Source organism: Opisthocomus hoazin, chromosome 24 (assembly GCF_030867145.1).
Source record: "Opisthocomus hoazin isolate bOpiHoa1 chromosome 24, bOpiHoa1.hap1, whole genome shotgun sequence".
NCBI lineage: Eukaryota > Metazoa > Chordata > Aves > Opisthocomiformes > Opisthocomidae > Opisthocomus > Opisthocomus hoazin.
Window position 1 is genome coordinate 7558992 of NC_134437.1, and position 140822 is coordinate 7699813.

A 140822-nucleotide genomic window follows, 5' to 3' on the forward strand; every position below is an offset into this window, starting at 1 on the left:
CCGTCCACCCACTTTTTGTCTGGACTCAAGATGTTTCAAAGTTCTCCCCTTTCTATTTCTATCCTTATTGTCATCCTGCTTTGAGAGGAAGGTCTATTATTCCCCCCCTTCTCTTCTCTCTACAAAAATGGGACATTGTTTCTTCTTTCTTTGATTTAAAAGCCAAAAACAGTTATAGGAAACTGTTCAGCAGATGTTTTACAGTATGAACCTAGAAAAAAAATAAAAAAAAAAATAAAAGCTCTCCGATTTTGCTTGAGGATCTATATTTAGCCTAATGCTTCCTCCGATTCAGGGTTTGTGTTGGCATAGACGAGGCGTAGGTTTAAGCACTTTGATTGTAGTATTTATTTTATTTCTCCCATTTGCTGCATCCATTAAAATCTGGAGCTGACTGCACAAGCTAATGAAGCTCATTCAGGGAGGAGGTAAATTCAGCTTGCTCTGTGTTTCAGCAAGGTCCCTTTCAGCCCACAGATGCTCAGGGCGGGATGGAAAAAAAATAATTTCTCATCCTATTTCCATTAGGAAAAGCGTGGCTGCGTCCGTGCTCACGGCAGTGCCCTGTGCTTGTGCCCAGGGTGGCCAAAATAAAATGCAGCTCCCAGCTGAGATTTATAAAGTCTCAGGGGGAGATTTATAGGCACTGAATGAACCGACGCTGCGAGCCTCGGTTCCTTGCAATGAGCTGAAAATGGCATTTGCTGATTTTTGGAAACAGCTTCAATCAGGACAGCCAAAACTCATCCCATAAACCTTCCCCAGGCCAGATTCCTGCTGACTTCAAAAACCCAAGGACTTTGTACCAGCTGAGCGAGGCCTTCCGGATAAGGACGAGGGTTAACGTCGCCAGCCATGTGTGTTCCTCACTCAACCCTAAGCAATGGGAGAAACCTCATCTTTGCACCGTGAGGGTGTACTGCAGGTGGGAAATAAAAAAAGCCACCTGCTGCCTGCAGGTCTGGGAACGATGGCTTCTCACCATTGCTGAAAACCCACGAGTCTGCAGCTTAGGAAGGTTGGAGATATCAGGACTTCGTGCTGGGTCTCCTAAGGAGCGTTGGCAGCAGGGCAAGACTGTGCAGAGACCCTACAGATAGTAAAAGATGGAGAATCAGCAGCAGAAGCAGCCAGGTGTTATTCAAGGGCACAGAAGATTCATGTTAATGAAGATACAGCTTGTTTGCTGCAGCTGATCCAGCAACCAGCCCAGAGATCCTTTGCAAACCTCCTTACCCTAATGGAAAGCCAAATCTAGGACCAAAAGTAAAGCCTGTGCTTGCCTACTCTTCGAAGTTTTCAACCAGAAGAAGCCATGCTGTGGCCTTATTTCTGGGACCCAGAGCATCTCCACTAGAGATGGGAGGTGCTCATGGGACCCAGGTATGAGGGCGGGGAGGAATAAATCAGCGCCAGGACATGGGCTGGTCTTAAATGTGATACTGGGCATCACTGGCAGTGATGCAGGCTGTGGTTTCGAAGTTGAAATCAAAGCTGTGTTTCCAGACATTAATGGCTTGTTTGTTGTCTAAGATGGTGGAAAACCAGATAAAAGCCGTAGCCCGAATGACCTGTTTGATTTCCAATAGGGCATTGTTCGTGCAGCTTCTAAATAGCCTGCATGAGAAAGACAGAGCAATTAAAAAGGCAAACTCACCCAAATTCATGGGCTGAGCTCTGGGATGCTGGAAGGATAAAGGTCTAATTCATAGAAACATCTTTGGCTCCTTTCTTTAGGATTTCTGTGTTTTATGTATGCAGACTACCAGGAATGTCATTTTTTCCAGACTGCTTTTTGCATAAATTCGGATTGTTTGCTGTTCATCAGCTGACCCCGCCATGACCCCCCCCTCCGCTCCGTCCCCCCCCAAGCTCTGCTTAAAACCCGAGGGCTCGCGCTGGCTCCCGCAGACTTCTGCGAGTGCTGGGAAGGGGGAAGGCAGGCTGGGCCATCTTTTTTGGAGAGCTGCAGAGCTGCAACAAGGATGGGCAGGTCGAAGCAGCACCTAGAGCAGGTTGTAGGAGGTCGGTGAGGGTCCCCCCTCTCCTGGGTATGAGCGCCTGCCTCACCCGACCTCGGAGGATGGATGCTGGGATGTGGTCGTGCCCTCGGGGTCGTGTAGTGCCGCACGGGAGATGCGAAGCGTTCCTTAACGCAGCCTGGGTCCGGGTGGAAACCTGCTCGGGCCGGGAGCGCTGATAAATGAGATGCTGCTGCTTCCCCTCCCACCCACACACTTCCACTTTCACTTCACATGTGGGACCCAGCCCTGCGATCCCCAGCCTGGCCATAAATAACCCCTCCATCACCAGGCAGCCCTGGTGACAGCGTGTATTAAGCCTGCCAGTACGAGCATTATTTTTCCTCTTTGTTCCTCCTGGAGCTCTTGGCGTCCTTCACGGAGGGGAACATCACACCTCTCGGGGGATGTCACCTGTGTCCTGTTATCCCGCCTGAGCTCCCTTGATAACCGATGGAGGATACAAAAGAGAATCTGTCCAAACGTGCTCGGCGGAGCTCAGGAATTAAATATGAAAAGACACAGCTGTTCTCAAAGCCTAATCTTTGTCACAGACAAACTTTCCTTGACCTGGAACCGTGTGGAAAATAAACAGAGAGGTAAAGGACATGTTAATAACTCATTTCCACAAAACCAAGCCTCACATTTCTGCTACCGTATTTTTTCTTGCCTCCCGCTCGCTCTCATAACAAAAAGTATTTTGTAAGAGACACACGTCTTTGCGTTGGTTTAGACAGGCAATTAGAACACCATGCTGAAATGTCTCCAGCCTACGTTCAGGCACATCACATCACTCCTCTGCTCTACAGTTCCTCACACAGAAATACAGGGTAATAATATTTCCTTTGCTGAGCGCATAACTCATGTTTCTGGCTGGACAGTGGTACTCAGGAGGGCACAGATTTCAGCTCAGACCTCCTGAGATTATTGCAAAAACCATCGACCCCTCGTTGTCCTCTGTTGTGTGTCAGCTGATGGAGAACAAAAAGGTCTGTTTGATACTTGAAAAAGGCTTCAAGAGAGTTTCCCAGGTTTATCAGCTAGCCTTATAACCCAAACGCAATGAAATCTCCGAATTCTTACGTCATTCGAGTCCTTTCTCCTTCTCACCCCCAGCACAGTGGCAGTTCTGACATTGCAAAGATGTGAGCCATGAAAGGAGAAGCCCAGCGACTTCAAAGGACGTGCTGTGTTGGGTCTGAGTCAAGTGATGAGTCACGAAACGGTGGTGGTGGAAAGCTAACCGCTCCTTTCTCCAGGCCTGGGATCACGCATGGGGACCACGAGCTGATTTACGGATGCAGCTGAGACGTTGCGCTCGGCACTGCGGCTGAGGTGTCCTCTCTCGGGGGGACGACAGACATTCCGAAGTCTGCAGGATCACCTTGAGTGGAGCCAAACAGAATACTTGGGCTCTCCCTTCGCAGCCCAGTCTCCTCTGACAATCCTTAGGGGCTGAGCAGGAGCTTTTTCACCGTTCAACCCTTCCCCAGCTATTTTGGAGGCCCTGCTTGCTGGGACGGAGGACTTCCAAGCCCAGGACACCAAAGCCACCGCACCCTGCTCTCCAAGCAAGGCCACCTACACTACAGAAACCAGGATCTAAAGAGAGAAGGTAGCACGAGGGGACACAGCTTTCAGATTTCGGCTGACGTCCTCAGACAACAGCAACAGCAGTAATGATAATTACAGCTTCCCATTCGTTATCATCATAGTTTAACCGTAATAAGCTGCTTATTATTGTCAGAATGGGTTTTATATGACATTTTCACTGTGGTGCAAATCTTATTTTTTTAGAAGAAGATGCAAAGGGAAGGAGTTAAATGATCTCAGTTTGTTTTCTGTATTTTTATACTGGCTTGACAAGCAATTGACTTTTTAAAAATGTCAACATTTTTATCAACATCTTGAATTTCACTACAGCGAGATGCAGGGGAATATTTTAGCAGATAAAAGAAAATAAAAATATCTCTCTTTTTTTACCCCCATGCTAATAGTAAGTTAAGTAATAAAGAGCAAGTGATTAACTGGCTGCTGAATTAATTTTGAAATCTGGCCAGATGTGTTCGAGCGGGAATTGTTAGTTGATAGCATTTTTGTAAATCCGATCTTTATTTATACGCTTGCCTGGGAAAAGAGCACTTCTGAAATCTGGCTTTATAGTGCTAGATTAAATGATTTTGGATGAGAATTTTAATTTACAGATTTGAAGACGACGTGTGTGATGAAATCCTATCTGTTTTTTTTTTTCTGAGCGTATCAGATTGCCTAATAAACCATCCCCCTCCGAACCAACAGGCCTGATTTTTCTTGAAATGAGAGAACTGGTAAACGATGACTGATTTTCCAGTTAACATTTTTATAAATGATAATGGATCTACCTTTTTCTTACAGCTTTCAGGAGTTCCCGTGCATCCTTCTTCTGTGCTGTGAACGGTGTGAGTGGGGCAGGCACCTGCAGAAAGGAGATTACAGTGAGAATATTTACGTTGGCTTTCAGAAAAGTGATTATTCTTTGTGCTTACAAGGCGAAATTCACAAATTTGCATCTTGGCAATGTTATGGCTAGAACTTCCCTAGAGATGTTGCTTAACATCAGAGTTAGAGCTGAGTGGAAATTTCACACTTCCTCTTCCAGAATGAAAATACGGATGGGACTTGGTGTTATTTTGGGTTTTATCATATATATACACATATATGTATTTATAGTCATGTGTATAGACTAAAAATGAAAACTCAAAGCTGAAGGAAGGAATTTTTCTGCACATTGTATCACACCCAAGCCAGTCTGACGACGCCAACATCATGTAAAGCCCATTTCTGCACGCTTCTCATACCCCTTCCAGAAGTGAGACGAACCACCAATGAGCAAGTTTGTAGCAATTAACTCAATCCATATGAAGGAGATTTGACTGTAGCAGTTTCTAACCTAACACAGCCTCACATAAGTCACTTGTGGGCCACTTTAAGCACTCAAGATGCCCCCATACACTCTGAACTTCTTTTTTTTTAGTGTATCCATCCCATGGTATGGGAGATGATGGATGCGAGCTCCTACCTGATGCCAGGATGGAAAAACCCTGTTCTCCTGCTTTTGAGGACAGATATTTCCCCTCGACTTGGACAGGGCACGCAGCATCCTTTGGCTCCATCCAAGGAGGCAATTAATTGGGTGTTTGTCCCTGGCGTGCTGGCCAGGAGGGATGAGCTCTGGTGGTGCCTCTGGTTTGCTTTCGAGGCCAGCCAGCGTCGGAAAGCCTCAGCACCTGGGGACCAGATGTGCACAGCTCTTCATGGACCACTGCTGGAGCATCTGGGGCACAGGCTGTGTGTCATTGCCTTGATTTGGAGGAGAGGCAGGAGGGAATGCTGCTGCAGCCTGGGCAAACCTGCCACAATATTTACAAGCACAGGGAGCTCCATGATCTGGCTGTATGACCTTCTCCTGGGGCAAACAGTGGCTGTGAAGATGACCTTCCAAAATCCCCTTTCTTTACTCCCTTGTATTGGGGTCAGCAGGTAACACTGACTGAAAGCAGACTCTGACACTCAGGGTCGTTTTATCCATTCCTGCTCTGTTTTTCCAATGTAATACGGAAATAATGGTACTTACAGATCCATAAATGAGTGTGGAAGTTTATTACACACAGCTTCTCATCCTTAGTGGCTTATGATCCTCAAGGAGGACCACAAGCCTGCAGGATCTCTCCATGGAAAGTAATCTGGGCCTGCAAGGGTAGAAATGTGGTAGGTGACAGTCGGTGAAACTCAGAGCACTCTGGCTGCGATAAATTTTGCCCAGGCGATGATCCGTGTTCCCTCCCCAGCTCCAGGATACAAATTGTCACCCTCTCCAGCCGTAGCCACCTTCAGTATGATGTCACTGTCATTTTCATCCATTCTTCTAGCTGCAAGATGGTCATCAGGATTTCCTTGGTGATCGGGAAAGGGGCTGTTTCTACTGACACCTATGTCCAGTGTCTTCCAGAAGGAGCCTGAGTGCCCCTAAATTTCAGCAGCCTACCAGTGCACGAGCCATGAAACATCCACGAGACATCTCAGATTCGGTAAGAACATGAATAACTACTTCAGTTAAACATTAAGGAATCATTTTATTTTTTTATGAGTACGAAGAAAATCCAAACCATCTGGAATGGAAAGTACTTGTCGATGCACAATGGCTTTATGATAAATCCCATGAACTGCTCGAAATTCTAACCCAACATTTTGTTGCGAGCTGGAGCGGCTGCCTTAGGTGACTGATGTGACAGCAGCGACCCCGAAACCAGGCGACCACGTGCAAGCCGAGCGAGGTGATCTGCAGGCAGCAGCCATCGTGCTGCCTTGTAAGAAATGGCCAAAACCAGAAGCCTCTCCGTTCTGCAGGCACGCAGTCGATTGGACAGCCAGAACACAGAGGCTATTAATATATAGATTACTGTATCGGAAGAACCGTCTGCTGCAGAGCAAAGCATCCAGCTCAGGGAAAAGACATCTTGCTTGCAGCTGCCAGCGGGGTTATCCTGCAGCCTTGGGATGAGTTGCCCAGATAAAAATTGATTGCTGGATGCATTCCACTCCTTTGGCGCTCAGACGTGACTGAGCCTTTGTACCAAAGCCCAGGAGGCTGGAAACCTTCCTGAGAAGATGGGAACCCTGTAAATCATTTCCTGAGCTAAAATAGCTACAAGAGCGACCCGTGCCTTACGACTGCAAGTTCAACAGGTAACGTATATTCGGGCCACCTGTAGCTGTGTGTTTCTAAGTTAAGGCAGTGGCTAAAGTGGAGATTCATCCTTAAGAGCTTGAGAAAATCCTCGCAGGACCTGTTAAGAGTTATATGTGCAGAAATACTGGGTTTTATTTGTTATTTTCCACTATGTGCATTTGAGCAATCTCCTGGACTGAGGGGTGAAGAACAGAAGAGATGTTTACGCCTGTGAACACTAGTTTTGCACATTTAATTTCTTTGGGAAGCATTTGGCAGCAGTAGAAGTCACAGAAGCCCTGTGCTGGCAGAAATTATCTGTGTGATGGCAAATACAGCTTTGCTCTGCACTTTGCAATGTCCACTTTGCCGAGAGCATCCGAAATACCTGTTTTTGGACTGGGAGAGGAGGTCCCCAGGAGTTATTTCTCTCCCCAGACTGATCAGTGCTTCAGTCTGGATTTCCAGTGACAGTATTTAGATGTATAATGCTGCATTTTTTTATTGTGAGGATGCTGCAAACTTCCCTGGATACCAGCCACTTCTGCAAATATTCGGGCAAGCAGAACAGCTGAGCCCCGTGGCCCCATCCTATTTTTTGCCGTTACGTTACAATTCGCTATTAGGATTTCTGGGGAAAATCACAGCGGCTGTTCCCAGCTTCCCATTTTGCCCATAAACAAAACGTCCCAGCACAGCACATATGCAGCCCTCGGTGTTTGGGCTTTGCCCGGCTCCTGGGGCTGCTGGCAGGGGCTCAGCCGGAGCTGTTGCTCATGAAGGCAGCGTGATGGGGATCTGTGCTGGAGCTGGAGAGGATTTTCAGCCTGGAGCCCTCTCCTGGAGGAAAAGGCAGCTTTGCCGCCTGGAGAGGGAGAGCAGGAGAGGCAGGATGGACACCTCCTCCTGCATCCAGGACCTGGGGTTTTGGAGGTCTCTGGCTGGGCTGTGAGTGCTGAGCAGGCTGGGCATGGGGAGGCAGAGGTGTCAGGAGAGGGCAGCCCCAGGTTCTGCTCTCCCAGAGCAGAGCGAGTAAGTTACACTGAGGTTTTTGGGGGGATCCTGCTGCAACCTGTGTTTCTGCTCTCTCCCTTTTCCTGACCAGCTGGGAAAGTGCTCGCTTGCTCTTCTCATCCCCGCAGCCTTCTCCCCTCTGGAGAGGCCCCGGCCTCCTTCAGCATCTGCATTAAAAGCAGTCTTTGGGGTGCTGCAGGGTGGGACCCTCCACCTGTATCAGAGGAGGGAGCTGAACCAGCGGCTCCCAGTGCTGCCCAAGCGTCTCCCTTCTCTGGTGCCACAAGTAAGCGCAGATCATTTCAGCCCTTATGCTTTTAAAAGCAAGCAGCAGCTACCATGGGGTTTTTTCAGCATGCCTGGTACCAGAGGCATGTGATGAAGGGTTTTAGGGTATGTTGCCAGGCTGGATCTTGCCCGGGGTTGGGGGTAAGGCAGGCACCAGAAAGCGCAGTGCTCTGGAGCGGGCGATGCCCTGTGATATTCACAGGAGCAGGAAAGCTGGAGGTGCCCAGGGGACCCTTTAGGAGGAAACAGCAGTTTCTACCATTAGGCACCTCCAGGCAGAGTCAGCAGCTGAGCTCAGGTTCGGGGATCAGGGCTGGAAAAACCTCACCCTGGCTGTGCTCTGCGTGCCTGTTTCTTACTCACCATGCAAGAATAAGCTCCACTTCACGGGGACTTTGGGGGACCCGAGTAACACTTGCAAAGCACGCTGAAGCCCTCGGATCTCTTGACAGGACGCAGGAACCGTGTGGACCCAAAGGCCACCACCGAAGCCCGGCACCCCGCACCAACGTTATTTTTTCTTTCCCATCGGCGTGACATCTGCCAGAGGTGGCTTTTTCCTGGCTGGCGGTGGCCGCCGGAGCGTGAGCGGCGTGGGACTCGCCTTTCCCACCGCCCTGGATGCGGGGCTGACCACTCCCCCTCCCTTTGAATAGGCGGCCCTGCTGCAAACACTATGGTATTTCCATCCTCTCCAGCTCCAGCGCAGAGGATAGCACCAGGTAGTTGGAAAGAGATCGGAGACAAGTGTGGGAAGCCGTGGAGGACATAAGCTTTTGCCCTGGTCTTTCAGCTAAGTAGTAAGTGGTGGTGGGGAGAGAGTCGCTTTAAACTCTTTTGCGGGTTGTAGGTACCTGTGTTCATTTTCAGGACACCGAAGATTTGTTTTGCTGGTGATTTACTTTAACTCTCTCCATTTCCAATTTCACCCAGTAACTGATTCATGTGTTTGCTAACAGTACTGCAGGATCTTATGTGAATGTCTGAGCTGATTCTTCCCTTTAAAAATCCCTTTTTTAAAAATATAGAGTATATAGATTTGATGTGTATGTTTAGGAGATCATTATTATTTTCCTCGTCTAGGTAGAAGGCTGCGCCTTGGCATTATTACAGTGGATTAAATCTGCAGTTCCTTTTACGTGTTGAGTTGCATTTTGGTTCGGGTAGGGGTTGGTTTGTTTTTGTTGTGAGGCAGGGGGAGAAGCGAAGTGCCTGGGGTCAGATGCTCGCTTGGTTCCCTCCAGCCCTGTGCACAGACAGACAGACAAGGAGCGGACCCCCTCAGACTGGGGCTGATTCCTGTCTTTGGAGGGATGCTTTTCAGGGGTTTGCTGCTGCACCTCTGCGTATTTTCAATAGCAATGGCTTCCCCCAAAGGGCAGAAAGTGCCACAGGTGTCAGAGTTTGCCTTTGGGAGGAATTGGAGCCCTGAGTGTGACAGTCGCAGGGATGCGCCGCCGTGCTGCTGCCGTTCCTTGGGAAGGGCACAATCCTGCATCCCTCACCCCCAGCCAAAAAGAGCCAGTGGGCATTGTGAGTCCCTGAGGAGCACAGCCAAGGCCTTCCCCCTTCCCATTAGCCTCTAAATCATTGCTTTGCATGTGGCCATTCATTTGGTATTACAGTTACCATCAACTTCCCATCCTGTGCTGTCAACTGACACCTTTGGGGGCTGTGGGCTGGGTCCAGAGCGGTTTCCTGCTTACAGGCTATTCTTGCTGTCTTTAATTTGGCTGTTTTTTTAAGCTCACCCCTGCCTGTCATGCAAATAATTTTCTAGCAAGCCAGATATTTTGGGCTACCCGGACATTTTCGCCTTGGGCAGCAGGGAACGGCAGCACTCACCCAGCGGCTGGGATTTTTGTGGAAGCTCGCCGTGCATTTTGTGCACCCGGCGCTGGGACACGGGGGTGTGTGTGTCCTGTCCTCAGCTTCACCGCTGAGCTTTTGGGTACCACGTGCACCTCCAGATCAGAAAATAGCCCAGTGCTATTTTCCTCCAACCTTTAGCAAGTTGAGGCACAGAGAAACGAAAGGTAACCTAGCTTTCTAAAGGGGTTTGGGTACCTAACGAAGAGAAGTGCTTAGTGGGATTTTCAAAGAAGCAGCGGATCTGGGCAGGCTGGTCCCAAGCATCCTGCTGCGGCTCATACAGGGAGTCTGGAGCAAAACACTGACTTACAGCTGGGCCCTTAATCCCTGACCAAGTCCCTGTTGCCACGGGGCAGATTGGGCTCTCCGAGATGGGGAATGCGTGCACCTCGTGGGGCCAGATCCTTCCCTGGTGCAGGGAATCCCTTGCTGAGCTGCGGGAAGCTTGTCTCTTTTTTCTTCCTTCGCTTTGCACCAGCTGAGGATCTGGCCTGTGATGTTGTCACACTGTAAGTCTATTCTTTCACGGAAGGAAATTCGTGAGTGAAATAACAGATGACTTAATTAACCCCCCCACCCATTCACATCTTCCTGCAATTGCGAGTAGCTGCTAGGATCCAAGAGAGAGCAGCACGTTTTAATAGCAACAGCCTCTCTGCTTCAGCATCCCACCGAAACCCCTCTCCTTGCCGTGACCTGCGCTGTCAGCTCGCTGTAGATTTGGGGGTGCCATTGACGGTGGCATTGTTTTAGCTTTATTACAAAATAGCAGCTGAGTAACTGATAAAAGAACCAGGTAAAGGAGAAGTCTAAAGCAGAAAGCAGTTTACTCCCAAGCACAGAGAACAAGGGCTCGTGGGCTCATGTGTATGTGAGACTGGTCCAAACCTTAACTGTCCCGGCACTATCTTGCAACCGCTGTCATCCGTCCCAGCGGGAGTTTGTCCAGCCGGATGGGAAGGCTCCTAAGGTACCATCCTATCTCCTTCAGATCTGACAGCTGCTGAGAAAAGAAAGAGCACAGTGTTAAACCAGAAAGTGATGTGCTGACAGGCAGACTCCTTGTTAGCTGCGTCGTTCCCTGAAACGGCGCGGACAAGCTTCTCACGGCAAGGCTAATCCGGCTGCAATCACCGCCGGGTAGTTAAGATAGTGGCTCAGGGGCTCAGATACTCGGCCTCTCACCCTCACTTTCTCCATATGACCTTAGCCAAGTCGTTTAACCTCTTGGAGTATTTACTGAGGGTGCAGAAGGGCAATTGCTGTATCACTTTATTTACCATAGGATCATTGTTTACTGCCCTGCCCAGCTTCCCTTCAGTAAATCAGGTATTATCTTTGAGAACGATGCAAAGTTTGAAAATCATAACAAGTGTGGGATCCCCTGATATGAAATGGAGACAGGAGGTGGCCAATCTGTTAAGAAGCGTGGTTTGTAAATAGGCAGAAAGAGAAGCATGCTCATTTCTATTGCTCTTAGCCCTGCATTCTGGACTTTTATTTTAAGCTGGTGCCAGGGCTCGATGAATTGAATGAGGTTTTTAACATACCAACAGATCAACAAACACTCTTTCCCCTGAGAATTGAATTGGCAGGCAGCCTGGAAAGTGCCAGGATTTCAAGGGTTAAAGCCTTGCGGAAGAATGTCATTTCCATGAGCTATTTTCCCCACCCCCTCAAAGATGATAAATTATTACTTGATGCAAAAATAAAATGGCTATCACTAAGCAGCTTTGGGTCAGCAAGCTGCCAGCACAGCAGCCCATGGAGGATGGTCGTGTTGAAGGTGCTGCTTCTCATTTTTAAAGTCTTCATTCACGTTCCTGAAGTTAGAAATATTTTGAGGGGGTTGCTGGTGCTGCCCCATCCTCCTGGCTCCTCACTGAACCCCACGGAGAGGGAATATTGTTGGTTTATTGGGATGGAGAAAAGCACCCACGTACTGTTTTGCAGCTGTCCCTGTTGTGCCACCCTGCAGTGACACATTACTGAGTTGCCAGCCTGGGGCTGAGGGATGTGGGATGGGCAGAAGCTGAGTGTGGTCCTACAACTGGGCAACTGGGGTGAAACCTGAGCTGCAGGATTTTGTGAGAGACAGGGGAGACCCGTGCACAGAGGACTAAACTGGGAGACAGAGGTGGGAGCTGCTGGTCTTGACTCTGCCATGGGAAAGTCACTGTGGTATCACTCCACTTCCCTTTCCCCGTCCTTAAAACAATATAGTACTTAGACATTACATGTGAGCATTGTAAAGAGTCTTCATACATCCAAAAGTCTGCTTTGTTTTAATACACGTATTCAATGCTTTCCTAGCTACTGCACAGGTGTGTGTGTTAATCACAAGGACAAACAGCTTTTCGCTTTTTAAACTAAGCTCGGTGATGAGTTTAAAAAGAAATCCCTCGTAAAAAGAGGAGGGATGGATGTTGAAACGAAATTAAAATTTTAATTTAGTTTAGCAATGACCCAAGAATCTAATAGCTTTGGCTGGTACTTGATCAAGTACCAAAATAAATGCTGTTTCTCCCACACATGTTTTCACAATAGGACAGGAATAATAAGAGCAAACAATAAGACTGAAGTCAAGCTGTTAAGTCATTAAGGATTTTACCAAATGGCTCTGATTCCCCTCTATTTATTAGCAGCTCTCAGCAAGCTGTGGATCTTGATTATCTCGGTGTAAATCTGCAGCGATTTCCTTAATATTGGCCAAGTTACCTGCCATGAAGAGAGCTATCATTGAATTTAGTTCAGCTGCAAGCTCCCGAGCGGTCATTAAAGCTGTCTAATGGCGTCCAAGGGGAGGAGAGGAACTATTTAGGCTCTTATTAGAGGAAGCTAAAGAGAAGAAAAATATCGCTCAAACATCAGGGAAACTTGCTGACAGTGAGAGATGTATTGGGCTGTGAAGTAGTTTCCTATGGGAAGTGGTGGAAGTTCTGTTAAAATTAGCCTGGACAAAGCCCACCAGAGCTCGCTTGCTGCTGTCATCTTGCCTCCTGTTGCTGGCCTTGCATATGTGTTGTTCCAGAGCACAATAACTTCGTGCACAGAATCTGCTTTTTTCCAGCAGGGCTTGTCTTCCCGGTCCCTTACACAGCCTAAAGCCTGTGTCTCTCTGTTGTTTAACCGTTGTCACCCACAAATCCTGCATCAGGTTTGGGACTGATCTAACCTGCATTTTAGTTGGACTTACCTTGACCAGACAGGGGTGCAAACGGTTGCTGGGGTTTACATTGTATTTCTGACCCCTGCTTGTGCTTTTTAACAGTACAGCTTGCAGGGGAAGAGAAACTGAAAAGCAAGCTGTCCTTGCTATAAACCTATTTGAGCTGCTGTCTAGAAACGAGAATTCCCTTTTTCCAGGGGATTGCTGGTGCTGCTTTGCAGCTCTGACAATCTTATTGATATTCTTTATTGCGTGAAGCCTTGTCCTGGGTGTCAGGATGGGTTTAGCGCTTCTCCTGTGACCAAAGCACGTGCTGCTTCGAGCATCAACTTGTGATACTTTGCTGGAAGGTTCAGCTGGCAACGGCATCCAGAGAAAGATGCAAACGACATTCAGTGAGGCATGAAAGCAGTTCTTGAGAACCGGTGTGACTTCAGTGTCTTGATCAAAGGGAAAAAAAACCTACCAAACCCCAACTGCCTATTGCACAAGCCGCAAAGCAGGAAAAAGAGCTGCTCACGGGGACTGCTTTTTTAACTGCTGTTTTAACGCTGCAACTCCTTACTCTCGGACACGTGTGTGTCACTGAAATAGGTGAATCAGCCTGGAGATCTCTCTGTCTCTGTTTTGCAGTGGCTGTCTTGCTTTGGTACAGTCTGGCAGCATTAGTCTTTAGAGCAAGAGGGAGATCAGTTCGTGTTCACGTGAGATGGTTTGCACTTGTTTAAGGCTGGGCTCAGGGGACAAGCGTGGGATGGCCCCTGACGGAGCGCCTTACCCTTCATTAGCTGAGTTGCAGAAATGGGCTCCACGCACCTTCTTTGTCTTACCCAGCTGCAGGCTCACCCAGCTGCAATGAGATGGAAGCAAACGTGTTCTAACGCCTAGCTAGAGCAGGCGGGTGTGCACAGATGCTGAGACTAGTTAAGGCTTCTCAGCCACAGTGAGTTGCCATACGTGTGTTTTCGGGTCGCTCTAAGCGCGAAGAGAAATAGGCTTGTTGTTCTTTCACCACATAGGCAGTTTTCAGTTTTGTGAATTAAAAAAGGAAATTTAAAATTAAAAAAAAAAAAAAAGATGCTGGTGTTAGAGCAAAAGTTAGTAATAACAAGCAGGAAACAATGATAATAATTTAATACGCATACATGTGCAGGTGTTTCACATTTGGCCATTAGTCACAGAGCGCGGTGGGAGACCCTATCTGGAGTCCCTGACTGCTGAAGTGGTGAGTGAGGCACAGCTGAAGCAGGCTCTGCCCTTTGCCTCGATGTTTGCAAACCGCTGGCCAGCCCCTGGCTGCAGCGAAGACCCCGGCCCCGTCAGAGGTGGAGGGGAGGCTGGGAGCAGGACCCGGTACCCCCAGGAGCGATTCGTGGGTGCAGCGCAGAAGCAGAGGCTGAAGGTAGCGTGGTTGTGCAGGCTCTGTCTAGAAGACGGCTCGCAGAAGAGTTTGCATCTGCAGCGGTTGCAGTTGGTAGCAGAGGAGGTCTGCAGAAGTCAGAAGGGAGGTGTTTCAGAGCAGCCAGAGCTGCCGTGTCCTCAGAGAGGTTAAAGCTGTGGCAGCTCTTCCATCTTGCAGCCTTGTGCCGTGTATCAGCCTGATGAAAATAGCCATTCCCCTTGGCTCCAAGTCATATCCTGCCCGAGCGAGCCCTTCTGAGCCCAGGCTACTCCCCCTTTACTCCTTCCTCTCAGCACCTTGAAGTCATAATCCCCAAAACACAGTAAGTGCATGGGCCCTGCGTTTTCCACTGTGCATTCAAAGGAGAGGGCTTGAAACATCTACATATTCAAAAACAGAGCCAGATCGCAGCTCCTTCACCTCAGCTATGCAAACGGGCTAATCGATGATTAATAATCGCATCTAATGGACAGCAGCGGTAGAAGAACCTGCTCAGAGGAGTCCACCCCATGCTAGGAATGACGTGTGGAACTGTGACAGGAACTAGCGCACTGCAAATTACTCGGGGATATGTCTCAGCAGTGCAAGGGAGAGCTTTAGCAAGGGGAACGTAAGCTACTGCGGGAAAACAGAAGATGTCTCTTGAAAACAGCAAAGGTCTTTGTGAGACAGATTGTTTTTGACAAAACTTTGACAGGAAAGGTGTTGATCTCAACAAGCTGGCTCTGTTTTTTTTTTTTTTTCTCAAAAGAAAAATAGTTTGCGACAATTTCCCGCTGATTCTACGGCAAAGGAAATATGATCTCATCTTCCCTCAGAGTAGCTCCATCAGCTTCCAGGTGATAATTCATTCACCATTGTCTGGCTCTCCTCAGTTTACACTAATGGATCCGTGTGTTTGCATTGTTGATACAACACATCTAATCACAATATCTGCTATTAATATGAATATTTTTCCTCCTACCTTTTCCAGCTTGAGCTCATTAAGTCTGGTCCTACCTTTACATGGCTGTGAGAAAGCACAGGTTTAGCTGACGCTATCAATTTTTACCCTTTCTTCAGCAGGGCTTCTAACATCCATCTCCATTTCTGCAGGCAGCTCTGAGATGATGAGTTACTACATGGACACAACCATCGGCAACACAGCCCCTTATCCTTTGGCTCGCCCTGGAGTGTTGGTAAGAAAGCAGTTTGGGTTATTTTTCTAACCCCAGCAGCGGGTTTTCCCTTTGGTTGCTGTGAGTTTGCCAGCCCCATTCACTGACATGGCTTGGTGTCGACTGCTAAATCATAAGGTTTCACGTAGTTCAGAGCAGCGTCCGAATGCTGAGTGTTTACCCAGAGCTTATCTGAACCTCTCGAGCTTGCAAACCTCAACTGGAAATAGGATCGCTGCATCGGATTTCCTGCGCTTGTGTTTGGAGGAGGATTGTTAGGGTAACCATTGTCCCGGTTCCTCCGCTCCCCGTGCTGACCTTCAGCTGCCGTGGATGAACGCAGGGGGATCAGCACAAAGCAGATCAGGCTTTGGAAAAGGTTTGGATGGTTTGGCTGGAGTTTTTGAACAGCTTTGGTGCTCCCTCTCCTGAGCCAGCTCCTTTCTGTCTGTGCAGCTGATGGGTGGTTATATATCATGTATGTTAGCGTGTGCTCCTGGGCACTCCCGTGCCGACTGCCAGCAGCTACGGGACAGATTTGACAGTGCTTTGACCCTTATTTGCAGAAATCCGACCCTTATTTAGAGAAATCACATTAATAGATGTTTGTCCGAAAAATACTGACCAGTGATGAAGATCCTAGACAAGGTCAGATGAAAGCTGTCACTCTGAGCTGAGACACCAGGCTGCACAGAAGACTTGCTAGAAAGCAAAATTTTCACCAAATTAGGAAGAAAAGACCACTCTGATGCACGGAATATTTCTAATTTTTCCTTTCAATGGTTCTGAGCATACATTTGGCTTTTAAATATTGATTGGATATGAAGCAAAACTATTTCCCCGCAGGGAAATAATAATAATAAAAAGTGAAAACATCCTGAATTTATTTGTATGTAAGTATATGTTGCTATTCTTATAGAGGTATACACATGTATGTACCATATATATATCATATAGTATATGTGTATCTACGTGTATGTATATATGGTAAATATGTATATAAGGTGTATTTATACACACACATATATAAATATTTATAAATATATATGTATAAAATAGGTATGTATAAAATAAAATGAAAACTGTATCCTGGAAGTATTTCCATATACATGCTTGCATGTATAATGCATATGTTTTCTATATAAAGTATAACTATGGCTTTATATACAATAAAACCAAGCATGTGTAATCTATAATGAAAGTTACAACCTAGGATTACATATGTGTGGGTATATATATGCCTATATCACGCATTATAACCTAGGATTACATATGTGTGGGTATATAGATGCCTATATCACACATTATAACCTAGGATTACATATGTGTGGGTATATAGATGCCTATATCACACATTGTAACCTAGGATTACATATGTGTGGGTATATAGATGCCTATATCACACATAAAATCAATACATGTGTATACATATATAATGTATTATGTCTAAGCATATAATAATACAGTATATTATGTACTATATGTGTAATAAAACATAAGTTCATATAAATATACACGTGTATATACTTCATGTGTGCATACCACATACGTGCATACAGGTGTATGTACACACGTACTTGTCCATAGACACATAAATATAAATAGCATAAATATAAACACAAACAATGCAACTATAAACAGAAACATCAATATAATCACAAAGAATATAAATATAAATAGGAATATGCACCTGGATAGGACAGCTCGCCCCAGATCCCGCCTCCATGGGGCCGTGCTCCCCCATAGTGCCAGGCCCACCACCCGGGGCAGGGCCATGGCCTCTCCACCTCCTCAAGAGCCCCCCACATATTCTGGGGGGGACTGTGGGGCCTCACCCTGCCAAAAAATAACGGGTCCGGCTGGCAGGGCTGAAAGGACCCCCCCCTCATGGAGGCCCTGAGGAGAGCCCCCTCCCCGCCGCCATCTTGCCCAGCATGGCCTCGCCGCCTTCGTGTTTTTCCCCTCACGTTTCTTTAAAAAAGGGCCTTTTCGGCCTCCTCACGATGCCCCTCAGCAAGGTGAGTTCGGAGGACGTTGCTTCTCCCAAGCAAACCCTGCCGCTTCGGGGGTTCGCGGCTGAATTTTGGGGGGGGGGGGGGGGGAAGACGCGCTCCCGCCTCGCACAAGGCGAGGTCCCGCTCCCCTGACGCTTTTCCCTCTCCCGCTCCCAGAAGCAAGGAGCTGCCGGCCCCTGCGAGGATCCCTGGGTCACCTGCGGCTTCCAGTCCTCCTGCTGCCAGCCCAGGACGTGCTGCCAGCTCTGGGACGAGCCCGCCACGCAAGAGGTGCCCACCGGCCTGGAGCACTGCGGCGCGGGTAGGACGCCATGTTGGGGTGGGGTCGCGAACCGGGACGGAGCCTTTCCCCCCCCGTCCCGTGCCGTGGGGCTTGGCAGCGTGCTGAGGTGAAAAGACGAGCCTCAAAGCCCTGCCACGCTCTTGTTTGTCGTCCACCGTGCCCCCCTTCCTCCTATATTTGCTTTCTGACTTAATTTATCGGGGTGTTTCGCTCTTCATGCAGCCATGATGGAGCCCTGGCCCAGGCTGCCCAGGGAGGCTGTGGAGTCTCCTTCTCTGGAGATATTCCAGACCCGCCTGGACGCGGTGCTGTGCAGCCTGCTGTGGGTGACCCTACTTGGGCAGGGGGTTGGGCTGGGTGACCCACAGAGGTCCCTTCCAACCCCTGCCATTCTGTGATTCTGTGATTCTGTGATCACCAGGTTGGTGCCTGCCTTGCTGGCCCTCAAGGGCCTCCCTCAGTGGAAACGGGGCCAGAAAGTGGCTAAAAACTTTAAAGCTGCTTTGTTTTAACTACGGGAGCGGTGCTGAAGGACAGGAGCTTCCTTCTTCCCCACCACGGGGAGGGTGGCCAGCTGGGAGAACCCCTCTCCTCTTTTGCGGGGGGTGATTTCGATGCCCTGCATGCACCCCCCTTGCATTTGGGGGCTGCAGCCCTGGTTATGGCTCCCTTGGGGTCTTGACAGCTGTGGGAGGTCTCCAGGAGGAGACCGTGGGCCAGCCGGACCCGCCAGTTCGCCAGCTGCATCCTCAGCGTTTCTCATGGTGTTTGCAGGAACCATGTCCTCGCTGGTGGCTTTGGAAAGTGGCCTCCGCGGAGGGTCATCAGGAGCTGGGGACTCCCAGATTTTAATTCTGCCGTGGTAGTAATTTAGCTCCTGTAGCTTGTCGTCTCGCTTCTTGGGAGGGTGGTGGTGTAGCCTTCAGGTAACCGCAACTGGAGATACGTGGTCACGCCGCGCTGTCAGGGCTGTGTGGTTGCAATGGACCAGGCTGCCCAGGGAGGCTGTGGAGTCTCCTTCTCTGGAGATATTCAAGACCCGCCTGGACGCGGTGCTGTGCAGCCTGCTCTGGGTGACCCTGCTTGGGCAGGGGGTTGGGCTGGGGGACCCACAGAGGTCCCTTCCAACCCTAACATTCTGTGATTCTGTGATTCTGTAATGTGCTGCACAGCTCAAGCGATTCACTGACTTGGACTAGACGATCATCTTCTCTAAAGCATTCGTAATTTGAAAGTCGTTACAAAATCGCCGGTGACTAATTCTTGCCCCGCACGTTGTTCAACCCGTGAACCGTCAAGCTGAGCTTGCAGTTTGGGCTGCTGCTTGTATAACCAACCGGCAGGGCAGATGTCGGGCGGGCAGTCGGTCCTCCTGCCTGCGGGACGGGCGAGGAGGCACCAGCAAGAGCCAGGCTGTGCCGTGGCAGAGGAGAGGGCTCAGGTACGTCGTGGCACGGGCCAGCCGCAGGAACTAAGCGAAAGAGCTCAAGTTGCACGAATGTGACCTTTGCGAAGGGCCAATATGAAGTTTATGTTTCACTTAAGTCCCACATAAGCCTATCATGAAGCACTTAAATCCCATGTAAGCTTTCGCATGGCATGTGCTGGTCTTCTGCGACTTGTTCCCGGCTCGTTAGTTATGCGCATTGGCCTCTTGGGAGAGGAAAAGCCCTGATGTTTAGAGACTTCTACAGCTAAAGACTTCAGCAGAACCGGTGACTGTTGTGGTCAAATGTACGGTTTGAAATCCCTCCTTGGCAAATATTCAGGCATTTTTATATTTTTTTTTTTCCTCCTTTGGTGAGCAGTTGTGTGTGAGCAGGAGATGGACGCAGAGAGCTGCTCCTGCGGCTGGAGAGAAACTCTGCTGCCTATTCCCAGCCCTTCTTATTTCAGCTATTTGCTCAACTCCTGTGGGTGACCTCTCTCAGCGTGATGTCAACTCTGCTCTGATGAAATCTGCCCTTGCAACATTTGTATTTACTCAAACGTTTTGCAAATCTGTGCCTGGAAAGTTTTCTTTGTGTTTTTTTTCCCCTACCCTCTCCCCTTTTCTGTGAAAGTGCTCTCTCCAGGGACCAACATATACGCAACACAGATCTTCATTACCCCATGCTGGGTCTGTGAAATTTCTTGTTGCAGAGACTGGAGCCTGGATCAAACCTCGCTGAAGCCAGTAAAAGAAAAAAAGCTGTCGTTGCCTTCAACAGGTTTTGATCAAACTTTTGGTACATTGGGATGGGTAGGCCAGGCTTCATTCTCTTGCAATACCGAAGAATTACTTTTCGGTTCTTCCTGTTGCAGTGCAAAGTAGTCTTTCTCTGATTTTTTTTTTCATACTGCAGTTTCTTCAGTCCAGAGCAGCTGCTAATTTTAAATGAGAGGAAACTCTTATTTGTATATACCGCTAGGAACGGTCTTTCATTTCTCCTTTGTGTTTTGGGTGCACATTAAAACCATTTGTCATCTATTATTCTGGGGTACTAGAGGCTATTTTGGTTTTCATGGTCTTGATGTTGGTGAAAGAAACAAGTCAACAAGGAAAATGCAAGTGTGAATATATCCTCTTGCAATAGAAACCCACAACGTTTCTAAAAGTTTTAGAGCTGCTTGCGTGTAGAGAAGACATTTTGCCTTTGAAACTTGGGTGAGTTTATTTACATTGTGCTTGAAGTTCAATTAGATTATTCGGGCATATGGATAAAGGAAAGCCTGATGTGGATTTACCTTGTTGATAATGACAAGAAGAGGTGCTACGTTTTGTTTTTTGTCTTTTGTTTCAAAAGCAAAAATTCGGAAATGGTGTAGAATCAGTTTTATTTGTTATCTCCAGTGCATGTGTTGGGACTGTTACTGCCCAGAGAATCAACCTAAACAGGGTCCACAGCAAGCAAAGGGCACATCCCAGAGGCGGTAGGAAAAAAGCTAGCAAGGAGGGAGCCTCTGCCTGTTTATGAAAACCACCTTGGACAGGTGGGAGTAGGGGTGTAGAGGCTGTCACACCTTAGCTGAACCCTCTGGTGGTCCAAAATTAAGGGTGCTGTGCGTCTGCCCAAAGTGCCCTTGCTGAACAGATGCTGAAAGCCACACTCGGCCCTGTAGGTTTAATTCCGAAGGTAATAGCATCCTAATGGTCACGTTTTTTGGCTGAGACAAGGTTAGGCACAGAACTGGAGCGGAGAAAAAGGCTGGATAGCGGCGTTATCATTTCAGTACGGACATCGCTCTGACTGTGCTGCCTTTTTGAGCCAAGGCCACTTTGACAGACACTTCCACTGTGAACAGATTTGTTTTCCTTAGTGACAGGGGAGATAAAACTGTTGTTAACGGCAAGCGAGGGATGAAACGACTCTGATCTGATGAAGTTTCTACCACTGTTGTGCTGAATTAGCATGTTTGGACTGCAGGTGCTCCCAGCCTTTTGGGCACTACAGGAGCATTTGAGGGGGTGATCTTACTTTCTCTGAGGCCAATGGGATTGGCTTCGGGATTTTGCGAGGCAAGAAATGAAATGAAAGCCTTTTCCAGAGGAGAAACTGGAGCCGCAGGTCTGATTCTGCTTCTCAGGACAATCAAAGCAATCCTGCTGGTTTCAATCGGGCTTCTTGCACCGAGAGGTTTTCGCAAAGAAAAGGCATCGCCTTAGGCTCATCCCTCACATTCAGTACGGTTCAGGCCGGCGCAGTGGGAGTGCACGGTGCAGAGAGCAGCCTTACCCAGTCTGTGGCCGATGCTGTCTGCCCACGTTAGCTTGGTGCCACCTCTCCGCCCAGAATATCGTGGGTTTATTAGCTTTGGGGGTGGCACATCCCTGATGCAGCAAACCTGCACCGACCCCCTGTTGCTTCATGGGCATCGGGTCCCTTCAGCCTGGGCCGTAGTTGTGTTGTGCTGGGTTTGGCAGGAAAGCCAGCCCTTTGTAGCTGGAGCAACGCTTTCCAGCGTGCCTCATTGCCCCGCGCAGATGAAACAGAGATGCCCTCCCTTTCCCCCCACCCTGCTAACTCCGGCTGTGATCTTCCCTCAAGCCCAGCTCTCAGCTCAGCCTGGACTGCAGGCAGGACTCCCACCAGGACCGCCTGCATCCGTGGCGAACTCTCCCTGCTTTTCCCCACGTTGCCCTCTCCTTCGCCGCGAGACCTGCTCTTTCCCTGGTGGAGATCCCCGGAGGAAAGCTCTTTCTGTGAGCGGTTTCTGGGCCGTCTTCCAGGCCCACGCTTGGAGGAAGGGGGCTTGGGGAGGAGGAGGAGGAGGGGGGACGGTGAAAGCTGACCAGGCTCAGCCCGATGGCTTCTCCAGCTGCAGCACATTTTCCGAGCGAAGCTTTTTTTTTTTTTTTCCAATAAAAAAAAAAGAATCTGCATTTTTTTTTTTTCATGTCCTTTTATCCTATTTTTAACTGCGGCCTCCTTCCTTTTCTCAGCCTCCTCCAACACTTCCCCCCCTCCCCTGCGCTGCTGCTGCCTCCCACACGCTCTCCGCGGAGATGAATGAGCGTCTTTTCACAGGGCGCGCACATCTGCTTGCGGCTGCGAGACCGAGCAGGACTTCGCAGGCGTTTCTCCTGGGCTGGCCAGTCTGTCCTCTCCCTCCTCAACAAACGAGGAGCGGGCAAGGGAGGACGTGGAGGAAGGTGAAGGGAAACAGAAGAGGGGGAGAAATAAAGGGGTGAGCCACCACGGGGAGGGATGAGTGAGAGCCAAGGCGATGGACTTGACTTGATTTGTTTCAAGACCAAACAAAAGCCGTGCACAAAACGCTGGCTCTGCCCAACCTGCGGCCGGTCGTTCCCCCAGATCCGCAGCCCGCCCTGGCCGTTCTCTCTGGCCCCAGGAATGAATGAGCCCTTTCTGCCAGGCTCGGTTGTTCTCCTCCAGCTGGCGAAGCGGCGCAGCCTCTTGCAGGCCTTGGGGTCTGGAGCTGTTTATAGCCCGGTTGGGATGGGTTTTGCTTTGACCCTTTTTCCTTCCTGGCAGTCTTTGGGTGTTTCACTGGCTCCAGCTAAAGGCATGACACACCTACCATACTTTGACGCTCTGGGTTTGTTGAAGGATGCACATCATTTTCTCCATTAAGAGCACTTACTCCAGTCTGTCAGCGGAGAGAAAAGACCCTTCTATGCCCTGTGAATGAATTGCAGAGCTGTGGGCTGCCTGTGGTGTCTTAGCCTCTGCTGGCCCTTTCGCCAGGGCGCTGGGAAAGGGTGCTGAGCAATTACTGGTTTGCTTTTCAGTGGGAGCTGGACTCGGGGTCTGATTTGTGTGGATCTCTGTCGTGTAGCAGGTGAGGCAAACACGTCCAGGCGACCCTGTGGTACCTAGTGATGCTCCTTCTGCATCCCCCCCTGTAACCTGCTGCAAGTCAGCACTTGGAGAGATTGCTTTGTGCTGAAGCAATAGAATGACAAAAATCCAGGCTTTCGCTTTGCCGTTTGCTTCCTGCCTGCCTCTGGAAAAATCCCCGTCCGCCTCTCAAAGACAAAACCCAAGGGAGCTCCCTGCATGTTGGGTCATCACCAGAGAATGAGCGCGGAGCTCTTTTCCCACTTGAGCCGCAGACTGGCGTCAGCTGGGGATCAGCTGCCGCGCGGGGAGGAATTGCGCTCGGAACAGGGCGCTGGTCTCCTGGATGAGCCCGGGTGAAAGCGGGAAGGTTGTTGATCTTTTTTTTGGGGTGATGCCTGCGGATTTGCCGAGGGCCTCCAGCAGAACATGGGGATGGGAGCTCCGCAAGAAGCAAAACTCGAGCTGGCGTGCTGCACCAGGGCTGTCGCAAAAATGAGCAGCAGTGCTGGCAGCTTTGGTCTGCCACAGGGAAGGAATAACTCGGCGTAGAGTCCAGGAGGAAAGGGACTAAGCGAAAGGCTGTCCAGGGCTTCCGTGGTGCCTTGAGGATGACTGCAGAAGTTGTCTCATTTCGGATTGGTCTTGGAGTAGGATTGATCCCACTGCAGGGGTGGAGTGAGGTGGCTGTATCTATTTCTTTTTCCAGAGGAGGAGGCTGTGCTGTACTCTTACTTCAGACAGGCCACACAAAGCACAACCGATTATCTTTGAGCTTTCCCAACCTCCTTTGCCTACAGAACCATGCTGGGAAGCCATGAGTGCTTGCCTTTGGGGATATGGGGGCAACTGAGCACCATCTCCAGAGGGTTTGGGTTGCACGTGGCCGGCCCTTCTTGTAGCAACACCTAGGTGGGCTTTGCTGTGCTGGCACAGAGCAGGGAGGGCAGCGTGAGGCCCAGCTACTGTTTTCTCTCTGGATGGATAGGGCTGGCTGGGTGATGCCAGGAGAGCTGTGTGCAGGGCAGGCAGAGGGGGACGTGGGGAGCGCGGGGGGCTGGGGCCCTGAAAACAGCCTGTTTCTTTCAGCTCCTGGCAGCGTGAAGCACCTCTCTCTCCCTCCAGATGTTCACTGTGTTTATAGCTGCTGAAGCAAGAGACTGAACTCTCTCATTAATACGTTTCTCTCTCCCTTTCTCTCTCTCTCTCACACTGAAGCCAGAAGTCTCAGCTCAGAGGTTGCAGCTGGAAAGGAGCTGGGGGTGAGGGGTGGGAGAGAGAAGGGAGGTGTACGCAAGCCTCCCATCCCATTCAACTCCCCCTCTCCACTTTCCCCCCCCCGAATCCTCCCAAAATACACATGCCCCGAAAAAAGAAAAACACTAGCAGATTTTTTATTTCAGAAAGTAAACACTTAGGCCATGGGGGTCTGGAGGTTATGGGAAAAGAGGAAACCATTGGGCTAATCAGGCCGGGACACACTTCCCCTGCTGAAATAAACCAGAAATCATTGCATTACTGGGCTCCGCCGCGGTTAACCCTGGTGCTGCCAACGCAGCTGAGCGCTGGGGAGCTGCGGAGAGCCCGTAGCCTGCCCACGCGTTTTCCCCGGCTCCCTGGTTTTCAGCCAGGACGAAGCGCCGATGCGGAAGGGGAGCCAGCACTCTGCAGCAGCCCTTTGGCATGCCGGCCCTTTGGGAACGAGCCGCTGGGAATTTTTTAGTAGGAAATGAGACCTTTTTTTCTATGGTTTTATGAGCCATCCTATAGAATTTCATAGTTATTCTTGCCTGAGAACTCTGCCTGACGGTTGCAAACCTCGACGGAGAGGAAATCTTTCTGTGCTTGAATCAGCGAGATGTGGGGGTAATTTCTGCAGAGCTTTGAACGGTTTTCAGAAAGCTCTTTTTTTCATCCTTGCTAGATTTGCATTAGGTGTGTAAATGATAACGGATTATTTGGTTGCAAACCCTTTGCGGAGGAATCCTTCCTGCTGTTTTTTACTCCTGTGTTTGTAGAGCACCCAGATCTGGCTGTAAGATGGGGGGCCCCTTGATGCTCCTGCAGGATAAAGAATAACTAAAGCCCAGGTGTAAATGAGCTAATGGGCCCTTTGCACCAACTTTACAAAGAGATCTCAATTTACCCTCTCTAAGCCTGGCCTTGGACTTCCCCTGGCTCCTTGCACAGTCTGAAGTGCATGCTGTAAATGGGTGCTCACTACCAGGTCTCACACATTTTGAGACCGCTGCAGCTATCCGTGCTTCAGAAAGGCTGGATCTCTAAGCCTGAACGTTTGCCATCATAAATGAACATTAGAGATTGTCCATTACCGTGAGCCTGGCTCTGTTTGATCAGCCCTCCTCACCGCGCTTGCTGACTCCCTTTACATCCTGCCAGGCTGAGATTTTCAAAGAAGCCACAGATGGGTTTTCCACCCAGATCCTTGTTGCATCCCAGCTGCTTTGAAAACCCCAGATCTTAGCATGATGCCCACGCTGACACGGTCTGTGATGGAGTCCACGGCGCGGCACCCTAAGCCAGTGCCCTCCCACAAGCCTCCCCTCTGCTAGCAATTACGGAGAGGGAACACAGCTGAAAGGAAAAGCCAGCATGGAGCACTTCTTAGCAAAAGGAAAGTGATCTTTCCGTTGACGCCGCCGAAGAAGGTTTTACCTCATCTGTTACAGTGTAAGCGCTGGCGGTGAAAGGTGCCGTCACCGGTTCCTTGAGCCGTCAGCCCAGCTCTTGCAACATTCCCACCAGAAGGCAAATCCCCAGATAGCGCACTGCGGACCTGCCACCCTGCTATCTCAAGAATGCATTTGAACAGTAGCTGTTTCTGCAGCCTCTGGAGGCCGAGGCTTCAGATGGAAATCAAGCTCTGTGGAGACAGTCCCACAGGGCAAATTTCAGGATTTTTGGAGTTGGTGCTCAGCTCAGATAAGCCCTTGAGAGCTCAGATACTTTATCTGAACATTATCTGAGCTATTTGCATCACTTCAGTCTGAGAAACCAGGCTGTCAGACATTCGGGGAGGGGGGCAAGTTGTATTAGGATGCCCTGTCTTTTCTTTTTATTGTTCCTTCTAGCACACAGACACCTCCAGGAGGACTGGGCTGTCCTGCGCCCCAGTGCAGGTCAAGGAGCTTACATGCAGGCTGGATAGCTGAAGAGCAGGAAGGAGAAATACCATGCCTAGAGCCACACGAGAGCAAGGACAGAACTGGGATGAATATTCCTTGGAAGTCCTGTAAGGGATTGCAACTCTCTGCTCTCTTTCTAAAATTGAATAGAAATAAACTCGAGCTGCCCCTGTTGTTAATTGTGAATGGAAACGATTCCTCCTTTTCAGGCCAGACCCAGGTCTAAGCTTTCTCAAATGCGGTGTGCTTTCTGCACCTTGTTTACCAGACCCTCTTTTGTGTGTGAAGTTTCTCACCTTGTCTGGAGCCCCTGGGGGGAAACATGGGGTCTGTGCTGTCTCGCTGCTCTCCTAGCATCTCTCGTCTTCATTCCTGCCTTGCAGCAATCAACTGTTTGACCGAAAGGACCCTGCAGGGCCTGGTCTGGATAACACAACATCCTCTTCCCAGACTGTGGGGTGCTTCAGTTCACCTGAGCTCTCAGTCCTGGTGGCTCTTCCCCAGCATCTGCGGTCTTTTTATGGAGGAAGGGTTCTCGGGGATGAGAACAGCAGATTTAGGAGACGCGGCTGAGATTGCAGGTTCTAGCAGCTGGGATATGGAAGACCTTGGCTACATCACTTAAGAGAAAGTCTTCAGGCATCTAAACCCCACTGGCTTCCACTGGAGTGAGATGCCTAAATCATTCGAAAGGCTGCCTGTGAGCCACTGCGTAGCAGTTTCTCATGTTGAGAAGCACATGATTAATTCATTGCACATTTTATTGCGAGGCTGAATTCATTGAGGTCAGGCGAGTGGCTGGAAGTCCCTGGAGAACGGTGTTGTACAAGCACTTGATATCTAAAAAAAAATTAAAAAAATAGACATCTTAAGCAATACTGAGCTGCTAGCGTGGCTGAGCCCTGGAAGCTGCTGAACACGTGCTGAAGTTTACCCAGCCCACCGGATGGACCTTCCCCGGTGGGGTTTTGTATCAATAGGCTTTGAAAAAGTTGCGGCGGGTCGATTGTTGGCTGTTTCATGATGGATGAAGCACAGTTTCTCTCTCTGCAGTCAGTTCCCGGGAAGGAAGGCTGCCTCTCTGGCAGCAGGCAGGGCTAATGGGGTTGTCTGTGTACGTTGGGAAGATGGTTTCTCTGCAGAAGAGCCATGGGAGAGTTGCAGCGGGCGGCTTGCCGGCCTCCAAATGACTCGAGTGAGGTGTGGGAAAAGCTGGGGCTGGAGGGTGGAATTTGCATGTGGGCTTATTTCTGGCATTAGGTTTATGAAAGGAGATTCGCAGCCAGCGTGAGTCGGCGCAGGTCCATCCTTTGGGAGCTGCCTTCGGAGACCTCCAATCCCCTCTTAGAGGCAGGGCTCCTCTTTTGGTGTTTTTTTCTTCTCCTGTGATGCTGCAAGGGCAAGTTAGGGTTCAAGGCCAAGATCTTGCCTTTAAACCCCTGAAGCCCGCGGTGAGACGGCGGGACAACGGGCTTGGCTTCAACCCGCTCAGTGGGAACGCTGCCATCGATTAAGGCAAGGGGCAGTGGATGGGCACACGCACCAAAAAGCAATATAATAAAGTTCATGACAGGACTTCCCTTCCTGGAAAGGGAAACAAGGCCGCTGACACGGCATGCACAGGGGCGCGCGGGGTGGCAAAAACACTTGCAGATATTCGCGCTTCCCGTAGCACAGATGGGATGGAGCAAAAGAAACTGCTCCACCAAAGCAGAGATTTCATTTCTACAAAGAGTTGGCCCAAACTGCTTCTCCCTAACTGATCAGCAGCTATTTTTCAGGAGTCAGAAATGCCTTTGTCCCCACATTTGTGTGATTCACTCTCCACATCCTAAGCTGAAGGGGTTTGAGGGCACTCGTTTTTGCCAGGCTGATGTCAGCGTTAAGGTAAAATAGGAAAAAAGGAAGAGATGCCCCAAGGGAGCCCGTTCATGGAAAATTTCTCATTTGGTCAGTTCCAGGCATCTCACAGAAGAGCCTGCACGCGGGAGATATCAACCCAGTTTTACAGGCTCAAGAGGCATTAATAATTATGGAAGGTAGTGATGGAAATAAAGCTGGCATCTCAGTCCTGCCCTGGACCAGCGCTTCGCCACGCTGCAACCTTGGGGTATCTACATCTCCTGTGAAATGTCTCCAGGGATGATCAGCCCTTCTCTTCCCTTGCTTTCCATCTAGTCACTGCCTAACCCCAGGAGACCAGATGCTTCCTTTGTCTGGCAGCTTCGGTTGTGTTGCTATCCAGGCAAAGAGCTACTACATGAAAGTAGGAGCTGTTTCCCTTGCTTTACAGTAATCAAAATGACAGGATAACGAGGCAACCCAGTAGCCTGCTTTGTCTTCCACTTGTGCCGAGTTGCAGGCTGGGTGTCAGCTCAGTCCCCTATCTAGATGAAATACGGCTTTTTCACTTTTCTGCTTGTTGCTGCCAAAAGTGACAGATTGTTCCGCGGAAGTCATCAGTATTTTGTCAAAATGAAATCCAAACATTTCCAGCCAGAACTCAGCATTTTCTGGTGCTGGCTGTGTTGATCCAAAAACAAATCTCCGTGGGAAATGCCAACATGGAAAGAAAATGGAGAAATAGGTCGGACTGTTGTGCAGAATGCTTCTCCTGGCTCTCTGATTCAGTTGTGTGTCTGCAAGGCAGAGGGCTGTTGAACTCAAGAGCTTCATCTGGACCACTCCTATGTTTATTTAGACCAGATTGGTGTAAACATGTTGACATGCACAAGGAGCCTGGTCTGTGCAGTTTGTGCCACAAAGTACGCGTGCACATTAAGCACCGATTCTCGCTCCCTGCTTTCCAGTATCAGGATGTGATGCTTCATCCAAGCTACAGCTTCGAGTTCAGGGAGCTGATTTGTAAAGTTTCACCCATCTGCTCTTGCCTTGTTCATGTCACCCTGTCTTCCTTCCCCCGACGCTGGCACCTAGTAAGGCTGTCAGTCTGCCTCTGTGTTTAGTGTAGCAGATATTTCCATAACCATCCATCTTCCAAAATCCCTCCCCGAGGGCCTCACAGCTCCGCAGTCGGCAGCTACAGTGGCACCGGACTGCGGTGGGAGGACTTTCCGCTCCACGCCCACCTGAAACGAAATGGTTTTATCGGGGCTCTCCCACGCCTGCCAAGCGCATCCCGACGCTCCCCTCCCCGTTGCTGCTGCTCCTCACATCATTAGCGCCAGAGATGTTTATAAATGGAAGAGATAATATTTTTCGTTTCCAGTTTGGGTTTCCAGGGCAGCCACTTTCTAAAGCACTTAGGAAGTTTAGAGAAGATGAGGTTATATAAACGATTTTTCCCCCCTGGGCTCTTATTAATCAAGTGGCTTGCGGAGCCATTCCCATCGCTTTGGGATCAAGGGCACTAGCTGGGCGAGGGGAGGCAGGCAGTTAACGCAAGACATCTTTTTCTTGGCTCTTACCCTTTTTTTTGGTAGGTTGGTGATGAAGGAAGCAGTCAGACCTGGCTGTTGGGCTTTGAAAGCAGCTGGAGGGCTGAGTAGCATGCTCCTAAGTTACAATCAAACCATGTTTTGGGCTTAACTCTTGTATTAGCCCTTTCTAGGCCTTCAAGTGAACCATGTAGTATCTTTTAAGGATGTTTTACCTGGCCCTGTTGATATATCCCTGTAAAACTTGATCATTTCATAAGATCATTTGATCATTTGATGAGATCATTTGAAACTTTGCATTTCCTGAGCGTAGACTAAATATGGTTTCAATAGCAACAGGCAACGAGTTGATCCTTGCCCTTCTACAATAAAACCCTATGGACATGCATACGCACAGACTAATTAATACATTTCCTGGCAAGCCCTAATGCATTTCCAAAGCTTCCCAGCGTTTTCCCACCCAAACTCCAACAGTGGCTGCTACCTGAGATGGCTGTGAGCAGCCCAGGCGGCTCATGGGTTTGGAAAATAGGAGCAAGCTTTCATTCCCATTAGAACGAAACCAAGTTTTGCCTCCTCTTCTGTGTCCTTCCTCCCGCTGTCTCCCCACCATCAGAGCTGAGGAATGAGGTCTTTCTGTTTTCCTTGGGTGGATGGAGCTCCGTCTGTAGCAGCAGGTCCAGCTGCCTCAAGCCTGGAGCCGAAGGTCCACAGGAAATCAGCTCATTAGTCGGTTGACCCACCTTCCCAGTCTTCCAGCCAGGCTCCCTCGGTGTGAAAATAATGATTTAAATAGCCAAGGGTGGAACATAATGATTTAAAGGGGGTAAAGGGGATATTCGCAACTGTAGGCTTGGCAGAAGGAAACCGTATTTCTTCCGGGTCTTGGGAGCGTGTGAGAAGAGGTGTTGAACATCTGGAGCGATTTAGCAGTTTCATGCTGTTGTGCGAGGCTGCGCGCTGGTGGTGGTGCAAACGTAGCTCACCCTGAAGAACCGGGATGGGCTGACGGAGAGAAAACCTGCTCGCGGCGTTTGGCTCGAGCGGGTGCGGGTTGGGCCTCGCAGAAGAGCCGTGGTGACCTCCTCCAGGGGCAGATGATGGGTCGTGGTGGCCCCAGGTCTCCATTGCTCACGACATTTAAGACAGCTCCTGTGACGTTTGCTGTATCGTCTGAACGCTGAATTTGCTTGACCTGTCAGAATTAATGTTCAGATGGGAAGGAAACTCCAAGCTTCACAGATATGTTTTGTTTCTTCTCACTCATGATGCTAAAACAAGAAATTGGCTTCCCAGCTAAAAAGGCAGATTCATGGCAGCGCATCCGCACCCGAGACCTACCCCTCCCACAGAAACCTCCTCAACGGGGCGAACTAGCTGGGTGAAAAGAGGGTTTGTTAACAGATTACTTTTAATTCACTTTTTTTTTTTTTTTATTTTTTCCATTTTGAACTGTCTTCCCATTTTAAAACTGTAAAAATAGGAAGTTTTAGCTCAGGTTGAATGACACTTGATTTTCCTTGTTTATTTTCTTTTCGTTCTTTTAGCCCAATCAGAAGTGTATAAAAAATACCCCAAACTGGTTTGTATCAACCCAGAATATACGCAGAAAAAATATTTACGTCTGCTTTTTTCCTCCCACTGCTAGCAAAGCCTCCCAAAATAATAAATAAATCGGCTATTTTCACAGCTTTTGCTGCGGGTGGTGGGGAAGCGGATAGAGAAGCAAACCAGTTTGGTGCTGAACCCCCTCGTATCTCCAGATCTCCGTTCAACAGCTTGCCGAAGATAATTAACGAACCTGAATTAACTGGTGGTGGTGCTGATAGCTGTAGGTGGGCGACCATACTTCCACTGGAGTCGCAGGCTCCTGCCGACCAGCTGTCTCTTCGTCATTTACACCAGCAAGGATTTAGGACTGAGGAGGACTAATCAGGAGACCCTCATGGGGAGAGAGGCGTGTTATTTAATTAGCTTTACAATGGACTGACTGGGAGGCACGTGGTGGCTCTAATGGAAGGAGATAGATGTCCTTTTAGCTGGGCTAATTGTTAGGAAATAGCAGAGTCTTTGTTCAGCCCCAGCATGTGGCCTGTGATCTCTCAGAGCCCAGAGGCTGCCCGCTTATAATTTTAGACAGATCTATTCAAGCCCGCTCCGTAGCGCGAGGCCGAACAAGACGGGTATTGTTGGCGAGCCAGGATCGCCGGCCAAGAAAACCACCCCGAAAAACCCAAACACGTGTAGAGCGGAATATTTCTCTGTCGTTTATTCACTATCGGGCCGGATTGCCAAGCGGAGACAATTGGGAGCGAGGAGGTTTCCAGCGCCGGGCGAGGGTTTTTCCTCTTTGAAACACATAGGCGGGCGAATCCGTCATCCGAGCGCGGGCCGAAGGGCTGTCTCCGCTGGCAGAAACCTATGTGGGGAGGGTGGCTTTAGGGCTTTAATAGCTAGTGTGGGTCTCATCCTGTAATTCCCTTGCTGTGGGCACGGCGTGCGCGGGGTAGCCGTGTCCACCGCCGGGTCGTCTCCGTAGACTGCGTGCACCTGGCAGCTCACGATGGTGGTGGGACGGTGGTTTGGGCTGGGGGGATCTTGGTCACTATGGATGCGATGTCTGCGCCTCCCAGTGTCTGCGCGACAAGGGATGGGAATCCCAGTTCTCTCTCCTGAGATTTCCCCTCCAGTCTCTCTCTGGTGAGACCCCGTCACGGTCCCCAGCCCCTGATCTTTTCCTTTGGGCTGATGTTCCCAGCCTCTTGTGAAGCGATAAAATGTTGTTTAATTAAAAAAGAGCGATGGAGGCACAAAGGTTTGTAAGAGGTCATGTGGAAATATTGACCAGGAATGAAACTTCTATCTCTTGAACCTCTCTGTCCTGGTCATGAACGTTAGCCTGGGGATCATTGCACTCATGTCTTTTATTTCTCCACACTGACCACTACCAACCAGCTGCGTGCAAGCGTGTTTTTCTGGTGGCTGCCATTTCTTAGGCTGTGAATTCGTATACTGGAGGTTGGTGCTGGACTGACCTTCCTTGGGAGGTGCTTTTGTGGCTCCTGGTGCCTTCATGTAAGTGAAATGTGGCCGTTACTCGGTATTTCTTCAAGCAATGGGTCTTTTTTTGTTGGTGGTGGGTTTTTTGAAAGATTGAAAGAGCAGATAAGTGTGAGTGAACAGCCTAGCTGTCCAGGAGATCTGCTTTATTGGCAACGACCCCATTGCCTCTCCTCTGTGATCCCTTACCTACATCCCAGGGAAGGGGATCTCAAGGATCATCAGAAATCGGTTCAGTAACCTCTGTCACCAGAGACTGGTGAATGCCAGGGGTGAAGTCGCAAGCAGAGGCGTGTTGCTAAAGTCTGAGCTGGCTGCATTTGTTTCTGCTATGAAGGAGACTGCCCAAGAGATCTGGCCAAAGATGGGACGTCCTGCAGATGAGGTTTGGCGCATATCAGCTCAGAGTAATTGTGAATCTCAAGATTTAAACAGCAAAAATCCTCGGGTTATGTTTACCAAGAACTCAGTGCTGTTACTTGAGGAGGAGAGGGGAAAATGTACCGAAAGCAAACAGCGCTGCAGAGCAGCTTACGTGGATTTTCCATCCGGCCAGTTCTTCCAGCAGGGTAACAAGTGAGTGACAGCACCCCCCGCCAACGAAATCCAAGGCAGAATTACAGCGCTCGAGCCCAGATTAGCTAATCAGGTTACGAATCAGCATGGGACCTCTGGGAAACCAATAGCAGGAGGCACTTGAAGATGCTCAAGCAGCTTGCGAGACGGTTGATTGAGATACCTACGGCGCGTCAACCGGACCCCTCGCAGCCGCGCGGGGATGCGCGCGCGCGCGTTGGAGTCCTGACGCCTAGCTGGCCACAAAGATGCTTTTGTGAGCCATCTCCTCTGGGAATTTAATGAGAGCAGGAGTCGGGGAGGCTCGGAGGCGGCTTCCTCTGCTCGAGCCTGGAGGGCAATCAGAGGACGGTATTGTGGCAGCGACGTCTCCGGGCTGAGCCGGGGCCTGAAGTCTGGATCTCCGCAGCGCGAACAGAAACTTGATTTTAACGCAGACAGCGCGGCGGACGGGGACTTTCCGTGACTCCAGCCCTGGAGTGCGGAGCAGCGAGGGGACCCCGGAGGCCACAGCCATCCGGGTCACGGAGGACCCAACCCTTTCGTCACCTCCTGGGCACAAATGCTAGATCTGTGAGCAGCCTGCCTTCCCGACAGACAGCCCGGGGGGCACACGCAGTACGTGCTGACTAATGAGCTCTATTTCCATGCCCGCTGCTTAGCCAAAAAGGGGAGGCTGTAGTCACCAGGACTACGAATCCAGCCTCCTTTTACCGGCAGAAACCAACTCGCTGAAATACTTCCCAGCTATGACAGGGAAGCTATCGCGTGAAAGAATTTCTCGTATCATTTTAAATTCCAGGAAAGGTATCTCCCTGGGGAACGGTCATGGCAGCTGCTTGCTCTTTCCTCTCATTGCAGAGGGCCACCTCCACACCCAGAGCCACCTCCCTGCTCTTTCCTTTCTCGGAGTGGTGGCTGCTGCTCTTTCCAACAAAGTCCCCCTTACGATAAATCCTTTCATGTCCCAGTTTCTCCCTGGAATTGCACGACACTTCTGTGGTTGTGTTTTTTTTTTCTCCCCTTCCCCTTTGCTCCTGATTTTTGTCTCATGCCCTCTGGATATCGTTTACTCGACGAAACATCAAACCGAAGCCCTGACCGCTTGTGGTCATTAAAAATCCCATGGTAGTTTTGGGGAAGGCTCCAATTTGGCTAATTACGCTCTGCCATAAATATCCCCCTGCAGTTTTAATTGGATATGGTGTTCTTCATTTCCTGTCCATAACAGCTGGGTGGTGTTGCTCCGCGTTCTGACGTAGCCGTCGCATTTCACCCCCGAGGTGGCCGCATTTCGGTAGCAGCGCTGCTAGGAAAGAGGACGGGTAAAGGTGAGGGAGAGGAGAAGCTGTCCCACCTCTGTAACATCTGGAGGAGGGCCAGCAGCTGCCGGTTTGCCAAAGGGCCGTGACGGGAGCGAATTTGGCCCTGCCAAAGGGAAAGAGCCGGCCTCGGCTAGGAGAGAGGTCGTGGAAGAGCAGTCCTGCCCGCACTGCGCGTTCGGAAATCACGGCAAAGGCTCCAGTCTCGTAATACCTCTCCTCGACGCTGAATGAATAATTACTATTCTTCTTTTAAACCAAGGTTAGTCAGCGTCCCTGGGAACAATGTGGCATTACTGCCCGTCCTTTCTTTGTTCCAAACTCTTGAAAAACAGTCAGGCTGCATTGTGGAGGGAGGGCAGATGGTTATCTCCCATCAACGGCAAAATCTTTTGGCTATATTAATGGCAGGAGGGCTGTTCTCCGCAACTCAGCATCCTCCCTCGACAGGAGAGGGCCTGAACAGATATTAACGTTGAATAACGACAGAATGGAAAAGGAGGGTGAGACTTGGATGTGGAAGGGGAAAGATTTTTCTAAAGCCTGTAAGCAGCAAATAGGAACCAGTTGCTGAGGCGAAGTCATGTTTGGCAGGTCTTGGACTCCAAACGGTCACATCCCAGCTGAAGAAACTAATCAATGGATTCCTTCCATGCCTTCTGCGAACACTGAGCCATTGAGCGGCTCAGCTGGAGTTCAGAGCCAGGGCTTTCATGTTGCAGGCTATGAAGAGAACACAAATTAAGGCGGCCTCTAGGACGGAGCCGACTTCGAAGGAGAGATTCGGCTGCCCTGGGAGGAAACCTCTGTCCACAGCCTCTCCGTTCTTTTCCTCTGCTTTGGGGGTTTTTGCCCCAGTGCTACTTTTGGAAGCATTTCTAGTTTTCCCGCACCTAGGGGCTGCCATACGTTGCACAAGCGAAATGAAACCGGGGTTCAGGGGAGCGCGGAGGGAGGTGTGAGGCAGGGGAGTGGAGAAGCTCAAAGCTTCGCTGCAGCCACGCTGCGCCAAGCTGCGGCTCGGTGTCTTCGGCTTTGCTGAGCTGCAATGCCAAGAGCATGAGAATCTTTCCTAATAAAAAACGCACGAGCTGCGAGGAAGATCTTTATTAGAGCCTTTGTACTGGTCCAGGAGAGCAGGAGCCCCATTACAGGTGCACTGGAGTTCAGCCAGTCCTTAAGACCGCAACACTCGCAGGAGAGGCCGAGCCAAACGCATCGGCCCCTGGGAGCAAGGCTAAAGCACGGACACCATCGGGGCAGCCGCTGCCTCCTCCGGCGCTGCTTTTTAATCCCACCAGCAGCTCCACCTGGGACCATCTCTGCTCACGAGAGCCTTCTCCTACGTGGCCTCCACAGCCTGTGCCCGTCAACGCCCGCTCCTGCCAGCCCCGGCGACCTCGCCGCGCGCCTCCGCTTCTGTTTCAGCCTGAGGATTGTGGTTTGCTGCTCTGAGCCGGGCGGATTACCGAGCGCAGCCGAAGCGGGGGGAACGCTGGGGTCATTTCAATACAGTCAGGACCGCAGGTGCTTTCTGACGGCTTCGTCGCCGCGGCCGAGAGCCCACCGCCAGCTGCGTAAAGCGGTCCCCTCCGCGCCGGCGCGCGCACCGCGCTCTCCCACACTCGCCCCGCCGCAGGATCGCGGGCTTTTCGCGCTCGCCCGGGAGCTTGCAGCGGTGTAGGAAGGGAAGGATTGCCAGGCTGCGATAACTGCGTTGGGTTTCTCTTCCCGAGCCTGCTCTGGAAGGGATCGTACAGAGAGGCAGCTGTTTCTCCTGAATCCCCTTCTGATTTTCAGCTGGGAACCTGCTGCTAAAGCTCCTCTCTGTAGTTTCTTCCTTCAACCATTGCTGTGCATCCTGTATGGGGAAGAGGGAAAAGAAGCCCAAAACGAAGGGCGGGTGCAAGCCCAGTACCCTGTAGGGGGAGAGGCAACGGGGACCGAGTCTTCTCCTTACAGCCATCCTCTTTTCGCTTTCAGATTTCCAGGTTCATTCCCGTGGCAGGTTTCAAACCAAGGACCTGCCACCCGAGGTTTCAAACCTTGTGCCCAGCTCGGGTTCTCTGAAGCACACGGGAATCTGTGGAGGGAGGTTATGTCCTGCTCACACAGAGCATCGCTGGTCCTGCTCCGCTGCTGCAGGAATAGATTGCCCATAACTGAGCTGGCAAGTAAATTGGCGATACGATTGCCTGCAAAATTGGAAATGTGAGTGCTCCTCGACGGGTGAGGTGCTTCAAAAATGAACTTTTGGCTGGCGCTGACTGCCTGCCCTCAAACATCCCGCTGTCTGCGACTCGAGCTGCCTGCTGGGTAAAACCGGCTGCTCGCGCGAGCCAGCATCAGGCTCTCGATTTCTGGCCCGGGTACCTCGCAGCTTCTTTCAGTCACACAGAATTTTCTTCTATAAAAACACCTGAGGCGCCTGAGAAAGGCACTGCCGAAGGAGCTAGAAAAAAATCCTGAGCTGTACTGTCTGTGCCTGCAGCTCCTCTTTCAGTGCATCGGGAGGTTTCGATGGTGTTTGCAGGCAGGACCCTGGTTCACCCTCCGGGTCAGTGGGTAGCCTCGAGCCCCGGAGGCTGACTCACATGGCTGCTCTCCGCCGTTACAGCCGGGATGTTCATTCGAGCCCGGCTTTGATCAGAGCAGCCCGGTCTCTGCCAGCGCGTCGGAGTCTGTTAAGACTTTCAGAGTGAGAGAACCACAAGAGCTGGTTGCTAATGACTTTTTTTTTTTTTTTTTTTAACACTTGTACCGGTAAGTTGACATCTGTGAGTCATAATCTCCCTTCTGCTCTGCCGTTTGCGGTCTGAAGCTTGTGCTACCTAAATATAATAAAACATATTTCATGTGAGAACCCGTATTCTTCTGCTAACGCCTTGCCGTACCGGCATGCTACTCGCCTCGCATTCCCTAAGCTGCTTTTTTACCCAGCCGCTTCCCAAACCTTTTTGGCCTCCCACCCGCACGAAGCACGTCCTTGGACCCTTGGCCATCGCCCGCGCTCACGGGTGGGAGACGACGGGGGCGACGACGCGAGCGTGGAAGGCGTCGAGACGAGGCAGGGCGAAGGCGTACGGCCTGGTTTCCAGAAACACGGTTCCAGAAACGCGGCTCGGTCTCGGCGTTACTGCGCTCGGCGGCGTTTTCCCAGCGCTAAAACTCCAGCTCCCAGTTTCCCCCCCCCCCTCCCCGCGTTTCGGGGCTGGGATGCAAGCGGGGGTCGCGGCGGGGCCCGGCTCCGCGCTGGATGCGCTGGGACCCCCCCTCCATCAGCCCTTACCCCCCCTTCACCCCGCACCTCTCCATCCAAGGGGCCGCACCCCTCCATCCATCCATCCCCCCCCCCCCCACGCCGAGGGGCCGCCTCCGGGGCGGGGGCAGGCGGGTCCCTCCCCGCCGCTGTCACCGCTCGGGCCCGGCCCCAGCGCCCTCCCCTCGGCGGCTCAGCCCGGGCCGGGGCGGCGGCGGCGGCGGCGGCGGGGGAAGCGCGGAAGAGCGGGAGAGAGGAGCGAGGAAGGAAACGGGAAGAGGAGGAAGAGGAGGAGAGGGGAGGGAGGGAGGCAGGCGCCCGGCCGCCGCTGCCCCGGGAGCCCCGCTCCGCTCACGGCGGGGCTCAGCCGCCGCCCCCCCCCCCCCCCGGCCCCGGTCCCAGTCCCGGTCCCGGTGCCGGTCCCGGCCCCAGCCATGAAGGCGGCGGTGGACCTGACCATCATCAAGACGGAGAAGGTGGACATCGAGCTCTTCCCGTCCCCCGGTAAGCGCCCTGCCCTCCCTTCCCCGGTCCCCCCCCCTGCTGCCCTCCGCGGGGAGCCCGGCGGATCCCCCTTTCTCAAATGTCTGCCCGGTGAGGGTTGGGGCTTGGGGGTTCTTTTTTTTTTGGGGGGGGGGGGGCTGTCTTTGGGAAGGGAAAATGAAACGCACCCCTGAACTTGCAGCGGGGCGGCCCCGCCCGGCCCTGCGCTCCCCCGAAGTTGCTTCCCCAGCACTTTTCAGACTTTCCACATCCCCCCACCGCACCCCTTTTCTCTTAAAAATCACCCCCAACCCATCCCCTTGTCCTGCGAGGGGCGAGCACCTCCGGCCGGGGGGCACGGGCAAGCGGGGCAGGAGATGCACTCGGGTGGGTCGGTGGTTTTGTTTTCACCGGCTCCCCGGGACACCCGCACCCTTTTCCCGAGTGGGTGAGCCAGCCCTGCGCAAGCTCCTGAACTGGGGTCTTCGTTCCCCGCCCCGTCCCTCGCTGGAAATGTGGTCCAAGCACTCCTGGAATTTGGGAAATAAAACCTCCAGCGGTACCTCCTCTGGATGTACCACGCTTAAACCGGGAAAAGCCCGCTGCTTTGATTTGTATTTTTTCCTTCCCTCTCGCTGGAGCTGGAGAAACGGGTGGAGGAAGGGTGCAGGAGCTATCGGGGAAGATAGCAACATGTTCTGTCTGAAGATGAGGAAGAACTTCTTCCCTCTGAGGGTGACGGAGCCCTGGCCCAGGCTGCCCAGGGAGGCTGTGGAGTCTCCTTCTCTGGAGATGTTCAAAACCCGCCTGGACACGGTCCTGTGGAGCCTGCTCTGGGTGACCCTGCTTGGGCAGGGGGTTGGACTGGATGACCCACAGAGGTCCCTTCCAACCCCGACCATCCTGTGATTCTGTGATTCTGTTGCTGAGATGAGGCGTGTGGGGTTTGATTTTTTGGTTGTTTAGCAGTTTAGCTGCTGCTGGCTGTGGTTAACGCTACTGGTTGAGCCTTTGCTCACATACTGATGTCGTCTGCGTGCCTGCTGACCCCAGACGCTCAGCTGGTTTCTGCCTTGCTCGGTCGAGGTAGAGGATGGGGCTTGGAGGGCCTGCAAGGGAAAAAAAACTTCTCTTTCTGGGTACGAGGGAGGGTGGAAAGAGTCCTGTTGCTTCATCCTGCTGTAATTCCCACTGTGCTGGAGCGGAGGTTTGCTGGTGCGCTGAAGAAAATCCAATTAAAGGCTGAGTTGTGCATTTCTTTGCCAGTCAGCAAGCTTCTAGGATACCCGGAAAGGGGGCTCAGCCCCTGCCAGGCAATAGGATTTCAGGCTGCGTGTGGGAAATAAAAATGACAGCTGACTGCGGGAGCGCAAGGGGGTCCGGAGCGGCGCAGGGCTTGGCACTCAGACTTAAAATAGATGCTTGCATAGGATCAGCTTGTCTGCAGAGAGCTCCGGTAAGTCAGCACCAACCCGGGGCATCTGCCGCCGGTGGGCTGCGCGGTGTCCGACGCGGGGAGAGCGTCCTTCGCCCGATCCGTCTTCCCGCTCTGCCCGCGCACGGGGAGGACCCGCTCGTAGCTATTTCAGCGCTCTTGACAGCAAGGCTGAGCCCGGCTTTCAGGTGTGGGCTCCGAAGGGCTGGGCTTCAAAATGCGGTGGGGACACGGGATGTTTTTGCCAAAGCACCTGCGGAGGTTAAATGAGAGGCTCTGGTGGAGCTGAGGAGTTGTTTGTGCCTGTTTCCTAAAGGTTTGGTTAAAAGAGGCTCGTTCCTCCTCTACGGGTCATGACGGCAGTCTGTTTGCTTGCAGGGGAAGAAAATGGGATGGGAAGAAACACCATTGGGGCAGGGCTGGGTGGATCTGGGGTTTATTTTTCAGTTCAGACCAAAAACTTACACATCTCCTGGCAGGGGTGAGAGCGTGCTACAGAGGCTCCTGTGTTGTTTGGGTGTTTGGGCATTGGATCTGTGTAATCACCTTGTGCCTAGAGTGAGGACTCGCTGTTTTGCCCTGCCTTAAGTCCATTTTCTTCTCTCCGTGAGAGCTCGGTTGCAGCTTATGTCAGCGAGCGACTTTTAGAGTTGACCCAAAGTTTAAACTTTGGCAGGAAGAGCGCTGAAAAACAACAACCAAAAAGGTAAAAAAGAGCTGACTCCCTATCGACTTCAGCTGCGCTCGCTTCTGTTTTGGTGGCTGCGCTAACACAGCGAGCCAGAAAGGTCAGCCTTGTCAATTAGCTGGCTTAACCTCATTTCCCCTCCAACTTTTTAGAGGACGCTGAAGCTTTCTTGCTTGGTCGGATTGATGTTGAGAGAGGGAGTGTGGATGCTGCTGGCTGATGTTGCTGGGACCCAGCGGTGCCCTGCGTAGGGGACATAACTTTTCTCTGCTCCTGTCTGTTTTGGACTGCGGCTGAGGACTGGACTGCTCGCTGGTGGCTCGTCCAGCCCTAGGTCCCGTTGCTGAATCTGCCACCAAACGTGCCCATCGCTCTTGTTTTCAAAACGGGCATCGGCTTCAGGGAGAAGGGGTCCAGCCCCTCATTCCTTTGCATGCCAGCGAGCAGCAAAGCAGATTTGCTTCACGGTAGCCATAGGGTTAACCTTACGCAGGGAGAGTCGTTGCAGGCATGGGTTTTCAATTGTGCAAGATGTTTAATCTGCCAGGTGCTTGATGCCCCGTAAAACTGCGGAGATGCACTGCACCGTCCCCCCTCTCACTCCCCTGAAATAAAACCCCACTCCCACCCACACGTGCAGGCAGCCCCTGCGTGTAAAACCTCGGTGGGATCTGTAAGTGTGTCCAAAGGGTTTAAAAATAACCTGAAAGGGATGTGAAGTTGCACGAAGCTTCCAAAGCCAAATTCCCACCCCCCCCCTCCGCTGCCAGCAAGAATGTGTGAGTGAGATGAGTAGGTCAGGAGCCAAAAAACCACAGTGGTGGGCTGCTTCTTTCAGATACGAGTTGTGTGTGCGTGGGTTTTCGTGAGGAGGATCTGACGGAGTAGATGCTAACGTAGCTTTGGATTGCAGATGCGTGACTGAGCCGCCAATGGGTTGGTGGGACGTAGCTCCCCGGCTTTATTTCGGGCAGTAAAAAAAAACAACGATGCAAAAATCAACCCTGACAGGAACTTACCTTGCAACTGGTAAACGCTGCCCTCTGCAAATGGATTGGTTTCCTCCAGTTGTGCAAAGCTCTGTTGGCTCTCTGTGGTCAGAGTTAAAAGCAGCTCTTCTGCAGCCTGCTGTAGGTGACCCTGCTTCGGCAGGAGGGTTGGACTGGGTGACCCACAGAGGTCCCTTCCAACCCCGACCATTCAGTGATTCTGTGACCCTGGCTGGAATGGGCTCCCAAATACTGAGAGAAAACGACATTTTTTTAGCTAATGAAGCTGCTGACTTGCACCCCTGGGGCACCCCACAAGGTACCCTGGAAGGGCTGTGGTGGTAGGTGGTGATGCTGAGCATCACAGGGGAGAGAGATGCTGGGCTCCCCGTCCTTCTGCATCCACTCCCCCTCCTGCTTCCGTGCTCTGGAGGTGTGGTACGGGCACGGGGGTGGATTTGTTCCTGCCTGGCCTGAGAAGAGGAATTGGTCTGTGCACGTGCAGCGTAGAAATCCCGACTGCTGGGGGACAGAAGGACGCTTCCCATGCGTCCCCTAAGGACAGCCGGGAGACAGAGGCGTTTTTTCCATCGGCCTGCGCGTGGGTGGCATCCCAGGGGGGTATTTTTATCTGGCCAGAGCCTTTCCCTCTCTTCAGGGTTTGGGACGCCGCCGGGTCAGGGCTGAAGCAAGGTTTCTCCTGCTGCGTTTGCTGCAGGGTAGAGGGAAGCGGACAGCTTCTGCGCAGCGTGTCTTCGGACGTAGGACCTGCCTGCATCGCGCCGCTTCCCCTTCCCACAGCCAGGTCAAGCTTTTCTGTCCTTTGCTTTCGCTTTCAGTGCAGGCGAAGAAGGGAGTTTGCGTTTAAAGCCAGTCTTCTGGCAGACACGTACGCTCCTTCGCGGTGCCTTGCTGCAGGGAAACGGCAAAGTGCTTTGCGAGTCTGAATGCATCTTCGTGACGGTCTTAGGATGGGATCCTTCATCCCTCCATCTGTCTCATCTAGGGAGGGCAAGTTTCCAGCCACACCTTCGCTCCCAGGTCTTTATTTATGTGCAGGGCAGGATCAGCACATTCAATGCAGTCAGTTTGCTGAGCTGGTTGGGGATAAGAGAGCGGTAGCACACAGGGACTTGGAACACCCCTTCCAAAAAGGAAGGTTTGATCCTGCGTTGTTCTTGCAAAGCGCTCGGACTCCAGCTTGGTCCCTACAGCTGCGTCAGCCGCTGCGTGACTCAGTTTCCCTGCTGCTGTGAAGAGATCGGTCTCGTGGGTGGCTTGCAAGGCCGCTTTTTCACACGCGGGGTGAAACGCAGCGGCAGAACACAAGCATTTCCCTCTGCCTCGAGATGTCCCCTGTCCCTTCCTCTGCATCGGTTGCACTGGAAGAGCTTTTACCTGGCCTCACGGGGACGGGCTGGGCACACTTGCAACGCCAGGAAAGGTGAAGTGATCCCAGGGATGCGACGAATCGCAGCCGGCATCTTTCTGAACGATTTTCCTTCTGCGTGAGCAGCAAAGGTGAGAGCTGGGCTTTGGCTGTGGATTGCTGTGTGTGGGCGAGCCTCTGATAAACTGAAGGGCTTTGGGCTCCTCTGGCGTTTTCCATGCTGATTGCCTGCGGAGGAGGTGAGAATTTGGGCTGAAAAAGGGCAATTATCTCTCTATGCACTTACAAAATGCCCATCACTGTGGTATCCAGCTGGGATGGGGGAATGAGAGTTTCCCAGGAGGGAGGGGATGCTCTGCACCTGGCTGCCACCAGCTCCAACTTTTTTAGACTTCTGTCTGCTTAAGGGACAAAGCTGTGATAAGAGGTGGAAAGAGGACCACTCCATAGACTTTTCCTTCAGGGATACACTGGCTAAAACACGTCCCAGACGACCGCATTTTTACCTGGGTACAGGGAGCAGAAGGAGATTTCCAGGAAAAAGGAGCGAAGCTCCCTTCATTCCGCTTTTTCGTCGTAAGCTCCCCCAAGCATGTAACATCTGTGTAATTACAGTGTTGTTACACAAAAGGGCTGCTAATTTGCCATGTAATTACAGCGTGCCACGCTTTGATAGGCCTTATAAAATAAAGGGATAACACAGTCTCGTGCTGGAATGCTGCACTCGAGCTCTCCAAAGCGAGCTGACGAGCGCGTCGTATGCCATCCCGCTCTCCCAAATCCATAGCGGATTGCTGGCAGGCAGGCAGCAAGTAGCTGGGAGCCTGTACTTACTTCATCAGGACCATGGCACACAGAGTTTTACCAGGGGAACCAGGTTTTGAGTGAAAAAGCAGCGACTGCATCCTCCTGGATGGATCCCTGCTGTGTGGCTGAGCTGGCAACCAGGTTTAGGGAAACAGCGGTGCCAAGGCCGTGCTGTGGGTAGACCTTGGGGTGATATTTTGGTGCTGGAAGCAAAATGGAAGGTGGATGGGTTGTTCTTCACCAGTTGCTGTTTCGGTGAGAGCAGATACATCACAGGCACTCGGGGAAGAGGTGGGTGTGGAGAAGACCACTCTTTTGTCTGAATGTGGTTTGGGGATGTGAACTTGGAATTCTGTCATCCCAAATGGCTGTTTCCAGTTGTGGTGCTAGTATCAGCTGGGATTTTGGGGAAGAAAGGAACAAATCCAGGTGGATATGTCCCAGACAAGGCAAGAGAGTTTTTTCCATTTTGCACCGTCAGCTGCTCCTTTCACGGGCACAAGGTGAGCAGATTACAGGAGTTAGGAGAGCAAGTGTCATTGCCGTCCCTGGAACGGATCCGAAGGATGGAGCTGCTGGCATCTTCCAGGCTCACACATTTTCCTCGGTGGAAGACCTGTGCTTGGTGGGGTGGTGCCAGGGGACCAACTGAAGTGAAGGTGGAGGGGATGATCTGCCTTGCTTGAGCATTAAAATGCCCCTGGAGCCAGGGACTGACGCTTCATTGCGCCGTGAGTTTGGGGATCCCCACGGAAACTGGGCTCTTCCTTACGGATGCAGGCTCGTGCCTCCGTAGGTCAAGCCCTGACCCCCCAGGTTTGCTTCTCGGCTGGGCGTTAGGGTTTGCAGCTCGTCCAAATCAGCGTAGCACCCCTGAAGCCGGGGATATATGCCCTGATCCAGCGTAAAGCCTCATCACTGCAGAAGCCGGTGGGACAAATCTGTAGCTGATATAAACTGCAGAGCTGTCTCGCCGCCAAAAATCGGGCCTGCATCCCCCTTTTTTTCCAGCCCCTGACAGAGTTATGCATCTCAACTCTTTTGTTCCTCTTCCGTGACTAAGCCGCTCGCTGCCTGCGTTTCTTTTTTTTCTTCGTTGTATATTTTATAATCTTCCAACTAGATACAGAAAAAAAATTCGTTTGCAGCGCTGGCCAAGAAGGCTCTGGTTTCCCTGGCGTCGGGCCATGCTTACATCTCCAGTCAAAATACTGCTGGTTAAACAATAAATATTTATTGATTCTCCTACAAGCTCCTACATTTTTCCCAGGTGCAGTGGAATTGGAGGTGGGGGGGCCACTTGAGTCCTACCGATAGCAAAATTGTGAGATGGCTCCGGAGATAACGTCTCTCTGGTGGTCTCGGACGCGAAGGTGACCCTCGCAAAGCTGGGTTCGGTCCCGCTGCGTGGCCCCACACATCCAGCCCGTAGATCTGCTCCCTCCCGTCTGTCCCAGCTTCCCCGGGTTGGAGGATTTGTGCCTGTGACTGCTGCAGGCTTTGGGGGTAATTACATGAAAACATGCAAATCTGCAGGTTGCTTTACCTGCCTGAATACCTCCCTGATCCCAGGAGGGACTTGCATCCTCAGGAGGGATACATACTTCGGTGTTGGGTCCAGAGAGGTGGCAAGAAAGAAAAAATCAGCTCATTTTCAGTTTGTAATTTGGTTAAAAGGCTCAGCCTTTCTATCTAGATTGTAGACGCCCGCTGGATCTGAAAGCTTGTAGCATGAACAGGCTGCAAACGTTTGCATGCAAAGCCTGAGCTCCTGCAAGGCTGCGTGTGTTTAGACGAAGGCAAAGCCCTTGGCGCTCGCGTTCAAAAGTCCTCGAAGTTGTTCTGTTCCCTTCTCCTTCCCTGCTCCTGTGGGCGGCTCGGAGCAACTTTTGGCTTCTTTAGCCCCGGGTGGGGAGCAAACTCAGCGCTCCCCACTGTTGCTCGCCTCTTACTGAGCTGTGAGATGAAACTGCACTTTTTTTGTGTTGAGGTTTTTTTGTTTTTTCCACTCAGCTGGCTAAAACCTGAGGCCTGGTTTGCTCCTCTGTCCCATCAAGTCATTGAGGCAATATTGTACGTGAAAAACCGGGCAGGCGATATGTTTTTCCCCATTGCCTCCCCTCGTCTCGCTGACCGCGCACCGTTTTTTGGGGTGACTCGAACTGCTGCCGATGCCTGGCTCCCTCCGTCCCCTGCTCTGCGCACCGCGCAGGTGGACCTGTTGGCTGCGAGAAGCCAGGGTTCTGCTGTAGCTCAGGTCCCATCGCTGGTTCCTGTAGCCACGCTGTCCGTGGAGTAAGGTTACCCGCCAGAAAAATATTACAAACACAAGGAAGAAATAGCAGCTTTCTTTCCCAGACAGGAAAAAACCCCTCGCTTCGGTGACTGCCTCTGGTTTGGGAATGAGAGCTGAAGATTCGCCGGGTGCTGGCGGCAGCCCCCGTTGTGGATTGGGATGTGCAAAGTCTCAGGGCTCTGTCTGGGGCTGAGCTGGGCGGGCTCTGGGGCTGTGATTTCCATCCCCATCATCTCACAGCTGGTGCTGGACACAGCAGCCATCCCCTGCTCCAGCAATCCTCTGCTTTCCAGCTTTTTTGCTCCCGTTAAACCTTTCCTATAAAGCCAGAAGAGGCAGAGACCTACAGCTCGGGGTGGCTGGTGCGGAAAACCCAGCGTTATTCAGATTGCAACAAGCATCCGATGGGCTAAGCCGTGCCCGCTCAGCATCCCGGCTGGGTCTGCAGCAGGGATTGCTCTCCTGTAGGACCTGGCTGTGTGTAGGGAACCTTTCCTGCCAAAGACCATGCTGCTGGGGTGGCTGTGGAGCTGCAGGCCGGCTCCTAACCCCAGCTAAACGTTCAGAGCTTGTTAATGAACTAAATGCGTTTTCTTACACGGAGGGGATTTTAAATTGGCTCCACATGGATTATGTATGTTGTCGCACTTTCCCGGAGGGTGATGGCAGGAGTAGGAATGTGGGTTTGATGAAAGAAGCCAGACACTGAGTCCAAAGCGGAGTGGCTCCCCCCATGCTCCCCTCCCCGTGCCCCCTCTCTCCCCCCCTCCCCATCTCATTTTAAATATTTGACGTGATTCCAAGGCATTCTTCAGATGGCTGGTGGGGAGCACAGGAGGAGCCAGCCGGTGGGACTTTGCTTTTCTTTTAAATGCACGATGCTTTTGGGGCCTCTGACCCCTAAAGATGCTGAAGAAAGACTTGGTGAGACCTGGTTTTAGGGGAAACCGAGGCACGGTGCCCTCATTAGGCTGCAGCAGAGATGTGGGAGCATCCCCAGCCGCGTGCTCCAGGCCTCCATCTAATTGCTGTGTTTAGGTTTTCTTATGGTCTGAGTTAAGCTGCGCTGCACCTCTCTCTCCTCCGCAGCACCGGGAAGGCCAGGACCAATCTACGCCTCGGGATTTCCAGTTTGGGTGTACTGGTTGGCTGTGATTTGGGCCGGGAGCTAGACTGGGGCTGGGAGGCGAATGGCTCAGCCCTTCGTCCCTCCAGAAGCAAAGTGTCCTGCAGAGCGGGATGAGGGTTGCGTGTCCTCGTGGTGGCTGGAGTCCTGGCCTGGGATTCCCGCTGGGATGCTGCCTCTCCTGGGATGTGCTTGGAGGTGTCTGGATGAGAACTGCTGACTCAGGGAAAGCTGCCGCTGGTGTCGCAACCAGTAGACCCCAGGAACTGGAGCCAGACACTGGGAAGCGCTTTGGGGTTGGTTTTCTGTCGCTTCCCCCCCCCCGCCCCCATCAGCACCATCTATCGCAATAATCGAAGTGTGGCTTTTTGACCCACATGAAAGTTTTTTTTCTTCATAGGTGTCTGCGTGTGTTTGCACAAAACCACCAAATCTTGGTCAGTGTTCTGGAAGCAGCAAGGCGGGCTTTTATTTTTTTTTTTTTTTTACCTTGTAGTTTTGAGAAGTTGTTTACCGAAACCTGAACCGTCAGAAGAAACAACTTGCAAAAGCTGAGTACTCCTGGCTTTTTCCACTGGCAAATTAAAAAAAGATGTCGTGGAACACGTGAAATTCGGGTCTTTTTTTTTAGTTTCTTTCTTTTTTTTACATATTGTTGTTAGAAGCGGTTTTAAAATGCAGCGCCAAGCGCTTTCTCTTGTAAAACGCTCAAGGCGTGTTACCCAACTGCTCCGTCCCCCCAGACCGCTTCGCGAGGTCAGTAAAATGCAATTCCTCCTCGTTCGCAGCCGGAGGTGGGGAAAAAACTCCTTTACTCCATCCCCAGCATCAGCCACAGGCGATGGATGAGTCCGGCAGGTTGGTAGCAGCCTCGTGGCTCCCCCATCCCGCACCCCGACCCCGCGGCGTTTCCCAGACCCGTCCTTCCGAAGGGACGCGAAGAAATTTCGGCTTGATGTCAGAGGGCTGTCGCCGGTTCTGGGAAGCCCGGTGCCGCCGCGGCGCTGGGAAAGTTTCACTTTCCGGCGTCGGCAGCGGGGTTTCGGAGCTGCCCCGGTAGCCGTGGCCCGGCGGGGCGGTTAGTCACTGGGACTGGTTTCCATCCCTTTAACCGGCTCCAGATTTGAAGCTGGCTCGAAAGCTTGCGACTTGAAAGGCCCCGGCCCTGCGCCTGTTTTGCCTTCGAGCTGGATGACTCTTGCTCGTTCCTGCTTTCAAACGGCCGAGACCCCAGCGAGCGGGGCCGTATGGATGCTATAGAGTGACCTGGCTGCCCGTTGGACCGGCGTGACGTCGACAGGGCGAGGAGGGAAGGGGGGGCTCTGCCGGCGGCGGGGGGCTGCTGGTCCCAAGCCGCTTGGCATCTTCAGGCTGTGCTCGATGGCTGCCTCTTCCTTGGCTTCCCCAGGGGTTTACTGGCTGCTGGTCCCGAGCACTGATTGAAAACTGGAGTTAGGCTGAAAAAAATCTAAAATAAATAAAAAAACAAGGAAGAAAAGCGGGGAAAAAAGCCCAGAGAAGAAGAAAAGCAAAGGGGAGGGATAGTGTGCCTTTAAACAGCTGCGCGCCAGCGTGTGTAACCGCGCTCGCTAATCCGGTGACTAACTCGGCGCGGCGAAGCCGGCTGCCAAGCCGGGCTGTGTCCCGGATCGAAGGCTCGAGGAGTCATCGGGTCCCCTCCCTCCTTTCATCCCGCGCCCCGCCGGGCGCCGTTCCCCCCCCCTTGCAACCACCCCACCGCTCCCCATGGCAATTTATTTGCTCATCTGGAGGGCACAGCCCCGGCGGTCTCTTGACTCAGCAGTCCGGAGCCGATGGGAGCTGCGGGAGCAAATTCCAGGCAAGAAATAATCTCATGACTTGTCTCGGAAAAGATTGCTCCGAAAAGATCCCCTTATGGTCACGGAGCGCTCTGCGCCTGCCCCTCTGGCAGAGCCCTGACGAGGCTCCCGATTTCCCAACCTCGGGGAGCCGGGGCGGTCAGCCAAGGCAGCCCGAGGGGACTCGTTGGACCTTTCTCCCTTGGAAAAAAGAGGGATGGATTTGGAGCTGGGGGGGGAGGCGTGGGGGCCCCGGAGCCGGTGCCTGTCCCCTCCCGGGGCACAGGGGTGTTGGGAGCTGGAGCTGGCTTGCCAGAGCAGGGAGCCCAGAGCTTGGGGTTGCGTTGATTTTGGGGTCGTTCCTCCTTTTTTTTCCCCGTTTCCCAGGGAGAGATTTAAACCCTTCTTTGATCCCCAGGCAATTTCGATTCTTGCGTCAGTGCTTTTGCTCAGACACCGGCGTTACCTTCAGCAGGGCTGGCACCGTGGGTGACTTGTGAATTGTATTTGTGATTTTTCTGCCTGCTGGCTTTTTTTCATCCTACGTGGCCGTTTTTCCCCACCTCCTCCCCATCCAGAGTCACTTGAGTCCCATCCCCTTCTGAAGGCACTTTGGGAGGTCTGGTCCTATGCCCAGTGCTGGGGACGGGTTGGGATTAGTCCAGGTTGGGAATCAAGGATCTTTGCAAACCCGCGGAGCTGACAGCTCTCGTACCTCCTGCTCAACCGGGATCAAGGCTTGGGAGCACGCAGCTCTCGGGGCTGCGACCGCGGAGACACGGGTCTCTGTGGGTATCCTGCTTCCCTGGAAGGGTGCCCATCCACCATGCTGTCTTCGGAGGTGAAGACACCTGGGGTGAGGAACCAGCCTGTGGCTCCCGCACCCCGTACTCTCATGGTTTCACCCCAGCCCCTAAGCCACAGGAACCTGGGGCCGAGCCGCCGAGGGCAGCAGGGATGCTCGCACCCCTCAGCCACCCATCCAGTGCCCTGCTGAAGCTCCTTCAAGCTTGTTACGGTTGATGGAGGATTCCCGGAGTTCCTGGCAAGGGCTCCCGGTCGCCAAATGACACCCTGTCCACCCCCTCCTCCGTTTGCATCTCCTCCTAATAGCCTCTTGGCCTGAGCAGCCGAATTCAATCAGCCCTTTCACCATCTGCTCCCAGGCACTTCTGCCGGGGAAGGCTCGGGGCCAGGGAGGCTGTAATTCCTTAATAGCTTCCGGATGCTGCGCGCGGGGTGGATGCGAGGGCTGCGAGTGTCTCAGCCTCTCTCCCCCCAGCCTTCGCTGAGGTTTCCAAGCTCAGGCTTCCTCTGGGCAGATCTGAGCACCTCCAGCCGCTCTGATTTATCCCTGCCCGCCCTTCGCTCTCCCGTCTCTCCGGGCTGAAGCCAATAGGTGACATAATCCCCGTCCTGGACAACCCTTGGCTCTGGGATGGAGATGACTGAAGCTATTGGGGCAGCCCAGTTCATCTTTGGCCGCCTTCCCCCGCTCACTCCTACCTTCTCCATCTTCCCAGGGCTTTGTTTGGACCAATCTCTGCACCGGTTCCTTCCCCGGTGGGAAGTTTCGTAGAAGTCGGAGCTGGAAAAGAAGATCTTCCCAGGGTCATTTGGGAAAACCCTTGCTCTCCTGCTTGGGGATGTTTGATAACCTGGAGGTTGTGTGATATAGCCGGGAAGAGGCAACGCTCAGGAACTCTGTGCTTGCCCAGGGATGGTGGAGGCTTGATCTTGGGGCTCTTCAGCTGCCTTCTATGCTTGGGAAAATCCTCTTGTCCTTCACCTTCATTTCCTCATCTGCTTGAAAACAAGAATACCAGGAGAATCGTTCCTGGGATGTTGTGAAATGATATCAGTTTGGCACCGGTGTTTTTGAGGCACTCTCTTGCAGATGGGCTGGAGAGTTTTGGTTCTCCCAGAGCCCTTTGTGGCCTCCATCACTGGAGGAGCTCAGTAGCTTGGTTCACTGACAGGGGACAGGGAGGTGAAACAGTGTTGGCCTGGCAGGCAGCATCCAGGGATGGCCTTTCAGCCCAGCCTGCAAAATCATCCCGTTTGTGGCTGCTGGGGTCATCTACTGCTGCGCAAAGCGTCAGGGCTGGTGGGTGGAAGCACTCAACGTGCGACGGGTGCAGAGCACGTGTGGCTCTCGTCTGTGGGCTGGGACGCAGAGGTGTCATTTGGTGGCATGAGTGGAGTCACAACCCTGAGGTGCCTGCGGAACCGAGGAGGTGGGGCTGGCTCAGGCAGCAGAGCAAAGAGAGCAGGTCCTTTGCTTTGAGCGTCTCTTGCCTCTGCTCTTTAGTCGGTTCTTCCTCCCCTCCAGTCCAATGATGCTACGCTGAGAGGTGCAGCTAGGGTAGGGAAGATGCTGGGAGCACGCAGCGAGTACTGCGAGCTGCTCTGGCTTTCATTTCATTTGTGGGCCACAGAGAGGGAGCGAGGGTACCTTCAGCGAGGAGGGGTCAAGGTACTTGCAAGTGCAAGTCTTCGTTGGCAGCAAATCCAGCGACGCAAAGAAGTAAATCCGTACCTAGCGTAGGGGAATTAGAGGTATGTGGATCGTTACGCTACCTGCCGCCTCTTGGCAGTGGCTGGCAGAGTTGACTATTTGCTCTAAAGAGTTACAAACAATTGTGGGGATTAAAATGATTGATTACCCTTGGTCTAATATTACGTGGTTAGAGCAAACAGTGCTGAGATTTACCAGCCGCTCTCTGACCTCCCAACCCTGATCTGTTTGCAAAAAGCCTGTGCAATTATTTGTTTGATTTCAAAGCTAAATACCCTAATCTCTCCTCTTCTCCTTCGGTAACTGCAAAGACAGCTGGACAGCTTGGCCTGATAAGGGAGGACAGGCCTGGAGTCAAGGGGCAATGGGCACAAACGGAAGCATAGGGAGTTCAAGCTGAACATGAGGAAGAACTTCTTCACTCTGAGGGTGATGGAGCCCTGGCCCAGGCTGCCCAGGGAGGTGGTGGAGTCTCCTTCTCTGGAGATACTCAAGACCCGTCTGGACGTGGTCCTCTGCAGCCTGCTGTAGGTGACCCTGCTTGGGCAGAGGGTTGGACTGTGTGACCCACAGAGGTCCCTTCCAACCCCCACCATTCTGTGATTCTGTGAGTCCTGCGGTGGCACGTCCCTGGGCAGAAAGGCAGAAGGTGGTGAGATGGGGGACCTGGCGGTCGCCAGGTGAGGACAGGGTAAAGCTCTCGCGCTGCTGCTTCTCCTCCACACGTACTCGCCTTGCTCATCGAGTGCTGCCTGCGCTTCCTGGGCAGAGCCGAAACGCTCCCTGCTGTACAGAAAAAATCAAAAAGATGCTATCAAAAACCTAATATTAGAAGAAGGGCTTTCTCTGGGTAAGGTAGCGGCGGCAATCCCTCTGCCATCCATGAGGGATGTGATACGCCGCAACTTGCACCCTCCCGTTGAGCAATCGGCCGCGGTTTATCGCCGGGCTTGGCTGGATGTCTGGCTGGCGTTGCCCTGAAGGGAAGGGTTGGCCGGGGAGGCTGCGGAGGTGGGGGTGGGACGGGCTGCAAGAATCTGCAGCTGCAGAGCGACGTGGCAAGCTTCGCGCCCGTACCCGGCCGCCCCGGGCAGCGTGCGTGCTCGGGAGGTGACCCGGAGCTGCCGAGCCTCCCCTCCTTGTCATCAGCTTGGTCCCTTCTGCATCGCTGGTTTTGCAACCTGTGGAGATATCCTGGGCTTGAGGAATGCCATAGGAATATCTGTGGGCACCTTCCACTGGTGCCTGATGGGCACTCTTATTGCGTGGATGCCACCAACGTGTCTCCACAGCAGGTCCAGCCCTTCTAGCTTTAACGAACGTTCTTGGTTTATGAATGAGAGAGCTGGAGAGTGGCTTTGATGTGGAGGGAGATATTCTGGGGGTTGAACGTCATCCTAGCTTGAGGGCACTTCAGACTGTGTCTTGCCATGTGATACCCTCGTGTCTGGCATGACGTGGCATTGATTCAGCCCGGAGGCAGGGGCCAGGGCCAGGACACAGAGAGATCAGTTTATGCAGGACTTGGGCTGAAAATCGAGTGAAGGTTGGGGAATTCCTTGGGACAGATGGACTGGAGGCGTTTGGCTGAGCGTCTGTGTGTCTAATCCCTTCCTGGGGCAAGGAGAATTGAGGCTCCTTTTTAGGACCGGTGGGCTCCCAGCAGCAGGGACATCTGTGGAGTCTGTCTGCATCAGAAGCGTGTTGTGTCGTGGTGACGGGCAGCACGAATAATTGGTTTTTCATTCTGGGCACGGAGTCGTTTCACGTGGCTGTGGATGAGCGACAAAACCATCTTGAGCCGTGAGGTCATGTGTAGCTGCTTACAAAATGTCTTGTCACGGCGCATTCTTCAGGTGTGTTTGAGCCAGCTTAGAGAGGCTGGGATCTCTTTGTGGGACGATGAAAGAGCTCAGCGTGCCTGAAGGTTCCTTGGCCCTTATCCCTCCTGTGAGGGGACAGCCCTGCCAAGAGATCTCAGCCTTCCCCTTTCACACTTCTGATCCTGACAGCATCTTCCTCGCACGACGTGCTGCCGACTGACCTCAGCCCGTCCTTGCAACGTCTCTGCTCTCCCGTTTCTGGGAGACGATCATGCATGGTTTGGTGGCCCCATCCTTCCCCAGAGCAAGCACAGCTGGAGGCCTTGGAGCTGAATCCCCACGAAGTGTCTGTCCGTGTCCCTGGATGATGAAGGAGAGGGAGATTGCTATCTGGAAGAGACAGTGAGGGCTTCTTTGGATAGGGAAATGCTCAGTCTGAGCTGCTCAGGTGTGATTCCAGTAGCACCTTGGTAGCATCCCATATGTCCTTTTGCACCCCAATGTGAATCTATGTCAGGGTACTGGTACACATCCTTCTCTAGGGACAAATCCTCTGGTCACATCGCTTCTTCGTTGAAGACGCCAGAAATAACATCGTCAGCCGGAGATCTGAGGTGAGAACAGCACAAGTCCTGGTTTTAACCCGGCTGGAAAGAAATGGATGCTCTCGGGGATGGTGGGAAGCGCTGGGTGCGGACAGCCTGGACCACCGTCTCCTCCTCAGAGCGCTGGAGCCCAGCCGTGGGTTTGCTTTGGGAGGGCTCAGGCCACGCTCTTGCGGCTGTGGAAAACTCCGTGGCGGTGAAGCCGGCACGGCTGGCCTTGCAGGGCTCCCAGCCCAGCCCGAAGAGAGCGAGGAATTTCAAGAGGCTCCTGGTCCCAGGCGTGAGCCATTTGAATACCTCGGGCACCCTTCCAAGGAGCAAATGAATATCTACTTGTTTGTTCGGTGGGGATCGCTGGGTTTTCGTAGGCTTTTTTTTCCTTTTTTTTTTTTTTTCTCATTGCTCTTGAGCAATTTGAGCTTCGCTGCTGGGACTCGGGGTGTGAGGAGCCGGGTTTTAGCCGCTTGCTTGCCGAGGAGCTTCTGCCGGAGCCGGAGCAGTGATGCGGGGCAGGTGACACGGGCATGACCTGGACTTGCTATTTACACTTGACCTCCTTTCAGCCGGGGCTGGGTGTCCATTACAGGCTTTGCTGAGCCCACCCCGTGCTCCTGCGTGCCGGTGCGTGGGGATTAGAGCTCTTCGGCAGCGTGGTTAGCGAGGATTGGAGCGAATTATCGCGGGGGGAAGCACGTCTCGTAGGTTTGCACGAGGCTGGGAGCCTCCTCCCAGCCCTCCTCAGGAAAGATCGAAGGCAAACGAGCCTGGAAGTGAGATGCTAATCCCATCTTCAGAGGGGACGCTCCGGCTTCGGGTGATGTTTGAGTGGGCAAGCGGGAGGGTGAAGGGCGAGAAGGGCCTGGCCGCTGCAAGAAGAGGCTTCGACTCCTGAGCAGGAGCGGGTTGGGCACGTGGGGGTTGTTCCTCGCTGCCTCCTGGTCTGGCCGTCTCCAGAGCGTTGACCTGTGAGCTCGGCCTCCGCACGGGTTTAATTAACCCCAACTCTGCCATCGGGCCTTTGGGTTCGGAAAAGGCTTTGCCCAACGTTTTAGTCGTGGTGCTGTTACATCTAAAGCCATTTCGAAGCCGATTCAGGAGTGTTTGCCTTTGCAGGGGGAGGCTGGTGTTGAGTTAACGGCAGCGAAACCACACCAAGCCCTGTAGCACAGCCTAACCTCTGCCGTTGCTTCGTCTGGGTGGAAAAATCTGTTTGCTGCCTGCTTTGCATAGTTTTGACGAGCGTTGTTAAACCATGGCCACGTTCACCAACCTCGGAGGTGGCCGCGTCTCCCCGGTGCTTGCTTTTATCCATCTGAGCTCCTTCCAGCAGCTGAAACGGGGAGGACGGGGCAAAGCCCTCTGCCGAGGGAAGCCCTGCTTGGAGTTGCTGCGGGAAGACGGAGCCGTAGGTCCTGTCCCTGCTGAGGCTGGGGAAGCGTTCCCGTAATTGCAGCGAGGTTTGACTCCAACCCTGTGGTTTTGCTTAGCTTCAGGCCAGGGGTTTCTCTAGCACTTCTTTCCCTCCTCTCCCCCCGCAAAAGCTGGGGAGGACCGGGCGAGCTGGCCACCAGGCTCCTGGGACTGCAGGGGATGCTGCTTTCCCAGGATCTCCATCCAACGCCCACGTTATAAAGCTGGGAGAGGGAGAGGAAAGGAGCCTGAACGAGGGCAGCAGGCGGGCTCGGAGGGTGAAGATGGCGTCGTGTGAAGCATCCATTCACCTGCCGGAGCTGCTGCCTGGTTCCTCACCGGCTGCAAGATGCCCAGAGCCAAAACACACCCTCCCTCACCTTTTGATGGCTCTGTGTCCCGTTGCCATGCGCTCCCCTGAGCATCCTCTTCTAGCAAGCTTGCACCCAAGCATGGATGTCTCCATTTCACACCGGGGGTGAAGCGATTTACCCCAACGCTTGAGTCCGAGCAGAGCATCCTGACATCTCACCCTCATCTTAACCTTTCCCCTTCCTCGCTCCCTGTGATGCTCGAAGTCCCAACAGTCCCAACTTGGGAAGAAATGCTTTTATCTGCATTTAGGGAAGACAGTTTTCAGGCCCTTTATATAGGGGAAGAGCTCGCCCCCATGGCACACCACATCTCCATAAGAAAGCTGCTGAATGCCGGAAGAAAGCCGGCTTTGTTGTGCTTTCTGCAGCGCTAAGCAGTGTGGGCTTTCGGTTTCCTCGCTTGTTTTTCTCTTGAAGACCAGCTTTCATCTCAGACTATTTATTTTTCACTGCTTGAAGGACAGAAAAAAAAAAAAAGACTTATTTTTCTTTTTCTCTTTTTTCTTTTTCCCCATAGAAATATATTTATTTTAAATTAAAATAGCAAATGTCAGTGCCTTTTCTGCCATTCCTTGCAGAGGAAAGCAGGGCTGGTCTCTGGCAAGTTGCTGCAGGAAGGGGAATCAAATCTCCCCTCCGTGCTGCCCGCTCCTCTGCCTCTCTCCCCCTGTCCTGTCCCCAGATCCCCAGCAAACGCATCTCTCGCTGCTCACCCCTGCTCCCCGTACATCCTTGCTTCCCAGTTTTCCCTCCGTTCCCTTTTTTCCAGCTTTCTGTCCCGCTTTCCCTTTCCCCTCCCCGGAATTTCTCTGCCCTTTCGGTCCGAGGAGCCCTAATTGGAACAGGCCGGCTCCTCTCCTGCTTCCTGCGTGGGAGTGAGAGGCAACGCTTGTGAAAACAGTTCAAAAGTGCAGACAAATTTTTGCCTAATCCTGCCTAAATAACAGGGGGCTCAGCCGGGGTTATTTGCCCGGGTGTCCCTGCTCCGGAGCCGGGGGGGCACCTGGGTAAGGCAAAGCTGCCCCGAGGAGAGCGGAGGTGGCTGGTGGTGGAAACCTGAGATGGGGAGATGGTGCCTCCACGGTGCCTGGGCTGCTTGGTCGGGGAGCGTGGGAAGGGTCTCGGCTCCCGGCCCCCCTCTCCCCAGCCTCCTCTCCTCCTGAGAAAGGTTTCTCAGCTACTGAACCCTGCCAGCTGGGGGACGTTGGGAAATCTTCTGTGTTTCAGCTTCCCCCGTTCCTAACTCTGCCCTAGTTCTGGTCCTGGTGAAGGCTGGGACAGAGGGGCTGCGGTGTGGCAGGGGGCTGAGCTCGGGCAGCGTCACGCTTGGTGTGGGCTGGAGATGGGGAGTCTTGGGGCTTGGTGGTCACGGGCTCACTGTGGGCACCTGGGAAGAAGGTAGGAGAGCAAACCCATGTCCCTCCGTGCGGAACCTCTGAGAAACTCCTCCTGCTCCATCACGGACGTCCAGCTGTGAGGGGACGTCCTGGAGCGTGGACACCTCGAGGTGGGGCAGTGCTGGTGGCCATTGTGCACGGGGGCTCAGAGGAGGATCTCGGCTAGCTCAGGGCTCAAGGGCTGAGGTCTTCTGAGGGAGACAGCCACAAATTTCTGCAGCCCTTGGATGCACAGTCCCAGAGAGATGATTTTGCTTGACTCTCTGCAAAGAATCGTGTTTGAAACCAACGCATGTCTGCTCCCAAACCCGTCCCCGTGCCTCTTTCAAGTCACCAAAGACCCTGAATTCTGCATAATATCAGCGTGCGGCCGGGTTTGTCTCCAGCCTGGGAAGGAGAGGATGAGGAGGCTGGGCAGGGAGCGGGGCTTTTACCTGAGACAACAGCGTGTTGGCTTTCTGACCTTGGTGTCCATCCATCAGAGCAAGGGCAGGAGGAGGCCGCCGGGTCGGCTGGCTCCGCTCTGACCCGCCGTACGTCCGTTCACGGACGGGCTACCGGGTAGGAGAGCGGGGAACAGGCAGGGACACACCGGGGCTTTTGGTGGGGAAAAAAGTGAGTGGCCGAGAGGAGCTTTAAAGATGCGTTGACCCTGAGTGGAAAGTCGGGTGAAAAATGGCTTTGCTCCCATCCTCCCACTCCAAGTGTCTTTTTTTTTTTCTCCTTTACTGCCATTTATTTTGCTTATGCAATCAGATGCTAACGCTTTGGCGTGCAGTGGAGCTGCTTGCATTTTAAGGTCAAAATCCCGAAAGTTTGTAAATTGTCGTCCTCTGAAAAGATCAGATGCCTAGAAATAGTTTATGCATGCGGAGCCTGGCGGGAGCAGAGCGGGGATTTGGCTGGGAGATGAACTCGGTGATCTCGGCCTCTTTATCTGTTTGCTGGCTGATTTTCTCCCAGGCCTCACGTCTGTCGGTGCAGCACCTAGCACAAGTGGGGTGGTGGGTTTTGGGCAGATCCCCCTCGGCGTAAAACCCGTGTAGGGATGCAGTGCTGGCTCTTGGCAGTGTCAGCGTTGTTGTTATCCTCTTGTCTTTCGGAAGTCTCGTCCCCTGGGATGTCAGGGAGCTGGAGGAAAAACAGAGGTCTGGTTTTGAGAAGCCTCCGGGGTCTCAAACTGAGCCCCCAGACCCCTCCTTGCTTTGGAAAGCTGCAGCCAGGAGTAAATGTTCCTCTCTGCCTTCCCACCGTGCAAGGCAAATGACTTATCTCTGCTCTACAGATGCTGGAGTTGCTGGTGACATAATTTTCCAGAGTGACTGCAACTCCTGTTAATATTTAAAAATCAAACCATAACACCCTGCCTGGTCTCCCAGGAGGAAAATCAGACGCGGTCCCCTGTCAGCGCAGCGGCGGCAAGAGGGAGGGCACAGCATCGGGGCAGCAAACGGCGCGTGGCAGCCGTGTCGAGGAGGCTTTAATGGGCGCTGTAAAAACGACACGGCGAACCGAGCCCGGGGTGCAACGCCGTGGTCGCCTGGCCCCTTGCTGCTGCGCTTGCTTTTCGGGTTAAAACCCTGGCATTTCGAAACTGAGCTTAGGTGTAGCAGCTGGATTTGGCGCTGGCTGATGCTCCTTCCCATGCATTTCTTCCGAGCCCGTGCTTGTGCACGCGTGCATGCGTGTGCGTGCTTTGCGGGCGGCAGGAGGTACACAAAAGGAGACATTTTATTTGTGCAAGGTTTGATTAAAATCTTGGGAACGGGTTTCAGATGGCAGTGAAAGCTGAAACCGGGGGGAGCTAAGCCCGGGTTGCTTTTGTTACTGAAATTCTGCCTGGCTCTGACCTTTAGGCATCCCAAACTGAAGGCGAAGGACTTGTCTGCGGGTGCTGGAGGATGTCACCAGGGCTCGATTCTCCTCCCTGGGAAGTAACTCTTCAGGCTTGTTCAGCCTGAAGAAGAGAAGGCTGCGAGGGGACCTTAGAAATGCTTATAAATATCTGCAGGGTGGGTGTCAGGAGGATGGGACCAAGCTTTTTTCAGTATTGCCCAGTGATAGGATAAGGGGCAACAGGCACAAACTGAAGCAGAGGAAGCTCCAGCTGAAGATGAGGAAGAACTTCTTCCCTCTGAGGGTGATGGAGCCCTGGCCCAGGCTGCCCAGGGAGGTTGTGGAGTCTCCTTCTCTGGAGATATTCAAGACCCGCCTGGACAAGGTCCTGTGCAGCCTGCTCTGGGTGACCCTGCTTGGGCAGGGGGTTGAACTGGGTGACCCACAGAGGTCCCTTCAAACCCTGACCATGCTGTGATTCTGTGATTCTGTGAACTCCAGCAAAGTCGCATCGGGCAGAGCCGGGTAAAGCCCATCGTGCTCCCAGGACTCTCCGAGATTAACACAGAAAATGATATTTAAGTAAATTCAACATCTCAAAACCAGCAGAGGCAGAATTTAGGTTTAAAACTGTCCGTTCCCCGCCGCCTCTTGCAGCTCACGCGGCAACGACTTGTCCACAAACACGTATGCAGAGCTTTACCAGCACGTTTAGTTTTACACGTGTGAGCTTTGCTATAGATGTGGGACGCTGCTGACTAAAATAAGGCTTCTGCAAGCGTTAGCGGGCTTGGGGCTTTTGGGCTGTTTTGTCTTCTGAAGAAATTTTAGCTAGCGGCTATGGTCTAACAGGAAAAAAATGTAGATGGTGTTTCAACCCTCAGTCTACCGACTGCAGTGTATTTTGAAGGAGAAGCCTTGAAATGCACATTTTGGTTTATTTTGGTGCTTAAATAGAAACCTTCCTCTGGCACTTTGCTGCTTCTTTTTTTTTTTTTGAATATATATTTGAAAATAGACTGTTTGCTTCCCCGATGACCTCTCCCTGGGAACCACTTTTAAGTCTTCCCTGTTTTGACGTGTTGTTTGTGCAGAGCTCAGCGTTCACCTTACTAAACTGAAACCTTATCCGCCGCTACTGAAAAATTGATTCGCTGGGTATGTGCAAACCCAACCACCTGAGTCCTGCAGGAGAAAACCGAGGGCATCGGTGGTGGGTACTCGCTTGTATTGCAGAAATATGATGAAAAAATACAGTTTTGCATGCCCCTCACCTTGCCCTGCTGCTCTTTGTGGTTTGCCGAAGGAGGTCATCTCTGCGCAGGTTTTCGCGAGTGATTCAGTGTAAAAATTGGGGTTAGAAATGTTTTCTTAGCCTAACTCTGACTCATCTTCCCATAGCACCCGGGAGCAGTGAACTGCCGTTTAACCAGCCGGCGGAGGGGAGCGGATTCCTGGGTGGTCCCTGTAACCACAGAGCACAGAAAGCAAAGCATTAAAATGTAACATGAGGATGAAGGGAAAGGGGCACCCAACCACTTTCTCCCAGTCTTATCTCAAAGCAGCAGATGGAGAGCAGAGATAGCGAAGGTGGCTGCTCGTTTTTCCGTGCCCTCTCCAGCCAAATCCAGTAAATAATGAAGTGTAATTTGCCAAATAGCCTTTGAATCTGTTGTTTGCTTTCGAAGGTCCTGATGCTTCCCCTGTGGCAGGGAATCCTTCATTTATGTGGGGTTAGGGGGAGGAATCGGGTCCTGAGAGGCTCGGTGTCGGGGATTTTACTCGTCCTACCTGAGCAAAGAGCCGTGCAGCTCATTGCTTGAGTGCCTTGGGGACTAATGTTAAAGGGAGCTGCAAACAGAGGGGGTGATTTTGCGTGTCTTTTACTTGGGGACGATGGGTGGAAGGTGCAAAGACGGAGACAGAAGAGCGGTTCTGTTTGGTTTGGCGGTGGGATTGCGTTTGGTGCATCCAGCTGATGACTTGGGGATGCTTTGCGGCGTGGTCGACCTCCCCCTGTGCTGCAGAGCTGCGCGTCGAGGCCGATTGACCCAACCCCCCGATTCCCTCTTGCAAAAAAAACCCCAACAGCATGTTGTTTGGACTTTAACTCATGTCCACGAGTTTGGCTGGGGGGGACCTGAGCGGAGCAGGAACCCCAGGCCGGGTCAGACTGCTGTCTCCAGCCCGGACTTGCTGGAGTTCACAGAATCACAGAATCACAGAATGGTAGGGGTTGGAAGGGACCTCTGTGGGTCATCTCGTCCAACCCTCCTGCCAAAGCAGGGTCACCCAGAGCAGGCTGTAGAGGACCTTGTCCAGGCGGGTCTTGAATATCTCCAGAGAAGGAGACTCCACAGCCTCGCTGGGCAGCCTGGGCCAGGGCTCCATCACCCTCAGAGTGAAGAAGTTCTTCCTCATGTTCAGGTGGAGCTTCCTCTGCTTCAGTTTGTGCCCGTTGCCCCTTGTCCTGTCACTGGGCACTACTGAAAAGAGCTTGGCCCCATCCTCCTGACACCCACCCTGCAGATATTTATCAGCATTTATAAGGTCCCCTCGCGTGTGTTGTCATTTTTCCACTGGGAGCAGTTTTCATTGAATAATTTCCAGTGCTGAACCAGGCTCAGGTGGAAGATTTTGGTGTGAGACCAGTACAGTTCAGTCGTTCGAGGCGGTGGCTGTATGAGGCTTTCCTTCCCCGCGAAGGATGTTTTTCAGGAATGCTGAAAACCTATGAAAAAGAGCCAATCCTTTATTCAGATCGAGGAGTTTTCTGGTTTTTTGAACGGTTGCTTTTGTTTATAGAGCTATTTGGCTACAAATATCCGCCTCCTTCCAAATAAATTAGAAAAAGTGAAAAAAGGGAAAAAAAAAAAACAAAAAGGAAGGAAGAGCTTTGCTTCTCGTCAGGACCTACTCCAAGGCCCGGCTCTCGGCTTGGCCCCGCGCTCTCCCGGGGGGCAGCTGAGCGTTGGTCGGTGACTCACCCCGAATCGCGTCGCTCCCTGCCATGGGCTGCGCATGACGTAACTCTGGGCTAACGTGGGATTTTCCAGCTCTTTGTTTTCCCTCCCTCCTCGAGTGGGTTTTCTGCTGCTTCGTCGTCCTGCCTCAGCCTGCTGTCAGCTTACTTTTTCCAGGATTGCCCGTCATTCTTTAAAATAATTTCTTTTTTCCTTTTGCTTTTCTCTGGACCATGATGCCCAGAGTATTTTGGAGGTGGTTTTCTCCCTGCTTTCTTTTTCACCTTGATGTAGGACTCTTTGCCTTCACTGGCACGAGGAAGAACTTCTTCCCTCTGAGGGTGACGGAGCCCTGGCCCAGGCTGCCCAGGGAGGCTGTGGAGTCTCCTTCTCTGGAGATATTCCAGCCCCGCCTGGACGCGGTGCTGTGCAGCCTGCTGTAGGTGACCCTGCTTGGGCAGAGGGTTGGGCTGGGTGACCCACAGAGGTCCCTTCCAACCCCTACCATCCTGTGATTCTGTGGCATCTGGAGCTGCTCAGCTATCTCCCAGGCTCCAGATGCCGCCTGGGGTGATGAAGCCCAGCAGGCTGTTGACTGTAATGCTTTTTAATATCATCGTCGAATTCCCGGTAGCACGTTCATGGCTGGCTCGTACATGTGCACCATGTAACCCATCTTACCAGACACGGCTTGTCTGTGCCCTTTAAGCACACACAGGCTTCCTGTGAGCACACTCATTTTTCTTGTATTTAAGAAGTCTGCTCATGGACTTGCAGGGTGTGGATTTATAGGTCTGGGTGTGAAAATTGCAGAAGAAAAAAGTGAGATGGATTGCTCTGGTTTTCTGACAATTCAATGTCTGCTGCATTACGAGGACTTCTGCCATCTTGCCCAGTTCCATGTCCTTATGGCCATTTTTCTCTCCTGCTCCTTTCAGATATGGAATGTGCCGATGTGCCTTTATTAACTCCCAGCAGCAAAGAAATGATGTCTCAGGCATTGAAAGCCACCTTCAGCGGCTTCGCGAAAGAGCAGCAGCGGCTGGGAATCCCCAAAGGTAAGACATGGCTTCCCAGTGAGCAGCTATGGCAGACAAGAACATCGTGTCCTCCTGCCAGGGTGCCCTTCTCCACGTCTGCCATCTCTTTTGTTGATTCTCTTCAGGCAGTATCACCTTATTTCTTGGGAGCTTCAGCTGGAAAAGTGTGGACATACAGGCAAAACCTTTCAGTACCACTTGCAGGCTACACCTGTCTGACAGATTGCGTTGTCTGTCCTTGCTAAATTCTGCTGGATGGCTGCTCTTGCAGCTTTGGGGACCTGCTCATTTTGGAGGCAGCTCCAGGGCTGTTATTTACAAGTCATCTTCACTATGCGAAGAAGCAGCGGGGACCCTTTCCAAGAGGCTGATGACAGGGAGAAACCAGAGTGAAGTGGAGAAGTGGGTGGGAGAAGGGGTCAGAGAACTGGTGGGGTTGTTAAAAGTCCCAAACAAATCCAAAGCTCGTTCCTTGTGTGAAATAGGGCTGATCCAGACTGTAGGCATGGTGTTCCCGCACCACGCTTTACCCTTATGCCAATGGACTATCTATGGGATGAAGCTTGGGAGGTGCTTATCTCCTGGGAGCACTATAGCACAGTTTGTGTCCTGTTTTTCTGGGGCAATGGCTTGTGGTTGCGCATTAATGGAGCTCTTCTACACACCCTTGTTGCAGATCCCCAGCAGTGGACGGAGACGCACGTGCGGGACTGGGTGATGTGGGCGGTGAACGAGTTTAGCCTGAAGGGAGTGGATTTCCAGAAGTTCTGCATGAACGGAGCTGCCCTCTGTGCTCTGGGCAAGGAGTGCTTCCTGGAGCTAGCGCCTGATTTTGTGGGAGATATCCTTTGGGAACATCTGGAGATCTTGCAGAAAGGTGAGTCCCGAAGTCTCCAGGGTGAATGGATCACACCATCCTGATTTTGGGCCTTTCCGAAGACCTTGGCTCGCAGCCTAGCTGTGCAATGGGTTGTTCACCTTGGGCTTTAGTGCCGATAAAAGCAGCTTTCAAAGCCCAGCTTTCCAGCAGGATTTCAGATGGGCATCCCAACCGGTAGTGGGCAATGCAAATCCTGGCAGTGCTTGAAAGAGGAAGGGTGTTTGTGCTGACTGCTTGGCAGGAGTCCACAGTGGGCAGGGACGCTCTGCCTGCCTGGAAACGACGGTGGGATTTTCCAAAGCATTCTTCCTCAGCTCGTTCAGCTCCTGTTGTGATTTTTACTACTTCCTCCGGTACAACTGGGTACAACAATACATCCAAAATCCCACCCTTTTTTCCCAGTTGCGATTGGAAGTCTCTTTTCTTTGTTTCGTGTCCCAAAAGGTATAATGGCATTTCGTTGAGACTGGCTGCGTCCCCCATGGGAGACCCCATCTCTGCCAGTCCCTGCATGACAGCGTTTAAGTGCATTAATTTTCATTGACTGGGGACACACACATGGATTTTGGGTGTTGATTTTCTTAGTGTCTGGATACGCAAGCGACACTTCACCTGGCGTGGTTTCTAAAGAGCGGGTGAAGAGCTGAACACCTTTAACTGAGCCCCAAGCAGACGCAGCAGAAAATCTGGGTGCTGTCTCCAGCTCGGTTTTGGGCAGAGCCGTTCGCTTTCCTGGAATATCCCTTGTGCTGTCATACCAACCCTGCGTGCTTGTCAGGAGGGCAGGAAGGGGAGGGGGAGCAAAGTTATGCCTTCCAGGAAACCATTGACAAATGGATGTTAATTGCTGATTGCTAATTTTACTGCTACCTGTGGTTTGCAAAAGGTAAACACGGCTCTTCCCAGGGTTTGTGCACGACAGGCTGTTTTTCTGCTCTTTTGACTCTAAATCTCTTCTGTTCTTCTCGTTTTGCATCATTTGGATGGAGTGCTTATATCAACAGCAAGCAGTTTAACCAAACAAAGCAAAACCTTGTGGTCAGTCCAGTTTCTCCTTGCTAGAAGCCATCGCTTGTAACGCAGCTCTGCCTTCCCACAACCCTTCTGCATCTGTCTGGGCTGTCACCCGCTGGAGAGGGGTGCGATGTGCTGCGGGTCCTGACCGAGGCAGCAGAGCTGGGTTTGCAGCTCCTTCCCGCAGATTCCCCTAGGTAGGAAGATAAACTTGGGGCTGTACTTTCAGAGTAAAGTAGGGGTGATGTTTCCTTATAGTGTTGACACACGAGGGTGTTCAGATACTGCAGTCAGGAGGGCGCAGAAGGTCTGAGATAGAGAGGAGCTTTTCTAAAGAAGCTGGAAATCTTGGTGCCTGTTGCAGCTTTTCTTCCAAAGGGATAAAAAAAGAATAAAATTGAAGGTCTTTGTCTCAACATTGCTGGCGTAGCCCTGGGAAGCAGGAAATCTCCATTCTATGTTCAGTCTTACTGGTGACTTTGTCACTTCTTGCATAAGCTATCTGAGCCTGAGCTTCTGTGGTGGGTTCTTAACATGTTTCCCAGAAGGGCAATATCTATGAAGTATGCAGAGAGTAAAGAAGAGCTTCCAAGAAATAACCAGCTTCACCCTAAGGACTAATTTCTGTTCCCTGTAAGTCGTGGGACTTGTCTTACTGGTAGTACATCTCCAAACCCCTGACAAGATCTGGGTTCTGTTGTGCCTGTGCTGTGCAGATACAACGTGTGAAGTTGTCCCTTCCACATCTCTCCCCACGCGAGAGGAGATGGTTGTCTCCACTTTGCAGCTGGGGATGCGAAGCGTGAGGAGATCCAGGTTTCCCCAGGCTCACCCGTGGAGTCGGGGTCCAACTTGCCAGTCTCTGTCTCTTCCACCTTCCCCAGCCACCCACCATCATCACATGGGGACGTTGATGCTGGGAGCGGTGGTTAACCCCAAAAACGTTTGGCTTTACCTATAGCGGTGCGACCGCCGGCTTCGGGTCGTGCTGGGACAGTCGGTGACCTTGCTGTCCCTTCAGCTGCCATGCCTCCCTTGTGAGCGCTTGCTGCGAGTGACTCACGTACCACAGGCTGCTCGGGGTTTAAAAACGGCAGCAGATGGGCGACTTTTCCCTGCATGGATTTGGGTATTTTCAGGCATATTTTTCCCAATTTCTTCCGAAAATAGCCTCTTCAGTTACCAGCAGTCAGCAGTGCCCTCCACTTGACTGTAAGCATAGCTGAAGGTTGCTCTCTTTCTCTGTGGTCACCCACCCTGCCCCTTGGCAGACACCGTGGGGAGAGGAAAAGAGCGTTTCTCATTAGGTCTCTCTGTTTGCACAAAAACTCCTTTTGTTAGAGAATATTTTCCACCCTGCAATCCCCAGGAGAGAGGGCCAAAATTAGGCTCCTTGCAAGCGAACGTGCGTTATCTTCGGTTCGCTTCTCTTTAGCCTCAGCAGAAATAAACATAACCCGGAGTTGCCTGTGTGTTTTTTTGTTTTGGTTACCCTCTGCAAAGAAAAAAAAAACCTCCCATGCCGGTATCTCTGCCCACATGCCGTGCTGGAATGAGTAAGGTGTTAATGGAAAAACTGGACGGGGTAGGAGCAATGTGGCTTTTACACGAGAAAGCAAATTCGGCACCGAGCCCAGGAAGACCAAAGTGCTTGGAAAAAGCAATGGAAAGCAGAGAATCTATGCTTTGGTGTGATATATGCTCTTACTCAGTGATTTATGCCTATAGAAAGGCTAAAATTTTGCGTGCTGCCCGTATGTACACCGTGGAGTCTGTATCAGGATTTGGGTGATGGACAAGGTGACAAAGCTTTTCTGAGCATGGGATCCTCTACCTGCGTCAGGTGTAAGGTAAAAGGTGCTGCGTAGGCTGGGAATTAGCATTAATTTGGCATTGTGGGAGCTGGTTTTGCTATGCATTACCCACTCACTTGCACACACCCACTGCTGCTCTGAAAACAGGGGCTTTTTCAGGAAAACAGCTGTCCTTGTGCGGTGGGGTTTTTTCACGAGCTCATACGTTTAAGCAGGATAAGCAATGCTCAAGAGAATGAAAGACAACAAAAATTAAGGCAAGCAAGGAAATTATGCAATTAGTGTTTCAGAACCACCTGGAGCCTCTGATTGAGAAAGTTGCTGCTGTTCTGTTTTGTTTTGTTTCAATTTGGGCATGCCTGGAGCAGGAATTCCCAAAGGAACCCAAGTGCATCAAGCCCTTGTTTCGGTGGGATTTCAGCTCCTGACTGATTTCTGTTCCTTTGGACGGCCCAGTTTAACCTGGAGAGGAGCATTTTAGGAAGTTCAGACCTCTCTGTATTACAGCGAGTCTTGCGAAGCACGAAATGCCTATGGACATGTGACATTTCCTTCCTTTTCTCTTTGCAGAAGAGGTAAAACCGTACCCAGCAAATGGAGTGAATACAACATATCCAGAATCCCGCTATACTTCAGACTACTTCATTAGTAAGTCTCAATTATCAGTATCATTCTGGTGCTTCCAGGCGTGAAAGTGCCACCTATTAGAGATTTGTCTGTGTCACAGGAGGACTGCACCATGCAGTTGCTGCTCTGTCGTGGCAGAGCATGCAAAGCGTGTGATTTTGTCCTTCCTAGTGTTCTGGGTTTATTTAAAAACCACCTATATTTTTTGGTGAGTGCCTTGAGATGCCCCAGGCTGACTTTGCAAGCACTATTTGTGTGAAGCTGGAGCTCAGCAGACTTGAAAAGCGACCTCAGCGCTCCAAAACATTGGGAATTGTAAAAAACTTGTTAAAAAAGGGAGAGAATGTGGGAAGAAGGCTGAATTCTGGATTGCTATGTAGGAACCTAGCAAGGAAAGGAATGAGTGATCAATCTAGACTCCTGCACTTCCCAGGGCTGTTGGTTTGGAGATGTTCTTTAAGGGCATTTGAAGTCTGTGATGTATTTCATGAACCAGCAACAAAACCCAGCTCGCCTGAACTGGGATTCCAGGCTGTGGCCAGTGAGGAGAGGTGACCGTGGCAGTGACTCTTTTATTACAATCATCAATGAAACTCCTTTACTCTCTATCATCTCCTTTGCTGACACTAAGCTCGTTGTGATTTTCCAGCTTTTTCCCACTAGCGGCTTGCTTGAGAGGAGCTTGGCATAATACACATTGATGGTGGTTGAGGATGTCTTATTTTTTTAATTGCTGCTATTATAAGACACAATCTCCCTGTAGCTTTTAGAAACCTTACTCAAAATTAATTCCCAGTTGTTCCAGGTATTTTAGATCCAGAGACTGTCTCCTCTTGCACTGCAGGCCTCAAATCTCGCTGTGCTGTGGGAGACTGGAGGGGGAGTGAGCAACACTCTGGTTTCTTTGAGCTGCCTGTGTTTGGGTTGCTTTCTGACCCTCCCCTTCTGCCAGCAGGTTACGGCATCGAGCATGCACAGTGCGTGCCTCCCTCTGAGTTCTCCGAGCCCAGCTTCATCACAGAGTCCTACCAGACCCTCCATCCCATCAGCTCGGAAGAGCTCCTGTCCCTCAAGTACGAGAACGACTATCCCTCGGTCATCCTGCGTGACCCAGTCCAGACGGACTCCCTGCAGACAGACTACTTCACGATCAAGCAAGAAGTAGTAACGCCAGATAACATGTGCATGGGACGTGCCAGTCGAGGTAAAGTTGGGTGTCTCCCAGGGTTGGCTTGGGTTCTTGTCACCTCTACCTGTAGCAACATAAGCGCTGCGTCCCCGTCTGGGGGGGGACCAAGGCCATCAGGGCACCATGCAGTAATGAAGCCGTGTATCTTACGAGGTTGAACTCACAGATGGATTCCCTGGTGGCTTTGAGCCCTCCCTGCCATTCTGTCTGGGGAAAACGTGAAGAAGGTCTTTATTTTCTCTACTCCGCTGCCTGTTTTTTACCTCATCTGCAATAATGGAGCATTTCTGGCTCTGTACTTTGATGTCAAACTTGAGTGAAGTTGAAATTGGCTTTAAGGTTATTAGGGAGGACAGACTGCTGTGTGGTCATATAAATCTCATTTTCCTAGGAGACTGGGAAACACCCCACAAATCCTTCACAAGTTCTCATCAGGAATTACTGTCCAAGCCTCTGAAGGGCTTTACACTCGATGATGCAAAGTCTTTATCCATTATCTCCATTGGTTTTGATAGCTGTTTGCTTGAACTGATAACGTGTTCTGATGAACCCAAGCCCTGTGCTTTGTTAGGAGCTGCGGATGTCATGGGTTGAGTCAGCCACAGAGCTGAAGGACCCCCCAGATCCTCATGCTACAACCCTACATCTCCAAAGAGTTATAGGTACATGATTGCTGTTTGAGGTGATGGGATTTAAACACCTAAACACTTTTGAGGATCTAAGCCCAAATGCCTTTTCAGTTAATATTATTAAATTCTGAACACATGGGGCCCAGATGCCCAACTACTTTGTAATTACGTCGCTTAATGCAAGGCTCAGGATCTGGCTCACAGCATATATTCAAAGCAAAAGTTTAATCTGTAGAGCTCAAAGGCACTGACAAAGGGGTATCATTATCTCCCGATTCCAGGTAGGGAACCTGAGGCACGGGGAAGAGATCTGACCTGCCTGTGATTGTGTCCTGAATAGAATCCAGGTGTCCCCACGCTTAAAATTCATTAGAGTAACATGTTGCTGTGAGCTGGGTTTGATGTTGAACGTTTAAACCCATTCATCCAGCTAGGAGAGCTGAAGATGTGCTGGTTCCCTGCGAAAGCTGGCGCCCGTTTGCAGGTCTGCATCGCGTGTGCGTTGCTCAGCGGAGCTCATTTTAAGTTTCTCATTCTTTTTCCAAGCTGGGAGAGCTAATGACAGGGAAGTTCTTAGTTCTATTATTACCTCTGCTTCTGCTGCTGGCATAGTGTTAATATGAGAGAGGTGACTTGGACGATACGGTGAGCCGAAAGGGCAGCGGTGTTACAATTTTAACTAAACTCTTCTTTTTGGGGTTGTTTTTCTGGCTATCTTTTATCAGTCTTTCCCTTTTTTTGACCTTTTTCTTTAACATAGGTGATTTCTTAAGAATTCTTACCGAAATGCAATGATTCAGGCACGCTTTTGCAATTGTACTTTGAGCCTGTTCTCGCTGGCAAGCCGAAAAAGGCTCCAGAGGAGGGACGAAAGAGCCCTTAACTCAGCAGCGGGGACCAAGGGCCCCTGGTGTTAACAAACACTTCGACGTACTGGTTGCAATTGAAGAAATGCAACAACAGGCTATGGCTGGGCTTACACTAACGCTCTGTTTCAGCCACCTAGGAGGGCCTTTGGGTGGCATAAACCCCTCCCAGAGCGGTATCCAGAAGCCTTAATCTAAAGCAGAATCCGGCTGATTTATATTTACGTACATCTTTACCTTCCACTGCGTTAAAAGGTTTGTCTGTCACAAAGTCAGGCCCTTCAGCAGCGGGAAATTCAGGATGAAGGTTTTCCAGACAGTCGCCTTTTTGTCTTTCTTTGTGTGGGTTTAGGAGTTAATTTTGTGGTCCCATGGGAATTGTTTCACTCTGCCTTATCAGTGGTTAGAAAGCGTAGCTGCCAGCCTCTTAGCGAGTTTCTCCCGAGTAGGTGCAAGGCATGATTTTTCCAGCTAGGTCAAATTTAGGGGGATTTTCAGTGAAATGACCCGAGTCACGTCTCCGACACGGCGGCTGTTCATCTGGCAGATTTTTAATTCCTTCTCTAAACGAGCTTGTGCCGCGGGACTTCTCAGGGAAGTGGTTCTGCCAATCAATGAGCACGCACAGAGCAGGGTTCATTTTCCCCTTGCAGGATTCAGGAAGTGCTTGAAGTGTATTCTGTGAAATTCTCCAAAAACTAAAAGAAGAAAAAACCCATGAGCTCGAAGCATGGATATTACCAGCAGAATCAAGCCAGTGGATCCAAACTTCAAGTGATTCTGGGCCAGCAATCAGGGCAGAGCCCACGGTAGTTGAGTCTTTTCACAGCAAGTGCTCTTCAGACTACAACACAACAAATATTTGAGGGAGCGTGCCAGCGTCCTTCCACGTTCCTGTTCCCCTGTGATTTACTAGCTGGGCCCAAGCTGCGGGTAGCTCTGCCAGTGGAAATTTCTCCAGGAGTTCTTGCACAATCCCAGCAGCTGTTTTTAGCCCGGTTTGGGAAATTAGTGAACTCGAATGATCCTGTTACGCTCTTCGTTTGTCAGTAAAGATGTTGAGCAACTGACAGCGTACGGGAGATCAGAGAGAGCAATTTCAGTTTGTTCTTTGGATCCTTTTTTAGCTCTCTGTTTCAAGTACAGTGAGTATACTTACGCTGTGTCTAGTGGGTGTAAAGCAGCATAGCACTGCTGAGGATCCGGCCTCTCGTGTTCTGGTCTTTACTAAAAATACCCCAGAGAGTAGCCTTGATACAACCCAGCTGTGCTCACCTTCCCAGAACTGGAAAAATCGCTGTTTGAGCTCGCAGCCTTTTGCTCTCCTCCTCCATCAAATCTGCTGCTGTTTGGGGATTTGGGGGTGGAAGCTGGTTGTAACATATGGCAATAAAAGACTGCTGTGTAGTTTTGTAGGAAACATCAAAACTAAAGAAGCTGGGTGTCCAGTGCCCTTGAATATGCCTGAGCAGCGTTTATATAGGGCTGGCAGATATAATATGGGACTTTTTGGAGACCTGTGTCTTTCAGCAGCAAGAACAAGAGGTCCTGGCACCTGAACTGAGCCTTGAATATCTGTTTAAAGTGGATTATTTCTTTGCCATTGCCTTTTTTGAAACAGAGGACAATTTCCAGTTAGCCCCAGGCATCAGGCTTGGGTGGAGAGTCAGGACTTTGAGTTTTTCCCCTGATTCGCTCTGCCTTGCTCTGCTGCCTGCACTTCTTGGGGGGCTCAGGCAGCCCTGCTCTGAATTGCGAAGATAACAGAAGTATCCCAGTTTCAGGCCGTGTTTTTGAGTTTGTCTGGAGATGAGACACGATGGGACAGCATCATTTGCCTGGTTGCCTTCTTCTCCCGGCTGTGGCAAGCTAAAGCATCCCCGTGCTGTCCAGGCACATCTCACTTGCCCTTCCTTCTCTCCAGGTAAACTGGGTGGCCAGGACTCCTTCGAGAGCATAGAGAGCTACGACAGCTGCGACCGGCTGACGCAGTCCTGGAGCAGCCAGTCCTCCTTCCAGAGCCTGCAGCGCGTCCCCTCCTACGACAGCTTCGACTCGGAGGACTACCCCGCCGCCCTGCCCAACCACAAGCCCAAGGGCACCTTCAAGGACTATGTTCGAGATCGGGCCGATATGAACAAGGACAAGCCTGTCATTCCTGCTGCTGCCCTTGCTGGCTACACAGGTAGGGTCGCGCTCCTCAGGAGATCACCTCTCTGCTGACCATCTGAGGTAGAACCTCTCCATCAGAGGAGGGCAGAACCTCCAAGGTCTCTGGGTTGCCCAGCGACTGTGTTGCTGGTTTGGTGGTCTGTGAGGGGTTTTGGGGTGCCTCTGGGGTCAGCCGCATGCGTGCAGGCACGCCGGAGAGCACTCAGGCTTCAAGGCTGGGTGCTGCAGACCTCGTGGAGGGTGTAGGACTTGGCTGAGCGCAGGGCGTTTGATGCCTTGTGTTGTCGCTCATGCCTGAATGTCTCCTGCTTGGGTCCAGGAGGAACTGGTGTCTGGTTTGTATTGCTGAGAACACAAGGTAGTAGCGAGCCCTCGTTTCCCCCTCCAACACTTTTATGCAACATGCTGGTCACTTGCTTGTGGTTTCCCACCTCGAGCAGGAGCGGCTGCCTTTCCGGCATTGCTGGGTGTGATGTGAAACGGTCTTCTCCGCTTTTGGCGTGGACGAAGCCCTGGGTTTTGCTCTTTACCTCGGTGCGAGGCAGGGATGGGATGGTGCCAAAGCAGACTCAAACGTTTTCCATTCCCTGCGCTGGGAGAGATGAGAAGGTGACAGGCCACGGAAACTCCGGGTTTTTATATGACAGCCCTCCAGCATCTCCATGGAGAGAAACCCGGTGGGATGGGGCTTCCAGCTCAAATTGAGATAATCCTTTCCAGTCGTTCTGTGCCGCGTCTTTTCCCTGTGCTAGAAGTAAAATTCACAGGGTAGGCTCCTGCCAGTTCCCCTTTCCCTCATGCGTACGGATCTCTCCTGGCCCAGCTGGTAGCAGCTGTGGCCTGGAGGAGCCAAGGGGTGGAAATAGTTTGTGCCGATAAAGATCATCAAAAGCTTCAGAGCAGATCCTGAGGTGCGACTGTCCCTGAAGTCTCTTCCCACGCACAGCTCGTCTTGGGGCTGATATCTATTTTTTTTGTGAGGGGGAGAGAGACGCAGAGGGGAGGAGAGGTGGAGAGATAATTTTAGGAGCTATGTGTAAAAAAGGAAGTGGTTTGTTGCTATAGCTTTAGTTAGAAAGAAAGCTCAGCCCTGCCTGCTGAATGAGCCCGTTTCATCCGAGTCGATGCAAAACAAAAATGGTGCTCTGCTATTCCTGAATGGTTTTCTGCTGGGGGATGTGGTGGGAGAGGCAGGAGCGGTAGGAGGGGCCGTGCCCCCGGACACCGTCCTCTGCCGTGCCACGGAAGTGGATGTTCCTGAGAAAAGAGACCAGCGGGCGCAACTTGCCATTTTGATTCCTATTTTCTCCTGATAACGCCTTTCACTCCAGCCTGTGGAAGTGTTTTGGGTGCCCAGTGCCTGGGCAGGAGCATTGGTTGAGTTTTAACAGCTGGGGAAACTGAGGCGCGGGAGACACTGACAAAACTAGGAGCTTGATTTTCCACGCTGGATGTTTCCACCCACGTTTGCTCCAGCTCCTGGAAAAGAGCTGCCCCCGTAGAGGAGCAGCGTTCCCGGCTCCCTCCGTGAGCGAGGAGCCGGAGTCGGTGGCTGGACCCTGTGTTTTGCCAAGGAGCATTAGCACCCCAAAGTCTGTCCTTGGACTCGTGCCTCCAGGAAGGGGAGGCTTTGGTAAAGGCAACGCCGGAGCACGCTTCCAAACGCTTAGAGCTGCGTAACATTTTCCCTTGCCTCGTGTCAAACCCCTTTCTGAGCTGGGAAGGTAATCCCTTGGCCCAGACGTTTCGGTGTGATCAAGAAGTGGGAACATCCGATTTTTTTTTCTTTTTGCATTGCTTAATTTGAGAAACTCTAAATGGGGAGAGGAAAATCGGAGGTTTCCAGAAGCAGCCATCACTTGGAAATCCTTGGGCTGGAGCACTGCTTGCTTGCTCCAAATCCTGCTAAGCACTAATTCAGCACTCAGACTGCCACAGCCTGCATTTACCGTTGGGAAGGATCTTTGGAGAGATGAGCTTTGCGGGCATGTGACTCCAGAATTGTCCTCTGTCCCTTTTTAAAGCCTACTGACCTGTCAGCACCTTAAGCTTGCTGTGCAAAGGGAGCCCAGCACGGGTGCAAAGTGAAGCCGGGTTGCTGTGAAAGCAGGTCGCAGCGAGAGCAAGTGAGAACATGTCGCGTGACAGACTGTAGGAGAACTGGGCACTCTCAAAACTGCTTTGTATTAGTGTATTTCTGAAAAAAAAAAATAGGAAAAAACCCCAAAAAACAAACCCAAAAGAAAAATCCAGGCTGGCCACTGAGAAGTGCTGGACCTGTCTCTTGGGCCAGCTGAGGAAGGAGCGTGGGGACTCTCAGGCAGAATTCTTAGATCCTTCTTTTTTTGCTTTGCTTTACATTACTTTTACTTTACTCGGGGGAGGAAGTGCTGTCTAGCAGCTACAGCGGAGGAACTTGAAGTCTGGGCTCCTTTTGCAGCTCTGGTGAGGAGGTGGAGCCTCCAAACGAGCAGAGCAGGGGATTACCAGCCCCGCGTCCCAAAGCGCCAGGACCTCTGCCTTCCCTTGCTCACCCCAATGATGCCTCGAGCACAGGTCCGACACCGGTCACCAGCCGGTGGAGCACCCAGCAGACGTGCTATGGTGTGCACCCTTGAGGGCTGGGAGGGTGAAGCCTGGAAGATCACGTCCTTCATCTCCAGCACTCTCTGGGTTGACTTTAAGAACCTGACAATATTGTTCAGGTTTTGTCACCAAGGGCCTGTTTTGCCGGTGGCCCAGGGAGGTGGCACAGTGCTTTATCGCAGCCGCGGCGGATCTCTGATGGTATCTGCCTGAGGAGGCACATGCTTTGGTGAGAAGGTGCATTTTGGCGGAAGCTCCATTTGCGTTTGATGTGTTCTTCACCCAGCTCGCAAGCAGCTTTTCAAAGCTGCGTTATCTGCCCCCACATCTTGACCTAATTTAACAAGTTGCCATGGTTGCTCAGATAGAGGTTGATGCAATTTTCTTATCTTTTTTTGAAGGAGAAATGTAGCTGCTCGGGAGTTGGTGAACTTCAGTTTCCATAGCTGCAGGGAGGGCTGGCCCTGGACACCTCTGGTTTTTGGGGCCAGCTGTCTCAAAGCTTGGCCAGCTGGAGTCTTACATCAAGCCAGACTTTTTTTCTGTATTTTTTTGACATGGCCTAGGAAACCGAGACAGAATGCAGCTATTAAATTTAGGCAAGCAGCGGGCAGATGTGCTGAACCTCGCCTTGGCTTAGCCGAGCTCGGTTTAAGCTCCCCGGTTCGTGCAGCAGCGCGGTGTTTGGTGTGGGCGGCTGGCTCGTGCTAGGTGCACGCTGGCACAGATCCCTCCGTACCAGAGCCTGACTGGGCTAAATCGAGCTCAGCTTTCCCTCCGTGCTGCCTGCAGCCCTGCCTGGGGCTGGGCCATAGCTGGATCCTGCTCCGACGGGTACCATGGCCGCCAGCATCCTTGACGGTCCGTAGCAGAGAAGCGTGCACCCCGTGCGGCGGGTCTGACCGCCTTGGTCTTTGGCCTTTCTGCCCTATATTTATTTTTCCACCGCTCTGACCCACTTGTGCGGCTGCCCTCCTGCTGAGGCAGGTCCAGCGGAGGTTCAGACCCTCCCTCTGCCCCTGCGGTTGCCGATAGCCGCTCAGGGCTGAATTGTTTTCGGCTTTTCGGGAGCGGGTTTGCAGGCGAGATGTCGGGTTTGATGGCTTTGCGGCACACGGGGCCTCAGCGTCGTCTGCGCAGGCCGGGGCTTTCCGTCTCGAGGTGTAGCAGCAGAGCAGCGATGTGCCGAGCTGCCGCTCCACGTAGCTGAGCAGACGGGGCAGAGCGGTTCCCCTCATGTTTGAGGGCCGAAAGGAGGAAAGAGGGGCGAGAAAGGTGGAGGGAGTGCACGCCGGACCTTGGTCTCTCATCTGCAAGGCTGGTTTTGCCTTTGTGGTGCTGTCCTTCCGTGTGGACCTGCTTAGGAAGTTGCTGATGCCTTTACAGACAATCTCAGTGCCTGCAGAGTTAATGCCCCCTCCCCAGCTAATATCACCCATGACCTGAGTGTCTCTCTCAGCGACAGTTTGATGCTATCTTCGTTATCACGCTGCCCTTAAAGAAGGCAGAAGGTAGGCAGGGAATGGCCGACCTCTGGCAGATGCTATCTGTCTCACCCGAGCGCCCGGCAGCGCTCCTGCCTACCAAGCAGCTTTGCCTGGGCCAGACCCAGCCCTGATCCTCGCTATTGGTATTCTCAGTGCCGTGTCAGTAGGGCCCAAATTTGCCTGCGAAACCCATCTGCCCCGTGCCAATAGTCAGCGGTGCAGAGCCCGAAGCCTTCGGCGAGGCTGTTTCTGAGCGATGCTTATCTGTGACACAGAAGTGAAAGCACGCAGCTGCTGTTTTGCAAGAAAGTCAAGTCGGTGCCGAAGAAAGTGGGTGTCTTTCAAGACAGCTTGCGTGCTGCTTCCCCTCCTCTCGTTGCCTATGCTGCTGGCCTGAAGCTTCCACCAGCCCGCTCCCCACACGTGCTGTGGTCATCGGCGTCCGACAGTCTGCCAGCAGCCGCCCTCCCGGCCCCTGGCCCACCGCGGTCCGGTGATCCGTCTGTCCTTGACATCCCGAGTCTGTGCAGTAGCTTGCTTAGAAATGTCAGCATCCTTCCTGCCTGTATGGGCATCTGTAGCCACTTGTGTCTTGGAGCAGGGGAACTTGGAGGTGCAGTCGGCTGCCCCAGCAAGCAGAAGCAGCACAAGAGCAGCTCCGGCCGCTGTATGATGCAGGGGTTGTGGTTAGCTTGCTCCTTCTGGGTCATACCCGATACCTGCCCTAGCAGGGTGACTTCAGGTGTGACCAGCCAGCAGCTCCTGCCATCTTTCTGCCTCCGGTGCAGCGCCCGCGTGGGCTCAGCAGCCCTTTCCGCCTCCGCAAGGTGGGGAGCACGAGGGTGGGGCTCGGGGCTGGTTCGGTGGCTCCTGCTCCACCTGCCAGACGTGTGCAAATGACAGTGACACCAGCCCCACGCACCGCTGCCCGACCGTGACGGCGGCTCAGCTCTCGCCAGAGCTGCTGCAGCCGCCCGCAGCGGCTTCTCAGCAGCCTGGAGGCGATGGCAAAGCAGCCACTGCGGCTTGGTCCCTGCTTTGAGCAACGAGCCGGAGCGTCACACGGCACCTCTAGGCCTGCAGGACCACCTTGAGGGGGAGGTGTGAAGCTCACGAAACCCTTTTGCTTTGCCAGATGCTTCGGGAGTGAGACCAGTTCCTCCCAGCACGTTCTTCCTCGATCCAGAGGAGATGCATCAGGAAAGCAGGACTGGTCCAGAGAGGCCCAGCTGGCCGCACCCCTGCCTCTAAGCGCGGCCAAAAAGCACGTGGCTCCCCAAGGAAAATGCTTTCTGGGTCTTTCCCCGCTTTCTTCACGCCTGCACTTTGGAGATGCTTCCATCCCAGCTCCTCCACCGCTGCCCTCCCACCCATGTGACGCTGGGACTTGGCGGTGGCGTGACTCCCTGCCCCAGTCTGGGTCAAGAGCTGGGGAGGAGGCGGTTGGGCTCGGTCTAACAGGGGAGCGATGGGGACGAGCTTTGCCGTCCCCCAACGCAGCGGGGGAAATTGGGGACCTTGGGTGCCACAGTGCCATCAAACGGGGCTTGGGCAGGGCGAGCACGTGAGTGAGGCGAGGGCTGTTTTGGAGACTTTGCTGTGCCCAATTGTTTTGTTGGGTTGGAACCACAAACCACAGAGCGAAAAGCATAGGTGCGCCGCTCTTTTTTTTCGGCGTTTTTTTTTCTTCTTTTCTTCTTGTTTGAAAGAAGGAGAACAAAACAGAGGCCGTTGAGAGGGGTGGGGGTGTGAAACCGTCCCAAGAGAGAGAGAGTGGGGATGACGCCTGCCCCAGCCGGGTGGTACCACCATCGCCGCACCAGCGAAAGTGCAGCAAAATCATGCAGATTTTGGTTTCAAACCCCTCCGGAGCCACTGGGTAGGAAGGTGCTAGGGACCTTCTGTCCTAGCAAAGGGAGGATGGCGCGGGGACGGCGTGACACCAAACCCTTGGCTCTGGGGACACCCTCGGGTGCCATCAGAGGGCCGATGCCGAGGAGGCACCCCTCAGCCAGCGGTTCCTGCTGTAGCAGCCGGCCCTCATCTGGCTTAAGAGACATATTTTCCCCCTGACGTGGGAGAATTCCTGCGGTGTGACACTCCCCGCTGAAGGACCCCGTTCAGAGCCACCGAGGCCAGACAGGGCCCCCATTGTGGCCCCGTCGGGCGGGCGAGCCCCTCCGGCGGGTGCTATTCTTAGCCTCCACGGGTCCTGGAGGTCGTGGTGGGGCGGGAGGACATCCCACCACCCTCTGAGTCCTCGCCTTGTCTTTTGGAGAGCGGGGGCTGTCCCCGTTTCCAGACGAAGGCTGCCAGAACACTCCAGTCATGGTTGTTTTTGGAGATCACCAAGGCAACGTGTCGCGTGGTGGGGTACACCCGCTGAGCTACGCCAGCCTTGGGGCGGTCGGTCCCCTTGAAATCCTTTAGGCATTGGGAAGAAGACCTCCCTGCTCCCTGTTGGTCTGCAGAGCGGGCAACAGAAGCTCATTTCTAAAGATAATCCTCCCAGCGCTAATTACAGCAGCACTGGCCCACCAGATGATGCCGATCGCTTCGCCTTCCTACCCTGCGGTCTCCCCGGAGCAGTTTTCGGGCACGCAGGCTCGGGCATGTGCCGGGGTTTGGTTCCTGCCACCTCGTGCATCGCCCGCCCCGCTGACGTTTTGGAGCCGTGCGGCAGCGGCACATCTGCAGGGCCTCCGCTGCCTTCCCCTCCAGCAGGGCGTGTGTTTATAGGAGCTGAGACATGCCTGCGAGCCCGGCAGTAAACACATTCTTGACATAATTGCGTGTCCAACACAGCGGAATTTGGGGTTTTACATGCGTCCCGCAGGCAGCTCAGAATAGACATCGGGAATCCCGGTTCCAAGGATGACACCGCTTCCTTCAAAATCCCAAAATACGGTGGCAGGAGCCCTGCCTCACTTGCTGGAGAGAGGGCGAGAAATTGCTGGGTTTCCCGACGCCTCTCCACGCCAGCTGGCAGCCGAGCTGCGAGCACCCAACCGCGCCGGCCGCTTGGCTCAGGGTTATCGACTCTTGAACCTTGAAAGCCTCCCATGGACCAAGGGTGGCTCAGAGGTGTTTTGAGGGCACTTGCTTAGCCAACAACCTGGCACCCAGGTGATGGGTTTCCATCCGTCTTGTTCTGGGGAAGGACTGAAAAAATGTCCTTGTTTGGCTGGGCAGGAGAGAAATCAGTGCGAGGTGACAGACCTGGTCTTGCTTCAGGCTGGTCCCCTAGGGCTGTTTCTCTGTTGGCCTGATTTGGGTGTTGGACGCTCTCCGGGCGCGTGTAGGGAGTTGGTGTAAAGTCACACGGGCCAAGAGAAACCGTCCTCGTGTGGATTCACCTGCGGTTCCCCGCGGAGGACCTCAGGTGGCTGAAATACCCTTTCTGCCTAACGCTTTCTCCGCATTCAAAGCTCGGTGCTATAAATAGGTCCTAGCTTTGAGATGCGCTGGCATTTCAGGCCAGGGTTTTGGCTCTTCCCTTTCGGACGAGAGGCGAAGGAAAAGAATTTCCTCCCTCGTTTTGGCACGGATAACCCAGCTCCATCCCTACCGGAGAGCGCGGTCGTGGAGTCGACGTCTTGGCAAGCTCCCGCCGAGGCTGGAGCCTTTCCCCGCTGAGTCTCGTCATCCCATTCATGAGCAGAGGGATGAGCTCCCCGCTTTGTCCTGCCCGTGGCTGTGTGATAACCCCCGGGGCTTGGCGAAGGACCGGGGGCCTGCAAAACCCTGGAGCGGTTCCTCAGGGATAACAGAAGGGAAACAATTTGGAAAGGGCTGGACGGGCCGCGGCGATTCCCCCCGGTCCTGGAGCCAGCTCTCTCATTTCCTCCTCGTAGCAGCTTGTCTGCTTCGGAAACCCTGTGGAAAAGGGGGAACAGCCCTCTCTTCCCTCTGCGGGTTGTCCCGCAGCCGCAGCTCTGACAGCCTTCATTGTCATGCCTGGAAACAGGCTGTTCTCCATGCTTTTTTCTGAGTAAATAACTCTTTTTTTCCTTTTTCCCCTGCTTGAAGCTTGTGCTCACTGCTGTCAGCGGGCAGGTTTCCCCCCAACCTGTGCCGTTCATTTTGTGAGAAATAATTTCCTCTAACCTCTGGCTCTGTTTGTCGTGATTATTGTCGTTATTAGTGATTTATTCTAAGCTGCGTTCAAAACATGGCAAAATCTCTCCCGAAACATGTTGCCCAGAGCCAAGCGCAATATTTTGGGCGCGGCCGCGTTTAGAAGTTGCTCATCAAAGAGGTTTTGGCCGAAGGGTTGCTCCTCTACCTTTGATTGGGAAAGAAGCACGAAGAAGGGAAAAGTATTTCAAAATCGCTCCCCCTACACCACGAATCCAGCCAAAACCGGGCTGCGGAGCTGCAGGCGCCGTGCCCGGGGTACTGCAGGTTCGACGTGTCGGGCTCGGGACCCCCAGGCAAATCGGCCAAAATTAGCACCGAGGGGAAAGACGGAGACGACATCGCCGCGTGCCGCCTCGTGCCTCTCCCCGGCCGGATTCGGGGAACCAGCAGCCGCGGGGAGGTTTGCCTGCGGCTCGTGAAGACCGTGATGGGGAGACCCCACCGGTCCTGAACCGGTGAGATCTGCGTGGCCGAGCCAGCCGGCCCCTGCCTTCCCCGCACGGAGCTCTGCGAGCCGGCGTAGCCCGTTCCTGCAGCGACACGCTCCTGGGAAGAGGCCAAATAATTCTCATACCTGGGTCTCCCCCTTATCTCGGTCGACAGCGACGGAGCAAAGAGTCAAGGTCGGGAAGAGGGAGTCTGCCGGAGTTCATGTGGTGGCCAGGAGCTTTTTTGGCACGGAGGAAACGATGGTGCTCTTGTGCCAAGACAATGACTCCTCGCTGTTGGGATGCCAGAAAAATAATCCTATTTATGTAACTCGAAGCGAAGCATTCCAGTGCATGAATATTCAGCTCTTACTGCAAATAGGAAGCTCTTTTACCTGCAGGATTTGACTCTCAAGCTGTCATCTCAGCCCAAATCTTGCCCTGTGGCTGCTGATGTTTGGGGTTTTTTTATACTAGAAGGTTTGATTTTTTTTCGGTGAGCGCTGTTTGCATGTGAATTTTATTTTTTCCCCTCCGGGACAGGAGGGGCCATGCTTTTCCTGGTGTTAATCTCTCCTGTTTCCTTTGCCTTTCTAGGCAGTGGACCCATCCAACTGTGGCAATTCCTGCTGGAACTGCTCACTGACAAGTCCTGTCAGTCCTTCATCAGCTGGACGGGCGATGGCTGGGAATTCAAGCTTTCCGACCCAGACGAGGTAGAGTGCCCCGGAATGAAGTGCACAACCCAAATTCCTCTGAAACATTGGTGTGGATAACCCTCCCCTCAGGGCTGAGATTTGGGCGGTCACGTTGTTCCGGTCTTGGGTAGGTGTAGGGGAAAACGATGAATTAGAGCCCAGCTGAAAACTTGTTCTAAATTGGGCTGCAGTAATACCTAGGCAGCAGTAATTTGTGCCCAAAGGTGGTGAGGACCAGCTGAAACGCCGTAGAGAGTGTCCAGTGGAGGACTACGAAGATGATGAGGGGACTGGAGCATCTCTCCTACGAGGACAGGCTGAGGGAGCTGGGCTTGTTCAGCCTGGAGAAGAGAAGGCGGAGAGGGGACCTTAGAAATGCCTACAAATATCTGCAGGGTGGGTGTCAGGAGGATGGGGCCAGACTATTTTCAGTGGTGCCCAGTGACAGGACAAGGGGCAACGGGCACAAACGGAAGCAGAGGAAGCTCCAGCTGCAGATGAGGAAGAACTTCTTCCCTCTGAGGGTGACGGAGCCCTGGCCCAGGCTGCCCAGGGAGGCTGCGGAGTCTCCTTCTCTGGAGATATTCCAGACCCGCCTGGACACGGTCCTGTGCAGCCTGCTGTAGGTGACCCTGCTTGGGCAGGGGGTTGGACTGGGTGACCCACAGAGGTCCCTTCCAACCCCGACCATTCTGTGATTCTGTAGGGCCAAAGCTCTTCAAATAGGATTTACGCAGGTGAGACGGGGGCTTCCCACTGATTTTGGGGAACAGATGGGATTTTCATTCCCTTCCCTGACTTCTGCATCCTGATAGAGTCCTCTGCAGTGTTCTGCTGTTGCATGGAGGTTGGTTTTCCCAAACTTTCATCCTTGTGACCCATCCGTACCCATCTTGAGGAAAGTCTTCTCCCTTCCCTCGTGTCTGACACGACCAACCAAGCCAGCCTGATTATTTTTTTCCCTCCCCGTCCCTACGACGTGCACCCCGCCTTGACTCTCCTCCCCCTCCTCTCCCAGGTGGCCAGGCGATGGGGCAAGAGGAAAAACAAACCCAAGATGAACTACGAGAAGCTGAGCCGCGGCTTGCGCTACTACTACGACAAGAACATCATCCACAAGACGGCCGGGAAACGCTACGTCTACCGTTTCGTCTGCGACCTGCAGAGCCTGTTGGGCTACACGCCCGAGGAGCTCCACGCCATGCTGGACGTCAAGCCGGACGCCGATGAGTGAAGACGGCCGGCCGGGGAGGAGAATCACCCCCGTGTCAGTTCGGAGAGTCGATGGGACTTTTTCTGTTGGTTCTTTTTTTATTTTTGCTGTTATTTTTGTTGTTGGTTTTTTGGTTTGTTTTTTTTTTTTTGAAAAGAGCAACTCAGATGTTGATGCTTTGAGGATGTTGGGAGAGAGGGTGGTGGAAGAGGCAAACTTTTGGCCGAAATCTAAAAAGTTTGCTTCGGAGAAAGGATGAGCTTTTCTTTTTCTTCCCAGAAAGCTCCAAGACGGGCTTTTTTGGGGTGAAACTCTGAGTTTTAAGAAAGCCAGAACAATGTAGCTCACTTACAAAAAAAAACAAACAAAAAAAACACCCCTCCCCATCCCTTGTTGTTTAGAAAAAAATATTATCAAGTGAATCCCTTCGGTTTTTGTGTTCTTCGCACAACAAACTGAGGGTTCAGGAAACGACTGGATTCCCGAGCATTGGAGAATTTTAAACTCTTTTTTGGAGTCGGGGAGGGAAAACCAAAGTGGGTGAATATTCCTGCTTCGGGGAGGGGCAATATAGGAAAAAAAATGAAGAACTGTTTGTCGTTCTTGTTACATCGCCTTGCTGTCGGTTGTCTGCTTTTCTACAACAGACAGAATTTTTGCTAGGAGGGATCAAGACTTTTTTTTTTTTTTTTTTTTAAATCTGTTAAAATTTTATTTTATTAAATTTTGTGCCAGTATTTTTTTTTTTTTTCAAATAGTCTTAAGCTCTAAGATGGTCTCAGTATTGCAATATTGTGTGTGTTTGTTTCTGTTATGCCAGCAGAGAGTTTTATCACAGTGAGGAAAAAAGAAAAAAAAAAGGAAAAAAAAAAAAAAGAAGAAACAAATTGGTTTATGTAGACCCCACTGGAGAAGCGTTGTGCTACGGCTTGGCATCTCCAACTCCTATGTGAAGGAAAATTGTGACTCCAAACTGGCTGGGCGTGCCGCTCTTGCTTCCAGTCCCATGCGCTTTGCTGGTAAAGCTGGTAGAAATTTCTGCTTTTTTGGTGGTTTTTTTTTAACAACGTTTTTGTACGGCTGCGCTTTGCGCACAAAACTGATTGAGATTTACAGGGAAAATGACTTTTCTGCGTTTTCGAAATCACTTTTTTGCTCAAGGAACGCTTTGGTGCTTTCAGAAAATTCGGTTGGGTGTTTTTTTTTTTTTTTTTGATTTGGAGGGGAAAGAGGAGAAATTCCTGCGTATGGAGGGAAATGGAAAATACAAAAGTTGATCGGGGGGAAAAAAAAAAAGTCAGGAAAAAGTTGAAAAACCAAAGGGAAATGTTTTTTCCTTCCCTTTTCGACCAGCTCTGTCTTTATTGCTGTACGTCTTAACCAGGCTGGGCACGCAGAAAGGAAATGGTCCTTGCAAACGGGTTCTTTACTCCTCGTCGTAAGCCTGTGAGTAACACGAAGCGTCTGACCGGTGTCGCCGGGGCAGACGCGAGGTCTCCTGCGCTTGGCCGAGACGGTCGCGGGATCAGTCCCGAGGGGAGCTGCTCCTTCTGCCCTTCCCAACCTTTTGCCTTGCGTTTCGGAGGGGTAAATCCTGCTGCGCCGAGCGCTTCCCCGGGATGCTCCGAGCAGGTGGAGGCTGACGCTGGGCTCGGTGTGAGGTAGAGGATCGGGCCGTGAGCGTTTCCATCGCCAGACACGACCCCGAAGCTGGATCCGTGCTGAAACGGGGTCTTCCACCCCTCAGACCCGCTGGGCTTTTCGTTTTTAAAGACAGTATTAGGTGTTTGAACCAAAAGTACCGTCTTTTTGTGGTGTTTGTCTGTCCGTCTGCGTGGTTTAGGCGGTTGCGTTCGTCGCAGAGGCACTGTGAGAGTGGCGGGGGGCGAGGTGGGGAGAGGCTTTCCGGGCTGATCCAGGCTGATGTCTGGGGTCGGCAGGATGGGGCTCTGCGTGCGAAGAGCCGAAAGATTCTGGCACATGACCCCCCCTGCACATGGGCAGCGTTGGTCAAGGAGGTCGAGCTCAGGGCAAGGTGATGCTCGGAGGTGCTGAGCTCTCCTCTGGCTTCCTCTAGAGCTGGGGGCACCCAGCACCTCTGCGTCACCGTTGGTCATTTGGGGGCGAGTCAGCCCCAAAAATGCCATGGGCTTGAAAAAAGGTGATGGTGGAGGGGAAAGGAGTGGGCCAAGAGGGAGCTCCAGCCAAGGGGGCGGTGGAAGCAGGTGGTGGTTTAGGTAAGGGAGGTTGTTAGCTATGCCGTTAGCTCGTGGGGCTGGGGCTGCGCGTTGTCCCGCTGAGCGGACGGAAAGAAAAGGGTGGGGTGGACGGAAAGGAAGGAAAAGGGGATGGGCAGAAGGTGGAAGGAGCATGCACCAAAGGAGGAGAGGAACGCTGCCCACTGGGAGGTTCAACTTCAGCTTGTCCCCTCGGGGCAGGCAGGGCAGATGGGAGAAAGCAGCTCAGCCGCGCTGGAAAGAGGGAAGGAAAACCTAGATATCGTGGACGAAGTCCCCCCAGAAATGTGCAGGGGAGGGGTAACCCAAGAGCATCCCAGCAGGGCATGCTGTCTGGGTAGGATTTTCAGCAGATGAGTGGTTTTTAAGGGTGTTGAGGAAGAACTTCTTCCCTCTGAGGGTGACGGAGCCCTGGCCCAGGCTGCCCAGGGAGGTGGTGGAGTCTCCTTCTCTGGAGATATTCCAGCCCCGCCTGGACGCGGTGCTGTGCAGCCTGCTCTGGGTGACCCTGCTTGGGCAGGGGGTTGGACTGGGTGACCCACAGAGGTCCCTTCCAGCCCCCACCATTCTGTGATTCTGTTCAGGGTTGCAGTCTTGCATGCGGCTGCGAAGTGCCCTTGGCTTACCCTTCACGGGCCATTTCTAGCTGTGCTTTGAAAAATCCCCCTTACACCCTGAGAAAGGGGGCTGCCAGGAGGCCGGGCACCCCGTCTCCTACCCTTGGCACCCCGCCGTGCCCCAGGACACGTCTCCTGCTTTGCTCGGATGCTCTCTGCAGCTGAAGTGCCTTTTTCAAGCAGAAAACGGGGATAAAATTTCCCTCCGATGGAAGGAACCGCAGCTCTGGGTACCAACCCCATCCTTCTGCCGGGCTAAATCCCTCGTCTTCCCTGCGCCGCGCTTATTTTTTCCAGGTTTCCAAGCTGAACCTGCGTGTTCCCAGGGATTTTGGGAAGATGATCTGAAGGTTGGAAAGGGACAGTTGTGGAGAGCAGCTCTGTTTTTTTGGGAAGCAGCCCCTGGCTGGAGCTTCTCCATCATTTCTCCTGGCCGTTTGCCACCCCGGCTCGCAGCCCCGCAGCAAAAGGCCGGTACAGTGCTAGGGACACCAGGTTCATCATTTTCTATTTTCCTTTTATTTTTTATTCCCAATCTAGAGACCATCCCAGAGAGGGCTGTGTGCTGTTTATACACTGGAAATTTGCAGATTTGTTTTTGTTTCTTTTTTTTTTTTTTTCCTTTTGTTTTGTTTAGTTTTTCTTTCCGCTTTTTAATTGCGTGCTGACTTACGGGACGTGCTAGAACTCAAACCCTCCGTGAAAATTGGGTTAACCCCCCCCCCCCACGTGTGCTGGACCAGAAGGATGGATTTGAGAGGGATGAGTGGGATCTGCCGGGGACCGGGGCTCGCTCCTGGGCTGGTTTCTCTGCATGGGAGCGAGCTTCACCCTCGGCAGATACCCTTGGCTTTCGGAAATGGGGTCATTTTGTCTTGTTTTGGAATGTCTCAGGTGCTTTTAGTGATTTTTTTTTTTGGATTTTTGCGGTGTCCTGCTTGTCATCTGCTGTTCTGCATGCGGGGGCTTGTTCCCTTAGCCCCCCTGGCAGAGCCTGAGCCCTACCTTGGGAGCGTCGCGCTCGCAAACAGCTTCCCGGGGCCTCGGCAGTTGATATTTGGGACCTCAGGAAAAAGCAAAAAAAAAAGCAAAAAAAAAAAGCCTGATGAAAAATGCAAGCACTTTTTCTCTCTCTCCGTCTCTGTGCGTAGAATGACCATAACCCCTGCACGCTCGTGTGTGGGCAAGCTGTAGATCCATTTTATTTCCACACTGCTGCTCCCAACACCATCGTTTGGGTGGAGAAATAGCCAAACAAGGCAAAAAAATTGAAGATATTGTCAGATTTCACCTTCTCACGTCTTTCCAAACCAACACCTCCTCTGAAAAAATGGTCCCCATAAGCACCGATAAATTCGGATGCCGCGGGAAAACGTCTCCATCTTCTGGCTCTTGCTTTTCCGGAGGGGTTTTCGGTGAGGCTTCAGGGCTTGGGTGCTTGCTCCTCATTAACGTCGCGAAATTCGGATGCCTGGGCGTGCTCTGCTCTCTGGTAGGGTCTATATAACATCCGTGAGCTCTTGTCTACATTCCAAAGAGGTTTAAAGAAATGAGGAATCTATGTATACGTATATGTTATGATGGAATATCTCCAGGAATTAACTGCCTCAGTCAAAAAAAAGGAAAAAAAAAAAAAAAAGTCTTTTTTGTTTGTTTGTTTTGTTTTTACACATGGGATTTTTTTTTTTTAAGCTGATAAACATAGAAGAAGAAGAAGAAGAAAAAAAGAGATGTTATATTGTGCTGTTCGACTATTTTCCAACTTGTATTTTCATATAATTTATATTTTTTAAAAGTGGAAAAAAATTTTAAAAGCGAGATTACAACAAAAAAAAAAAAAGGAAAAAGCAGGTGCTTTTTACAAAAACGGAGCTGAGGTAGCTTAGAGATGTAGCGACGTGTGTGTGTGTGTCCGCGTGTTGTGTTGCGTTTCGTTTTTGTTTTTAAAGGATACAAAGAAAAATAAAAAAAGCCCCTCCTGCGTTGAATTCTTAAAGAAGGAGGGGACTGGGTTTTGTTTTAATTGCTGATGCTGGCACATCATTTTGCTGGAGAGTTTTTTATATACTGTAGCCTTATTTCATATCGTATTTTAAACCATGTGAAATTAAAAGAAGAATAATTCATAACCCTCAGCGTCGGCGTGCTTATTCGTTGCCTTCACTCTTTGAATTCGGGGAGCAGAGTGGAAAAGGCGAAAACTTGGATATCTCGGCAACTTCTGCATTAATTTTTTTCACCATGGACCAGAATTGCGTGGTTGTAGGATGGAAGGGTCTGGCTGGCATCGCAGCCTCCGGTCCCGGGGGCCAGAGAACGCTGCGCCCCACCGGGTCCCTCTCGCTCGGGGAGCAGGACACGTGGGTTGTCCTCTCCGGCTCCTCGGAGACCGTCACCGCTCCACAGTGCTGTCCAGGGGCAATTCCAGGCTTTCGAAACGTCCTTTCATCCTGAATCACCACTGGGAGCTTGGGATTTCTGTGGTTTACCACCCTGAGTGACTTTTATAGGAGCGTTTTCTTCCACAGGCTCTTGTGAAATAGCCGGCTCGCGAAGCCCCGTGGCCACCGGCTCGCCCTCGCCGCCGCTGGGCGTCTGCTCTCCTCGAGAGCTCGGGCTGTGGTCCGTCAGGGCGAGAAACCTACCTCCAGGTTACTGATAGATCAAACTGGAGCACTGTGCTTCAGATCTTCGAAAAATGCGTATGTTTTTTATACATTATGTTTTTCCCAGGGAGTTTTGTGCTGGCTCGGGTGTCCCCTTGTCCTCATCAAACCTGGAGGAGATCTGTGCAGTGGCCAACTGGACGGGGGTTCAACTGGAGCCCGTTAGCGTGTAGCTCTGGTGGCGCTGATTAATGAGGCGGGCATCCCGGAGAGGTTCTCAGTCCAGGAGCCGACGCTTATTCACAGGGCTGGTGAGTCCGCGTGGTGGGAAATTCCTGGAGGACAATGTCATTGATGCTCCTTTGCTTGAATCAGCGTGGAGTGGATTAGAGGGTTCGGAAACGCGCCCGCTCCGAGTTGAGCAGGGCGGAGGAGCCGTCGGCATAAAGAGGATGCGATGGATGAATCCAGGAGAAGGAATATTTATAATATCTCCGTTTATGGCAACTCAGCAGGAAGCTAGAAGTCTTGGCGATGGGCTGAAGGGTGAGATGCGGAGAACCACGATGGTCCTCACCGCAGCGCGCTCCCGGGATGCCTGCGTTCCGAAAGCCCGGCTAACCCTCGAGCTTAACAACACCGGGGTCTGGCACCGGGCCTGGGTGAGACCCCAAAACGGGGACAGCCCCGGGGGCACCGGGCAGGCGAGCACCCAGCCGGCTCCGTCCTTGGCTTGGGGACAACGGAGCTCCAAGCGGGAGCGGAGCCCGCCTCTGCCACCGGCCAAGCCGCCGTGGGACCTTGATCTTGCCGTCGCTCTTTTCATCGCAGCTGGAGCCGCCGGGCCGGGCGGTGTGGCCTCGTGCTCGGCAGAACCCGGCCACCCTGGGTAAATAAACAGCGAGCGCAGCTCCTTTCCCATCGGCCGCTTTCAAGTCTGCGCGGCCGCTCCACGCCGGAGTGGCTAAAAAAAAGAGGGGTGAGCGCTCCCCAGCTCTTCGAGAGGGGGTTTTGCCCACTTGTGCAAGCAGGGGAGCACACAACGCTCCTCAAACCTTCACGAAAACGGAGGATGCTGGAAGCGAGAGGGAAGGAGAGGAATTCCGAGCTGCAGGGGAAGCTGAGCGGGGCAGCCAGCGTCCCTCGTCCCCCTCCACAGCGATCGCAGACGATCTCAACGCTCGCGCTAAAAATACCGGTCGGGGGGAAGCCCCCGCGCACCTGGGGTACCCGCTATGGAAATGCCGGCCAGCAGCTAACGGCCCCGGCAGCCGAGCACCCCACCTCCCCGCTCCCCCAAAGGAAGCACCGCGGGCGGCGGACGGAGCGAACGCTCCCCCCTCAACGCCTTTGCGCTCTTCCTCCGTCTCCTTTTCGCCAAGGGTGCCAGCACCGGGTGCCATGACCTGCTTGGGAGGTTTGGGATGGGGAAGCGGGGAATGGGATGGGTTTGGGATGATGGGGAAGGCTCCGGCATCCGTGTGTCCGGGGGGTGTCTGCATCCAGCAGCGGAGCAGGAGGCGGCGGATCCCCGGGGCCGGGATCCGGTGCCCGCGGGATGGAGGGGGTTTTGCACGCTCGAAAGCAGCCGCGCGCGCCGAGAGCCGCGGCTCTAAATAAAGGCCAGAGAGCAAACGGGTCTTTTTCAGGTCGGTGTCCTGAAATGAGACAGCTAAACCGGCGCTTGAGGGAAAGAAAGGGAGGTTGAAAGAGGAACCGAAATTACTGAAGACTGAACTGAGGGAAGGGCTCTCTAGAAATCTCTGAGACAGAACAGGAGAGGTGGAAGGAGGCGGTGAAAGAGGAGGAAAGTGAAGAGAGAGGGAAGGCAGCAGGAGAGTGGAGAGGGAGAGGTGTGAGGAGGTGGAACGGGGTGCTCCCACGGCAGGGTGATGAGCTTTGCTCCTTCCCTTGGTGATGTGGGACATCCACACGCGTCCAGATGCCTGCAAACCCTTGCACAGCCCTGCACACCCTTGCACAGATGCAGAATCACAGAATCACAGAATCACAGAAAGGTCGGGGTTGGCAGGGCCCTCTGTGGGTCACCCAGTCCAACCCCCTGCCCAAGCAGGGTCACCCAGAGCAGGCTGCACAGCACCGTGTCCAGGCGGGGCTGGAATATCTCCAGAGAAGGAGACTCCACAGCCTCCCTGGGCAGCCTGGGCCAGTGCTCCGTCACCCTCAGAGGGAAGAAGTTCTTCCTCCTGTTCAGCTGGAACTTCCTCTGCTCCAGTTTGTGCCCATTGCCCCTTGTCCTGTCTCTGGGCACCCCTGAAAAGAGTCTGGCCCCGTCCTCCTGACACCCACCCTGCAGGTATTTATTGCCATTTCGAAGGTCCCCTCTCAGCCTTCTCTTCTCCAGGCTGAACAAGCCCAGCTCCCTCAGCCTCTCCTTGTAGGAGAGATGCTCCAGTCCCCTCCTCATCCTCGTAGCCCTCCGCTGGACTCTCTCCAGTAGCTCCTCATCTTTCTTGTACTGGGGAGCCCAGCACTGGACACAGCACTGCAGATGGGGCCTCACCAGGGCAGAGCAGAGGGGGAGGAGAACCTCCCTGGACCTGCTGGCCCCACTCTTCTTGATGCACCCCAGGATCCCATTGGCTTTCTTGGCACTCAGGGCACGCTGCTGGCTCATGGTCACCCTGTTGTCCACCAGGACACCCAGGTCCCTCTCCACAGAGCTGCTCTCCAGCAGGTCCGCCCCAGCCTGTACTGACCCATGGGGTAGCAAGCAAGGGCCTTCCACCAGAAGAACTGGAGATTTAGGGCTGCTGGAAGGTATTTAGGCGCTTGGGACCTATTTGCCCTCCCCGGGGCTCGCCGTGCCCGGGCTGCCGGTGCCGGGGTTGCCAGGGCTGCCTTTCGGAGTCAGCGCTTTCCGCTCCACGCGCCGTTGGCTTTCCACGGCCGGCTCCCTCCCGCTGCGCCGAGGTCTCTGAACGTCGTCCAACAGCAACTTTCCGGCTCCTCCAGCGGCCTTTCCTCCCGCGCCGGCGAGCGCAGCCGTTCCCTGGCCTCGCTTGAAAGCCGCCTCCACAAAGAGCTTTTGTGGCAGGCGGCTCCGGAGGGGAGGCAGCGACCGGGGCCAAAACCCCGCTGCCGGGGGGGTCGTGGGCCTGCCAGCACCCAGCTGCCTCTTGGGGAGCCCGGGGATGAGGATGCTTCCTAAAACGCCGAGTCCCTGGGGTGGGGATGCTCCCCGAGATGCTGCATCCTTGAGGTGGGGATGCTCCCCGAGATGCTGCATCCTTGAGGCAGGGATGCTCCCCAAGATGCTGCATCCCTGAGATGGGGATGCTCTCCAAAATCCTGCATCCCTGGTGTGGGAATGCTCCCCAAAATGCTGCATCCCTGGGGTGGGGATGCTCTCCTAAATCCTGCATCCCTGGGATGGGGGTGCTCTCCAAAAATCTTCATCCCTGGGATGGGGATGCTCTCCAAAATGCTGCATCCTTGAGGTAGGGAATGCTCTCCAAGAAGCTGCATCTCTGGGGTGGGAATGCTCCCCAAGATGCTGCATCCCTGGGATGGGGATGCTCCCCAAGATGCTGCATCCCTGGGATGGGGATGCTCCCCAAGATGCTACATCCCTGGGGTGGGGATGCTCCCCAAGATGCTGCATCCCTGGGGTGGGGATGCTCTCCAAAATCCTGCATCCCTGGGATGGGGATGCTCTCCAAAATTCTGCATCCTTGGGGTAGGGATGCTCTCCAAAAAGCTGCATTCCCTGGCGTGGGGATGCTCCCCGAGATGCTGCATTCTTGGAGTAGGGATGCTCTCCAAAAAGCTGCATCTCTGGGGTGGGAATGCTCCGCAAGATGCTGTATCCCTGGGGTGGGGATGCTCTCCAAAATGCTGCATCCTTGAGGTAGGGACGCTCCCCGAGACGCTGCATCCCCCTCTTGCCTGCAGCACCTTTTCAGGGTTTGGGATGGGAGCAGGACACGTGCAGTCTGAGCTTATTTATTTAGTCCTTAAGACAGCACTGTCTTTGCATGGGGTAAAACCAGGGTGTCCTAATTCCCCTCCGCCTCTTGAACTGCCCTCGGTGGACCCAGAGTGATCAGACCTGCTGCCTCCTCCTCCGTGCCCCAGCCCAGCTCTGTGCTGCTTCTTAGCCGCCTCCCTACACCTCCCTCTCCCTCCCACCCCCTTCTCCTTCCCCCCAAACCCACCTTCTCCCACTGCCCCTCTTGCCCAGGCCCCCTGCCTCCCACCTCCTCCCTCTCCAGCTCCGGCACCGTGGAAAAGGCATCGCAGGAAAGCTGCCCTGTATTTTCAGCTCCGATTAACGACGTTCACCAGCTGGAAACGAGGAGGTGAAGCCAGAGCCGTGCAACCCTTTGGCTCGGTTCAGACCACCAGCGTGCCCACCGCAGACCACCGGCGAGCCCGGGGCCCCGAGCCCAAACCCGAGGAGCCCCTGGGGCTTGCGGGGAGCTGGGTGCGTGGGCTGGGAGGGATGACGGGGGGAGAAAAGTGCTGCCAACCTCAAACCCCGGCAGAGGAAGGGATTTCTTTCGGAGGAGGGAAATCATCCTTTCAGGGACTCCACACTCCAAGGAAAATTAGAAATAAAAATCCCCGCGTTGAGGGTTTTTTTCAGGGTTTTAATGTTTCTCCCCTTCCCAGTTGCTCCTGCAAAAATCCCAGCCGTGGATTTGTGCCGGTGATGGCGTCGCTGCCTTGGCACTGGGAACTCCGCTCAAGGGGGGACAAACCTTTTACTAATGAGCTCAAGAAATCAGGCAGGGGGATTTGGCAGCAGGAAGGGGGTTTGCTGCCCATTTGGAAGGGCGGGAGGGGCTGGCAGATGTCTCACGGTGTAGGTTTAGGAGGCAGAAACTGTAATTTGCGGAGCTGTTAGGGCATTTGGCCCCTTTCACCATCCCTGCCTCAGTTTCCCCAAGCGCAAACCCGCTTCCCAAGCCTTCCCTGCCTGGCTTAAAAGGAGCAGACAAACGCCGGGGGTCCCTGTTTGGGAGCGGGATGGGATGGCTGCTACTGCCAGCCCCGCCAACGCCACGTTATTTCACCAAAACCTTTTTCCAATTACCCTCAGACCCAGCCAGAATAAACCAAATGCTGCAGAATGAACCCATCCCTGCATCTCCGGGAGCCTTTCCCTGACTCTACCCCAAATATCTCCCAGGCAGGTGAGTTGGGGGTCACTGGGGGATGCTGTCGGGGCTTTCCCTGCACAAAACCTGGGGGCTGGGACCCTCTGCACGGGGCTGTGGGGATCAGGGTGCCGTGAGAACCTCGGTAGGATGCTCTGAACAGCTCAGGGCGGTTGTTTCCTATGAGCAGACTGTGCAAGGGGTTGTGTTTTTCCAGATACACCCATCCGCGTCCCCAAAATGTTTTTCTGGGAAGATGGGGGCTGGATGCGAGAGCAGAGGCGTCGACACAGAGGATTAAAAATGGACCTGGGTGATTTTGGACCTTAAAGAAGCACAAAAGCCAAACCCCGCTCTGCAGAGCATCGCTTCATCCAGCTCGGACCCACCCTGTTGTATTCGGGGTCCGGCGGGCTCAGGGACCCTCGAAACGGGGTCGGTGGCACCTGGGTGCGGGTGACGGCCGACGGAGGCAGCGATTCCCCCTCCGACTGCCCCAAACCCCGGGTGAAGGTGTCCCTTTTCGGCCCGGGGCTGGAGGCGTTTTGCAGATTTGCGTGAGCACCCTCAGCATCTGTTTCCAATCTGCCTGCCAGCTTGTGCTCCTCTCCCCCCGACCCCTCCCCAAAACCCCCTCTCCCCTGCATCCCCCCAGCCCGGGCAAGCGGAAAGCCCTTGTCAGAGCAGAGCTCCCCGTAAATCACCGGGCTCCGAATCACCGGGGGCTCATTTTTCATCGCGAAGGCACCGAAAAAATATGGCAGGAGGGGGAAAGATCACTCTCGGCGTGGAACTGGCAGGGCCCTGGGTTTGGCTTTTCCCTCCCCCGTGAGAACCAGCCCTGGCCTGGCTGGCTGGCACAGGGTGAGATGTGTCTTTATTTTCCCCTTTCCCTTTTTTTGGGGTCTTGGTGTTGCTGCTGTGAGGTCCCATGCGGTACCTTCCATGGCAGATTCAGCCCCTGCCGATAAAAATAGGAGCCGGGTGCTTCAAGCCAGCAAGGGAAAGAGGAGAAAGAGGGGATGAAATGCCAAATAAATAAATAAAGGCAAGCACGTGGCACTCGCTGGGCTGCAGGAGGGCTCGGGGATCCAAGGGGTTGCTGGTTGGTGTGGGTATTAATAAGGAAAAATGTCTCAAATGGTGAGATTTTGCCACCATCCTTGTACGACACGCGGGGAAAAATCCCTTTGCTGGTGCAAAGCAATGGATCCGTGCTCCTTTACACCCTTGAGTGTAAATCCGGATCCTACAGCCCGTTTTGCGGTTGAATTTGGAGATCTCTTGTCTCTGCTGACCTATTTAAAGGCAGTGCCAAGCTCTTGGCTGAGACGTGCCAAGGGGTTTAGATCCCACGGTGTCAAATCTGTTCTGGTTTCTCCAGGATGCCAGCAGCTCCTGCGGTAATTTCAGCTGCCCAGCACCAGCCCGAGCCCCCCTGGGACCCGCAGCACCCATGGGTGCTTTTGTAAAGGGCATCTGTGGGTCCTCTGTGCTGGCTGGGTAATTCAAAGTGGTTTCAACTTCGAAGGAAGCGCGACCCGGCTGATAGTCCCTGATGTTACAGAAATAATGGGGTTTTTTGCAAGATTTTATTAGTGGCTTTGCTGTACAAGATTTTACTCGGTGCTGCCATGGGGTTTGCCAGGTTTTGGTAAGATCCATCCTCAATTGTAACATCCGTGCATCCTTGTTCTCTGGCAGGATTGGGATAGCAACTAAAGATGGGTGCCCAGTCTAACGGCTCTGCCAATATCTGGATCTGATTTTGGGAAGATAAGGATGGCAACCAAAGATGGGTGCCCAGACTAATGGCTCTGACAATATCCAGATCTGATTTTGGGAAGATAAGGATGGCAACCAAAGATGGGTGCCCAGTCTAACGCCTCTGCCAATGTCTGAACCTAGTTTTGGCAAGATAAGGGTGACAACCAAAGATGGGTGCCCAGTTTAATGCCTCTGCCAATATCTGGATCTGATTTTGGGAAGATAAGGATGGCAACCAAAGATGGGTGCCCAGTCTAATGGCTCTGCCAATATCTGGATCTGATTTTGGGGTGAAGAAGCGGGACAATGTGAACCAGGAGCAGCAAGGACCATCCCTGTGGGGTGACAGCTTTTGGCCTCCGGCAGCACCAATATTTACAGCAGGCGTGCACGGTGGAGCTGCAAAATTGGCCGCAATTCAGGGCAGAGCGAGGGAAATGAATGGAAGGAGGCACCACGAGCTTCATCGCTCTCCTTATGGATAGGAAAGGCTGCTTATCCGCCTCGCAGGCTCCCTCCTTCCACGGGGAGGAGAAATTTGGCAACGAAGGGCTGAGGGATCCGGAGGCAAAATCTGGGTGGTGAACAAATTGAAAGTGGAAATGAGGAAGACGTGTTTAGCGGCGAGGTTCGTTAACCGCTGGAAGGGCTTGCTCACGACTGCTGTGGCTTAAATGGAGCCTGGAGGGCTCTTGTTTTGCTCCCCCGACCACGAATATTTGCTCTAGCTCAAAGAAATGCGTTCATGTGTCGTAGCAGAAGGCACAGCAGCTCCTTGCAGAGACCCCATCAGGCTCCCAAGGCGGAGGTGCTGACAACAAGCCTGGGATTTTCCCAGGAGTTTTGGGAGAGTTTTTGAAAACCAAATCTTGTTCTGAGCTGGAAATGGGTGCCAATGCGAAGCCCAGCCCTCACTAATCCCAACTTTGCAATGTTATAGCAGTGGCAAAATGGGATCTTGCATCGTTTCCTCCCCAGCCACCCCAAGCTGCACCAACCCAGCGCAAAGCTGGTGCCCGTCCCCGAAACCTCACAACCCAGACCCAAAATGGTGGCTGCAACCAGACACGCAGATGAAAAGAGCCGGCACGATGAGGCTGCCTTTGCCTGGTCACGGTGAGTCAGAGGACAGTGAAGCCGTGCCAACTGCTTGCTCACCCACCAGCAGACAGAAAAAAACCCCAAGGCCAGCCCAATAACTCGACAAAAAGCCATTTGCAAGTCTTCTCAGGAAGAGTCACGCGATGCAGCTTCCATAGGAGCATTCCTGACGCCGGCCCGGGGATCTGTGCAATCCTTCTCCGTTAAAATTAGCAACGAGGAATGTACAATTCCTACCGGGATGGCTTATGGAAGTGATCAACAGAAACAGAACAAATGACATTTTACGTGTGGATTTAGAAATCTCGGCAGCTGGAGCGTTCGATTCCCCCACCGTGAGCATCGGGCTCGTAGGAGAAGGGGGGAAAAAAACCCAGAGCACGCGCGGCTTCCAGAAGTTGCACATTTTAGCTAAATTAGTTTAATAAACAATTTGGTTTATGATTCAAACTTGCTTAACCACACAAGCGAAACTGATAAAAATCAGCCGTAGGCTGGTATGCGCTCGCCGGCCGGGTTTGCACGAAGCTGCAAGCCGGTCCTCACTCCCCATGTGCACGTGTGGACACGACCCATCACAGATCAGGGCTGGATTAGTTCAGGAAAGTGGACAGAAGAAGGATTTGAAGCCTTTAGCCCCAAATATTGGCTTGACCATGACCAAAAGAAGGCGGCACCGGAGGAGCACCAGCACAGAGAGGGTGATGGTCCTCCAGCCCTGCACTGCGTGAGGACCTGCATCCTTTTCTCTTTGCTGAACACATCCCTCCTGTCCCCAGATGGTCTTTCAGGCTCGTTGACAATATTCTCAGACATTCTTTTTAAGCCGTAGAGATATTCGTTTTGGGTTGCCGTAACTACAGAAATAAACACAGAAGTTTCTGGTGGTGGATAAAAATGACTTGTGGTTTTTGACCGACCAACTTCTGTGCATTCAGCTTCCAGATGGTTCGAAGAGGGCAGCTTTTCGGAGAGCCCTGGTGACGTTGTCTGGGAAAATCAGGGCTCTTCAAAGCCTTTCGAAGTGGGGTCCTAAAATTAAGGGCTTGGTGTTGTGAGTACGAGCTGTTGGAGCTATGGAGACGGGGTTCTAAGCAGCGTGCATGAAGGTGCAACGGGAAAACATGCTGGTGCCTTCCCATGTGCACTTCTTATGAATGATGAAGGTGGTCTGCGAGGATTGATTTGTTCAAAAAGCACCTAGTAGGTATGGTTCCCATCTCAGCAGATATTAGAAGCACTGACAAATGGGAACTCAATTCTTGCCTTCCTTGTTTGCCCCTCAAAACTCTGAGAGTCATTGGAGAAGTACGCAGACTCCGTTGCCCCTTTGCTTTTCTTGTCACCCTCTGGTGGCACGGAGAGGTCCAAGCCATGCATGTCCCCATTTCTGCTGGACAAACCCTCCCCATGAGCTTCATCTCACCCGACTGCAGCCACCAAAATGGCTGGCACAGTCTCTGAGTCATTCTTGACGCTGTAACAAAGAGGTGTGATGGATGGAAAGAGCAAAGTCTTGGGGGACTCCAGCCCTGCATGTCTTGATGAGGAGTGCCATGATGTCCTCCCGCGGATGAAACCCCAGCCACCAGCAGAAGCGTTTTTAGGAACATCCCTTGGAAAACCAGCCAGGAAGGAGGCCAATAGATCTCCTTCGGGAAAAGCAAATCCTGTAGCAGAAAAGCTGGTGGTAAATGAATGAAAGTCCAGCAAAGGAACTTGGAGCTGTGAAGATCTCAGCCCACTAGCAGGGCTGCCTAACTTAAACCAGATTTCTGTAGGAAATAGCTCTACGACATTTCCACCACAAACTATGCACTGCTGCTGCTTGGATAAGTCCGTACACCGTCATCCCAATCTATTTTTTCCCCATCTTCCCTTCCAAGCATTGTTCCAAGCCCGAAGACGCTGCCGCAGCCGGCTGGGTGCCCTGGGAAAGAACTTTCCCACCACTTTCTCTCTCCCCATGAAGGACACAGGGGGAAGCAGACAAGAGGTCTCGCCGAAGTCAGCGGGAAGTACGTGGCTGTGTGTGCGTGTGTTATTATTTAGGAGCATGGTTGGCTGGAGGCAACTCCATCATCCCCATCACCAGCGGAGCAAAGCTGGGGTTGAGTTGGTTGCTCAGGCTGCACGCAGGAAAGCGTGGGGTGGGCTGGGAAGCAAGAAGCCGGGCTTGAAAGTCAGGATGGAGAAGACAATATCCATCTGCTTTCCAGGAATGGAAGATGAACACAAGGAACCATGACCTCAAGCAGAGCTGAACGGGCCAACGCAGCCCCAGCTTGCTCTCCTCTTCTGCGCCGGATGCTCGGAGGAGCAGGACGTCTCTGCCCTGCAGACCTGTGGCTGTGCCAGCTTCTTGGTCTCCTGAATTGCTTTGTGAAAGTGAAGCCAGAAAAAGACATCATTTACATTCCTGGAAAGGCAATAATCCCTGAAGACAATTTCCTAGGTGAAGAACAGGATTTCTGATACATTGGTAGGCTTTTTTTTTAAAGATGTCTGGTTTCCATAGAAATTCCAGAATTGACTGTTGCAAAAGAGGGGAAGGAATCAACATAGACTCACACAGAAAGACTCACTGTGTGGGAGTAAACTGGGTAGAGCTTGACTTTTAGCTGGAAAATAACAATTTTCTGGGAGTGGAGAGGAACCAAATTAAATCAAAACCTGTTTTGACCAGCTCTCCAGAAAATCCCAGCATCTTTCTTTCGCAAAGGCTCCCAGGTACTGGAGTCTGTAACCAGAAGATGCACTTCTGTACACCTGCCCATGAGCAGCCATTTCTAAGCTTTTGAAGTCATCTTATTGGAGGGTTACAGTTCTCAGCTGATAACGCAATGTTGATGAGATTGCAGTGAGAGAGAAGTTGTCCATCACCGGTGGGCAGAGGGATAAGCAGGTAAAGCAGTAAAATGTTGGGTGGGAAAGTAACTCAGACATTATTTAGCTGCTGGAATCTCCTCCAGGTCTTTAAGCAATGCTGTGATGATATTTTGGGTGGCAGAAATCTCTATCTCCAAGGGCAGCCCAGCCCTGAGGACCAAAGATCCTTTTAAAAGGAGCAGCAGATGGAGGTGAAAATGGAAAATGTTCTGAAAAAAAGGAGAGTCAAAGGGATTTCTAAAGGGTTTGTGACCCAGTGCAATGGCTGTTGGAGGTCAGCGCTGGTGGCTGGAGTTTTTGATGGCCATCCCAGGCTTCAGAGGCAACCGAGAGGGATGGATACCTCCATCTGCCTGGGTGGAGAGATGTGACCCAACCAGCCTGCTGAGGTCTTGCTGGTGCATGGCGATGCCACTGATGTACGCCAAATAATTCACAAACTTCCAAGACCCCCTTGTTTTTCTGGGCAGGGTGAAGTCTTGTTTCCAGGAGCTGGAAATTGGGCAGCCCCATGGGGTTTCAAGGCATCAGGGGGTTTTCCCCCTGTAGATCCAGGCTGGCTGGTGCAAGGGCAGGAGGAATTAATTCTCCAAGCATCTCTCAGCCCTTCAACAGCAGCTGCCTTGGCTTGAAGCCCAGGAAAGGATTTATACCGCCAAGAGCAAAAGGATAAACTTCACCTCCACACCGCTGACAGCTAAAGCTACCTGGAAGAGGAAACTTCATTTTTTAACGCGGCGTTATTTGAACATCTGTTGGAGAAGGAGTTTGGGGAGCCTGGCCATTTCCTCCTGGGGCTAATCCAATTAACCCAGCATGGGGAAAGCTTTATGAGCACGCCTGGGATGGCTATGGTCCCTTTGGGAGAGGGGAATGGGGGCTTTAACCCTCCTAGGGTGGCTTCACCTCTGAAGGCCAAGCGCAGGAGCACGGGGCTCCTAACCCCGAGCTTGGTGGGCGTGGACTGGACAGGGTCATTCCACGGCCCTGAAGATCTTCCCAGCTTTCCTGATTCCTCCTAAAATCCCCCCATGATCTAGGATTTGGAAGTAGCCAGCTCTGGCCTTTGTGATTTGAAACCAGTAAAGCAAATAAAGCTATAAGGAATAAAGTAAAATCGAATTATCGGTCCTTTTGGTAAGGAAAGGATAAAATTTAGCTGAAGATTGCTGGGGGTGAGGAAGACGCTGGTCTTGGAGGCTGATTTCTGGATGTCCCCAGGACTTTATCAGCAGCTAGTGGGACAGGGGAGGAGGGACATTTCTTTCATCTGCTTCGTTTTGCAGTTGCCGTTGCAGACCTCTTACCACTGCTCACTCCCATTCCTCCCCGTATCACACCACTGGATTTCCCATGGAAGAAACTGGGGCCTGAGCACGGAGAAATCCTCTGCAGAGAGCAGGGCAAGCGGGGGGTACCCCGGCATCTGTCGGGACTCGGGGTGCCCTGCCCCGCTGCCCTGCTCCCACCCTCCCGGGGAGCCGACTTCAAAACGCCGCCCGGTAACGTGAACCCGGCTGCCTCGTAGGAATGAAGGGTTTTACCAGAGCTGGTCCCAAAAATTCCCTGAGTCCCCGAGCAGTGTGTAAGCCCTGGGAGTCTAAACATGTTCCCTGGCATTAATCACTGGTAATAGAAACCAGAGCTGGCTCTCGTCCCCGCTGAGTCAATGCAACCCTTGACAACGCGTTGGGAAATACGCACGCAGGCTGAGAACGGGGCATGAAAGAAATTCCAGGCAGGGCTTTTTGTTGTGTTTTTTTTTTTTAAAGTGGAATTTCGAAATTGGAAAAACATAAAGGGAGTAAAAATAGAAACAACAGCAGAAATCTCAGCGACCTGCTGGCCCTGAACCTCTCTCCTCTTCCTCCCTTCTTCTACCTCCCTCCTCTACCTCCCTGACCATCTCTTCCCGCTCCCTACACAAACTTGAGGTGGGCTGGGGGAAGCAGGTAGGACCCTGGGATGGAGAAAAACCTCCTATGATCCAGCTGGCGAGTGGCTTCATGGCACCCTGGAGCAGAGGGTGTCAAGGTGGCATCATACGAGACCTCCGTGAATCCCACCGCGATTTCAGGTGCCACCGCTTGACGTTAAAACATCCCAAACCGACCCTTTTGCCAGGAGAAGCAGAGATGTCACCAGGAGATCGGGTCGAAATCTTGACTCCTGACTCTTCTTCATCCCCGGGCTTTTCACGTTCGGATCTTTCTCCTTTCTACGGGATGAGCTCAGCAAAAGATCGTTGCGAGACTAATTGCAGTCACAGGGACCGTAGGAGCACTTAGGAGAGATGGACTCTCCAAACGCTTAACGAGGTTTCACTGAAATGGCAGCTAAATGATCTCCTCGCCCTACTATTTAGGAAGCGATCGATAGAGGCTCCTGATGGGGAGATAAATCTCTCCACGACTTTATCCGGTGGTGCCAAAAAGTGAAAGGATGGTTTTCGAGTCGGTGGCCTGGAGTCACTGGGGTGTTTTGGAGCATCAGAGCTCAAAGTCCTTACAAAAAAAACTGCAATCAGGAAAAAGACCCACCCCGGACCCCCGGAACAACGATCCTCCCTCTCTGCCAGTTTTCCCACCAGAAGAAAGCTTGGATGTCTTCTAGAAATGTTAGAAATGCGATGACATTCCCGGCCCCTGCTGCAGCCTCACGCTGATCCCTGGGGGCATCCTGAACTCCAAACATCTCGAAACCCCCCCCCTTCTACCCCCGGTCTCTTGGGAGTTATCCCTCTAGCAGAGGTTTGGATGCGTAGCAGGAACATTTTCTTTTTCTCTTTGAATTCCTGCTGGTTTCACGCTGGTCCGATGGAGGGAATGTCATGCCTGGGGCTGGCACATGGAAATGTTGCTTTAAACATCGTGTTTTTCGGCGAAGCTCACCCAGGCATGGAGTTTTATCATCTCCCTAAGTGGGGAAACTGAGGCACAGCCCCAGACGTAGGAGATGGCAGCGCGTGCCTGCATCCCCCAGTGATGCTCCTGGGGGAAAAGGAACGCTGAGATTGCTCTTGCCTTTTGATCTTCAGCACCTTCCCCACTTCCCAAAAATATGGAGAAAAGGAAAATGAGCTCTTTTAGAAAAACTCCTTTCTTAAAGGCTCCGCGGAAAGCGCCGCGAGAATACCACATCCATGCGTTATCGTAGCATCTGAGAGCCTCGCCGAGGGAAGAGGTCATGTTTATCCGCCATCTGGGAGAGAAAAAAACCGGGGCAAAAACTGACGGTTCCAGCCCACGCGCCGCGGCGCTGAAAGAGATACTCCGTCCCAGATGGCTGCAATTAGGGGGAAGGCAGCGAGGAAAAATGTGACGCAGGTGCTGCGGGACGTTTCTGGAAACTTCGGGCGCTGGTTTTCCCGAGGCTTGAAATCCCGCTCCCGTTTACCCAACTATCGCCGCTTCCCTGCGCGCGCCGGAGGGAAGCACTGGGATGGTGCTGAAGGATATTTTACCTTTTTTTTTTTCCCTTTTTCCTTTAGCTGCTCTTCCCAGTTTTATGCAGAACGACATCCCCAAAAATATGGTTCTCGCTGCTGTCCGCAACCACGCTGGAAAAGCTGGCTCTTGGCACAGGTTACTTTTCACCGTGGGACTTGTGGCTTTGAAACAAACCCTTTTTTTTGCTCCGATTTTCCTGCCTGGATAAAAAAAAACCACCAAGTTTTTCCAAGGAAAGCACCACGGGGAGGCTCCTCTCTGCTGGCTGTGAGAACTCGGGCTTTTAGGAGGGGTTTTGTCAACTCTGATGTATTTATTTTTCCCCCGGCTGAAAGAAAGGGGATGCGGGCAGATTTGGGGAGCGCAGAGGAGGGTGGCATTTCTCCGGGTGGGGGGCAGCGCATGTGTCCCTGGGGAGCCAGGCAGTGGCTTTTATTTTAGCCATGATTGCATACAAAGCTGCATGAAATGTCCTGTTTAATCCCCAGGATAGGAAGGGGAGGGCAAACCCCATCCCTGCTCCGTGCCTCAGTTTCCCCACCTTAAAAACAACATTGAAAAACGCTTCTCTGTGGGTTTTCTTCAGCAGAAGGGAGCCACAGGCTCTGCGTTTTAGGTCCAGGGCATGGAGCTGAACGGCACCAATGGAAGGGATGGAGGAATGGAAAAAAAAACCCAGGCTGGGGGAAAGTCCTATTTCCATCGCCACGCAAACAGCACAGCAAATTCCCGATGGCACCGTTTTGGCAGGGACAGGAGGAGCCAGTTTTTCTGCCTCCTGGTATTTTTAGCTGCTGCCGCCCCTGGGCAGCTCATCCTAATCAGCTAGCCGTCACCTCATGTTAAGAAATTTCGGTGACAATGCATCTTACGCGGGGTCATTTCCTCCGGGGCAGGCTCCTGCTGGCCACAGCCACACTGTGAGCTTCTGTTTAACATCTGGCCCTGCTTCTCCCGTGGCCTTTTGGGTCACTGGTTCTGCCCAGCTCATCTCCCCTTTCACCCCGCTCGCTCGGTGGGGACGGGGAGAGGGAGCGTCGTTCCCTCCCCATCTCCCGCTGTCGCTGCCTCCAACGCCCCCGTGATGAGTTTTGGCGTCTGGATGTGCTCCTCGCCCCTGCGCCAGGTCATCCGTGCAGGTCACATTTGGTGGCACTGGCCTTTGACCCGTTGGTCTCAAAGAAAGCAGCTTTCCCCATCAGATAACGCTCTCCACGTTAGCAGGACACCATCGCTCCAGCAAAATGCAGTGCATCGCTGAGCCTGATGCTGTATGAGCATGCTGCCGGCTTGGCATCCACCTTTTCACTCAGAATTTTGGGTCCAGGAACCAAATTTATCGTAAGCGTAGAGATGCTGGGCTGTGGCACAAGCTCAACCCCTTAATAGACATCAGAGAATCTCCATCGCGGCTTCCACGGGCCTGTTGGAAACTCTGTGGTTCCTGCCTGGTAAAATTAAGGATTTTGCACCCTACCACAAGCAATCAGCTTTCTGCTTTCCAATAAAATGGCTTTAGGAATGACACAAAGGAACACGGTCCTCCGAGGAGCTGTGGAGGTGGAGGTTCAGCAGCAAAGTTCATGACCCCGGAGCCTTGGTTTTTTTACATGAAACCCCACCAAAACGTCAGTAAAAATTCTTCCCTACTAGTTTTGTACAGCAGTGTCTCACCTGGGTAAAACATCACCCTTGCCGGTGTGCGGACTTTGCCTCCTGACTTAGTTAGTTGTCACCGGGTCAGGATGGGAAGGTCCCCAAGGCCACCTCCATGCTTGGGCAGGAGGATGGGGCATCCCCGGAAAATCAAGCACATGGTCTTAATTTTCCTCTCTATCAGTAGAGAAAAGGAAAGCGAGAAGATTTATGGCCTCCCTTCTCCTCCTCCAGATTTATAAATAGCGTTTATCAGGTGCTGGGCACATGGTGGCTTTTGGGGGAACGGCAGAAAGGGATCAAAAGCAACGTTGGGTCCCTCCTCCTCTCCGCTTTCAACATGTCCAATCTCTGCTCCCATCTACAAACGGCCACATTAACCTCTCCGCTTCGAACTGGAGATTTGCTGGGGGGATTTTGCCACCCGAAACCCTTGAAACCAGCCCCAGCTCCCCGCAGCTTTGATGTTTGGTCTGATTCGCCCCAGGAAGCTCAGGTTGTGGCACCGGTGCGGTGGAGAGGGAGAAGCTCCAGGGGTCCACTTCCACGGGTGCTTCGTGGTGCTCGCACCGTTAAAAGGGTCCTTGGGCTGAAGGAAGGCAGCTTGGGGAAGAGAAATGAACCCCCAGAAATAAAACAGAGGAGGACGATTGCATATTGTCATTGCAAAAGAAGTGAACTGTCCAGAACTTTGTTTTATACCATTATTTTCCACTTAAGAGAGTGATTTATGTTTTTTTATGGTGCCATTTTCCTAGAACTGTTATTTTTTTAAGGCTGAACTTTTTTAATTCTAAAAAAAAAGTTCAATTTGAAAAAGAAAAGGTGAACCGTACTCAGAACCAACCACTCCATGAAGGGAAGAGAAAGAGATGAAAAAGGCAGAGGTGGCAGAGAGGGGAAAGGGGTTTTGAAAAAGGGAGGAAAATCATTTCTATGTTTTTTTCTGCTTTTACCTGAATTTCTGCAGGGATGTCCTTAATGATGGCAGCCAGCCTCCTCGGGATGCTGGAGGGGTAACGCTTGGCTTTATCGAAGAGCTGTTAATCTGAATTAGCAGGAAAGTGAAAAGCAGAGTTTTGATACCAAGAAGTAAAAGCCTCTAAGGACACTTTATAGAAATAAAAAAACAGCTTTAAAACGTGCAGGGGTCAGTTTTTATGTCACCCTCCTAGCTAGAGCTCCAGCTTTGGAACAAGACCGTGTTTCATGTGAATCGCTCGGAGTCCTCAGGCCAAACCCAAGGGAGATGCCACCAGATGCTGAAGGCATCACCGCACGCCATGCATCCCTAAAACCGCAGGAAATACCCCAAAATCCTCGTCGGGAGAAGTCACGGGCAGCCCCTTGAAGGTGCTGTACAAGAAAAGAGCCCAGCGTTGGTTTTCCGTCGAACTTTTTAATGCTTTTTAAGGAAAAGGGAGTTTTTCCCTGGGCGGTGTCGGCGCAAGGCTGGAGCTTTACAAGTGATGGCACAGCAAGCGTGAACATTTATCTTCCCCTGCTCTCAGGCAATTAGCACACGCTCGTTATCTCCCCCCATTAAAAGGAGTTATGGTGCAAACAGTGCTGGGGCTAATCCTCATCCCTTCCCCTGCAGCAAAGCACCCAGGGGCACCCCAACCCAACCCAAGATAGCGTTTTCCGATGGGGATACAGCCTCCAGAAAGGCTGATGGTAAAGTTGTGCCGGGATGAACCTTTTCGGACCCCTTCTCTGAGTTTGGAAAGTGGTCGTTTTGGGGTTTTTTTTTTTTGGAGATGTCAAGTCCAGCAATGAATAGATGAGAGAAGTTTTCCAGCCCTGGATGATTCAGTTCTCCTTCACCTTCCACTTATAAAGGGCTTTTTCCTGTTTTTTTTGTTGTTTCGCAGATGCCTTCACTGATTTCGGAGTAGCTTTACATCAGAGGAGCTGTAAATGGAGAATTAAAAATCTCCAGTGAACAAGGCTGCTCGACACACGTTTGGAGCAGATTTCCAGGTGACAGAACTCCACGAACGTCAGCGAGAATGGACAGGAGGTTGCAAAATCATTGTCAACAGAATTGCAAAACGACCAGCTGCCAGCTTAAAGTTGCTCTCTTCAAGCAAAATGATGAAACAATGGCTTTTTAACTGATTAATGTGGTTTAAAATGTTTTCTTTTAAACTTTTTTTTCCCCGGGTGCTTGAAACCTGTGTCTGACCCATCTTGGCAGCCCTCCCTTGCGTGCCCCATGCTCTTGCCTGACACATAGTGTTGATTTCAATGGATGTGGGGCATCTTTCACCCTCACAAATAAATGAATCTCAGACTTCCTACTGCTGCAGTGTGCTCAGGGCATACAGGCTTCATATACCCACCAAGGAGCAGGACTTTCCAGCCCTTTTTAGAGGTGACCTTCTGGCCAGCTGGATTCGAGGGACTGGAGCTCACTTCCACGGCTCTCCCCAACTCCCATGGCCTTCGCCTCTGCTGTTTTTCACAGCGTCTGCTGTATTTAGTTGAGACGTTTTCCAGGCTGACATTATCTCCTGGGTTTGGCCATTCCCAGCACTACGGGTGCCCTCGTCCATCCGGGGCAGCTCCACCTTCCTGCAGCAACAGCAGTAGCTGAACCTTGCTACCAAACCCATCCATCCAGAGCATGGGGGAAGAGCTCGGCCACGTGTTTGACATCACCTCAGTGGTCGACAGGAGCCAGCAGACGCCGAAGAGAAACTCCAGTGAGCAGCTTCGGTCCCGTTCATCTGTCCACGAGGTCCAAGGCATCCTCGCCAACAGCTTCGGGCTGCGCAATCTCAAGCCATCGCCCTGACCAAGCTCCTTTGAACTCCAACCCCCCCGGGCCACAGCGGCCACGAGCGAGGGTTGTTTGAACATGGTTTTAATCTGGTTGGATATATTTAATGCACTGACATGCCTTAAACTGGAGGAGATCTAAGCCCTGCCTGGCAGGTGTGATGGAAAGCAGACGCCGTCTTCGTTGGCTCTCTGGCTTTGGAGGTCCTGGTGGGAAAAGCATGCTCAGAAGCACTTGCCCGGAGGTTTTGTGGTGTTCAAGTGTCCACCAAAGCTGGGTGAGGTGAGGGGTGAAGGTAAAAAAACTTAGAAAGTGGAAAGGAAGTGAAGGAAGGTAAAGAGAAAAGGGCACAGACAGAAGAGATGATGGGAACAAGGCACCAGGAGAAGGCACCAGCTTCTCAACAAAAGACGAGGGCTGTGGAGCCAGCACTTTCCTGCTGACTTCTTGATGAGAGCAAACATTTGAGAAAGAAATTGGTATTTTCTCTTCAAAAAATGACTGGTTTCCAACAAAACCCGAAGCCAAACCCCTTTCCCAAGTACCGTGTATCGCAAACAGCGCGATTTTTGGGATCGTTCTTACTCACCCTGAGCATCCTCATTTTTTTAAGTCAAAATGTAATGTGACAAAAACCTGCTTTAGATAAACAGAAAGCACCACAGAAAGGGTCGCATATTCTGCAGAGTTTGCTGCATTGCCAGGTTTTTGTTGACCACAGAGACAGGGAGCTGCTGCCCATTTCTACCCCCTGGCTCCCTCCAGCCCCAGTGAATGAGCACTCATTTATCCCAGCAGGAGACCCGGATTGGGGCCTGGAAATGGGGGAAGGAGCAGGTCTGGGCCCTGCAAAGGTGAGCAAGGAAAATCTCAGCTCCTTTCTCTGACACTCCCACAGCTGCAGTTGTCTCTGCACAAAGTCTGTGTGATCTATTAAACATCTCGAATACGGATTTAATTTAGTCTCAATAAGACAGTTTGGGAGATGTTAATTAAATTGAGTTATTAAAAACACATGGGCTGGACTTGGCTAATACGTTTCCTTTTTTTTATTAAGTCCATTAAAAAATAATGGAAGATAGAAAGGGAAAAAAAAGCTCACGTTAGATGCAGAAACTCATCAAAAGTCTTCTTTTTCCTTTGCTGAATTAAACAAGCGTACCGGGAGAGGAACAAACACCAAAAAAACAGCCAGGTGAATTTGAATCCTCCCAAGCTCAGCAAAACCTGACTTAAGGATGAAGCCAAAATGATGAATCCCCTCAAACCTAAGCGTCCAACAAGTCTCCGCAAGCTCAAACCCAGAATTTCCTCGTGTCTCCATCCCCGCTGCTGCGCGCTGCCGGATTATTGATGGGAGCGATGCCGGAGGGATGCAGCCGCGCATCACTTCCATCCACCACGTTCTGCTCCAGCCAGGAAAACTGCAGGATTTTTATCATCTCGCCTAATCAGATTTTTCCTACCTCTGGCAAAAACGCTGCTGGGAACCTGTTTAGTTCAAGGGATTGTCAGGGTGATTTGGTTAAGCTGAAGAAAAACTCCCACGTGCTTTAAATATGACAAATATTTTATTAGCTGGAAGTGTAACCAGCCGTAATTAGCTTAGCAGTCCTGACTTAATAGATTTATAAGCTTTAGAGGATGAAACGCACGGGTGAGACAATCTGAACTGACCTGTGTAGGAGATTTATCCTGCAATTCCCAAATTATCCTCTTCTTTATGTCTGGGCTGTGCGCATGCAATTCCCAGAGCGGTCCTGCCCCGAGGGCTGCAGAGGACAGGGGCTTTACCCCAGCTCTCTCCAACCTGTGGGGCAATTCAGAGCGTTGCGTTATCCTGCTCTGCTCCTTCATTTCTTTGGAATTTCTTCTTTTCCCAAAGCGCCTTTTGCTGTTATTAGCGATGGACGAATACCAGCAGCTCAGGTCTCCCAGCTGCAGATGAGGCTTGGCCTTTCTACGAGCTTTTCTGCTCAGCACGTGGGTGGAAAGGGAATCAAACAACCAGGGAAAAATCTTAGGGACCTGTTTATAGTCACCAAAGCTTTGAAGTGCACTGGAAAACAAAAAAAAAACCCATTGGAAAATAAAACAAGTCAACATTCTCCGCGTGCCTGTCCTCTCCAAAGAGCTTCGCGGTGGATTTCTGATGGCTCCCGGTGCAGAGGCACCCATCTGCTGACTCCGTTGTCATGAAGATGAAGATGTTGAATGCCAGAATGGCATTAAAAAAGTGTATTTATTATATAAATCCCTTGTGCCATGCGGGCATTCACTGAGCTGGCCTGGAAAAGATCATTAATCCTGACTCAATCGCTGGGGAAACTGAGGCAGGAATGGGGCAAGCTCTCTGCGGGGTGCTTCTCCACGCCTGGTGGCATTGCAGTGATGCTGGTGTGAAGACATCGATGACTATTTTTGGATGTGTCCCAGAGGAAGCTGGATTTAAGCTAAACATCTCCAGAACCAGGTTTTGGAGGGACTGTTGGATTCCCATGGCCTTCAGCTGGGCTTTTGCTGACCTGCCCAGAGCCACCCACCAAGGGTCCCGTGCCGATGTCCTGACGCCCCACGGGCGCAGAGAGTGGGGAGAGAAGTCACGGTACCACACACGTCTCCTCCTCGCAGCGGTGTTTATCCTCCTGTCTAAACAATCTTCCGCTTCTCCTGGTTCCTCGTAGCCTGGATGATCCTGGAGGGGAAAAAAAAAGGGGGAAGGGATCAGGGCTTGGGAAGGTTTCTGGAAGGGCTGGTGGGGAAGTGAATTTTCTTTTCCTGGTGTGGGGAGAGGGATGCTGCGACACAAATAGATGCAAGAGGTTTTGGTGAATGCGAGGAGGAGGAGGGATCTGGTTTTCACTGAAGTCTCATAAATTTCCAGGGAAGGAGTTTTATTCCTGGCCAGAAATGATGGTTAATTAAGAAGAAGAAAAAAAGGGGTTTTGGGCTTTTTGGCCCCAAAATATGAATTTCTTCCCCAAATTCCCCTGTTGGAGGGCTGAACATCTCTGCAAAGCCTCTTCATCCCACGGCAGCCAGCATCATGGACCATTTTCCCCTCTCCGATCCTCCTTGCTCTTCCATCCCCCATCCTGGGCACAGGGAGCCCCAGCCACCTCCACTCTGGAGCGGGGTAGGGATTTGGCATATCCCCTGATTTTCCAGCTTCTACATGTCCACAAACTTTCCTGCAAATCCCTGTCATTGGCTTCTTCCCATTCCTGCCACTAAGATCTCCTGTTTGTCCTCACCCCACGTACTCAGAGCTCTCCTGCTCCTCGAAATCCCTTTTCCCATCAAATCCCTGCGAGGTTCCTGTTTACCCTGGAGCTTCATCCTGGGCTTGCAGGGCAGCAGAGCTGCGCTCAGGCTCTGTTTACAGGAAGGAAAACCCATCCTATAAACGATATTGCTTCCCCTACTGCAGGTAAAATAAATCACCCCCCCAGACAATGCTGCCTGGAGCCATCCCGAAGCATCTACCATGGGTTCTCCAGGTCTGGGATTTCCTCCAATATTTTTTGCCATACCCATGGTGAAGCCATCTCTTCCCCGGAGAAGAAAAGCCACCTTTGTGAGGGCAGTAGCACTATCCTAAGCGTCTGTAATATTATATTAAAAATAAATATGTGATCTTATGTATCAGAAATTTGAGGGCCAAGCCCGGGAGAGGATGGGGACGGGTAGACGTGCCTCGCAAAGTCTTTGCTGTCTGCTACACCGCGGTGAAGACCACAGAGCCAGCAGCGTCTCAGCAGTGTGAATGAGAGCACAGTGTGGTTGATATGAGCCAAATTGCTTTGAAAGCCTATCTATAATTGGGAAAAAAAAACCCCAACCTACCCATCTCTGGTGATTGCCACCAGCCTGGACCAGATACACAGAATTAAGGTGGCTTTCTGAAATAAATTTGGAAGGTAGAGAATTTTTTTTAGTCCACAAAGTCTCATTATTTCCCTCGTAACACCCTGCCTCAGTTTCCCCATCTGTAAAATGGGTGGGTTTACGCCAGCAGTGCCGCATCATGTGGGCTCCACGAATTCAGCTGGGCCTTGGGAACGTTTTTTAGGTCTCGTGCCATCTCCTTCCTTCCATCCTGCCTGCACAACAAAGCAGCCTGTGTCCTCTCCTCCCCACCCCGCGCTGGGGCCCAGGCTCTGATAAAAGCTGCTGAGTTTACAAACAGGGAGGCTCTGGTTTCCTGAGTCGCAGCAGCGGGGCGAGGGGAGCGCGTGGGAGGCTGCGACGTGGCTTTGTGCAGACGCCAGCCTGGGATGTGCAGCGAGACAGACCTGGGAGACGCGACAGCTACACGGGCTTTGGGTGACCCAAGAAGAATCGAACCCTGTGTTATGACTGTAGAGCTGAGGTTTATTTCTTCTTCATCTCAGGAAAGGCTGGGGAAAAATCAAACCCGTGTGCCCCAGCAGTTTTCCCCCCAGGTAGCGCAAACCCACGGACCTGGGAGACGCGACAGCTACACGGGCTTTGGGTGACCCAAGAAGAATCGAACCCCGTGGGTGTTACGACTGTAGAGCTGAGATTTATTTCTTCTTCATCTCAGGAAAGGCTGGGGAAAAATCAAACCCGTGTGCCCCAGTGGTTTTCCCCCCAGGTAGCGCAAACCCCATTTGCTCAGTGCGGTGAGGACGTGGCATGTGGGACCACCTCCAAGCTGACCTCCACCCAACAGCCACTTCTGCAGCTGCAGAGCATTTTGAAACTACACCAATAGATTCAGGGCACTGATTTTGGAGCCTTGCACCCTTTTTCCCAAGAGGTCCAGGGCATTAGCCCCAATGCAAGTTGACCTGGAGCAAACAAGATGGATCCCACCCTTAGCAAACAAGCACAAACACACCTCGGTGAGCGCTTGTCCACCCTTTCATCTAGATGACCAGGAGATAAAGAAACCCACAACTCAGGGTGTTTCTAATGACCTGAATACAACTCAAGGGAAATTCCACTACCTGTAGCTACCAGTAACAGGTCAGTAGAAGAAAGAGCTTTTCCTTTCCAGTCACTTTATTGCAGATCTTTTTAGATGTTCAGTATGAATCTAGCTGGGCTTGAAGTCCCATGGTGCACGAAGGCTTTGGGAAGTCTCCTCTGGACCTGGAGGAACTATGAGTTTTTTCAGTTACACCATCAGTATATGACCATGTTATCTCTCTATCTGCTTCTCCTTATGAATTAGAGATGGGTTTTACCTCCTCTGACCGTAGGCTTCAGATGTAGGTAGGAGCTGTATTTTTCCTCCAAATGAGGGAAAGATCAGCAAGTGATGGGGTCATCTCCAGCGACCTCATCAACCAGGAGTATCGATACAGCCAGGGACTTGTGTAGGGACTCAACCGAGAAAGTCCACAGGGAGAATTCATGCAGGGAGGAAATACTTGGTGTAAACCCGTGGCAGGATCTCGTAGCTCTTTCACAAGCGTCCTGGAGACCATCTGGAAGGAAGGTGGATTTCCAACCTCAGCTACATCAGCTGTAATATCCCTGCTCAGCCCCCATGATCCTTGGTGCACCGTTTCTTTCACCACCAAGTGTCACCGTGCTTGCAAGAAGTCTCTTTCCTTCCCCAGCTGCTGCTTGTTCGCAGGAGGAGTTTCAGGGGGGCCGAAGGTGATGCAGGATGGGATTTGCACCGGCAGACGGCTGCAGGGTGCGAAGGGAAAGCTGATTTTTCACTGACTGAAGCAGGTCTGGCAGATGAGTAAATAGTCACAGCATGGAGAAACCTCAGCCCACGCTGGCAGCAGGACTTTCCTCCTGCCAGGATGTGGGTGGGAGGCTTTGGATCTGATTCGCCAGCTCCACCTCGGAGACGAGGACATCCAGAGGTGGGCTTTTCCATGGAAAATGCATTTTTGCTTTAGAATTAAAATAAAACTCCAAATGAAAACAAGTCTGACTCCCTTACAGGGATTTCTTCCTGTTCTCCATTCCACTCCCCTGCCCAAACACCACAAACAGGGATATCAATGACCTAATAAACAAGAAAGAACATGAGATTTAATTTTTATATTAAATATTGATTAATAGGAGCTCGATGGAGTATATCTGGGGGGAGTTTTTCTATTTTTTTTCTGAAAAAATAAACCTTTGCAGGCGGCTGCTCCCTCCCACAGATGAGCCCACCGCCAGCCTGGCCGAACAGGCAGCCGAGTGTTGAAAAACCCCAAAAACCTTGGGCTGGGCTCCGGGGTAGGAAACATCTGGAAATATATTTGCTTTGCCTGTCACAGCCAGATAAAAAATCAGTGTTAAGCGGCAGCCGTGGGCTCTGCACATCTGCCAGCCCAGCCGGGGGCTCCAGGTGGGATTTCGGAGGGTAATTCTCCATCAGTAGGTCGGGACCAGGAAAAAAAAAACACAAATATTGGAGCTTCGTGAGCCACAGCGGTGGGACCGGGGGGGCTGACGCAACGCTATTGTTTGCACGTCGGAGGGGGGGAAAAAACGAGTCGTGTTCCTCCGGCGATGAGTAGACGCGGGGATTGACGTCCCCACCTGGACCCAGAGGTTGAGGGCTGGGGAACTGGCAGCGGAGATAATTATTTATACAGCGTTTTGACTAATGAATGGCTTTGGATGGGGGGGGTTGTTTCCTGGAGCTCTCGCTCCACCCAGCTTTTGCAAGGGTTAGATTAACGCTGGGAGGGTGCTTGTTTGGCTTCGCTGAATTCCCGCTGCTGGGACCGCACAGAGGGGTTTCTGGCGGCGGGAGGGGACCGTGCTCACAAGGAGGTTGAGTGGGGGACAGAGTTTGGCCCTGGGGGTAAATTATACAAAATATGCAGTTCGCAGCATCTCCTATTAGGAAAAAAAAATGGAATAAATGAGGATAAATCATCCCCCTGTGCAGCGCAGAGAGGACGGCGGTGGGAACGAGCCGTCCTTCTGCCCGACCTGCTGCTCACAACCTATCTGGAGCAAACCCGAGGGATAATTTTCCTCCGTTTTGTGATTTTACCCTCTTCCTGGCATGAGCAATCTGCCTTCTCCCAATGCCTCGGCTCTCCCTCTACCAGGAGAGCATCATGATGATGGCCGGGGAACCCTCACGCTCATCCACCCCCCCCCAAGCAAAAGCAACTAAAATTAGGTTTGGGTGCTCACATTTTCTCTTCTCTTTATACATCAAGTTATTTTTCGCAGCCTGAAAAGTATCCCTTCAGCAGAGAGAAGCCCAAACTCCATCCTGTTTTGGCCCAGCTCTGTCGCAGAGGTCACTGGCAGGGGGAAACGCCCGTGAGCTCTCGGCAACGCTCTTGCCCCGGTGAAAGTCCTTTGCCAGCACTGATAATTTAACAATAAAAGGTATTCTGGCAAAAGGTCTCCTTTGCTGCAAGAAACTGTTTTTGCACACAATACAGGGCAGAGTGTAGATTTTTTTTTTCCCTTTCCTAATACAACACACATACAAGACTTGCTTGCATCAAGACACGGCCATGGCCATGGACCACTGGGCTTCAAACCTCTACCTGCTCTAGGAGAGCAGAAGAAGAAGCCCACGTTGGGCCCACATCTGAGCCTGGATGTTGTTTTGGGGTTACACAGCATTTCAGGGAGGTAGAGGCGCTTGGGATAGCCCAGATCTCATAGCTTGGTGCAAAGCATACCCGTCCTGGAGGAAGCAAAGAATGCAGGGAGGGTTTGGTCTGAGAGACGGACAAACAACACGGGAGCTGCTCTCCAACCGGCAGAACCCGTTTGTCCTCTGCAACGGGTGAACCCATCAGTGTTTGCAAGCCGGTGGCACACATGACCCATTTAGAAAAGCGATGAGATATCTTACAGCTCAACCCAGCTTTTCCCAAAATTCACAGACTTTATGGATTCACCGCACCCATCCCGAGCCGCCGTCCCTCTCTCCGCTAGAAGGAGAAATAGGATTTTATGGAGGTCTCTGAGGAGTGGCCAGGACCGGCTCCTCCTGAGCCCCGTAAACAGGAAAGCGAGGAAGCGAGGAGTCGAGTCCCCAGCTCATCCAGGACGCTGGGTGCGCGCCGGGGCTGCCGGCACACAATGCCGTGCCGGAAAGGGGGGTTATAAATACCCAGGGTCAGGGCCGGGCTCGGGCAAACAATAGGGAGCGGGAGGATGGAAAAGGCCGGCGAGGACCAGCCGCTCGTGCCACAGGGCCACGGCCACTATGACGGGCACTAATGTGGCGATGCATCTCATCTCCCAAGGGTTTGAGGGGTTCAGTTGGCCTCTGCGGGGTGGTGGGTGTTGTGGGGTGGTGGGTGTTGTGGGGTGGTGGGTGTTGTGGGGTGGTGACCCTCCCACCAGCAGAGCTGTGCTGAGTTCTTTGCAGGGCTGGGTAGTTTGGTGTGGGCTGGACTCTGGGGTTTCTGGTTTGGTGGTTGGATCTCTCCGTTGCCCACTCTGGGTTTCCACTGCCCAAAAAGGGGGGCGTGTACCTCCACGGATGCTGGTTTGTGGTGGCAAGGGACACAGCACCCGGGTGATGTTGGACAGGGTGGTTTAAGATGCCACCATGGTTTCACTTTGAGCATCCCAACAGCCTGGAGAGGAGGGGGTCACACATCCTGCCCCACACCAAGGCTTGCTGTGCAAGGACACCTTAAATTTGGGCAGGAGCTTACACCAATGCGATTTTAAATAGAGGCGTTTGGTAGCGAGGGAGCCGCTTGTGGGCATCTTAGGTTGCTCTTCCAGAGCTGGCTGGAGGCAGGCAAGGTTTCCCACCCCACTCCAGCATCACATGGGGTTATCCATGCACATTGCTGCGATTCCTGAGGACACAGGAGGCTGTGACGCTCCCCAGCTGCGTAATCCACCCCATGAAGCCGCCTCTGCTCCTCGATAATCTAAAGACGTCAAAGGAAGCGAGAGCCCCGGACAGATAAACCAGGATAAAGTGGGATGATGCAGCCCAGCTTGGCTTCAACGGGGAAGGTCGGTGATAGCCGGCCGCTGCGGGTGCCGAGCAGCAGGACCTTGCTTGATAATGAAAGCCAGGTCAGGGCCGGCAAGAATTGGAGGAAACATCTTGGCCGCTCGTGACCGCCGGCGAGAGCATCGTGACGGCGCTGGAGGGGAGCCTGGCCCCTTCCTGTGCCCCAGACGTGGCGTGGTCCCCCGACGCGGTCCACCGGCGCAGGGATGCTCAGGAAGCTGCTCTGCCTCTGGGACAGCAGCCCACAGTCCAAGTCCATTCGTATGTGTTGAGTTTTCCATTTTGGCCCTGCGGAGAGGCACAGTGGACATCAAAACATCCCATGGGACTTGTCCTCCTGCCTGAAAGGGCTTTTTAATCACTGGATGTGAAAATGCCTGAGCATCACAGAGAACTCCATGAATCTGGCCCTGGAAAACCCAGAATTTAGGTCAGAAGCTGGGCTGGGGTGGGTGCTCTGGTCTCTGGACTCTACACCTTGAGCTCGCCTGCAAGATTGCCTTCCCCGAGACAGACAAATCCCTCCTCGCTCCCCCTCTCCACCAGCTCTCCCCTCGCAATTAAAGATTGCGTTTCCCATCTCTCCTCCTTAATGGTGTCCCCGAGGAGACGCCGCCGGCTCTTAATGCCTCTGCCCCCCCGGGAATTCACTAAAACCGACAGGGTTAATTCGGGAGGGGGCAGAGGGTGCTGGCGGGGCAGATATCAATTAGCTTGGAACGGCATCTCCCAACATCCCCGCCTCGGAGGCATCTCTTCGGGTCGTTAACGGCAGGAGCCGGAATACCTCCGGGTCCGCTCCTGTGGGGTCTTCACCTCTATATTTTATAAGTTGAAAACCAAATATCGCAACAGGAGAATGCCGGGAAAAGCTGTTGCCTTTTTCACTTCCTCGAGGAATGCGGAAAAGCGGTTTCAAAACCCCAGGAGAAATAATTATCAATTTTCAGCCGCAGCAGCCTGGAGCCGATGGGGTCCATGGGCGTTAGCAGTGGCAGGAGGGTCGGCGTGGGGCTGTTCCAGCCCAGGAGCTGAATTCCACCCCCGAGGGGAGGAATTACATCCATGCAAATTGTATTGATGCAAAACAACTACAAATATACCCAAAATACAGATTATAAAGACATATAAATATACTGGTCGTTGAAAATAGGGTCTAAGATATGCTGTTGCAGGAGACTTGGAGAGTCTCTGCAGCAAAATACTTCCAAATAAGGGCTGGTACTCTTTTTTTTAAAAGAAAAAAACTATAATTTTATTTGGAAGAGTTGGGGGATGCACAAGCAACTGCCATTTTTAAGGCAGTGGGTGTGGAAAGAACGTATAGGAAGGCACCAGCATCGCTTGAAACACTCCTTGGGCCCTCTAGTGGTGTTGGCTGAGGTGGAGGGCAGCTCCGCTTCCAAAAAAACACCAAAAACCCTCACAATTTTAATATTTTGCTTCTTATTTATCCTTAAATGAGGAGAAAAAGCCCAAATCTTGCTTTTTTTCCCTCCTTTTCTTGAGGTACGCCTACGGAAAGAGCAGTGCGTCCGACCGGTTGAGACCTTGCTCTCTGCAGCTTTCGAACCGATGAACAGCGCGCCAAGGTTCATTTCAAAACCGAAAAAAACCCCCTTTCGAAAAGCTAAAGGGGGAGGAGAAACAGGGCTGTGTGGGGACCGGGCTCCTTTTCTAACTGTTCCTTTCCCCCCCTTTCCATTTCAAAAGAAAATGATGTTACGGGGTTCTTTGGGAGCTTCGAGGGATTTATGAAGGGTTTACGTGTTTCTTTCCAAGCCGCCTCTCTAAAATAAATAGATGTTTATTTTGATTTTGAAGGGAAAAAAATAAAATATTTGAATTTTCTTTCCCGTCTGGAAGCCGTAAACATTGCAACAAAGGGAAGAATGGGAAAAGGCGACTTGAAAAGCATCCTCCTTGTATATTCATTTGATAAATAAACTCCAGATAATAAAACCACCTCCAAAGCCCCTCTGTCCGTCACATCCGGCCCCAGTTCTTCATAGGAAGTGCGCAGCTTGATGTTCTGCCTATACATTAAGTACTCCCTGCTGCTCTTCATGCTGCTATAGCTTTGTCAGCGAGGGGTGGGATTTTTTTGCCAGAAATCCCTGTTTCTAGGGGTTGCAGTGGGCAGAGGCAGAGTTTTTAGTGTGGGCTGCGAAAGGCTTCGGGGTGGGTTTCTGCCATCCACCCTTCCGACACCTCCATGGGTAGATGGGCTTGGTCAGGAGGGAAAAAAGAAGGTTGCAGGGGGCATTTTGAGGGTTATCCAGGGGGGAATAACTCTCATGGAGACCCACAGCCCACGATCAGAGTCTGTTTTAAAGAAATCTCCCACGCACCGCTGAATTATCAGTTTAAAAAAGACTTTCCCATCACTTTCCCAGCCCTTCTGATGTGAAGGGGCTGGCGATGGTTGGTACGTGACACAAGGTGGGTCAGTCCTCAGCAGCCCGGGAGCTTCTGCAGGTGTTTTCTCAATGCCAAAAGCCACATTTTTCACAGAATCACAGAATGGTAGGGGTTGGAAGGGACCTCTGTGGATCACCCAGTCCAACCCCCTGCCCAAGAAGGGTCACCCAGAGCAGGCTGCACAGCACCGCGTCCAGGCGGGTCTGGAATATCTCCAGAGAAGGAGACTCCACAGCCTCCCTGGGCAGCCTGGGCCAGGGCTCCGTCACCCTCAGAGGGAAGAAGTTCTTCCTCATCTTCAGCTGGAACTTCCTCTGCTTCCGTTTGTGCCCGTTGCCCCTTGTCCTGTTGCTGGACACTACTGAAAAGAGTCTGGCCCCATCCTCCTGACACCCACCCTTGAGATATTTATAAGCATTTATAAGGTTCCTCCTGTGGACAAGTTGCAAAGGGCTCGAGGCATCACCTAACGCCTGTTTGGGCTGGGGAACAGCTTCCCACAGACAAGATCAGGCCACGGGGAGAGGAAGAGCAGAGGTGCAGGGGACTGGGACAGGGCTGGGGGGGCAATACCCCCAGACTGGGCAAGCTTTCCAAGCTCAAGTTTGCTCTTGGGTTGTTTTAGGGAGACATCTAAGCTGCGGACTTGACTGGTTTGGGTGGGTTTGGCTTCAAAATGTCTTTTTCTGGTGCGATTTAATGTGTGCGAACCGGTGGCATAGTCCAAAGGGCTGTGCGTAAGGGACCCCGCATTTAACACGCTTCAGCTCCCCACTCCGAGCCCCAGCCTGCCCTCCTCTCCTTAATTACGTGGTGGGTGGCGATAACACTAACACTAATGATTACTGTGGGTGAATGTGGAGGTGGTGGGGCTGGGCTGAGCGTCGTGCAGACCAAATGAGCGATCGTGCTCACTTAGAGAGATGGCAAGAGGCGAAGGATGCGGCGATGCCAAAGGGCACTTTTTACTAGGAGAGGGCAGGTGGGTGGGGAGGGGGGACGCCATGTCGAGCCAGAGATGAGCAAAATGGAAAGAGATGAGAAGGGAGACGGGAGACCGAAAAGGATGATCTAGAGGGGCAGGGTGGATTTGCCAACGCACCCACTTCTGTTGGAGGAATAACTTTCTTGCAGGGGAATAAAGAGGAATAACTTTCGTGCGGGTAGACCTGGTAACCCGCAGCTCCTCCCAGCCCAGGGTACCTGCTGGGCTCTGAGACACAGCGAGGAGCACAGAAGGTTTAACAAAAGTTGAAAAAAAAATAGGAAAATTGCTATTTTAAGTGCATATAATCCGCCTTGTGCCACGGTACAGCAGCGTTTCACTGGATTCATCATTATCAGGTGAATTATCAGCATCTGGCTGCACATCTGGACATGGCTTGGGCTCTGTGTGTTGGGCACGGGGTGAAATAAAAGAAAACATGAAGTTTTGCTTTTTTCCCCCTTTTTTACAGGGAAAACACTGCCCAGTTCAGGTTCCCTTTTGCTGGGGTGAACTGGTAGGGGTGTCTGGCCCAGCAGCTCCCCTGAAGCACAGCTTTTCTGGGGGGAAAAGAGCCCAGACCCAGATGTTGCTAAGATCTCGGTGGGGGCAAAGCTGGTTTAAGATGCTCCCACCCTCACCCGCTTCATTTTTTTAATAATCAAGGGTTTTTTTTAAGTAGGTAACCCTCAGCAACAGTGCCTACAAGATAAAAAAACAAATCTATATATATAGATAGATATAAATCTCCTTCTCAAACATGTGCAACGTTGGTCCTGCACCACGGGACGGGTGTTCTGGTGCAGGGTTTTACCTTCGATCTCCATTTCTCCAGCTCTCCGGCTGCGCTGTTATTTTTGGATTGCATTACACGTCTCCCCAGATGGAAAGCCTCACTCCCCGGGGGGCAATAAAATGGATTTTAAAAAAAAAAGAAAAAAAGAAAGGTCCTGACCCCATCAGTAAAATAGGAACTGCATTTCTCGGGGAGAAAATCCTTTTACGAGGTGGGGAAGAGGAAATTCGGGGCTGAGGGGATGGAGCCGGAGGGAAAATGGGGATCAAACACACTAACTCGATTCACTTAGGGACTGGAGAAGGTTACAGTAGCAGAAGAGGGGATATAATTACAGCAGTCTTCATTAATAAACCACTTTTCAATGTGCAGAAGGGCAAAGAGGAGACGCAGGCGAAGCCCTCGGTCCCCAGGATGCTCCAGCCCTTCACCGCTTGGCAAAGGCGGAGGCTCTTTGCTTTTTTATTGATATTTGGGTTGAATCGAGCCCAAATGGCTCCTTTCTTCTGGGGCCTTCAAAATATTTTCTCACGAAGGGACAGGCCTCGTGGCTGATTGAAAAAAAAAATTAATGTATCCATGGAAAATCGGGGTTTTACTAAACGCAAATTGTCACTGGGCTTGGATGCTTTCTTTCTGACTTTCCCATGAAAAGAAAGCTGGAAAGTTTTAATGTTTCTGATCCTGGGGGTGTCTGGTTCCTAAAGAAGAGCCTGTTTTGGGAGGAAAAGTGAATGGAGAGGAAGGGCAGAGTTTATTTACATTTGAAGCTGCTGATGCTCCTGGGCAGACCTCTCCACTTGACCGAGGGACAGAGAGCGACTCGGTGAGGATGTCTATATATGTTCTTTATTGAATATATTCTTTATTATTTATTTATTCAGCCTTGATTGGGAGAGCTGGACAGGCAAGACGGTTTCTCTTTTTAATGGGCAAAATAGAACTTTTACATGGGAAAGTGTCAGCTGCCTTCAGAAAAGGGAGACTTTGTCAAAATAGGCAATGCTTTGCATTTTTGGAGATGAACTTCACCTTTTCAGCACCGTTTCCTCCCCTGACTCATCGTCAGTCAACGTTTCCCTGGACACAAGACTGTTTTCTTACTGGTTTGCTACCAGCCCCGGATTTACCTCACCGAAACCATAACAATGAGCTCCAAAATCCTCCAACAAACATGAAATATTGTGGCTGGCCATGATTTATCCCATCCATCCATCAGTTTCCTTATTTCTACAAACAGGGGATTTTTTCACCCTTGCAAAGCACGTGGTGACTTTCTCACCCTTCTGTAAAAACTGATGCAGTTAAAGGCTTTGATCTGCAAACGGATTAAAATCCAACAAAATCAAGCTTATGGCAGCATCTGGGCCAGGACTTCTTGTGTTTCAATCTTCGACCTCAACTCCTTTTGATAGATTTGCCTCAATCTGCACTGTTTTTACGGGGAAGGTGCTCCATCTCTATTGGCCAATCCAATCTGGACCAAGGACTTGAAGCCCATCAAGCCATTTTTTGCCCTGGAGCATTGCACTCGAATCATCCCTCCAGTTTCTCCACCATATAACTGCTCAAGAGCCGGAGCAGGAGCATCAACCCAACCACCACCCCAGCAGTGACGCTTGCGGTTCCGAGCTCTCTGCACCTATTTAGTTTGTTTTGCCCGTCGCAGGGTCCTCCGTTGCTGTTCAGCCCTTTATCTTGATTGCCAGCGCTTCGCTCGGCTTCTGGGCAAAGCGTCTGCAAAACAAAACAAAACAGAACACAAAAAATTAAAAAAAAAACCAACCCCTCCTGCCTTGAAAAAAAGGAGCTGTTACCAACCCGACCCGCAAGCAGAAATGAGACGGGGAGCTCTTTTCACATCTACCCGAAACCGATATCACACATACCTCTGAGTCACCGCGCTGTTTGCCTCAGTTTTTCTGGGTGTACATGGCAACACTCAGGATCTCAGCGTGAGAGGACTCGTAGAAATCTCTTTGCTGCATCTACAGTATTTGCTTTTTGGAGAGGTGCAACGTAAAAGGGCTGTTGAAAACCACCGACGTGGCTCGCTGCATGGAGAGCATCCTACCCAAAAGCCTCCAGCGTCACTGACAGTATGTTAAGAAATGTGGGTCCCTTATTGACTCCTCGAGATGCAGATTTACGAGCTGAGTGCGAGCTGCCCCCTTCTGAAAAGTTTCACTTTGCAATGGCAGAAAATTTGGGTTTAAGCAGGTTTTGGTTATTAAAACCTTGCTGGGATGCTGGACCGAAGAGCAGTCCCAGATTCTCCCTCCTCAGCTCGAACTGAGCACCTTCATCCAGCTAAGCTCTTCTTTTTCTCCTTTTTCTCTCTCTTTTTCCTCTTTTTCTCTTTATTTTTTGCCTAGTAGCACGCTACCTGCAAGGTGGTTCGAAGCTGCTGAGCCCCGCTGCGTGAGTCAGGCATGGGAGGACCATCTTTCAGTCCGTGGGCAGCAAACTGCTTTTTGGGTGTCGGGTTTTTGGAGGCATCACTGGAAATCGCTCGGACCTGGGCAAAAAACTGCCTCTTCCACCCCCACAACCCTGCCACGGAGGCCGTGGGTGGGATTTTTTACGAGGCCTTCGTTGCCTATGGAGCACAGGTTCGTTCAACCTCATCTGAGTGAGGTTCAAGCTCCTAAATCATCCAGAAACCTCAATGCTTTGAACTATATGGTCTTCATAACTTCTATGATTTATCACAGGGTTTGATTTCTGTCCTCATGGCGGATAAGCCCCCTTTTTTTTTTCTTTATCCTCCGCCTGTTCTGCAAATACCTACCCAAGGCTGTCATACCAAACCATGGGAGGGCAGAAGATGCTGGAGAAGACTATGGGAAAGGGGGTGAAAGCAGGAGAGCTTGAGTTTTGGTCCTCACTTGGGTGATTTTTGCTTCTCCGGCATTTTTGCACCCAGAGGAGCAAAATAAATCCACACATTAATAAGAAACATCCTCAATTAATAAGAAATATCTTCGATTAATGAGAAACATCCTCAGCAGCACGGTCCAGTGCAGGGGAAGGTGGTGAGAAGAGGCTACAGTGCTTCTGACTTTTGCCCTGTAGGCTAGTGTGGACCTTCCTAATGGGATCCCATGGGATTTTCTGCTGCGGGAATCTTCGTGTTAACCCTTTCCCTGCCACTGCTCAGGATCCCAAATGTTGTGGCATCCCAAAGAGGTGCTCTCAAAACCCTCTTTGCGTCAGGAGATGCTGAAAAGCCTTTGCAAAGCCACCCTGTGCCGTGCAGAAGGAGCCAACCTGGACCGTCAGCCTCGAGCTTCCGTCCACACCTGAATTTATTTAAAGATATTTTTACATTGCATTTCTAGAATCAGTCACTGAGCTGTGCAGGGAATCTGCACCGGGAAACAATATTTGGCTGAGGGCTGCCACCAGGCAACAGCATCGCCCAAACACAGAAACTAATTATGGGGGAAAACCAACAATTCCCGCTTCTACCTATGTTTAAAAGCCTCGTCTCCTCGAGGTGGTTAATTATAGCTCGAGCTGCAAGTGGTTGTAAGCAACACCGGCCACACCACACCACCGCTGGGCTGTATTTCCACGGGGACTGACGTGTCCTGGCTGGATGGGAATGGATAACGATCACCTCGGAGCCAGGATCTGGAAGGACCGAGTCTGCAAATCCCTCCAGCCGCTGCGGGGAGGCCACGGTGGGGCTGGGGGTCCTGTTTATTGGCAGGGTCCTGACCTCCCCCCCTCCCCGTTTATGACCCCCCCGGGACCTCCTCATGGAAAGGGGATTTGTAACGTAACACTAACAATAACACGGCGCAGACAGCCGTGACAGGGTCGTTTTCTCCTACACGCCGCAGCTGGCTCCCCGGGAAGGAGACGTGAGGGCGAAGGGGCGAGGAGGGAGATGCTGGGCACGCAGCTTCTTAGCAGGGGGTGTTCTTTTCTCCCTGGGTTTTGGCTCCAAGCATCATCTGCTCCTTTTTTTTTGTTTAGTTTTAAAAGAGGAGAAGCTCCTGGGCACCGGGGATGGGAATGTGGCAGCAGAGTATGGCCGAGCCATGGTGGATGGCTGCTGTGTGCTGACCCATAGTTGAACGTGAGTGACAAAAAAGAGCTTCCCCAGAGGGTTTAACCTCAGCTTGGAGAGCAAGTTCAAGTGGTTTCTTCTCTGGAAACATGTTGCTCTTCCCCCCGGTGGACTGCAGGATAGAGGGGGAAAAATATGGGAAGAAACTACTAACTTCTGGGAACGCTGTGGATGGAGAACCCAGTCCAGCGCTACCTTCACATCCATTTTCCAGCCGGGATGATACAGGATGAAGAAAGCAAACCCCAGGACTTTGAGAAGGAAAGGGGTGAAAGGGGGCCTGGAGACATGTCCCCACACCACGTACCAGCTTTCCTGCTCTGTTGGCTGGCTTCATGCAAGTCCTGAGAAATGCCCATGTTGCAAGCAATGTTTTTTCTTGTCTGTTAGGATGGAAACCTGTGGAAAAAGGGCGCTCAGCACCAGCTGTGCTGCAGATTTCCAGTACAAATCCTTCCGTGCCTCAGTTTCCCCAGGAAAGCATCGTGCGTGGTGGTGTGGATCCCATCTCTTCATCTCCCTGTGCACCATGGCATTATTCCTTGGTCTTCATTATTGCATGGGAGATGCTGAACCATGGGAAACCCAACACTTTGGCTTTTGTTTTTTTTACATTTGGGGCTGTTTGCCTACTGCAGTTTAAAATTGAAGTCTTCTCATATGTGATGAGTTTGACCCATCCAACCTGGCTGGCTGCGATGAAGCTCCTCTCATTGCAAATTAATACTGAAGGTGAACATAAACAGCACCACCAGCCCTTGCTTTTCCCCCCCCTCCGACGTGGAGAGGACCTCAAAGTTCACGAGTTCTTTTTATACATCCACTGGGAATGGGTAAGGATTTTCTGAGCCTCTGAGGTGCCCTGAGGTCACGTTTTCGAGATGGAGTCAGGCCTAGAAACCTCCTCAATTAAAAAGAAAAGAAAGTTGACGTTCTGTAATGATGGGATTCTGGGAACTGGGGCTCTTAGGAGAAATATAAAGAGTGTGAGACACAAACCCAGCTCGGGCGACTTGGCATGGACAGGCAGATTCAGCAGACTGACAGATACAGAGAAACTTCACTCTGCTTTTATAGTTCTTTGAGGCTTCCAGCTTGTGTTGAAACAAAGCCAAAGGAGGTTTGTTTTTGATCTTGAAATGCAACCAAGAGATGCTCCCCAAATCCTTCCAGGCCTTTCGCACCCCAAATTTGCAAGGAGGCTGTAATCTCTGCAGGTCCACCCAATGCACCTCCATCTCCACTGTCTCATCAGTGTTTCCATCCATGCTTTCTCCTGCAGCAGGAACATACCAGGGTACTGTTATGAGCAATCTCAGCGTGGCAAACCTGCAGTCACTTCTCTTGGTTCAGCCGAATTTAGGTAACGAGTAGTCTGAGTGACGTGGTTGTCCTTTAGCAGGCTTCTCTGAAATGCCCCCCTGGAGCTGCAGATGCGTCTGGTTTCTGCAGAGGATGGGCTTCTATTACACGTGTGGACAAGATGGACATCAAGAACCAACATTTAGCCATGGAGCAGCAACCTGAGGAAAGGCAGGGGTTGGTTTCAGAATAGCTATGGATTTTTTTACCAGTTGGTCATGGGTAAAGTAGAAATGGGAAGACAGTGGGAACCACAAGAAGAAGGACAGGGCAGGCCGTCAGAGGACCGCTGGCTGCAAGGGAGGAAAAAAGGAGATGATATAATAGGTTGGCTTCAAAAGCAAAGGGATCTGCAAACGAAAGATCAGCTGATGACACTGTAAGATCCACCCAAGTCTTTCAGGTTTCCAAATAATGTGTCAGTGGAAACAGCAAGTTTACAGCCTGTAGATGGCTGTGGGGAGGGCAGTTGTTCAGCTGGGTGCCAACCAGCAGGAGAAAATGGCCCTACAGTGCGGGAAGCACTTCATTTCCTTGGGCATCTCCATAAATAAGTTAGCCAGGACCCATCTCACCGTAGACAGGAATTTCCATCACGACGTCAGAGAAATCTCCCTCTTTCCACGCTTCACATCTTCACTGGTTGAGGACACCAGGGATATCTGATGGGGACAGAGACAGGAGGATTGCAGAAAGCACTCCTGGTGCAAACACAATCGCACCAAGTGAAATCAGCTTGCAGATCCAGTATAAACCAACACAAGACTTTCCCACTATACCTGCATCACCGAGCACAGCAGTTGGATTGGTCTGAAACCATCCACAGCCGGGATGAAGCCTACCACCTCGCTATGGACACAGTCTGGAGGGTCTCCAGCTGCAAACTATCAATTTTTCTGGTGCGAGGCTTGGCTCGGCTGTTTGCAGTTGGTCTGTGGAGAGTCAGATTTAGCAACGATGCTCAATATCCCCCTTTCCCATTGGATTTTTGGAGGGGTGGGTACCCCCCCCCCCCGATTCTCCAACGCTCTTTCTCTTGGCACCATCTAGTGGTTATAGGGATGGAGATGCCTCCTCTGCTCCCCATTTGGGGTGACAAGGCCACCTCCTCCTCTTCCTCCTCCCTCCAGCCCGGCTTTACTCCTTTGGGATACTCTAGGATGCCTTTGGGATGCTGGAAGTGTGAAACCCCAACCCTAAGAGATGAAAGGTCTTAGGGAAAAGGAAGAACCCAACCCTCCTGGCTCATAGCTTCTTTGGAATCTATCTCCAGCTGACCTACGTGTTAAATTTCAATGCACGCATAAACTGGTGCGAAATATTTATTTCCAAGAGGGAAACATCTCTCTCGCTCTCCCTCTCCACCAGTCTGTAAACAAATCCTGCAGAAATAAAGTTTCCACTTGGATAACCATTTAAAACTGTGAGAAGGCTGAGTTTTCGTGCCACGGATGCGTGTCTGGGGTTTTATGTCCAGATCGGGGCGTGCTCTCCTCAACACCCGTCCAGTCCATCCTCGCACTCGCGGACCACTTTTAGGGCATCTTAAGCAGCAAATTAAGTAGTTTCCTCCATCCAGCACTGAATTCTGTCCTTCCAGGGTGGTTTTCTACTAAATTAAAGGAAAACCATCCATTTTCTCATGAAGGTGTATTCCTTAGATTCAGTATTTGCAAATGATGCTGGTTTAGAAGCTTTAGGAATAAGACTGCAGCTCTTAGAAGAGTTTACATGGAAAGATGCTGGTTGCTGTCCATGTGGCATTTTTTTTTCTTTTTAATGTATCTTTTAAAATCTTCCAGCAAAAAAAGTTTTCCTTAAAAACACAGCACTGAAGAGATCAATTACAATTTTTCAAACCATGACTATGGGTTTCTGTGCTCCTCTCAGGAAATTCCAGATGAAGGAACGTATTTCATTCGGGGGAAGAAAAGCCAAATGGGGAAGGAGAAAGCTGCTAGAAAATTTTCACTTGGCTAAAGGGCTTTGAAATCCCCTGTGTCTCTATTTCTTACAATTCTAGCAAAGGACTTCCACTTATCCCCAGACCAGAAGCACTGCTGAAAAAGCCTAGGGATGCACTTCCATTTGCCATGACATGCTCCAGACACAGAGCATCTTTGCTTTGCTGCTGAGGTCCAGTGCAAGCAGTAGCTCCTTAGCACCCAAAATCCCCCGATGAACATAAAATAGCGATGGGTGGTGGGAATGTTTGCAAGGAAGTGATTTTTTTTTGAGCAGAATATGACATTTCTGCTGAATCCAAGAGAGATCAGCGCTGGCCGGGGGCTCGGGAGGGAGGAAGGGGGATTTAGCTGTGTGTCTGCAAGGCATCAGGAGGATGCGGGCAGAGAGGGCTCCTGCAAGTGATGGATTGCCTACAGGGCCTGGATCCAGGGTGATGGATGGAGGTGGCCCAGGGTGTCTGCAGGCAGGCTGTGAAAGCTTCATGAGTGTTTTCATCCCAGTCCTTGCACTCTGCATAACCCAAAAGCGAGATCCCGTTCCCCCTCCGGGCAGGGAGATCCAGGCAGGGAAGCATCTGAGTGAGGGGAGAAGGGAGCTTCATCCCCTCTGCCCTAACAGGGTGGAGAAGACTCATCCTTAAGTCCCAAAACAGAGCAGAGCCGTGGATCCCGCTGGCCGTCACCTTACCAGACCTTCTCCCTAGGCTATTTTAATCGGTCACTAAAGTGTGGCAGAAAAACCCAATTCTGTCATTTCCTATTATTCAAAAATAAAAAACAAATCTTGGGCCAAATCTCTTGGATGTCTGGGTTCTTTTGTTGATCGCTGCACTTAATCCCATTTTTGGGTCTCCCAGGCTCGGGCTCGAAAGAAAGATAAATGAGGTGCGTCAGAAACTCACCTGATTAACTTGGCTAATTCAATGATTTTATTCTTTTCCAGTGACACACCCACCCTATTTCCTCTGCTTTTTTCTGAACAAAAAGGTAGAAAGAGGAAATTTCACCGTGCTTTTTGAGGAGATTTTTTCTGGAAGAGACAGCCAGCGTCCCGCACTGCGATACGGCGCTCCTGGCAACCCCAAAATCCCCCCCAGTGTGTCCAGACAGAGCCACAGAGTTCGCGTGGGTCAAAAAAACAGCCAAAAAACCTCCAAAAATATCCCCAGGAGTGAGGGAGCAGGGACTTTCTCCTTGTATCCTGTCCTGAAATCCAAGCCGTGCAGCGGGCCGGGAGGAGGATGCTGTGTTCACATCTCGCTCCCGCTGCGGGATCCGGGTGAGGGATGGGGCTAAAATGTGAAGGCAGCCCTGGAGACTGTCAGACAAGGGAGAATGGATTAACTCTGGTTCCCAGGGTGGAAAAAACTCTACTGTCCAGGCGCTTGACATACCTGCATGGTTTTAGGCATCCCTACAAGGGAAAAGCAGCAAAACCCCCATCACTGGAAGCTTTATCCCGAATTTTATCCCCCATCCCCGGGGTACCTCAGCTGTCTTACTGCAGATGATCTATTTTAATCACTTTATCTCACCAGGTCCTCATTCCCTCCCCAAAAATACGCCGTCCCTTCCCATCTGGTTTGGGTTAGGAGTCCGTCCGCCGAGCGCATCGCTGGGGGGCTGCAAGTTCAGGATCCCCTCAAGCGATGGGAGCCTGGGGTTGCCGGTGGGGGCTCAGCCCCAGCCGCTCGCACCCCTCACCATGCCCCGTCTGCCCCCGTGCAACGAACTCTTGCCTCCCACATCTGCTTCCAATCGCCTCTTCATCTGACCAGCGCTGGGAAAAGTCAAGCTTTTGCTGTGGTTAGCGGTCTCAAAGGCAACGTGTGTGGACAAAACCCACCCCCTGCGCCGGCTCCGAAGTCATCCGACCTAAAAAACCCACTCCAGCAGGTTTTTCCTTTTATTTAATAGCAAAGTGGGGTCTTTTTATTCCAGATAAGTAAGGCAGATTTGAGAGTTTCTCAAATATTCGACTTTTTTCCATGCCTGCGTGCATCAGACTGTGCCATGGGTGCTGGTCTCTGGGCTCTGAAGCCATCCAGTCCAAAAAAACCCACTCCAACAGGTTTTTCCTTTTATTTAATAGCAAAGTGGGGTCTTTTTATTCCAGATAAGTAAGGCAGATATGAGAGTTTCTCAAATATTCAACTTTTTTCCATGCCTGCGTGCATCGGACTGTGCCATGGGTGCTGGTCTTTGGGCTCTGAAGCCATCCAATCCAAAAAAACCCACTCTAGCAGGTTTTTCCTTTTATTTAATAGAAAATCAGGGTCTTTTTATTCCAGATAAGCAAGACAGAGATGAGAATTTCTCAAATATTCGGCTTTTTTCCATGCCTGCATGTGCTGGCATGTGCCATGGGTGCTGGTCTTTGGGCTCGGCAGTGAGCAAGTGATGCACAACGAGGATCTGTGCCTTTGCAGATCCTTAGGGACAGTCCTGTACCGAGAAGGCAGATCTTTTGAGCTGCCTTTAATTCTTACCCAACGTCACGATAGCCCTTTCATGCTCAGCCCGTACTCAGCGTGGAGCTGAGACCCGATGCATCATCCCACCTCCTAGCAGCGAGCTGGCTGGAAACCCTTTCCAGGCTAGTCACAAGAGGGAGACAAAAAGCCAACGGCAGCCTCAGATTTGGGTTGGAGACCTGGTTTTGTGGGGAAAAAAAGGAAAACGTTGCGTTTCTTTGGTGAGAAGCACAATGTTTCAGCTCTGCTTGTATTGGGGGTGGAGTAGGGAAATGATACGGACCCAAACAGTGCCTGGAATTCAAAATTCATTTTCCAATGATGGATTTAAGTGCAATTTTTTCTCTCGGTGAATTAAATTCCTTACCTAAGCAACCCATGAGCCTGACTCAACTATCAGAACTGCAAGGACAGAGACAGAGGCCATTTTTTCCATGCACAAAATGCACTTGGACCCTGCTGAAGTGAATTTACGCAGCTCTGCAAAAAGCAGGAGGACGTGTCTGGGTTGCACTCCCGTTGGCTGGGTGGTCTCCTGCACCCACTGATGCTCAGCAGCACCCGTCGCCCTCCTGCTCCGGTGAGGAAAGCAGTTCCCGGCATGGATCCCGTTTTCACGGTGCAGCACAAGCACATCCAAATCCACCGCAGCCCCATCTCCCTGCAGCATTAAAAGCTGGAGAGAGCATAAAAGAATGGTCTTTAAAACACTCAAGATGTACTCAAAGCGTGGCTGCAATGAGCTGTGAAACCTCAGGGCAGAGCCAGGGCTGGGAAAGAGAAGGGGAAAATCTCTTCCAGAGGTTCAGAGGGCCCCAAACTTGCATTTTCATGGAGAAAAGAAAAAGCAGAGTGCGACTCCACAGCAGGAAAACTCTTCCTTCCCCCTGCTGTGAGTAGGATTAAGCCCTGGAGAAACCTTCTGGTTGCTAAAATTAGCCCGGAGAAAGCTTGGGAGATGGGAGAGCGAGAAAGCATCTGCATCGCTGGAAGAGGCTGAGCCAACCGCAGGCTTCGCGTGCGGCGTCCGAGAGGGGCTTGAGTCATTTTGGTTGGCAAATTTTGCTTTATTTTCCCCCAAATTGAAATGCCAACAGACAACCGATCCTACCCGTCGCCTGCCTGCTGATCCAGCGGGGAGAATTACTGTTGATATTAATAACTGCCCTTGATTTCAACTTGCTGACACCGTGAAGATGGTTTTAATTAAAACTCATTAGCGGCAACCTGTTCCTGAAAATGAGCGTAGCTAACCCAATTACAGAGCTGGTTCCTTGACGATGCTGATCTTCCCAGAAACCCATCCTAGGCACATGTGTAAATCCTCACCCCGGTCCTATTCCCAGTGTTAAGGAGGGTGTAAATTCTCAGTGAAAGCTGAAAAATGAGGGTGTTGCAGGGCTCGAGGTGCTGGAGCACAGGGAGGGATGATGCTGTCACTTCCAGAGGATGGCCAGCCCCGTGGGACCAGTCCTTTCTGGAGATCTGTGGTCTGTGCAGAGCAGTGATTTGAGTTCTGCAGGCAGTTTGGGGTTTGGGAAGGCTATTTTGGGTAAAAATTTGAGTTGATCTCCTGGCCATGACCTTGAGCTTGGGCTGGGAGGCTCGGCTCTGGTACTAGTTCGGGTTCATCCATGTGAAGATTTCCTCTGAGCAGAGGCAGGGGGATGCTGTCAGGAACCAACATCAGAGCTGAGACCTACTCAGGGGAACGGGAAACCTCACGGAGATGGAAAAACCAACCTCAGCACACACGCCGGCTGCATCTGCAGGTGAGCAGGTCCCAAGAGCCGGCTCCGGGGGGGTCCGAGCATCCCCAGCATCCCCATCGCCGGGCTTTTTGGCTGCCTCCTCCCCATCCCTGCCCCATGCCGGAGCTTTGGGCGAGCAGCAAAACTTCTGAATGGCTCCATCTCCCCTCCCTGCCAGCCCCTTTTGCTTCTGCTTCGCCATCCATCCCCCACAAGCAGCTGTTTCCTATTACCATAAAAGCTGACAAGGTGCAGGGCTGGAGCGGAGCCTCCTTTGGCAGGTAATTTTGACGAGAGGCAGAGGGCCCGGGGCCGGGTGTCTCTGATGGGTTTCCGGGGCTGTTATCAGCCCGGCGTGACCCCCTCCCGTCTGCAGACCCACTCGCCGTGCCCGGCGAGGGGGGAACCGCGGCGGCTCGGCAGCACCGGCTCTTTCCTCGTTTGGGAGTGGGGATGGAACATCCCCAACGAGCAGCTCAAGCCGGCAGGATATCTCCAAAAACCATTGCTTTTAGGTTCAATCCCTGCCAGCAAGCGTTTCACCTGTCTTCAGGAAATATATCTTTGGCACGCCCGGCTTGGGCACATTTACAAGGTTTTATCTCCCGGCGGCAGAAATAACGCAGCTGTGTGCCGGAGATGGATAATCAGCTCAGACCTTCAGCCACCCTGGTGTTTCTTGCCATGCCAAGGAGAAGATAGCCTGCCTGTTGCCCCCATCCACGCAGAGCATCCTTACCTGCCTGAGGGATGCAGGCGAGCGGGTGCTGCCATGGTTTGGGTGGGGTGTGCAGCCCAGCCAGCTCTCCGGCTTTTCCCCAGTGGGGCATCTATTCATGCAGGAGGTCAGCTTAGGCTATGAGGCCAGCCAAGACTTAAGCATTAAATATATTTATTAAATAAACCAAAGAAATAGGTATTCCATCTTCTGGGTACCTGTTGATTCGCTTCCACAGTCCTGAATGGAAGCAGCACCATCGCTTACAATGCACCAGTACCGCTGTGCCCCCAGACAAATTAATAACCTCCTTCCCAGACAGACACATTAAACATCATTTTGTAGCTCTGCCCAGGGACTTGGAGACGTGATGGAAGTCGCAGCAGCTGGAAAACGCACCGTGCCGCTGGGGAGAAGGACTCGCTGGTGGGGTATGGGGGCAGCGAATGCAATTTGTCTTCTCTTCTGCATGCTGCCAGAAGTTGTTGGCTTGTGTTAACTGAGTTTGGGGTACGTGAGCACGCGTGCACAGGCAGACATGGCAAATGGCTTCGATTTGGTTCGAAGCTGGGGACCCTGGGTCAAGAAAAGACATTGTCCTCGCTGGCTTGGCTTGGCAGGGGTCTGCATCCTCCCTTTCTCCTCCTCAGCCATTGCTCCAGCTGAGATAACGACAATTTGGTCTCCCTAGAAACTCCATGGTCGGTCTCATTTGGTTTTTCCAAGCATGGCTTATCCATTTCAATTGTCCTTCATTAGCCAGTAATCATATAATTGCCTTCCCTTTAACTTCAGCCCAGGCTATGCAGGCAGCTCCCGGACGTGCTGCACATTCCCCATCGCCAGCCTCATTAGCAGAGAGATGGCCATCCTTCTCTAACGAACTTTCCAGCTCCCACCACCCTGCCTGGACCCTACTCCCTCTTCCAGCACCCAACCAGCAAAGCCCAGCTGAGGCAGAGGCACATTTCGGGTGCTGCGGACGCGTTGACCTGCTCAGCGATGGAAGGGTTAATGCCCTCACGTTCTTTCCCCCAAAGACATCTCCCCGAAGCGTGCTGGTCCTGCTCCCCCCAGCCACACACGCTCAAGTCTCGGTTGCAATCCTGTTTTGCTTTTTGCTAATAAAACCCGCCGGTCCCCGTCCTGCTTAACGTCAGCCAGACCCCATTTCCACGCGCCTGACATCTTCCAGGGCTGGGCGATACCTGGGTGTCCGGAGGAGGGAGGAAAGCTCCCGCAGTGAGTCCCAGGCTCATTTTTTTCCACTTTTGCTTATTTTTTTTTTCCTGGCAATCCTGTCTGAAATTGCAAGAGTGCTTCTCCGGAGCCTACCTGGAAGCATGAGGCTCCAGAGCATCTCCCTTTATCACCAGCAGAAACCGGCTCTTGGCGGACCCAAAAGCATCTTCTCCCACTTCTCACTCCCCTGGGAAACAGATCCCTGCAGCCCAGCACCAAGAAGAATGAGGATTTGGGGGCCAATCACCTCTTTGTGGCGATTTTAAGGAGAAGAGCGGATTAAAATCTCGCCGAGCTGGGAGGATCGCGTCCAAGTGCAACATGCGAATGGGCCTTTTGCACTGAACCCTCTTTGTGTGGCTGCTGTGACCCGACGCCGTGCTGGAGGTTTCTCATACCGACATTTCTGGAGTGTCAGGTTTAATTATGGGCACAGGAGTAGTTTATTATCCAAGGAGTTATCAGCTTCTGAATAAACAGCATCACAGAGGGAGCTAAGCCCTGCAAAAATGGGGTGAGCTTCTCTACGTCACCCATACCAGGGCAGAAAGAAGAGTTTAAATGCTTTGGAAAAAGCCAAACAAGCCCAAGGTTAATTAGTCCTCGGGGACTGCCAAGCGAGATGCTGTGCTGCTCTTGCCCTGTCCTTGCATCCCTGCCCTGAGGCACGCTGATGGCTCGGGAGCTCTTTCAGAGGTAAAACTGTTCCCGAAGCCTGGGAAGCATCATTCTGTCTGGACCCAAAGTGGCTCCGAAGGTAGAAGTGTGTAGGAAGCAGCTCTAGGAAGGTGGTTGCCCAGCTTTGGGTATTCTTAACAGCAACCTCCTACCAGCTTGTGGTCCAGCAGCGTTTAACAGAGCCAAATTCAACGTCCCATATATTTTGTGCATGCATTTTTCAACATATTTTTTTCCAAAGGTACCACTTTTTTCCAAAAGCAGCACGACTTTCTGGTGCTCCCCAGCCTCTTTGCAGCGGTATTGCCCTAGCTACATCCTCGTGGACGTGCAGCTCGCTGAGCTCTCACTGATTTTAGCGGGACGGAGGATGAATGGGGGTCCCAGGATGATGTGGGATTTGGTCCTGAGGGAAAAACTCTGCTGCCCAATGAGAAGTTTGACTCCAGTGGTGGTCTGGAGTTTGAGAAGCACTTCAGGATGAAAGGAGTGATAGAAGTGTCAAATATTATGCTAAATAGCTCTGCGAGAACTCCTGGATGTTTTAGGAGCGCTGCCAGGCAGCGAGATGAATAAAGCCAAACTCTTCCAGCGTATTTATTTTTTGAAGGCTTAACGTTGTTTAAACAGTAAGGTCAGAGCAGATAACAAGACCGGGAGCGCAATTCCCATCCTCCACACGTCGGGCGATACTCCACACAGAGCGGTGTGAAGCTGGTCACCCCAAAAAGCAGGGCAGCAGTAGAAAATTTGGAGTCTGTCCAGCATGTTGCTGTGTTAGCCATGAGGCATAAGCGCTGCAGGTCTTGGGCTGCCCATAGCTTGCGAGCTGCAGCCCCGTGGTCCTGGGATGCTCCCGTGCTCCCTGGGTGGCCCAGGAGTCCTCAGCCTGCTCCTGCTACCTTGAGCCACCTCATGTCCCGACAGCGGGGTACGGAGACGTAGCTCAGGGGACGCAGAGGACACGGAAGCAGCCGAGCCGGGCTGAGGTCGTGCTTGCAAAGCTCCCTCCTGTCATTTACTGATCCTAATCAGGCTGCAATAAAACCTGTGATTGCACATCTCATAAGCGAGATCACAGGGAGAACAGGAAATGAGCTAAGTTAATCAAATTAGATGAAAGACAAGGAAAAAGCAGGCTGAAAATCCCATCTGGGGAACAATTTTATTAGTGCTTTGCACTCCTGTAGAACATTTCTGATGGGGAGTGCTGGAGCATTAATTCATCCAGGCAGCGCCACTCAGCCACCGCAACGTCCGAGGCAAGCAGGTGAAGGTGAACATCGTTTCCACCGCAGAAGTCCTGCCGCTTTGGGCTGCATGAGGGAAAATCAAGACATATTTCTCATTGTAACATTCTTCCTTTGCTAAAATTCAAATAAACCTGCGCTTTTCTTCCTTGTAGATCAGGAAGGAGTTTTTTGTCTCTCCTGTCGGAGCCCTCGTCCTGCTTTTGCTCTTTGCTTCTGCTGCTGTATTCAGCAGGACAGTGAGGAGTCAGATCTCTCCTCTCCCTGCTCTGCGCTACAGAAATGCAAATGAACCGAGCAGGACACATCTCACCATCTTGATCTCACATTTGGCTCCTTCTTCCTGCCTTTCTCTGAATTTCCTTCACAGAAGGAATGAATATTTCATTACATTCCTTCTGACTTTGACTTCTCTTGCAAGTCACCACAACAGCCCAGCGAAAATAGAGAAGATGAATGCAAAGGATTGTGTATGTATTGTATTAATCCCATAACTTTCAGACCACCCAACAACACAGAAAACAGGCGTGGTGGTTGATGGTGATTTTACCATTCTTATCTATTTTAGGGTCCTGCTACCCCATACAGGCACATTTACAGTCAGTGGGTGACACTGAGCTTTGACAGAGCTGGGAGTCTCGTGGAGGCTTCCCATAGCTTTGCAGATGCAATGCCCAGGCTGTATTTAGCAGCCTCTGGAGGAGACATCTCAATCAAGCATCTGTTCTTCTGGCATTTGGCAAGCTGGGTGCTGGTCCTCTCGAGGACCAGATGGGAGCCAAGTAAGGTGGTGATGGTTTGAAGCCAGGTCAGATTGCATTGGTCCCATCTCTAAGCAAGTAAAAGACAAATGTCTTGGAATATCTGTGCCCATGTGTAAACCAGGTTTTCTTTCCCATCCCTGTCTCTCAAGGGAGTCAGAGTCAGGCTAAGAAAGGAGAAGAGCTCTTTGGAAAGGCTTCCCATCTGCAGCTTCATCAATGCACCCAGGTTAAGACGTTAAGATCCAGGGCTCCAGAGCCCCAGGTCAGCAATGGGCCTTGGATTTCATCCTGTTGCAATCCCACCAAGAGGTTGGGTTAACTACACTGGGCAGGGGAAGGGCAGAGGAGCCATTGCTGCTCCCAGGTTTACAGTCACAGGTGGCCTGTGCAGAATCCAGCTCAACAAACATTGCAAAGCAACCAGCATTTAACGAATTCTCGAGCACCTTCCAATCCCACACAAGAGCTTCTATGCTTTAGCCAAGTGAGAAGCCACACTGACCTTTCTTTTTGCCCCCTTGATGGTCTTTTTGTCCCCTTGACCTGTCTTAACCTCACTTCCCTCTGCGTGCAAAGAGAGGGAAAGAGTTTGACTTGCAAATATGGTTTCGGTTCCTCGTTGAGAATTGAGCATTTTGAGCAACGCTGAGCCTGGACCCTGTTACTCCAGGCTTTCTCCACCATCCACCACCACCTCCATTCCCTCCTGCGTCATGTTTGCACCCAAAGAGGTGCCACCTGCCCAGTTTTGGGGATGCAGCGGAGTTGTCTGGCTTGCTGTAGATGTCAGGGACACATCCACTTCTTGCCATGACCTTGACCTTCAAATATCCATGTCAAGTATCCCCATCCCTACCGCCTGGTTGCCGCAGTACATCAGCCTTGACATATTACCCATTTCTGGGCAGAAATCCACACCCACCTTCAGTACCGAGTAGCCTGGCAGAAGGGGTTTTTTAACTTCTTTTTTTTTTTTTGCGTGTGGCATCTATTGTTTTTTACAAAAAAAAACAACAAAACTTTGTCAGAAAGTGCTGGTTTTGTCACAACTGAAACCATTTTCAGGAAAGGGCTTTCAAACGAGGTTCCTGTTTCAAAAAGAAAGCTTTGAGAATGTCCTGAAATTGTCAAAAACATCCTGTTTTGACATTCAAAGAAAATTTGTCTTTTGGTTGGCAGCGAGTTTGTTAAAAAATAATAATTTTCAGAAAGAGTGGGAAAAAAAAAACCAACCCCACCACCCCACCCCAAACTAAAGTGTACTTCAAAGATCTGGGTGAGCCCAAATCTGGGCTTTTTGATTTATGGGTGTTGAAATGGAACCTGCCCGCTTCAGGAAGTGACAAGGTGTTCAGTGTCTCCATATGCAGAAAAAAATCCCTTCGCGGTTGGGCTGTGTGTGTGGTTGACTCATCTGACGCCGCCAGAATCCGGGTTTATGGAGGATAAATCCAGTAATAAGAGTGTCTGTCACCTGGAGGTCCCAGTTAGCAGTGGGGTAGTCCTTTATCCTTGGAAATACATACAATTCTGCTTTTTAGGAAGTGGAAGAGAGTTGGGAAGAGCTGGGTTTAGGAGCCTGGATATGGGTCTGCTGTACCAAATGCTGCCAGTGCTTTTACTCCTGGAAGCTGCTTGTCACCCTGAAAGCATCTCCAGGATGTTGAAGACTTGAGAGTGCTTTCTGGTCGGCTTGAATCTGCCAAGTTTTCACACCCACCTTAAATCTGGGTGCTCACGACATCCATTTCGGAGCCTGGATGTCAGAGATGTTGTCCCAAAGGTGCCGAGCCTGAGGTGTTTGGAGCCATCCATGAGATTTGGACCAAACCACGAGGAGCCAAGCAAAGTTCAGGTCAGGTCAAGGCAAAAAGAATTGGTGTTATGTGCCAAATTAATTTCTTTTGTGAAGTTAGCAAACGGTTCTTTTGACTTTCAAGAGGAGTTTTTGGTAAAGGAGTAAAGCCTGCTGTGCTGAATCCCTTTTTAAGACCAAAATATCCCAGAAAAGCAAAAAAAATACCCGACACCCAAACATCCTTTTGGAAAATGCCAAGGAGGAGAATGTCTTGTCTGGACTTTTTTTTGCCAGATTTGCTCAAAACTGTAAGTTTAATCTGAGCTGGTAAACAGTTTCCTTCCTGCACCACACTTGCCTCCTCAAAAATTTGCCCTATTTTAGCAAATTTGATCGCTTTCTGAACACAGCAAACCTTGAGATGAGAGATTGCTCCCTACAGCACCGTCCCTGCTGGGTTTTAAATGTCTCTATGGCACGTTGAGATTTTCGGTGGTCAAATAGGATGCTAACGGTGAAAGAATTTAATGATTTATAAGCCCTGACATACTAAATTCATTAAGAAACAGTGGACAAAATGCAAATATAGGACTAGGGAAGGAGAACACGTTGCTAACCGGATTTCAGATGATGAATATCAAAGTTCACATGTGATGAAAAAGCAAAGCTATGAAAGGTGTCTGCAGTCACAAAACAAAGTCTATTAAGCTTACTTGTTCTGGACGGTATTGAACAAAGCTTGGGAGAAAAATTGGATAAAATAAATGCTTTTGATTTTCTAATGTGTTTTGAGCTAAGGCCAAGGGCTCAGATGGTTTTCTGAAGAATTACGCTGGGTTGTTTGCAGGGAAATAGCTCTTTACACTAAAACCTTTCTCTGGAGCTGGTGAAATGCATCCCAGCTGTGGGCTGTTGAATTCAGATGTCACTTCGGTCTTTGAAAAGCCTCCCTCCTTTGCAGATGCCAATGTGTTTAGTCTTCGGAGTCCTTAATATTAAGCAAGAGCCCTAAAAAGCGTGGGTTGGGTGCTGCGTAAAGCCATAAGTCCTCTCCATCTTAGAGAGGTTGCTAGGAGGGGACCAGGATGCTTCGCAGCAGTGCAAAGCTGCCGGTGGAAAATGGGTCAAAACAAGCTGGTTTTGGGTGCCCTGGGGATAGGGGCATAGGTATCCATGCCCTTTAGGGGTACCAGCTTTAATGCACTGGGCTCGGCAATATTGCACCCCTCCAGGCAACCCCAAGTCTCATCTCTTCCATGTTCTCATTTTGAAGCTTTGTTCTTCCCTCTCATTTCTTCTTCTGTTTTTTTTTTCTCCTTCTCTCAGGCCACACCCTTTTGCCAACATGTGTCCTGCTTGCAAATGAGAGCAAAAAGGAGGTTTGGGGAAAAGGAGAGATCATATGGACGTTTTCTGGGCCTCTGATAAAGGGATGGGGGGTGCTGGCAGCTCTGTCATACCGCGGATGATGGTTTTGTGATGTGGGCTGTGTAATGTCCCATCTGGGAGAGAGCCGAGTCCAAGCTCACCCACTCACATATTTTCCAGACACGTGTTACTGCACATATGTTCAGAGGACAGGAGAAACCTGTTAAAGAGATAACCTCGCCGCATCCCAACCCCATCCTCCTGCTCTTCTTGCAGGATCCTTATGCCACTCTCAGCCCTGAGGCCAGGGAGACAGACAAGTCTTGCCAGAAAAAGAGAAGGCTTGCTGGCATCTGGCCCGCGTTAACACTGTGTCAAAGCCCTGAAGTAGCTTGAGATCGGCCATGCAGGGGTGAGATGAGGGCTCCATGCTGGGTGCAGCAAATGGATCCCTGCAGCAGGTTGTTACGGGGTTGGAAGTGCCATCCAGTAACTGTTTGCTTGCTAGTTCTTGGCACCAAGGGCCAGATCCTGCCCTCTTACATGGCATTTGAAGCTTTCATACCCGTATCTTTGAGAAAAGAACGTACAGCAAAGAAGAAAGGCTGAAGTCAGGTAGCGAAGGGCTCACCGCAACGCACCACCTCCATTTAGTGTAGGGGAAATGGTTTGTCGGTGGGCTCAGCCCAATGAGATGAGGTTTAATAACAAACAGACTATTATTAATTATCTGTTGCAGCAACATCTCTCAGGTCTGGACTAAAACCTCCTTGTCATAAATGCTATCTAAGCAGGGCAAGAAACAACACTTCTTACCCAAAGCCTTGGAAATCCCTCTGTTTTCTTGAGATCCTCAGCTGAGATTGATAAATCCCAATTTCCAGCAGCCTTTTGCCCCTACATCCCTCCAGTTCAGCAACATAGTGACTACCCTAGGACACGACAGCAGCCTGAAAATATTTAAGGGATGTAAACAAGAGGAGGGAAAGCATCGGGGCATTGCTGAAAGCAAGCTCTGCTGAACGTGCAGGGGATCGGAGGAGCCCCACAGGAGGAATGGGTATGGCAGGGCTGATGTGTAAAATTATTGTGCCAAAGAGCTGCCATGGGTATCTTCCTCCTTGCGTATGGATATTTTGCCATGGATATTTTCTTCCTTGCACATGAAGGCCTTAAAGTTCATGGGTTTGCACGCTCTTCTGCAGCTCCTTGGTGACCCACATGGTCTCTTCCATCAGATATTTTATAAGCTATAGGTGTTTAGGAGTTTCAGGAGTTCTAGGTTCAGAG

General features: G+C 51.8%; 1 protein-coding gene across 4 annotated transcripts; it reads left to right on the top strand.

The window, feature by feature from the left end:
* The first annotated feature begins 8745 nt into the window (after nucleotides 1-8745).
* Nucleotides 8746-87682, top strand: ETS1 (ETS proto-oncogene 1, transcription factor). 4 transcript variants are annotated; one of them, XM_075442406.1, is made up of 10 exons: nucleotides 8746-8831; nucleotides 15570-15652; nucleotides 17803-17947; nucleotides 62871-62990; nucleotides 63649-63849; nucleotides 67251-67328; nucleotides 68260-68511; nucleotides 71916-72176; nucleotides 81402-81520; nucleotides 82521-87682. In XM_075442406.1, the coding sequence occupies exons 2-10, from the start codon at nucleotides 15581-15583 to the stop codon at nucleotides 82734-82736; spliced, it is 1464 nt and encodes a 487-aa protein (XP_075298521.1). In that variant the 5' UTR covers nucleotides 8746-8831; nucleotides 15570-15580; the 3' UTR covers nucleotides 82737-87682. The 4 variants fall into 4 exon arrangements, with proteins under 4 accessions (XP_075298521.1, XP_075298522.1, XP_075298524.1 ...); XM_075442407.1 differs by having other exon boundaries at nucleotides 68263-68511; XM_075442409.1 differs by lacking the exons at nucleotides 8746-8831; nucleotides 15570-15652; nucleotides 17803-17947 and adding an exon at nucleotides 38251-38476.
* The last annotated feature ends 53140 nt before the right edge of the window (nucleotides 87683-140822 follow it).

Excerpts from the sequence above, each read along its gene's own strand:
- ETS1 (XM_075442406.1), top strand. The coding sequence starts at position 15,581 with ATGATGAGTTACTACATGGACACAACCATCGGCAACACAGCCCCTTAT. Across the intron at positions 15,653-17,802 it reads TGGCTCGCCCTGGAGTGTTG|AAGCAAGGAGCTGCCGGCCC; the intron begins GTAAGAAAGCAG and ends TCCCGCTCCCAG. Across the intron at positions 17,948-62,870 it reads CCTGGAGCACTGCGGCGCGG|ATATGGAATGTGCCGATGTG; the intron begins GTAGGACGCCAT and ends TGCTCCTTTCAG.